Source organism: Anarhichas minor, unplaced genomic scaffold, assembly GCF_050575085.1.
Source record: "Anarhichas minor isolate MPS153535 unplaced genomic scaffold, ASM5057508v1 ptg000010l, whole genome shotgun sequence".
Taxonomy (NCBI): Eukaryota; Metazoa; Chordata; class Actinopteri; order Perciformes; family Anarhichadidae; genus Anarhichas; species Anarhichas minor.
In genome coordinates this window covers 1,359,348-1,502,047 of record NW_027466456.1, presented here as the reverse complement: position 1 = coordinate 1,502,047, position 142,700 = coordinate 1,359,348, and the positions used below count along the sequence as shown (strand labels likewise).

At 43.6% G+C, this 142,700-nt stretch overlaps 7 protein-coding genes across 13 annotated transcripts; 2 read left to right on the top strand and 5 right to left on the bottom strand.

Moving 5' to 3' along the window:
• Positions 1 to 62,422: 62,422 nt before the first annotated feature.
• On the bottom strand, positions 62,423 to 64,686 carry bloc1s2 (biogenesis of lysosomal organelles complex-1, subunit 2). The gene is made up of 5 exons (XM_076087419.1): positions 64,484 to 64,686; positions 64,162 to 64,278; positions 63,874 to 63,993; positions 63,660 to 63,764; positions 62,423 to 63,239 (listed from the first exon to the last, which is right to left on the bottom strand). Exons 1-5 carry the CDS (start codon positions 64,647 to 64,649, stop codon positions 63,208 to 63,210), a joined length of 540 nt encoding a protein of 179 aa, XP_075943534.1. The 5' UTR covers positions 64,650 to 64,686; the 3' UTR covers positions 62,423 to 63,207.
• Positions 64,687 to 66,042: 1,356 nt separating this feature from the next.
• usp24 (ubiquitin specific peptidase 24) lies at positions 66,043 to 102,923 on the top strand. Of its 7 annotated transcripts, none has more exons than XM_076087417.1 (67): positions 66,043 to 66,472; positions 70,032 to 70,200; positions 70,457 to 70,524; positions 70,624 to 70,767; positions 71,507 to 71,632; positions 71,985 to 72,020; positions 72,119 to 72,184; positions 73,770 to 73,835; positions 74,071 to 74,145; positions 75,027 to 75,185; positions 75,267 to 75,381; positions 75,546 to 75,649; positions 75,772 to 75,879; positions 75,976 to 76,071; positions 76,599 to 76,760; positions 78,144 to 78,236; positions 79,169 to 79,276; positions 79,372 to 79,521; positions 80,030 to 80,161; positions 80,514 to 80,625; positions 80,713 to 80,789; positions 80,873 to 81,013; positions 81,772 to 81,825; positions 81,916 to 82,031; positions 82,182 to 82,248; positions 82,623 to 82,733; positions 82,917 to 83,015; positions 83,207 to 83,380; positions 83,478 to 83,563; positions 84,426 to 84,534; positions 84,714 to 84,860; positions 85,030 to 85,127; positions 85,772 to 85,867; positions 86,016 to 86,235; positions 86,326 to 86,488; positions 87,129 to 87,290; positions 87,427 to 87,497; positions 87,868 to 88,028; positions 88,103 to 88,164; positions 88,274 to 88,465; positions 88,825 to 88,939; positions 89,052 to 89,196; positions 89,314 to 89,433; positions 89,525 to 89,650; positions 90,801 to 90,899; positions 91,003 to 91,085; positions 91,179 to 91,320; positions 91,398 to 91,517; positions 91,640 to 91,854; positions 92,745 to 92,869; positions 93,226 to 93,367; positions 93,717 to 93,867; positions 93,953 to 94,048; positions 94,165 to 94,268; positions 94,598 to 94,711; positions 96,499 to 96,706; positions 96,802 to 96,891; positions 97,030 to 97,132; positions 97,220 to 97,338; positions 97,476 to 97,589; positions 97,681 to 97,746; positions 97,836 to 97,902; positions 98,705 to 98,783; positions 98,912 to 98,987; positions 99,586 to 99,672; positions 99,833 to 99,943; positions 100,511 to 102,923. In XM_076087417.1, the coding sequence occupies exons 1-67, from the start codon at positions 66,155 to 66,157 to the stop codon at positions 100,571 to 100,573; spliced, it is 7,893 nt and encodes a 2,630-aa protein (XP_075943532.1). In that variant the 5' UTR covers positions 66,043 to 66,154; the 3' UTR covers positions 100,574 to 102,923. The 7 variants fall into 7 exon arrangements, with proteins under 7 accessions (XP_075943532.1, XP_075943531.1, XP_075943530.1 ...); XM_076087416.1 differs by having other exon boundaries at positions 88,825 to 88,948; positions 91,000 to 91,085; XM_076087415.1 differs by having other exon boundaries at positions 81,916 to 82,049.
• A 2,367-nt stretch (positions 102,924 to 105,290) lies between these two features.
• On the bottom strand, positions 105,291 to 110,899 carry pcsk9 (proprotein convertase subtilisin/kexin type 9). The gene is made up of 12 exons (XM_076088534.1): positions 110,723 to 110,899; positions 110,350 to 110,541; positions 109,732 to 109,864; positions 109,407 to 109,540; positions 109,159 to 109,300; positions 108,685 to 108,881; positions 108,356 to 108,539; positions 108,081 to 108,251; positions 107,848 to 107,996; positions 107,595 to 107,760; positions 105,928 to 106,094; positions 105,291 to 105,543 (listed from the first exon to the last, which is right to left on the bottom strand). Exons 1-12 carry the CDS (start codon positions 110,897 to 110,899, stop codon positions 105,352 to 105,354), a joined length of 2,004 nt encoding a protein of 667 aa, XP_075944649.1. The 3' UTR covers positions 105,291 to 105,351.
• A 2,573-nt stretch (positions 110,900 to 113,472) lies between these two features.
• bsnd (barttin CLCNK type accessory subunit beta) lies at positions 113,473 to 116,183 on the bottom strand. The gene is made up of 2 exons (XM_076087285.1): positions 114,475 to 116,183; positions 113,473 to 113,764 (listed from the first exon to the last, which is right to left on the bottom strand). Exons 1-2 carry the CDS (start codon positions 114,748 to 114,750, stop codon positions 113,651 to 113,653), a joined length of 390 nt encoding a protein of 129 aa, XP_075943400.1. The 5' UTR covers positions 114,751 to 116,183; the 3' UTR covers positions 113,473 to 113,650.
• On the bottom strand, positions 113,473 to 119,389 carry LOC142946296 (uncharacterized). The gene is made up of 4 exons (XM_076087411.1): positions 119,037 to 119,389; positions 118,450 to 118,809; positions 116,160 to 116,342; positions 113,473 to 113,756 (listed from the first exon to the last, which is right to left on the bottom strand). Exons 2-3 carry the CDS (start codon positions 118,713 to 118,715, stop codon positions 116,183 to 116,185), a joined length of 426 nt encoding a protein of 141 aa, XP_075943526.1. The 5' UTR covers positions 118,716 to 118,809; positions 119,037 to 119,389; the 3' UTR covers positions 113,473 to 113,756; positions 116,160 to 116,182.
• Positions 119,390 to 123,674: 4,285 nt separating this feature from the next.
• On the bottom strand, positions 123,675 to 126,808 carry LOC142946208 (uncharacterized). Its single transcript, XM_076087270.1, has 2 exons — positions 126,047 to 126,808; positions 123,675 to 123,912 (listed from the first exon to the last, which is right to left on the bottom strand). The coding sequence occupies exons 1-2, from the start codon at positions 126,373 to 126,375 to the stop codon at positions 123,675 to 123,677; spliced, it is 567 nt and encodes a 188-aa protein (XP_075943385.1). The 5' UTR covers positions 126,376 to 126,808.
• Positions 126,809 to 129,514: 2,706 nt separating this feature from the next.
• On the top strand, positions 129,515 to 140,018 carry dhcr24 (24-dehydrocholesterol reductase). Its single transcript, XM_076087407.1, has 9 exons — positions 129,515 to 129,893; positions 131,507 to 131,662; positions 132,709 to 132,814; positions 133,381 to 133,499; positions 134,664 to 134,927; positions 135,105 to 135,248; positions 137,139 to 137,336; positions 137,421 to 137,599; positions 137,975 to 140,018. Exons 1-9 carry the CDS (start codon positions 129,663 to 129,665, stop codon positions 138,126 to 138,128), a joined length of 1,551 nt encoding a protein of 516 aa, XP_075943522.1. The 5' UTR covers positions 129,515 to 129,662; the 3' UTR covers positions 138,129 to 140,018.
• Positions 140,019 to 142,700: the final 2,682 nt, after the last annotated feature.

Here is a 142,700-nt window from a genome sequence, read left to right as displayed (position 1 = left end):
ACATTCCTGTGTGAATATAGAGAGGAGGGGGTGGGGTGGGGTGGGGGGTAGAAGGGAAGCAAAGACGAGGAGAAGGAGATGATTCGATGCAGACGAGTGGGCATCAGTGGTGGAGAAAGAATGAGGTCGGCATGCTGTGCACAGGAACACATTATTCAACCAAAAGATCGACATATCAAGATCAAAACTGACACGCTCACTGATCAACAGGTGATGTGATCAGTCAACGTCTGCATGCATGTACAGTGTGTGCTTCTGTGTGTGTGTACATATTTAGAGCTGTATGGGTTATACAGCTGTGTGTGTGTGTGTGTGTGTGTGCGTGTGTGCTGCTTGTATCGTTGTGAGCTCTGTCTGTATATTTTATTTGGCAGAGTTCCCCGTAGGCCCTCCACTTTGGGGAAATGAGGACTGGTAACTGGACGTATCCCCTCGTGAATGACCTCGCTAAAACATATGTGAGCCAAAAACGTCACGCACACACTTAAGCACGGACACACTCAGTGCGTGGTGAGGTTTCATCATATTTCTTTCCTTGCCAGAATTGTCCGTAACTTTCTCCCGTTTAAAAAGAATAGTCGGACATTTTGCGCTTATCTGCTTTCTTGCCAAGAGTCCGATGAGAAGATAGATATCCGCTCTCATGTATGAAAGACTGGAAGCAGGGCTAGACTGCAAGACTGCCTCTGACTTAAAGGGGTTTGTACAGAGTAGATAAGAAAAACATTTACTGTATTAAGCTTTAAAGGGGTATTTGGACAGAACCACGATAGCAGCTTCCCTCTGTTTCCAGTCTTTGTGCTAAGCTAAGCTAACCAACAGCTGGCGGTAGCCTAATATTTACTGCACAGACGGCCGAGTGGTATCAATCTTTTCAACTAACTCTTGGAATAAATATTGAATGACCACATGTCCCATGCCCGTTAGCTTATCTAAGCACAAAGACTGGAAACTAGGCTCTGATGGCAAAAGCCCGGTCTTTGTGGTAAGCTAAGCTAACCGGCTGCTGACGGTAGCTTCATTGGCCTAAAGACATGAGTGGTAGCCTGTCAATCTTTTTTTTTTTCTTAGTCTTTGCAAGAAAGCAAATAAGTTCAATTGTTCCTTCATGCTGCCCAAAAGAGCTGCACAAAAGAGTGGGACCTCATTAAAAAGAGACGCTCTGTCAGCTAACAATAAAAGGCTGGAATAGTCACAGAGGTGTGAGGCCATCAACCTCTCCAGATCTCATGAATTTATTAAATCCGATTATGTTGTCAGCACACTCCCTTGTTATCTTTTTTAATTAACTGGCAAAGGCTCAGTGCGCGATGTGTCAAAGTTCGTCCCCCTTCCTCCTGTTTCACGCCCAAAAGCCACCGAGCGAAATTGAAAAATTCCGCTCAACATTATTATTTTTTATGGAGAAATGAATCTTTGGTCAAAGAGGAAAATTGTTTCTGGTATTTCGTTTGCGCTTCCTGGAAATTCTAGAGACGATGTAGAGAGCAGAGATTAGATGAGTGATGGAGAGAGTGTATATGGATGAGGAGGGAGGGATGAGTTCAGAGGGCAGGTAAATATCACGAACAGAACGTCCATCAGAGACCAAAAGGGCATCAGTGGGAGTGGAAGTGATAGTGAGAGGGAGGCGTTTATCTGCCGGCACGCAATCAGTAAGAAATTTCATTACAGATATATCGTAGTTTGGACGTTATCCGGGCAGGAGAGAAAGACAAACAGGCAGACGGGAGGATAAATGAACAGAGCAGCTCAGTCTGACCTGTGACCCCGCCTCTCAGTGGGCACAGGAAAGCCGTCACTCACCCCGTCACTCACCCCGTCACTCACCTTGTCCACTCGGCTTATCTCGCCCCGTATTAAATTATCCCATTTCCACAGGAAAAGAGAGAGGGATGTGGGGTGTGGTGACTCCCCTGAACTAACAGAACTTCAAACCCGTTTTTGGGAGTGTTGGTACATTACACACTGGCTGAACAGTAATAGAAGAGCCGAAGGAATTGGCGTTATGAGGCGTTTTTTTTTGGGGACTAAACTGTTTTTGGGACTCCCTGAGAAGAACTGCCCACTGTGGAGCCCCTCCGAGACACTTCAAAGGCGTCTTTTTCTGTTTGCACTCACACTGCCAATAGGAATGCTTAAGTGACGGAAGCCAGCCAGTTCCGTTTGCTTCGTTCACTACAAGCTCTTGTGACCTTTTAAAAAAGTACAATAATAGATAGACAACTGTGTTACATGCCTCAAATAAACACCAACAAAATAACCGTTTAATAAATAATTGAATTATCAAAGTAACAATTTCAGTTCGAATCGGCTTCTTCGGCTCAGTGGATTAGCCTTTGTGCTACTGTGTTAGCCTTTACACTAGTGGGTTAGCCAATGTGCTACTTGGTTTGCCTTTGTGCTACTGGGTTAGCCTTCAAAGATTGAAGGATTCAAGGATAATTTATTATCATTATTTAACACGGGGATGCACAACAAAATCCAGTTGTAGCCCATTTTCAACACAAGAAAAACTTGATAAACAAATTGGCATCCGAGGAATGTAAACAGCAGCAACAAAAACAATTCACTCTGCAAAATAATATGGCAGACATCTTAACATGGGTTGGGGCGACCTTCAATCAGAGGATCGGTGGTTCGATACCCGGCTCCGGCTCTGCTAGTCGCATGTCGAATTGTTCTTGAGCACTTAACCCCAAAAATTGCTCCCGTAGCTGTGCCTACGGTGTGATAGAATCTGAATTGTAAGTCGCTTTGGATAAAAGCATTTGCTAAATGACTGTAATGTAATGTAATGTCCTAGCTGGTTAGCTCAGCTTCCATCTCGGCTCTCTATAGTTGTAAATTAAATATGGTTGTAAGCCTGATTGCCCCCCTCAGGCTAAAAGCTGGACACCATTCTCTCCTCCATGCGGCAGTTCGTTGCTGTTTTTCCCCCTCAGCCCTAGATTTTATTTTAAGTAATGTAATTACGTTTTCCAGCAATCCTTTAGACGGATACCAAAACAAAAAGAAAATGAGAAACACATTATTTTTGGATCTGCTCACAACATTTGTACACGTTAAGCGTCTGGATCAGGAATTAGCAGCTGATGAAGGCCATCACGCTCTCTTCCTGTCTCGAACTTCCTGTCTCCTGTGTTCTCGGAAATGAGGCGCACATGTGCTTTTGTAAATATAATATGTTTGTGAGGCTCACAATAACACAATAAAAATACAATAAAACACAATAAAAATAGGGGTTCCTAGAATTATGAGTGGGATCTAAGCAGTTTATGAGAGTTTCATGTAGACATTTTCTACAGTCCTACCGGGTAGACGTCAGTGTTATGGTGCTGAGCATCATGAAGGTGTGTGGGTGGAATAATGAACTGCATAAAAACTAGTTATAATCTCATCCAGAGGGGGTGGGACACACATTTCCTGTTTACCCAGTAAATTTGAAATCCTAGTAAAGGTAATTGGATAGTTATGGAACAACTGGATTTAAACGTGGAACCGTTTTTTCCCCTCCCTCTGCCCTAGATTTGATTTTAGGTAATGTAATTTACTTTTCAAGCAATCCTTGAGACAGATACCAAAATATAAAGAAAATGAGAAACACATTATTTTTGGATCTGCTCACAACATTTTTCCACTTTTAGCTTTTGGGTCGGGGACTCTGAGCTGGATGAAGACCGTCACACTCTCTTCCTTTCTTAAAGTTCCTGTTCCCTGTGTTCTAGGAAATGAGGCGCACATGTGTTTTATTTATCCATCAGAGAATGTGGAATATGGTTGTAAATTAAATATTCTTGTGAGCCTGATCACCCCCCCAGGGTAATAGCTGGAGAACGTTCATTCATCAACTGGCATCAGACAGGATATGAATCCACCACTGACTCACTGATCAGTAAAAGTCACTGTATTTTTTGGACTGACTCCTACAGATATGTTTATGACTAAGCACAACACTTTCTTTATTTTAACTGCTTTCATGTTGACACGGTGGAATTCACACAACCTGACACACTGTACAACGTCATGCTTCCCCTTCACTCGCACAAGTATTAGTAATAGGCTGTTAAACACACACACGTATATACTCCATCTTGTCTTGACTGTAATCAGCTGATTGAAGACACATGAATAGTATCGCCCCATGTTACCAAACAGATGGAATTTGCACTGGCGTGTTTTGTCACTCGAGGGCAAATCAGCTCTTAAATTAAAACATAGATCTCAAATAGGTTCCCAAAAGCCCTCGTGCACCTCATGGTTTAAGTTAAAGGGGACTTATCAAGCTCATTTTAACATTCATACTTGTATTTTGGGTTTCTACTAAAACATGTTTACAATATCTAATGTTAAAAAAAAACATTATTTTTCTCTTACTGCCTGTCTGAATATACCTGTATTCACCCTCTGTCTGAAACGCTCCGTTTTAGGGCCTGTCTCTTTAAGAAGCCCAATTCTCAAGCCTTGGGTGCAGATACTAGAATATATATTGTAATGAGTCTGCATGTGACGTAGGAAAGCGGAGCCAAATCTGATTGGCTTGTTGAATCACTATGTTTTTATGACATGTCCCCTTTAAAGTTGCTTTAGGGGCGGGGCTACCTTGTGATTGACAGGTCGCTACCAGAGCCGTATACGGCGTCTCTACGTCACTCCTCCGCATATGGTCACTTCTGTTCATTGGTTGCAAAAAACAAGATGGCGACGGCCAAAATACCAAACTCGAGGCTTCAAAACCGCAGTCCACAAACCAATGGGTGATGTCACGACGAGTAAGTCCACTTCTTAAATACAGTCTATGCCTGCAACCTTAAAGATCTAGTGTGAAACATGGCAGCTGGCTCAGTGAAGAGGACTTAGTCCATATGTAAATATAAACGGCTCATTCTAAGGTTATGAAAACTAAGCAATTCGTATTTTCAGGTGATTATACCCTAAAGAAAACACTTAATACTATTATATTCCATTTCTTTAAATAGATTTAGCTAAATGCTACAAACTGTACAAGTGTTTTGGTTCCAGGCACAGCAGGAAACGGTTTTAGAGGATAAATCTCTAAAAATAAACAACATTTCACACAATCTTCCCAGCACCAAACGGTAAACAGGTCAAGTTAGCGACTAGTTGGTGAATATAAGTGGAGCATTTTGCAGTTAAAGGTGGTGGAGATCGGACCAGAGCTAAAAAGAAGGGTGAATAATGGACTTTCATTTGCCCAGGCGGCCAGTAACACGACTCAGAATGAATGCTAATGCTGCTCTGTATCTGCTGGATGTGTAAACAAGCAACTGTTGTCTAACAAGTGTTTACAGCCTGTTTCTGTTTTGGACAAAACAATCAGCACTTCTTTCGTGCATTATTTCAAAGTGGTGAGTAACACTTTTGACACTTCGCCTCATTTGAGGTCACAGTTGTCATGACATAATTATAGATTTCGGGTACACCATGTTTTATGGTGCCCAAATGGAGGCCACATAAGCGGGGGGGGGGGGGGGGGCAGATTAAAGTCATCACTGTGTTAGAGATGAGTTGGGATCCTCGGTTTGACTGCGGCCGCTAATCGACTCATGACTCCCATGACAGTCCGTATAAAAATCCTCTGATTGATCGAGACGAGGGGAACCGCACGCTGTAAACGCAAGAGACCCGGAGCCATGAGCTCAGTATCACACAAGGAAACACAATGTACATGCAAGCCTGCAAACGAAACACTCGTACCCACGCTGCGACTCACATATACATGCACGGCCACACAAACGCACACACACACACACACATGCTGCGATTGTATAAACACAAACATGCTTCGACTGCGTTCTTTGACAGTGGAACGCCTCGTAGTAGTTGGCAGGATTCTGGTTCCCACAAGGACCGCAGCCCGAAGACAGCCAGCCAGCCTCGTCCCGTGCCTCCATCCGCATACCATGAGGAGTCAAGAGGAGACAGACTGGAGCGCTTAAAAGGGTGTTTAAGAACCTCTAAAGACCCCTTGACTCTGGTTGGACCGGGGAGGAGGGGGCTCCATCCACACACAAACAACAACACCAGTGGATCTGAACAAATCAAGAGCTGGTTTATGAGACGAGGTACAGTCCCAGTTCTTCCAGCTTCACACAGAGAAGGAGGGAGGAGTGGGTGGGTTAGGAGAATTATTATAAATGTGGCAGTAATTTAGATTCCTCATAATGTTGTCAGATCCACCACAAAGCATTTCCAGCTTTGGGGAGAAATGCTCTTTACAACAGTCGGATATTGTCCGTGTCTGTTTTGTCCGTCCATTATCTTCTGCTTAACGAGTTTTCCAGAAGAGGGATGCACCCATCTGACTTTCTAATCCTGATACCAATAACGATACCTGGACTTTGTATCCGAGTACCGATCCGATACCCGTGTTTAATTAATAAGCTTTATGCCTCATGAAGTGAGTGTAAGTGGGATCGTTCTTGTATGTGTAGGGAAACATCAGGCTTCACTTAAAGGAGACACATCCTGCTCATTTACAGGTTCATACTTGTGTTTTGGGTTTCTACTAGAACATGTTTACATGCTTTCATGTTAAGAAAACACATAGTCTGAATAAACCTGTATTCAGATTCAGAATTTATGTGGCTTTAAATGACATGAAAGTTACAAAGCATTAAAGTAAAAAAGTAAACAATAATATGAATATGAATATTTACGATTGTAATATAATCATGAATATATAAACAGTATTACAAATTACATTCAAACAAGTGCGTGCGTGCGTGCGTCCCTCAGGTTGTGGCATGTTGATATCCGGGCTCTACCTAAAGCTCATGACCACAGGTGAGGGTCGGATCGTGGATGGACTTGTAAAACGAGAGCTTTGTCTTCCTCTTCACCACGACGGTCCGGCACCGCCTGTCTATCTCCCGATCTGCTTTTTGAGAATTAGAAAAGAGCAGGTATCACGCTGACCTGTTATCACTATTACACATGAATATCCAGTCATTGCTATTGTTTTATATGTGGATGTGGTATATTTCTTTATTTATTGAGGGCACAGAGCCCCACAGACCAAAGGGCCACAACACTCCATCTAGTGGACATCATTACTACTACACCAAGCAACCAGCACTGGCACTGTGTGGGTAAGGGAAGCTAATTAGCACAAGAGGAAACTCTGTGTTCAACAACAGTTAGCATACTGCTGTTTAATGTTCCGGTGGACTCTTTCTAAGGAACCATGAACAAAGGCCTGTTTTTGTTTTTCTCCAGACCTGCTATTAAGACCAATGGAAAGTCTGCAAGCTCAGCACTCGCTGGCTGTATTCATTTAGCAATCGTAAAGAGAGAGAAGGAGTTGTGTGTCGTAAAAGGCTGGAGAAGGTTTCCGGTAACGGGGCGACATTATGACGGCTATCAGTTGTGCTGTAAAGTGTAACACCATCCACCTGACCCCGGCTGGGAAGCATCCTGCCGTGCAGACCCCAGTCCTGTCTCAACTCCGACCCAGACTCCCAGAGCACAAGTGCACCAGTCAATGAGGGCGAAAGTGGGGTCTTCCAGGAACAATAAGCTCACAAAGAGGGGTTATTTATAGCGAGGGGGGGGGGGGGAACCACGTGGTGATGAGATGACCAGCAAAGGCTCTATCAGTGTTCCGGGCACAGCGGCGAGGGTTTGATGGCTGTGCCAGGTGACATCCTCTTCCTCTCTTCCTTGATGGCCGACAGCATCCTTCTCATGGCTCCCTCAGTTTTTCCTGTCAAAGTGTTTTGTGAGTCATGCCTTGTGTGTGTGTGTGTGTGTGTGTGTGTGTGTGTGTGTGTGTGTGTGTGTGTGTGTGTGTGTGTGTGTGTGTGTGTGTGTGTGTGTGTGTGTGTGTGTGTGTGTGTGTGTGTGTGTGTGTGTGTGTGTGTGTGTGTGTGTGTGTGTGTGTGTGTGTGGGGTTGGGTGGGTTCTACAGCCGCCACATAAATCTTCTTGTTCTCTCTGCCTGACTGAGTCTGTGTACATGAGTGTGTGGGAATTTACATCCTGTACTCAGCGTTGAAATATAAACCAGGGTTCGTCATTTTTAAACTGCCAACAGTGAAATCTTGAACACAAATGAAAGTGAAATCAATTACTGAATACCTAAAAAGATATTGCGTGTCGGGGACATTCTTGGAAGCTGTTAGCTAAAGAAAACAGACGTGCAAAAAACAAGACGTATTCCTGATTTTCTCTGCTTTCGTGCATATATGTTTAGTTTGTAGTTGTCATTGTATTACTTTTCACCATGTTCCACTTTCTTTCTGTCTTTATGTCGGCCAACTTACTTTCATGACTACTCGAATAAAAGATGTAACAATACGTCGATATGGATCGATTCAAAGATCAACCATCCAATTTCATTGTTGCAAACATATACATGTCTCATATTTATTTTGAAATTCCCATGGCATGTCTCAGCTTGTTTTTGTGACGAAGCGTAGTTGTTCTTACCATCGGACAAGCAGTTCTGATGAAATATATCGGCGTCTTAAGTGTCTCATGCTTAACTTTCAACAAGGAGAACTGTTGATGCTGGAAGAGAAAGTGAAAAGAAATATTTAGCAGGTGCGAAGTATTAGTGATGTAACGGACCACCGTTGATCCGATCTCTGATCCGATCTGTGACTCTGATCGTGATCGGATCCAAACCGTGAGTTTTTTGATCCTTGCACCACTAAAAACTAGTGAAACCTGCAAAGTGGAATCAGTCACCACCGAGGCTGGTGTGTTTCGAGGCCTGCCAGCACTGACACCAAACAGTTTCCATCTCTGTCAGACAGACGGGAGGAGAGACAGCTTCATGATTTCTGTCACCCGAGTCACCGGAGCGAGTGTCCCAGAGACACGGAGGTCCGAGCAGCAGCTGTCCGAGCTCGACCGGCGGTGAGAAAAATCAATCAAAGATGGGCAGAATGTCGTGCAGGTTCACGTGTTCGCTGTCCCGACGGAGGACACAGATTGGTGGGTGGTCACTGCGTGGGTGTGTGACCCGTCCCCGTGTTTACTACCAGGAACATACTGGGGACAAACCACAGTGAGTCAGGCTGTTCCAACAGCATTCCAGCTGCTGCTTGGTATTGGTGTGCGAGTGTATATAATTACAATATTTATGCAAATGTCTGCGAGTGGGTGCGTGTGTTTACTGTGGAAGTCCATAATGTTCTTGTCTTAATGTTGTTGACGTTGCTATTGTTCTGCAGGATTCCTCTGCAGCCACAGCTCTTTTGCATCACTCCTCCCCTTGTTTGTTTGATTTCTTGTAATTTTCTGATCGTTCCCTTCTCTCGTTCTGTGCTGTGATTCGTTCCCAACGTGAATGCTGGTTGTTGTCTCCTCGAGTGTTTGGGTAATATTTCTTCACCCTCGGTCCATTTGGAGAGCACCTGATATGGCCAGATCAGTCTCCAAGTCATGGGGTCTTGTCTCATGTTGTTTGCCTCCTTGATTCCTCCCTCCTCGCTCCTCAGTCCTCCGGCTTGTGACCGAGAAAGTCCCGTAGGCGGGACTAAGATGCGAGGAGGCGAGGAAAGGAATGAGAAAGCCTCCAAACTATGAGTTGCACAAATCTGCAACGGTGATTTGGACAATGTTGACGAGGACACAAAAGATAAGATTCGTCTTGGGGTGATTTTAGAGTCTTCTGCGGTTTCACACTCGTCTTTGTCTTTCCACTAAAATCATTTTTTACAGCAAAAAAACAAGTTTCTTTGAATCTCGAAACCTCAGAGCATAAACAAGCTTGTGTTTGTTCAGCCAAAACATCCTGAATCCTCCGGGAGGAATGGCATGCCTCGTGTGTGTCTGTGTGTACATGCTTTTTTATTTTCGTGGTGTCTTTTTGCTGGGGCTTTCCTAGAAGTGCAGACCTCCCCTAAAGGAGTCAAAGGTCGCGTCCTGAGAGACGAGACTCGGGTTCTGAAATTGAATATACAAAGAGGTGATGACGGCTGCCCGTCACAACCAACCGTCTAATCTCTCCGGTTTATGGGGGCCACAAGCAGCAGATAGCGGAGAGTGCTGGAGGACGTGTTTTTTGAAGCGATGGCGTGTAAGCGAAGTGTGCGAGTGGTTGATTGAAGTTAACGACGCAAAGCTGCTCATGATGTGCAGTTTTGACAGGAAAATGGCAGCACAGATCTGCGCGATACACGACCGTCTCCGAGAGCGACTTCTTCCCACAGAACAGCTTGTGGAGATTACTGTCCCAGCAGGTGATGAATGTATCGCACACTAGAAGTCTGCATACTTCTTTTTCCCCTCACAGCATGCATAGCCTGGAAATCTATACGGTGAATTCGATTAGTCAACCTGAACCTCCTGAAAGAGAGTGCTCCTGGAAACGGCCGAAGGGAGAGAGACCTTGTAATACTTCTGCTTCATAGCCACAGACTCTCTCACCACAGATGATACACGGCTCAAACGCGGCATACTTTTTCATTTTTGTGGACCTTTTATAAGGAAGGAGACATGTCATTTATTGCAGTGCTTGTGCACAAACATTTGGGTATCTGGAGTGCCTACAGACCGTACACTGTACACAAGAAGTGGACGTATTCATCGGGATGTCGCCCGTTGGTTTGTGGACTACAGTTTTGAAGCCTCGTGTTTTTTTGCAACCAGTGAACAGAAGTGACCATATTTGGACTGAGGAGAAGTGACGTAGAGACGCCGTATACGTCTCTGGTAGAGACCTGTCAATCACTGTGTAACCCCGCCCTAAAGCATCCCCTGCTTTATGGTCTATTTGACTCTAAATGGACCATTATGTACTAAGTGAACATCATGCTGTATTGAAGAAGACTTGAAACTAGAGATTGAGACCATAAACTCATGTTTACAATGTTTACTGAGGTAATAAATCAAGAGAGAAGTAGAGTCATTTTCTCATAGACTTCTATACGACCAGAGGAGTCGCCCCCTGGTGGACACTAGAGAGAATGCAGGTTTAGGACATTTTAGCATTGACTTCACTTTTCAGAACCGCAGATTGCCGCCTGCTACCAACCCACGAACTCAAAAAAAACAGTCATTTTCTTGTGGGCTGCCTTGATTCAGTCAGAATTGGCTCCCCTTCCTTTGCCACATGCAGGCTCATTAGAATAATCCGCCCTCCATCTAGTATCTCAGAGTATCTCCACCCTCGGCCTGAGAGCTACCTTTACAAAGGTGCGCAACATTTTTTCACAGAAGCCAATCAGAGCAGACTGTGCCTCTTCTCAGGAGGGGGGTTCTTAAAGGGACAGGCGCTAAAACGGAGCGATTCAGTTAGAGGGTGAATACAGGTATATTCAGACACACAGTATGAGAAAGATGATGTGTTTCTTGGGATATTAAAGCATGTAAACATGTTCTAGTAGCAACCCTAAACACAAGTATGAACCTGAAAATGAGCAGGATGTGTCTCCTTTAAATTGTAAAATGTGTAAATGTGTCCTTACTGGGCCTGTAAAGTAAGAACACTTGTGCCAACAGCTGGGAATGCTAAAGCGTCGGTGCAGTGATTCACCAGGATGAGAAAGCATTTCTCTCTGTGACACAACCATGAAAATATGCAAAATTACAGATAAAACAGAAGATGTGAAGAGTGGAGTTGAGAGGCGACGTGGTCGCCCGGGTAGTTAACAAATTAAAAGCTAAATCATCATCAGATGATAACCGCTGGTTTCGCAGATTACATTTCAGACAATGCCTTCCGCCTAAAGGCGAAATCTGTGTCAAAATACCATTTTACATTAAATACTGTGGTGTCCTGGCCGACATCATCGTTTACAGACTTAATAAAACATCTCTGTTTGGTACAGATCCCTGCAAAAATTACTCCATTATCATTTTCATATTTTTCAATGAAATTGACAATAATGAAGTAAAAACTAACTAAAAACCTCCTCAGTGTCCACAGACAGTTTTCTGTTGTCTGTGGAAAGATCGTTACCACGAGATAGTTCTCCTTCAGTTTTCTGTCGTTGTTCTCTTCGGGCACACTAACGAGAGGTAACTGCAATCAGCTGTGAGATATAAAACTAATGTTGTGTGTGTGTGTGTGTGTGTGTGTGTGTGTGTGTGTGTGTGTGTGTGTGTGTGTGTGTGTGTGTGTGCGTGTGCGCGCGTGCGCGTTGTTCAAGTCAAGAGCCTTGGAGCTATATATTGTTTCAATTGTGTCGGGAAGTCTTTAATTGAAACCAGGGACTGAAACAAAGCGCACACACATTTGTCAAACATACAAATGCATTCATAGCAGCACATTCTTTGCCAAAAAAAGTACAAGATGCGTAAAGTAGCGAACAGCACTCGCATCTATCTCTTGACTCATCCTGCGTGACGCACAGTTTATCAATCACACGACTCCGTCTGCTATTGTTTAACAGACATCGAGCCGCTGGAATGAAAGAACAAGTGATGCTCGTGAGGCTGTAGGGGGTATAATGTTATGTATAATGTGGATGTTCAGATCAAATATCTCTCCCGTGAAATATACTTCCTGTATATCTGATATTTCTTTTCTTATCTTTCTGGCGATGCTGCTCTCCACTTATGGTTTGACTTTTAGTGGAACCGTGCTGGTTTGTTACAAAACACCTCATCGCTCTGTTGGATGTTCGCTTTTCATGTTTGAAAAAATCTATTTTAAACCTCCCAATAACACACTCACACACACACACTCTTAACATGAACCCTCCTATCCAACTATTATTCCAAATATGACAATATTCAGAATGTTATTCCGCATTTTCCAATCAAAGCGTGTGGTAAATGTCGGTATTATTCAGGTTTTAGGAGCATTCTTTGGACATTTCTGTATACAGCTCATTCAGTCTCAGTAGAGGTTTTTACAGCACGTTCGACGCGCGGCCTGTTTCCTGTTTACGACCGGTCTGTGCGTTTAACACAAACCAACTAGCCAACAGTTTGCAAAGCTGAATGGATGAGAGAGAAGACGAACGGAGACACGACACCAAACCGCGCGGCCACTTTTCATGTCAACACACTTATTAGGTTAACGTGTATTTACTGTAACTGTAGCCGATGGCAGGAACGTTTTCTCTCCTTTTACTGTCAGCAAACGAGCACGAACACATAACTTGATGTAAGGTCAACACCCGAGAATGAGAAACAGTTGGAAACAAATGAGTGTTTGGTGTTCTTTCTCTATTGTATGGAGATGAACATGGGGGAGGTGAACATGTACAGAGAGAGGATGACTTGGATCAGCAGTGAGGTGAGAAGAGGAGGAGGGGGTGCCCGGTGCCATGTTGATGTAAAGGTAAAGTACCGAGCGAGGTTACTGAGCCCAGAGAGGCCCAGCATGCACCTCTGCCAGAGGCCCCTGCAGCCAGGCATGTTGCAGGATCCCTCTCTGAAAAACATATGGTGGCAATCTTCACGGAGCGTCGGGGCGCAGAGAGGGGAAAGCCTGAGGGGGTAGCAGGTGATCTACCTCCAAGAAGCCGTGAGTCTGTTTTCCATCAATAATGGAAGTTGTTTGGGATTTCACTGTTCAAGATGAGCTCTGTGAAACATTGTTGCGACGTAAATCATGTGAAGTGAAAATCCCCCCGTGTCACTGTCACTGTTCCTGCTCTTAATTGGGTTAGAATACTCGTGCTTTTTTTAAAATTTCATTTTTAAATGAAAGTATACACTTGAGCAGCTCTCCGATACGAATAACAGCATGAGCACCGCATGAGCACCGCTGCAGAGCTTCGATTTGGCTGCTTCTGAAGCGTTCGTCACACATGACGTGTTTAAAGACCATCGTAAAGATGATAATGACGTCTTTTACAGCTTCTGGCTATAATAAACGGGGTAGTTTTGGCGTTTAAAGAAAACATGCTTTTCAATCCCGCCGGGGTGGTTTCTGGGGGTTCAGAGGGTTAAGTTGTTGCACTGAGGGGTCTCTTTACCCTGGACGTGGTTTCAGCTGAAGCCCCTCGACACACCCAGCGCTGCTTGGCTTTCGCACATTAAAACAGTCGTCAAGCTGTCACATCAGCGAAAACCCGCCTTAGTTTAGCTCGCATTAATTAGGTGATGTAATGTACGACATAGGAACCTCAAGCCCAGAGCCATTAAGCTGCACTTAAAGTATTCAGAATATATCATTTGACGCCGTTCGTCTTCCTCCACTCGGCTCTGCTTTGTGGTCAAAGGTCATGCGGTTCCTGCGTAGTTAAAAAAATCAACGCGTGCCAAATTCTCCACTGATTTACAGCTGCCATTTGAATCGATGAAAAGCGTCAAAGCTGATAGAAGCTATGGGTCTGTTGTAAAACAACATGGCGTTACGAGCAGTTACGTAGGTCTCATGCGATGTTTTCTAACCTTCATGGAATCCATTATGATCTTCTACTTTATAGCAGAATTCTGCAGAAAAAAAAGCATGAAACAGCATCCTGTTCTGGGTTCTGTCTGCGTGTAGGTTCCCCGTGAGCTGCGACAACATGCAGATCAAAGACGAACCCTCCTGGGACGGGGATTAGTTGCTGTGGTTTGATGTTGGAGAGTCAACCGCCAGGTAGTAAGCGTGTGTGTGTGTGTGTGTGTAGGTGTGTGTAGGTGTGTGTGTCTGTGTTGAGAGGCGGAGAGAAAATCTGGTGGAGCAAACTTCAGATGACAAGAGTTCACAAGTTCACTTTATGTTGAGAAATCACTGTTGACGTTTCAGATTATGTTGAAAGTGTTTCTATGCTATGCTAATGCTATGCTAATGCTGCTGGGTTCAGGAACAGGGTCTGAACAGCTAGAGAGAGACCAGGATCAGAAACTCTCCATTAGTGCTGTTACGCTAGTCAATGTATTGATATATCATGTTATTACTTATTGACTTTTAAGTGTGCATAAATAATTAAAAAGTCCTTAATGACCGGCTGTTTTAAAGCAGCTATAATCAATATTTTTATATTAACAACGATTACTCTGCGGTTCCTCTCAGCTCATTGCTTTGGTTTTCGTGTTATTGTTTTGTTTCGGTTCACTGTCTTTGCTCTCATAGCTTCACAGTTTTCATTGATACAGTTCTGATGAACCAACTGTACGCAACCTTACCATCATACGACGTATCCTCATAACAGTTTCGTATGATGTCCTCAGAAAAGTTACTCCTTATTTTTGTGCGTTTTCCTATAAAAGTCCAGCAACACGTGTCAATTTATGCTCGTTACACGCATACCGTCTTTTCAAAATAAACGTCCGTCTTCACAGGAAACTCAGTTAGGTTTAGGAAGAGATTGTCTTTTGGGTTACAATAACTACAGAAATGCTGTAACTGAGATACGCAAGTTACGTGACAAAAGCATCACTGTTTACTCCTTCTTTCACACGGTGAGCAAACTGTGGTTTCTGGCTGAAAGTTTGCCATTTGAAGCCTCGAGTTTGACAATTTCACCGTCGCCATCTTGGATTACAGCCGTCTCCATGTTGTTTTTTTCGCAACCAATGAAGGAAAGTTACCACATTTGGACTGCGGAGGAGTGACATAGAGACGCTGTATACGTCTCTGGTAGTGACCTGTCGATCACCGTGTAGCCCCGCCCTAAAGCATCCCCTGCTTTATGGTCTGTTTGATTCTAAATGGACCATAATGTACTAAATGAACATCATGCTGTATTGAAGAAGACTTGAAACTAGAGATTGAGACCATAAACTCATGTTTACAATGTTTACTGAGGTAATAAATCAAGAGAGAAGTAGAGTCATTTTCTCATAGACTTCTATACAACCAGAGGAGTCGCCCCCTGGTGGACACTAGAGAGAATGCAGGTTTCAGACACTTCCGCATCGGCTTCAGTCGGCAGAACAGGATGTTGCCGCCTGGTATCAAAGCAATATTGGGGGATTTTTACCCAGTGATTTTTTTTGTGTGTGTGCATGTTACCGAAAATCCAAATATGCATCACAAATTCATCAATGTCATACACATGGTCAATGTCATACACATGGTCACATTCTAAAAATCTAAACCTCTGTTTATTATATTTTCATATATTTTACAATTTTTTTCTTTTTTGGTAATAAATGGGCATCATGTGTTTTCTTTTACTTTCAAATACCAATATTTATTACTAGTCGTGGGTTTACTTTCCACTGCAGTGCTGATTAGATTAAACCAGCTGTGATTTCCTCATTTTTCTGAAAATAATCAAAACAACGAATGGTGACTTTGACGTACAAAATGTTGCACAACCAGTCGATGCTCCCGTTATGAACGACGCATGTGGAGACCAGCGTGGTTGTTCAACACACTCACACACTCACACACACACACACACACACACACACACACACACACACACACACACACACACACACACACACACACACACACACGCTAACACAATAGCAGAGCTTTCCGATCTGTTATCCGCCCTTGAGCCCCAGCGTAATCAGGCCTCCCAGGAGGAGGCTTTCTGGACGAGAGAAGGACCAACGCGGGATCGGAAAGAAGCTTCCAAGAGCCGTCCTCGGGGCTCAGGACGGGGGTCCTCGGTAGGGGGTGTACACCTGTACATGTGTCATCGGAAAAAACAACAGCTGTCCCCGAGTTATGAAGTGATTTCTGGATGAACCGAGGGAGGAAATTGCCTTCAGGATCCAGCAAAGTGTTTTTTGAATTGGTGCATCACTTTTTTGTAAGCTTGTGTGTGGCGTAATACCAAGTGTTCCTCGCTCACTTTCTCGCCTCCCTCTCCCTCGTTTCCCCCCTCACAGTCCTGACACACTCAATAGTCCAGGTCTCCTCCTCCAGCACTGACTCCATCCAAGAGGAATGCGTGAGCTGGGCGCACACGCAAGTGAACGTGCGTGCACGCAAACATGAGTGGATAAGGGCAAACGCGTGTGCACATATACTCACACAGCTGTCTTTTGGAGGGGGGGGGGGGGGGGGTATCTGGCAGCAGCAGGTGGTTTCAAAACACTTACTGGAATAACAGAGGCCGCATCGCTGACCAAACTTGTGTCGCTAATGCAATAGACCTGGTTTTTAACCTTTCGATGGGCTTGATTAACACTCTGCTTCTCACACCTGTGCAACATTTTAGAGTCTCCAGTTCGCTAAACCTGCAATGTCGGAGGAGAGATGGGGTCTATGTGCTCGTCCTGCGATAGACTGGATGTACTAATGCATGCTGGGATTGGCTCCAGCTCGACCGGTGACCCTGACCGGGATAAAACGCACATAGTGTGATGAACGGATGGGCTCGATTCAGATGCACTTGGCAGACATGATGACATCTGTGATGCCTGGACTGACATCGATCCACAAGCTGGATTCTGACTTAGACCATTTCATGCCGGAGGAATTTCGGCTTCATTCAGATCTTCGGCCTCTTTTTTTCCTCCTTCTCCTCATCCTGATTGTGGAAAACTGGGTCATGGACTTTTCACCTTCTTCATGTTTTTGTGGTAAAGCACATTTCTTCACATATGCTGCTCGTATTTGTACTCAAGGAGGGATCTGGTAAATGTGCTTAAGTGGGGAAAATGTTCTTTTATAAAAGCTCCTTGTTGCCAAAATGCAACTGGCTAGAAGTGAGCCATTTACTGTACTTTGGCTTGATGCTGAGGATGACTGTTGCTCTTACACAGACCTTGGATCAGTTTACCGTATCTCTTACCATTTACCAGAAAGAAATGGATAACTCGCCAACCCCCAGGGTGTCCAGGGGAATCGCAAGAGTGCTCTGGAATGATAGAGAATGAGTTGTTTGTCTCTGATGCAACACACTAACAATGAGCTGGCTAAAAATGGACCCAGTTTCGGGGTCGTATGATCCTTAACATCAAAATATGCACCACACGCTTTTCATGACCTGGAGGTTGCAGTCTGATCTCAAATGTATTCATATAAATATGTCCCCCCCCCCCAGCACTAAACACACTGTAGTTACCTGCATGAACACAAACACACAGTAGAGTTAGAGGACATAAACCGGCATGTCTGCCGTCCTACATACGGTACGTCTGATTCTAAAAATCCAAACCTCTCAGTTTTCCTTCTCTGCATCCTTCGTCGTCTCACCCCTCATTTCAAAATAGACCCGACCAAGTTTGGCCCTTCAGCTGGCGACCGCACCACAGCAGGCATTCTCCTCTTTTAGCCAACGAGCGGAGACGACAGGTGTGTAGCGATACGCGCCGTTCTGTAGTCGCCTCTTTGTACCAGTCAACGCCAAGTGGCTGGCAGGATTTAAGTGGGGCAGTCGTTGTCACTATCATTTATAGGAGGCATCAAAGCATTGCCTGCGTGATTGAACCCGAGCTCGGGGGTAAGAGGAGAAGGTGTGCATACCTGGTTGCGCGTGTTCCCGGCCACTCTGGAGCCATCGCTGCTGCTCGCTGCTGTCGGAATCAATCCACCTGGATACAATATCACCGAAAGATGAGCCTCCGAATACCGCTTACTGATCTGCTGATGTGTTTTGTAACGTGTGGAGCAAAGACACTTTAATAATGTGTCGATACAAAACAAGTCACAGGCTCTTCTTTTTCAGAGGAGTTCAGCCACACATTGTTGCCATTACACTCATTACACAGAGGGGGGAAACATGAGGGAAATGGGTGTGTCTGACGCTCTTCATTACGCATGCATGGACCCTGGATTCCTCCTCAGTGACGGGGGATTTGCGAGTATTGATGACCCACTTCAGCCCGGGTTCAGAATGGAGTCTGCGATTCCAAGAGTGACTTAGAGGACTAGAATGCCTCCCTGAATCTGCTCGCCTGCAGACCGCGATTACTGGCATGCCGCTGCTTTAGGCGTGTGTGCAACAGCTGAGCTTGTTGTAGTGTGTGTGTGTGTGTGTGTGTGTGTGTGTGTGTGTGTGTGTGTGTGTGCACCTGTCAATGAACGCAGGAAGCAGCATGAGTGGAAACGCTGGTGTGAGAGTGAGTCTGCTGAAAGTGAGTGCAGGAAGCTCTGCGTCCTCGTTGAAACCTCATGAATACATAGTGGGCCTATTATTCCGTCCATTAGTCGTCAATAAGTTCTTTGCATCGTCTTGGAATCATTAGTGTTGATGCTGCCCATGTCGTGTCAACATTAATGCATCTGGCACGGCTACTTCTGCATCATGCTGAGTTTGGGATGTGGCTTTGAAATGAAAATGCCAAAAGTAATAAACCTTTGACAAACGAGACAATACAGAGAAACATCTGAGACATACTTCAGCTGTTTGGAGATCATTTCTGTTCTGTTCCTCTGAGAGGATCTGTGAGCGATCACACTGGAAATAAAGAGTTCATGTTGGGAGAGGCCCCATTCAAACCAGGACCTTTTTATTTGTGTATGTATGTATGTATCTATACAGTATATGTGTATATATATATATATATATATATATATATATATATATATACAAAACCTATTTTTTTACACACTAAAATCGTCCCGTCTATTCTTTGTCCTTGTTCTGAGCTGTTGTAAGTACATTTAGAGCAATACAAAAACAGGTCACACTCTTGTATGTGCACACATACGCAGCCAATTAAGCTGAAAAGCAGCAACAACAGAGTGCAGAAATGTTATTATCACTTATTATCGCTTCAGTTTTATTTTTCTCAGTGTGTTTTTGCATCTCGTGGACTTTAGTGACAGCACATTGTTCCAAATCTCTCTCAGTTTCACGACTCTGCTTTCTAAACAGAGTCGCGGAGCAGCAGCAGCCGCCGGTCAGAAGAATCCATCATCGTTGTTGCCAAACATCTCAGAACATCTGGCAACAGCAGCGCAGAGAAACGAGAGCGTACAATTAAACAACCTACGCTGGAATGTCTCATTTGCATCCTAAGACTTCCTCCTTGAGGTTTTGTGTTTGGTTATCCTTCTTCTTTTTTTCTTCTCCCCCAGTGACTCACGCTATAACAACAAACATTCCCAACACAAAAACACAGAATATAGAGCCCAAATCAAAGCAGGGGAACTCAAACGCTTGCTTACTGTTTGTTCAGTTAGTACAAGACGACTGTGGGCTTCTGCTCATTGTCAGCGTTACTCAGTGCAAGATGTAGTTTTTGTAGCGTTGTATGTGTGCAGTTTATTTGAACAAGAACTGGTTATGTTAATGCATTTGCATTAACATAAGCACTGTGGGTCTCAATCACATCCAACTGCTAACTAATCCATAGCAAATGTATATTTTCGTTAACCCTCCAATCCGTTGAGGTTGTAACGAGAAACATCGATGCACAAGGTGAGAAATCATGACCGTGCCGATCGGCCTGAAGTATTCTGAATCAGCGTTTCACTTGTATTCCCTCCAGTGGGAAGTAAACGCTGACAAAGAGGGAGAGAAGCGTGCAACCCTCCCTTACTCACCGCGCACATACACCCACCATCAACGTCTCCTCGGAGTTTAAACGTTTAGACGATTTGAGACAAAATGAGTCAAAACCAGCGTCGGGACGTACTTATGCGGGAATGCAGCGGAGTGTCCCATCAGCTCTGGAGAGCTTCATTCTCAATCTGCTTCTCAAGTGTCCGAGCGAGATCTGCGAGTGCCTCTCTGCAGCAACACGGAGATGAAGCAGAGGGCCACTTCATGAGCCGCTGTTGGCGAAAGATCACTTTAACTCAAAACCCCACAGACACGTCGTCGAAGGTCTGTGTGCAAACCACCAGACCCGTTTGTGACTAAACCTTGCAGGCGATTTATTGTTATAAATGGGAGTGATAGATGATCGTTGAGCTGCTTTTCATGCGACAGTCGATCCACTTCTGCCTCTTTGCTTTTGGGCCTTCTTGTTGCTAAAGGGGTTCAATTATTGTTCTCCAAAGATGCACAAAAATGCTGCTACAGGTCGATCCAAGTTCACAGTAGAAATTCAGAAATCCAGGTCAGTCCCGTCTTTTTCAGAAGCAGACAGGAATTCATTGGGCCTGCAGGGCTGCTTCTGTTCCCATGGCAATGGTTCCCACAGCTCAGGTTGTGACCTCGTCACCTTTCACCTCTGACCTGAACGCCCTTCCACCCATCGGAGACTGTCAGGAAGGGACGTTTGTAGTCCTGCCAGACGCAAAATGAAGCACATAAAACTTTTAACGACGAGACGTTTTTATCAGTGTGTGGCTGCAGAGACAAAGAAATGTCAGGTTGGTTTATTTCCCTCAAGTGACATGGAGAGTCATCCATTACTGGAGTCATGTAGAAGCACATGCTCTCACTTTGTAGGCATTTAGTTTTCTATCAAAATGTCTAAACCATAGACTGTTGGTCAAGATGGACGGCATGACAGCTCCCTAAAAGTGAAGCCAAAATATCTCGATTGCCCCACGGTGGCAGACTGAATTACAGGTCATAAACCCCGCCCCCTCCTTGTTAGTGGATGGGCCAAACTTTGAAGTACACGTCAAATACATGTTTCCCTATCCGGGCTAATTTGTGTTGATTAGTTTGCAGACACGTCGTTCATTTATAGTCTACGGACTAAACTGGCAAATTAAGGGACTCGTTTTCAAAGTTGGCAAGAAGAAGAGTCACGTCTGTTATAGACACCAAACACCTCAGCATCCAAACTCCTAAATAAAACCCAGGAGAGCGAGGCCGTCTCTTCCTGCAGGACGGCACTGATTTGGCAAACTACCAGCACCACTTCGGGAGAGACCGTAGATTTCTTTAATTGGACGCGGCTTTTGTTTCATCTCACAAAGCTCCCACTGTGCTCTCATCTCTCATCCTCTCATCTGGCCTATCAGGGCTCCAGGCTGCCCAGAGAGCCAGAGGTCGTTGGCTCAATAATGTGTGGATTGTTGTGGAGGCGGTGGTGGTGGTGGTGGTGGTGGTGGTGGGGGTCAATATGGGGCCCAAAACAGCGGGAATGCAGTGATGACTCTCTGATACAAATAGGAGCTTTGTGAGGAGGATGAAGAGAGGAGAGGACAAATATTTCTGAAGAGATGTTCAGAAGAGTCCTTTTCAACCTGAACTGATGATTGTTATCTTTCTCATTAGCAAGACTTGCGTATTCTTCATGTTTTCATGTATGTTTGTTTCTGTGTGAGTGTTTTATTTACAGCATTCATAGCTATACACACGAAAAATAATGTGCAGAGGGGGGGCGGAGGAGTCCAACAACCAGCAATCTTTCACCCAGGAGACGCTGAGGTCAACGTTAATTTATTTGTTACGTAACTTGCATACTTCAGTTACGGCGCTTCCGCAGTTATTTTAGCCCAAACGACCATCTTTTCTTAAACCTAGCTAAGTTGTTTTTTGCTCAAACCTAACAAAGTACTTCACTATCTTATTTCCTAAACCTAACTGAGTTGTTTCCGATGAAGTCTGAAGTTTACTTTGAGAAGACTATCTGCATGTGACGAGCGGAAATTGACACATGTTGCTGGACTTTCGTTGGAAAACACGCGAAAAATGAAGAGTAACTTTATCGTAAGATATCCTACGAACTTTTGTACGAGGAAACGTTGAATAAATACACGATAACAAAATGCACGTTGGTTCATGTCTGCTACTCCTTCCTGGACATCGCTCATAAAGGAGGGTCAGGATGAGAGTGTGGGACTGAAAGTTCGGCAGACTGCCGAGTAAGAGGTTTCCTTTACACCCTGAAGCTTTATCTCCCTCTTCTGTGTTTATCCTCCGATTCCTTCTCTCTCGTTCTCTCACACAGCCGACCAACCCAAAAGCTCCCACTGTAATCTCGGAAGGTCATAAAGATGTGAGACTTGTGTGTGTGCGTGTGCGTGTGCGCGTGCGTGTGCGTGTGCGTGTGTGTGTGTGTGAGAGAGTCAAATGTATTTACGATGCACTTTGAGTAAAACACGTTAGTCGGACAGAAAGTGCTTGATGGTGCTGCAAAGAAGAGAGATAAAAAACCAAGAGAGGAAACACAGAAGAAGAAATTCATATATATTTATCTGTGTGTATGTGTGTGTGTGTGTGTGTGTGTGTGTGTGTGTGTGACAAATCTGATTAATACCTAAAATTTAGAAACTAATCTGGTTCAGTACAAATGTTTTTTTTCTTGGAGCACCAAGTAAAGAAAAACAGGTTAAAGGAAGACAGAGAGGCTTGTAAATGTACAGATATAGTAAGACCTGTGTGTGTGTGTGTGTGTGTGTGTGTGTGTGTGTGTGTGTGTGTGTGTGTGTGTGTGTGTGTGTGTGTGTGTGTGTGTGTGTGTGTGTGTGTGTGTGTGTGTGTGTGTGTGTGTGTGTGTGTGTGTGTGTGTGTGTGTGTGTGAGAGATTTCCTCTCGGGGCCTGACTTCACACAATGACTTCACCCCTCTGCTCTCCTGTTAGGAAAAGGCCCATTACAGTAACTTTGGACAACAAAGCGTTCCCTGCGAGGAGGGAGCTGTACAGTGTTAACACACACATGCAGTACACACACACATGCTTAGTGCATAAAAACTTCCATCTGACACCTCTGAAAATATTTTGCTACGTCTCCGATGCTGAAAGAGAACGAGGGGAACGAGCTGGACTTCCCCCGAACTACCCCGACACCGTGCTTCATGTGATTCTTCTACTTATAACCGCTCTTGACTCACTGAGTAGCACACACACTCCGCGTCCCATGATGCACGTTAACCAATAACTCTAAATCACATTTCCTAAGGTATGTCTAAGCGGGGACTCTGTGACCGGGGTGGTCATGAGTTATGATTTTAGCTCTCCCTCTCCAGCGTTGGACATTAAGCCAGCTGCTTGTAAAACAGAGCTGGGATTCTTCTCTAAATAGTTTGGAGGATGACGAGAAAGGTATTAGTCTACCGGGGACGGCAAGTTATTCAACGTGTTTTCATGTGTGTACAAATGTATTCACACGGGACTAGTATATCCTGGGGACCTTTAGTCATTTGTAATAATTTGCGGAGGTCGTTTATGATCTTAATCCGGTGTGAATCTGCCACGTCCGTCATTTAATAAGCAACAATTCCAACACAAATTCCCTCCCGTATTTTGTCAAACACAGGGGTAACATGAGAATATTAGTCCCATGCAAATTATTATTTGTATTTGTATGTTTTAGAATTTGCAGCAACTTTGTATTTGAAGCGGTGTTTATTTTGCCAAAACTCAAGAATTCATACGCCAACTATGATAAATTCACGCAAATGTCTGCTCGAATAAAAATAATAACGTGAGGACTATTTGGACAGACATGGATGTAAACTGCAACTTGACGATGTGGTAATTCTTTCTGTCTTTTTCCTGGTTGAGAATTATGGAGGCTTTGGCCATTTATAACTTATATTTGAATATATTTTATATAAAAGTTTTGCAAGTATTTTGCTAATTCAGGAGGCTCATCTCACTCCACAGCTTGCAGACTCATTTGCATCGAAGCAAGAGGTCTTTGTGAGTATTGTATACCCTAAATAAACCTTTATAATATTTAACTATAACTATATTTGTGATATTTAATATTGTGTAATATGTTTGATACAAGTGGATGTTACGCAGCGCCTTGACATCATATCAGTAAAATTTTGAATCTCCTGGTAACACTGTAGTCCCTAGTGAATGGGGCTTTAGTGTGTTAATTATAGATTCAACCACATTTGGCTAATTAAGTGTGCTATGTGGAGTATTCACTCAGGCAATGGTATTTGGCAAATTCACACAGCTCCAGTATGTATTGGTCAGAGGACGGCGCTGGCTCAGACCTCAGACATCCAGAAATCGTAAATTGAAGCCAACAGCGCTGTTTACTCTCCTCGCACTGACATTACGTCCAAACACAGTTTGCTTCCAGCTTTGGAGAACAGGAGAGGAACTGAGGAGTGGAAATCAGCGACAGTAACGGAAGAAACCATGTTGTTCATTAAATCCTTAGACTGTGTGGCAGAAACTAATCAAGTTTTAACTTGCTGGAAGCAAATGCTCGGAGTGTAAAAGTGAGAGTTGGATGTGATTTTAAGTGCAGACGCCACACATTGGGAAATTGCAGAGCAGGGGCTTTTTACTGTGCATTTTGTAAAAAAAACAAATGTGTGCATTGTGGGGAAAAAAGTCTTGGTCAACTCAATGAAGCAACCAAATTGTGAGAGTTTTGGTCAGTTATAAATAGCACTCCTCCAGGAACACTGTTGTCTTGATGCAAAGAAGTACACTTAAAGCAGAAGCTTGACATTTTGGGCAACAGAATATGTTCTTTTTTTTATAGCAATTATAACAAACACGTTCATGTTCAGTACTAGCAGCAAATACAGTAAACCATCAGTTGAATATGGAAATGATACAGATGTTACTTTAATTACAATGTACAGAAATCTTGAAGATTGCTGCTTCCATGGGCTACTCAGGCGGAAACCTCCGGTCATGCAATGTGTTAAAACCTGCATTCTCTCTAGTGTCCACCAGGGGGCGACTCCTCTGGTTGTATAGAAGTCTATGAGAAAATGACTCTACGTCTCTCTTGATTTATTACCTCAGTAAACATTGTAAACATGAGTTTATGGTCTCAATCTCTAGTTTCAAGTCTTCTTCAATACAGCATGATGTTCATTTAGTAACTTATGGTCCATTTAGAGTCAAACAGACCATAAAGCAGGGGATGCTTTAGGGCGGGGCTACACAGTGATTGACAGGTCTCTTGTTCTTGGCACCGTAGCGTGAGCCTCCGCAGACGGTGTGCAAGCTCCGAGCATGATCGGAGGCGTTTATACTCTATGCGCTAAACGACCTAAAACAACAAAATGAACTGTGAGGAATCAAAAAGCTGAATAACCTAAAAATATGCTCATATACTGTAGGTACAACCGGCAAAACGCCATAAACCAACGTCCACAAAGACGAGGAGGGATTGTTATTATTTGTAAACTCAAATGTAGATTTTTAAGACCTCCTTATTCTAAACAGTGCTTTGTCAAGATGTTCCAAGACGTGATTGAGCCAAACGTGGGCTCCTCCAATGGTAGTGATGATATAATAACATTATGCCGTGTGCTCTGGTCATGTTTGCAGCCAAGTTTAACCAGCAGCAGGTGGTCTTCTCGTTAAAGGGGAGTGGGCGGTTTGATTACGAAACTGCTAATTCAAGACCTCGGCCCGCGTTGCATTTAGACAGAGCTAGACAGCGATGCCTGCCAGAATAATTGTGGGCATCCGAAGAATTTGCAGCTCCAGAGTTCATACCGTAGAGATAGTAGGCACGGAGTCAGGGAGCTGCAGCGACATGGAGACCGTTTGCCATCGCTTATTTCTAAATGGGTCACGGTGCTTTTATCGGGCCGTCCAAGAGACGGACCGAGCTGGAGTCGAAAATACCTGCAACCCTCTCCACAACAAAATCATTTTTTGGACCGATTTAGAAATGTACAGATATAGTAAGGTGTGTGTGTGTGTGTGTGTGTGTGTGTGTGTGTGTGTGTGTGTGTGTGTGTGTGTGTGTGTGTGTGTGTGTGTGTGTGTGTGTGTGTGTGTGTGTGTGTGTGTGTGTGTGTGTGTGTGTGTGTGTGTGTGTGTGTGTGTGTGTGTGGGTGGTAAGAGAGCAACCTTATATCAAGGAACACATGCACGTCCACTTTTAAAAACACAAATTACGGACTTACCGTGTCCCGGTAGGCTTCTCCAAACTCAACCCCCCCCCCCCCCCCAAACACACATTTCTCTTACTTTATGTGTGTTTGCATGTGTGGATGTGCACCTAAAAAGAGGGAAAGAATGTGGCCAACTTTGGCCTAAACAACAATGAATACACACACACACACACACACACTTTGGTCCCAGTGGTACAGAGCCAGAGAGCCCAGTCTGACAGAAGAGCTTCTGAAGGGAACATGGCTCCCAGCGCAGTCATATAGATGCAGGAATAATATATGCGACTCTGAGGTCCCCTGAGGGAGGAGGAAGAGGAGGAAGAAGAGGAGGAGGAGGAGGAGGAGGAGAAGGAGGAGAAGAAGAAGAAAATAATCTGGGACTAGAGGAGTAACTGGTGATTCAGCAGCAGCAGGCCTGGAAAAATGTAATCCATAGAAGAAAATACATTTTTTAAATAAAAAATGAGTGATGGAAAAAATACACACACACAGCAAAGACCACATTATGTCACAAACAATGTTCAGAAAAGTTTTATTTTTCATCTTAAAAGTTTTCTATACGATGTTAAGAGCAGATAATAGTTGTTTGCTGCCATCAAACACCTATTATCTGTGTAAAGATGTAGCGGAGTGATGTCTACCTGAGCAGTTATCTCTCTGATAATCGGATGGCGTAGTTGTGGAAGCGTAGCACCAACCCTCCGGGTCGTTGTTAGCTCTATTAGCACCGTTAGCTGCTAGCCGCCTGCTCAGCTGTCGCCATGTTGAGAGACAATAAGCACAATTCCCAAACTGACGAACTCTTTCTTTAACAACCTGGTACAGGTGTGTTTTCTTTCTGTTGCGGCTTCTGAGCTGCAGAACTGGACTAGATGTGGAAAGTTGGAAAAATGTACAATAATATATCTCGTCTTTCTTAATACGAGGGCATAATTCTAACTTCTTTATTGAAGGTACTGAATTCAGGTATCTAGCACTCATTTTGAATAAGCTATTCATTTCTGTCGACTCAAACACACACACACACACACATTCAACAACCATGAAGTAACTCATGTGACGTTTGCTGTCATGCTGGAGAGTTTTCCCAAACCTCACCGTGTTCCTGCGTCGTTTCTATGGATTCACAACAACATGATGGACGTGTGTGACTGTGTGACGTCACCTCTGTGTGAGAGACAGAGAACATGAAGAAGCCAGCAGTGAGTCCTTACATGGGACGACATGGAAGCTGGTCATCATCACAAGCTGGAGCAGTTAAAGAGCACGGCTCTGCGTGTGCGTGTGCGTGTGCGTGTGTGTGTGTGTGTGTGTGTGTGTGTGCATGTGCGTGCGTGCGTGCGCTGTACCGCAGCTTATTTCACAGAAAATATCAAATCAGAGCCAGGTTTTTTCATTTTTTATTTTTAGTCCTTTAGACACAGTTGTCCCAGTTTGACGCAGCGGAGGTCTGATTACCCTTCTTTCTCAACCCGCCTGTCTACACCCAGAATGGCATCACCACATGTCATATAAATCTTTCACGCCAGTCAAGCTTACAAAACACTGTCCACAGCAATTCAGACAGTGTTTTGGGAATTACACATGATTTGGTAACATTTGGCCCCGTCTCTTTATTTATGGAGGCTCTGGCTCACTGTGGCATCCAACTTCTTCAACACCGTTGCTCTGCTTTTTATTCTTTTTGGGACGAGCCTAAGTCAATTCTCAGATCAATTCAAACGAGGCAGAGTGATGTCTGAAGTCTGTCAAAGAAAGTCAAGTTAAAAGTTTGAATAAACAAATGGCAGTTCCAGTCTTTCACTTGCAGACCAATAAAAATACCGCAGCGTTTCCTTTTTAAAGCTGTATTAAGAGTGTTCTTAAAGCGGTGCTGCAGTGTTTTAATATTGCACTTTCATAAAGAAGACGTGCAAGCAACACATTCAGTTCAAAAGTGGTGCAGAAGAGTTATATATATATATATATATATATATACATAAATATGTACAGTATATATCTTCTATTATGGATCAAGCGTGAAAAATACACTTCCCATAATGCAGCCCCCCCCCCCAGCCTGGTAAATGCCCAGTTAAACTGAAATTATACTTTACGCTGAGTCGATTATAACGAGTAAACTGATCTTGATGTGTGAAATCAGTGGAATGCCCCTTTAACATAGAAGAGACCATGTAGAGGTCTGATACATACTGATTCCAAAGGGAATCAGTATGTCAATCACCGTGTAGCCCCGCCCTAAAGCATCCCCTGCTTTATGGTCTGTTTGACTCTAAATGGACCATAATGTACTAAATGAACATCATGCTGTATTGAAGAAGACTTGAAACTAGAGATTGAGACCATAAACTCATGTTTACAATGTTTACTGAGGTAATAAATCAAGAGAGAAGTAGAGTCATTTTCTCATAGACTTCTATACAACCAGAGGAGTCGCCCCCTGCTGGTCACTAGAGAGAATGCAGGTTTTAAGACTTCTTCTCGGCAGAACCGGAGGTTGCCGGCTGCTTTAAACACAGAAAGATATCGGGCTAAAGATTTCATGTGTGAAATGTCCATTCTGTTCAGTGTTATCTGATAGAAGCTTGTCCTGGTCAATGCATCAGAAGATGAGTCCTTCTTCTTAACTTGTCATATTTGAGCCAAGTGTTCTGTAAGTGCAAAAGCCGTCGCCGTGTGTTGTTGCGCTGCAGCTGAGCAGCCCTGTGTGGCGCCCGGCTCGGGGCTTTAGCTGCTCTGTGAGTGAGCTGCCCACAGGAAGTTCCCACTGCTCTGGCTATCAGGGCGGAAAATGAGTGTTTGTCACCCCACTTTAGCCACAGCTCTCTCACTCTCTGTCTGTCTCTCTCTAATGCACACACACACACACACACACACACACACACACACACACACACACATATACACAGAGCATGGATCATTGCCTCACATCCCTTTTTCCCACACCAGCAGAAGCCGATAACGGGGATCTAGCGGTTTAATTGAGCCTGAGGTGCTGGATTATTCTAGTCGTAGTTTTAGGAAGTGGGTTCAAACATCCAAATTATTTCATGGGAAAGTTTATCTTGCTGTCAATTAGATGTCTCTCGTCATTTGTTTGTCGACTGTGTCAAAAACATGTCGAATGGAAAACTGAAATGTAGCTTTGAACAAAACGTGTGCATTTGTGATGTAGACGCGCAAATCATATTTCTCATTTTGAGACTGTAAGATAATCACACGTAAACTCTCACAATTACCAGAAAGATAGCAGACTATAGGGCCGCTCACACGCTCCGTCTACAACGCTGTCCAAGGAACTAAGCAACCGGAAACGGCATGCTGCAATGATGATGAAGTTGCGGTCATTCTGCGGTCGGCCTCACTGACTAAACTAAACAAAGTCAAAACTAAAATGTTTCTTCTCGTGAATCCCTCACAGTACTGCTTCACTTGTCCGCGACAGTTTGGTTGACCTTTCAACTTTTCAAAATAAACTTCCGTCTTCACAGGAAACTACTCGGTTACGTTTAGTCAACAAAACGACTTAGTTAGGTTTAGGACAAAGATCATTGTTTTAGATTAAAATAACCACAGAAGTTGACTTATTTTATTGGGATTTTCCAGTTAGTGGGGATTTGTCATTTAATTCGCATCATTTTTAATTTTATTCACACATAACAATAAACACAACAAATAGTTGGGATATTAATGGAGTGTTTTGGGATCGGTTGACATTACTTTGGTATCAATGAAGAGGAACTGGACCCGGGTGAAATAGCATGTGAAGCAACAAAACTACTACTAAGTTAGAAAGAGATGGTGGTTTGGGTTAAAATATCTACAGAAGTATGGAAGAAAGTGTCAAATGAAGTAACGCACTGATGTCTATTTGATAGTAATGTGTGAGTGCAGAGCAAACGTGTTCACGCATTCATTTACCTTTGTATGGTCCTAGTAGTGTGAGCAGCTCAACACAAGTTCAGCAGGTTTACAAGCTTTGTTTCATTGAGAGAGAGAGAGAGAGAGAGAGAGAGAGAGAGAGAGAGAGAGAGAGAGAGAGAGAGAGAGAGAGAGAGAGAGAGAGAGAGAGAGAGAGAGAGAGAGAGAGAGAGAGAGAGAGAGAGAGAGAGAGAGAGAGAGAGAGAGAGAGAGAGAGAGAGAATTAATGAGCTCTGAAAGGGTTACTGTGAGCGTCGGGTGTGAAGCCAGAGCTGAAAGTCAAAACGTGTGGGATAAAAGTCGGCTGGCTTGAGCACTTTTCTTTTTTATTGTGAGGGGTGACCTAATCCCAGCAGAGTAAAGAGGTGAAAGGTGGCTTGAATCACACTCGGTTTCACAAAAAAAAAAGGTTCTGCTGAGGGCCAAGAAGTTGAGAACCATGGGAAAGACATGAAACGCCATGTCATGGTTTAAAGCTGGCACAGTTACAGCACCATCCAAGACTAAGCGGGGCAATCTGCAGGATGCACGGTGGAGCTGATTAGAACAGGCAGCATCGAAAGTACAGCAAGGAGACAGAGATCTGTGTGTTAGTGTGTGGGTGGGAGCACTGCATTACCTTTCTGTTTTATTCTGCGGGTACTCGGTTAGATCGTCTATTTTTTATTCTGTCATAAACCTACAAGGTTTAAACTTAAACTTCTTTGCGGTAGTTGCTTTCTGTCAATCTTTATTTAAACTGGATCACCATGCTGTCTGAAAAAACCCTCTTTCATCAACACACCAGGCTGCACTGAGAGTTTTCTACTAGTAGTAGTAGTAGTATTACACAATCCCTCTGACGGGGGTCCACAATCAGCCCACCAAAGATTATACAAATGCTTTTGGTTTCATCCTTTACGCCAGTTTCTTCATTGATTCATTTTCAAATATTTACACATGAGTGTGATTATTGTCCCCTGCAGCCTCGCGTGGTTCATGGGAGACTGAGAACGGGACTCTTTCCAGTGTGATCACAGCGGAGCCGGCTTTGATCAGGAAACAGTCATGCAGCCCGAAGCTGCAGCAACTTGTTGGCATGACGCTTCCACCGACATGTTAACCCCAAAACAGACAAAGAATGTGCAACGCTAAGCAGAGTAAATAAGTAGCTAAATAGAGGGACTTTTTCAATATGTGTGAAGACTGTATGTCTTTATTCGGTTGGTCCACTGATTGTCGCATCACAAATACATTTCTCATCGTCCGAGGAACTCCAGTTTGAGAAGAGGTCGGGATGTGTGGCTGGGTCAAACAAACACAGGACTATCACCCAGAAGGCTGCTGTTCGTGTCCCGCGTAAAACCAAAACACAACGTTGATGTCAAAGCCAACACCGACAGCACGCTGCTGGAGACCCAGGCCGTATTACTGGACCCGCTGGAGGGAAGGGAGGCACGGGAGAACCAGAACCAGGACTGAGCGGTGCAGACTGTCAGACACCTGCTGCAGTAAAATGAGAGGTTTTCTAAAGGGAGTCGAGATCACTACCACTTTAGTCGTCAAAGTTCCTTGTAGTAACTTTATATTACAGAACAAACATACTTATTTAAAGCCAAACTATGATGTTTTACGAAGCCTAAACAAGCAGTATTGTTGCCTAAACACCAAGTATTGTGTTGCATCTTTTGTCTTGTTTCAATTTAAATGGTTAACCACGTGTTCAGGGAGGAAATACCTTTCCCTCAAAACGTAATTGAGAATGCATTGTAGTCGTATAGCAGCATCACACAGTAGAGTTAATGTTACACCTCTCCAGGCGTGTCTCATTCTCTTTCCACTCCGTCTTTCTGGAGCTGGCTCTCCAGAGGGTTTGGCGTCCCTCAGCCGCAGTGTTTCATTGCTTCTCTACTTAACCTCTCAACAGAATTATTTTTCATCGCTGGGTTACGGCCGCTCTGAGCCCCCCGAGACAAACCGCACTGATCCCACAGCAGATTTAAAACACAGCTTCATCTGGAATGGACTGTCCAGACATCAGTGTTTAGGAAGCAGAAAGAATCTGCAATCAGTTTTATTAAACAATGGCTTTTAAATGTTTACAAATAACAATTAATAGATAGCAGTGCAAGGGTTGGTTTTCTGTTTTGAGGCGACCCCGAGAAAAGAAACGCTCCAAATGTTTCTTTCCCAACATGAAGCTAGCACTACGGTGGCCCCCTGCAAAGCCCGCTCATCCAGACCCCTGCAGAGGCACTCAATTTGATTTAACCCCGAACATTTACCAAACTGGCGGATTAGAAGTTAATACACGCTGCTCAGGTTTCTCACTCAGCCTCGAGGGTAAAATATGCTCCTTGTTTTTTATTCCCCGCAGACTTGAATTCCCTTGTTGACTTATTTTATTATGTTTTTCTAGTTCGTGGGGATATTTTATTCACATCACATTTATTATTATTCGCATGTAAAATATGAACAACAAAGAGTTTTAATATGAATGGCGTGTTTTTGGAAAGGTCGTCACTTTACCCTGGTTTCCAGAAAAGCCACTCAATCGGGGTGAAACATTTTCTTAAATATCACCTGGCCTTATTAATGCGTGTGTAAGGATGACTTATGCCAATATCATGAATCCCTGAGTGTTTAAATAATCGTTGTAATATTATAAGTGTTCAGTTTAGTGTTACTGTGATTGACTACTGGCACCTGAACACACTCGGCCCTGAAGCAATAACCCCCCCACTGATTTATACAGCCTGAGCAAAAGGCCAAAAATTTTCTGGAAAGCCACGTTAGGAATGTGCGGCTCCGTGCGCTCACACGGAGTTCCCAGGTAGTGCATCTTATGTTAATGAAAACACATGCATGCATGCCGTAAAGAAAGGACACTCTGGCCCACAAATCACAAACTGTGGCCCCCTCAGAGAGGCGTAAGGCCTGCATGAGAACGTTCTGTCCTGTTACTGTTCAGCTCGACTTTCCCTGTACGCACAGCAGGGGCCGAGACAAAAGGGCAAAAGTGACGAGTGGGGAGCAAAACAAAAGAGAGTCGGAGTAAAAGTTGCATGATTGGAAGCAGAGCGATGGATTCGGAGATACGATGAGGTGAGACAGCCGTGTCAGAGATTGTTTCGTTTTCCCAGTCCTGCACGAAACACATTTTGACACAATTGAACAAAATCTAAAGAATGGATGAGTTAAACAAACACAGGACTTTCACCCAGGAGACAGCTGTTGGTTAAACCAAATGTCAACGTGACATATTTTACCGTCCTCTTTGCAAGAGTGCTTGTTTTGACCCAAACCACGACCTTTTCATAAACCAACACAAGTAGTTTCGTATACTAAACCTGAAGTTGTGAGAGTGCTATCACTTTTCTCATCTAACTCTTGGCAAGCTGTTTTGCTATTTTTTTTCTGCGTTTTCCTACAAATGTCCAGCAACATGAGCGGTCAGTGCACTTGTGCAAGCAGCTTTAAGCAACATGACTTTCTGGTTTGAAGAAGATTGTGCGTTTGGTTAAAATAACAGACGTGTCGTTACTGAAGTACAACAGTTACGTGAAAAACACGTCAACGTTTAGGCTGAAAGGAGTGTTACTTAATTATGGAAGTTACGTGATTCAGTAAAGGTCTGGGTTTACATAAGGACTGATTTGTGGGTTAAATATGAATTATAGTGCATTACTTTTCTTACAAAGTGTATGAGAACAGCCAGAATTTTGTAACAGCTGTCCCAATAAATTCTCTGGTGTTTTATCGGCATCAATTTTAACAAGGGGGCTAATACCAGTGGAATTTATTTAGCTGTGATTTTGCTGCTGCCTACGTCGTGTGAGATCTCTGTAGCTTGGACCAACTGTACTCATTTTATAGGTGAACCGCTAAGTACGTTAATTGAACGCTCGTGCCTCAGCTAACAAATAAACACGTAATCTCATGACACAAACAAACACATACGTACACATAAATAGAGGAGCAGCTGTAGCATGTGGGACCGAGGGAATGAGAAACAGAACGTTTGCATTGATTTAATTACGTCTATCCAGAAATAGATAATGATTTCAATTCAGTTTCAGCTGTGAAAAGATAAAAAGATAAAAAGCTGTTTGAAGGAGCCGGTTGCTTCATTCTCATCTTGCATGTTACGGAGAGCGCTGTGCATGTTTCACAGATGTCCTGTTTCATTCGACTGCACTTATCTGTCTTGCTCACTCTTGCAATGAAAGCCACAGAATGGGAAACATTATTGGAAGATGTTTGTCAGAGAAAACGAGATCCACATGGGACCTGGATTCAATCAGAATCAAACTCTTCTTTGTTTGTGCACCGAGAGAGAGAGACCCAATCAAACCATCTGATTGATTATTAATAGACTTAGTCGTGTGTTCAAAGAGGGGATTTGTTCGTGAGAGTGCTATGTCTTGTTGGCTCAGCAACGATTTCAAGACGAAGCCAAGAACACACAAATACCAGAGGGGGCTGATGGTGGTTTTACTTCTTCTGTAAAATAATAAACCACCACGAAATAAACCACCACCATCACCAGAGGTGCACACCCCCGAATTCCCCCCCCCCCCCCTTTTCATCCCGCCCTAAACTCACTCGCTCTCATTTCGACTCTTGATTCCGTAATGAAGACTCACATAATCCAACGCAGATTGAGCAGCGTGATACATACTTAACTTTAATGTTTTTGCACTTTATTTTATGTGTGTGTGTGTGTGTGTGTGTGTGTGTGTGTGTGTTCGCAGTCTCACAAACACACACACACACACACATGCACAAATCTGTGTAGAAGATCACGGTTCAGATGTGCCAGAGCATTTTTCTGCTCAACATGTAACTGTCAAAAAGTATCATTCAACCCAAACTTTAATGTCAAAGCCCTCTGTTGCGCAATTATGGATCCCTCCAGGATTATGGGCAGAAGCTGAACCTGCCAAAGCTGGTGTGCTTGTTGTTGCCGTATGGTTGGTTGGTTGGAGAGTGTGGAGAATGACTTTGGCTCTGAAGGGTATAGCAGTGTAGTTACACAGGTTGCAGGTTACAGGTTTCCCCATATGTAACCATATTAACCACATAACAAACCTCACGAAAGTCATGTTTTTCTTGTGTGGAAAGCGCTAGTTTCCCGTCTTCTTCAATACAGCATGATGTTCATTTCGTAAATTATGGTCCATTTCGTGTCAAATAGAACATAAAGCAGGGTATGCTTTAGGGCGGGGCTACCTTGTGATTGACAGGTCGCCACCAGCGACGTATACGCCGTCTGTACCGCAGTGTCAGTCCTCCAAAGTCCAAATATGGTCACTTACGTTCACTAGTTGCAAAAAGCCAAGATGGCACCGGCCAAAATGCTGCAAACCGATGGGGGACATTCCGACGACTACGTCCACTTCTTACAAACAGTCTATGGGGAATCACCAAAGTCAGAGGGATTCATCCTCTGGGGACCGTGAATGTCTGTACAAAGTCTCATGGAAATCAATTCAACAGTTGTTGAGTTATTTCGGTCCGATCCAAAGTGCAAAAATAGAAATAAGAAGAGTAAAAGATATTGGAGGACTTCCGTTAAAATGCTGCACTGGCGGGGAAACGCCCCCCCGCACCGCCACAATGTCTGACACACGCCATTTCTTAAAACTAATGGGTTTGCCGCAGCACTGAATTTCCTCACATCCCATATGTGACGTGCATGCATGCATGTCCACATGTGGGCGTGTGTTTAGATGTTTGTGTGTGAGTGTGAGTGTGCGTGTGTGGGTTTGAAACAGGAAACCAAAGGGGAAAAAAAGCCACTTTAGTTGAATCCTGTGAGGAGGCCACTGACCACAGACAGACCACAGAGTGAGAGGCGCTCCACCACAACCTGCACGGTGAAACGGGAGAAGTCTGAGCTGACCAGGCACCCGGCACTGTGTCAGAAAGATACGTGAAACAAGATGGAGAGCGATGCAGATACACACACACACACACACACACACACACATCCGTGCATGCATGCCACACATCCACAGTTCTCATGTGGCTGACATATTCCCCTCTTGTTGCAGTTTTCACCCAGTCAAAAATATACATGTGCAGATACATTATTCTATTCTGTTAAATGAGTGCAAAGTCTTCATAAGTGCACCGGTACTTTTTTAAATGTCCCTTTATCATTAGCTCCCTGACGGATAAAACCAGGATTGATATGCTGCAGGGGCCAATAAGCACCGCTGTTCTCCCAGAAAGTGAACAATAGACCAGAGGGGCCAATAATTCAGGGATTACCCAACTTGTTCTGTTCTATTAATCTCTAACAATAAAATATGATGAGTCATTTATTACTTTATCAGCGCCAATCATCGGGGGGCTTGTAGGGGGAGTAAGGGGAGGGTGACTGAACCGAAAAAATTAATAATAAGAGAGTGATCGTGAGGTGGAGGACAAGACAGAGTCCCAGGAAATGAAGATACAGGCAACAGTGGCCTGTGGAGAGAGCAAGGGGGGGACCGATGGAGAATAGGGATTGAGAATCAGAGGAGGATGAGGAAGAGGGGGGGCGAAATCAAAACCATATGCAGGCTGAATCTCCAGTATTGTTCCCAACTCAAACCAGCTGTCCGCTCTCGGCTTCGCCATCAAAATAAACATTTTTTCCGATGGCCACGAGCGACACCGGCCTGCTAATCATTAAAAGAGCTGCAGCCTCACACTCACTCGATTACAGCACACACCTACAAACGTGAAGCAACATGCATGCATAAAAAAATTAATACAAATAAAATCGGTATGCAACAGTACATATTGCTGTAGAGGAGACATGTGTTTGCTGCACGCTTGTTTGTTTGTTCCACGGCGATCTGGTTCTCTTTTATAGCCGTTCAACCTGAGTTTACTGGCTCAAGGTCAAAGCATTCTGGAACGATTACTTCAGGGCCCTTGAAGATGAATCACACATTTGTTTTCTGCTGTTCTCCCCCCGTCTTCATCGCTGCCATTAAAGTTTTCATTAATTTACATAAAACCACGGCGAGCACTTCAAAAGGCTTCCTTCGGCCGAACGCGTCCGTGTTCTGAGGGTCTCGTGTGTTTCGGCCGTCGAAGCGCGACGCCAAGTTTAACCCGTTGGCAGCGGAGTCGGTGCTGCAGGACTCAATCAGCGAGCTGTCTGAATGTGCAGGATCTCCACGGACAGATAAAGAGGACGTGAACGTTGCTGCTTTCATGTCTCGTTGCATTTCTATTAAGCACTTCGGTGTTGACACATATAGAGTTTGACGGGAGATGTGAGGTCTGAGCAGAAGCCTGTCTTTCATGTGTGTTTCCTAATGGTTTGATGGATTTGAGTACACTTTAGGATATAAAAGTCCTCACGAGAGAATTGACACACAAAAGAAGGGAAGCTGTAATGTACTTTACATCGTGAAACATGCCTGGTTTCAGACACAGACATATTTAGGTCGTAGCCCCAAGAAACGGCCTTGAAGTCCTAATTTACATTGTTTTCCTCCATGTGTTTGACGTGTTGCTGCGCGAAACGTTTGGGCTGGTGTGGATTATCTGAGGGGTGAGAGTTTAGAAGTAAATTCAAGCCACTTGAACTGCAACAGCAATTTAAGAAATGGAATTTTGTTTTGTTGCAGACACCCCACGCTGTTGTACGTATGCTGATGCTAGTTAGCTTGAAGCTGCAACAAGAGATCGTTGTGACATGACACATTCTTTTGATACATTGTGACTATAGAACTATTGATTAGTGCAACTTCAAAGCCAAACTGGAATCTACCACCACATTGGAGTGTTTTTATGTGTCACCAAAAATATTTTGACAGGAAGAGAAACAGAGATGTGTCAAATGTATTTTGCATGTAACACCATGTCAGTAATGAGTCAGACACTAAAAATAGTCCATCTATACATATCGCCTGCAATAGCGCTTTATCTCACTCTACATGCACAATAATAAATAAAGAAAACAAAACAAAATGGAGTCAAGGAATGGTGATATATAGTGTAGAGAACACGAGAGGAAAGCGGAGGACAGGGAGGAAGTACAGAGGAAGGGGGCGACTCTTTTCCTTCATGCAGCAGAGAAGAGTTTAGTGTTTCTCTTTGAGTCTTTTTGCATCTGTCTATTGTCCTTCTGTCCATATGTTTCCTACCATCGAGCGGTTATCTGTCAGACGGAGTTGTACCATCGGGTCTGGGCCTAACCTCCGCCAACAGACGAGGGCACGCAGGCCGGAGCGTTTGTGGTGGCCTTGTGCCGTCGCTGTGTGCAGCATCCTTCCTCCTCGTACTGAGCCGAACATCAGCGCTGTTGTTTGTCCCTGTTTCAGCGTTTCTGAGATGAAGATGGATCTGAAAAGTGTCCCGTGTTCTGTACTGAGGGTCGGGCCGGTTTGTGTTTGAGCACGGAGCTGCTGCATATCTCCCAGCAGGCTTTGCTGTGTCCACTGCCAAGAACAACAGCACAGGCTTTAGACCTGGAGAGGCCATATCCTGCTGCCTCTTAGGACTAATACGTGTGTGTGTGTGTGTGTGTGTGTGTTCCTATTTACATGCAACCCAGTTGCCTGAAACATTGTCTGCAATTGTATATTTCTGCAAACCACGGGATACGTTGAATGTTGACGTTTCTGAAATATGGTTCAATAATTTGTTTCATATCAGCCTCGAATCCTGCTTTCAGAAAAGCACAATGCCATGTGGTCAATGTTGTGAAACGGTAAAATAAAAAGACCATGGTTTATGTCATAACGTAATGTAACTATCAGCGTAAATAAATAACAACCGCAAGTAAATAACGACCGCCCTTTGCAGACTTTCTTACTTCTTGTCTTGTAACAAGCGTAACAACGTTACATAACGTGAGCGTGAAGTCAAAGTTGATTGTTTTGGTTTCACACGGGACACGAACAGCGGTCTCCTGGATGAAAGTCCTGTGTTTGTTCAGGCTGGTCTCATTCGTAGGTTTAGCATTCGTAGCTAAACCTACGAAAAATGACGCGCTGTAATTCGTCGATATCCCTCAAAATGATTCCGTAATGATTCCGTAGGTTATCCATGTAATCATGAACAAGGAAGTATAAAGACCGCAAAAGCACACCGCAGGGGGGCGGGTCCAACAAACAGAGACCACTGACGACATTTAACGTATCCTTGGTTTGCAGAAAGGTACAATGCCAACATGTTCCCCTGGCGACTGGGCTGTTACGTGATTTTAAGGGGTAGAGTTTAGGCCAGATTAACTCTCTACTCCCCTTTAACCCAAACCTGTCCAGCATTGATGACCTCACCATGCTGCTCTCTCTCTCTCTGACGGGATGAACAAGCCCACACTGCTTCACATGACTAAGAACTAAATCGTGAATAGCGTCTAAGTCAGCTGGCTTTTCACACATAAATTGCTGCACAGTACACACACACACACACACACACACACTGTAAACATCATGCTGTATGAATGTGCTTCTCTGGGTATGAAAGTCAACACGGCAGCTACTGTTTAGGGCGGCCTAAAGAGCGAGCTGCTCAGGGATTGACTCGCTTTTGGAGCTCGCCTCAAGTGGCCATTTGAGGAACTGCAGTTTTGACATTTCTGCGTTGACTTCATTTCTCTGCATAGGAGGTTTGCGGCTTGGACCCTTGAAGAGTCAGGAGGACTTATAGAGCTGTGACCCAGACTTTTCCTAATTATACCGCTGAGCATACAATACCTGAGATTATTAAAAAAAACTGTGTTTACATTTGTGTGTGACTCTGCGCCTTCAAAGTGGACTCTGATATCGAAAGTTGTCCAGCTTTAGAAGGTGTGTAGACGTAGCGTATCCGCCGCCCTCGGGGGGTTTGAAGGGAGAGAGGAAAAGACAGAGACTCTCCATTGATACTTAACACAAACTGCTGACTGTTCTCTCTCTCCGTGGGACAAACTCTCTCCCACTCTCATGTTGCTTTCCTGTTGTTAAAATACAAGACTTGACAGTTTAACTCAGGATGCAGAGTTCACTGTCAGGTCTTTTTCCTCCCTTCATCCCCACCGCAAAGCTCGCAAGAAAAAGTGAGATACCAGTCTTTCAAAATGAATCACGGATCAGTCAGTCTGCCTCAAACTCAGATACATTCCTTTATCGGTAGGAGTATTTCTCAACGGTAAAATCATCTCTGTAAACGAACTCTGTTGTAGGTTTTTCGTGCGAGTAGTGGGAATGTTTCCTGTAAGCCTCCTGCTGAACTTCAAAGGCGACTCTGTGGTTGAAGAAATATGCTGAAGGTAAAAGCTGCAGCTGGAGAAGTGGAGCTGTATTCCCTGCTCTCTCTCTCTCTCTCTCTCTCTCTCTCTCTCTGTCTCTCTCTCTCTCTCTCTCTCTCTCTCTCTCTCTCTCTCTCTCCCCCTCCCTCCCTCTGTGTGGCAGAGACCACTGCGACGATTTCATCTTTATTTATCATCATCGGTCGGGCTGGAAGTTGATAAGTGATTTTGCAAACTGCAGATGTGTAATCAAGGCGGAACTGTTAAAGCCATCAGGTACGTCGACGTAAATCATTTGTACTGAAAACTAAGAAACAACATTTAAAATAAACATCTTATCAAAGTTACCAGATTAGAATTAAAAGTAATTATTTCATCTCATTAAAGGAAAGGTTTAACATCTGATGTTACACTCTCATGTTAAACATAGTTACAGCCAGAAGCCAGTTAGCTTAGCATAAAGACTACAAACTGGGAAAACAGCTAACCTGTCTCTATCCAAAGGTTTAACAAAAATCCACTTACAGCAACTTTAACAACTCATTCATCAACATGTTGTATCTCACTTGTTTAATCCATACAAGCTAACCCAAAATATAAATCCTATCCTGTCATCATTTCACATCACTTATTTTATCTCTCGTGACCTTTAGGGGGCCCAACCAACCCCAATGATAACTCTTCAAAGTAACCCGTGCAAGTTGTCAAAGCCAAAACCATAACCAGAGCTTTGTCACGTCATAAAACGTATGAAAAGCTAATAAAAGCTCGAGGCGTTCATCCGTCCTCGTCATCCTCGTGAACGTGATATCTCAGGAACGCCTGGAGTGGATTTCATTCATAATTTGATACAAACGTCCACCTGGACTCAAATCATGAACTGATTAGAATTCGGTCATCGGAAAGATATAAAACCCACAATTTTGTCCGTAACTCAAGAATTTACGATGCCACGTTATGACAGAAGGGTCCTGCACGGCCCTACACACACACACACACACACACACACACCTTATCTTCTGCACCAGATACCGAGGCAGTTAAATCTAAACGGCCCCGTTCTTGTGTTGCAATGAGGAAAGCAAACTGAAATGTTGAACCTTCTTCTTTTGCAGCTTTCCTCCAGAGAGCTGGTGTTTAGCCGGCCTCAGGCTGCGAGTGATAAAACATTTGTCAGGATGATCTCATATGTTGTTCTTTAGTCTTTTTTCCCTATCTCCTACACACACACACACACACACACACACACACACACACACACAGCTCAGGGGCTTTAGCAATTGTCTTGGATTTCTCAACAGCGGGGTCCCAGTGGAGGTGTCAGCCAGTCCCGAGTTAGCACCGTGAGTGATGCGGAGGGCTCTGTCTGAGACGGGGTTTGCCAAAGTGTGCTAATCGCCATGAAACACTACCTCGTAATGTAAACACACCTGTGTCCCGTAATGATGCCAGCTCCACTCCTCCTCCTCACCCCTCAACATTCGCCTCCCTCCTCGTCTGTTTCTCTACATCCCTTTTTTTTCCATTCCCGACATCCCGTCTTTCCACCTCTCCTGTGATTTACTCCAGTTTTGGTGTAATGATCCTTACTCCATCTTTCCTCTATTCTTGCACATCTTTTAAAAGTACTTAAGAAGTAGAGGAGTGAATCTTCACCACTCGAGTACCATTCACCTGTCAACGATTCTCGAGTTTCTATATGACGACTCATGGCAACTTTTTTATCAATTAATACAAGCAGTCAGATAAATCTGGACTCCCATTGTTATTTAGAACTACCACAGTCTACAACAGTCTTTTATATATAAAAAAAGTAGTAGAGAAGTAGAGTCATTTTCTCAGAGACTTCTATACAACCAGAGGAGTCGCCCCCTGGTGGACACTAGGGAGAATGCAAGTTTAAGGCACTTCAGCATTGGCTTCACTTTTCAGATCCGGAGGTTGCTGCCTGCTTTGAATCGGGAAATTTCCACACGTCTACTTAGAAATACCACAAACACACACACACACACACACACACACACACACTCACACCTGTTTCATAACTGATTTATATGGAGGGCACTTGTTCGAAGACGAGGGGAGAAACGCTTTCAGATGTCGAGGTGAGAGTGTGAATCGTGAAAGATATATCTGTTCGAAGTAGGATTTTTTATATCAAGTGTGTGTGTGTGTGTGTGTGTGTGTGTGTGTGTGTGTGTGTGTGTGTGTAACCCCTGCTGTCATGCATCTGCTGTTCATTTACTTTAAGCTCATCTCCCATGTATCCATCCATCCATCCACTGGGTACACACATAAATACACACTGCTGCTCCTCCATAGTGGTCTCGGTAACATGATCCCCTCATGTAATGTTGCCTGTGGGCGGCTGATAAATGGAAAATGAACAGAACCTATAAACATGAGATAAGACCCTCTACCATGGGGAGTTCTGAGGTCAGGATGAGGGCTCGGTGGGAGCCCCTGGATGAGGTCAGGACAATTTGGACCGGACACTGGATCCAGCTGGGGGTCAAAGGTTACTGGGTCAGTGTGTCGGGACGGTCATGTGTGTTTTTCTTTCTGATGTATTTTGTCTTGTCAGTCACAAAGCGTGAAAATGTAATAAATCCCTTGTGTTATTCATTGAATAGTAATTGCATTACTATAATACCCATACCTACAAATAGTTTAATGGGGAAAACAACACTCGTTCAAATGAATATGTTCTTATGTGACACGTTCAAGTGACAGCCGAGTTGTGGTTTGGAGGTGTTTACTAACAACGGTTCGTATGATAGCTTACGAAAAGTTATTCATTTTCTCTGCGTTTTCTTACGAATGTCTTGTAACACGTGTCAATTTCCACTCGTTACAGTCTTTTCAAAATAAACTGCCCTCTACACAGGAAACAACATAGTTAGGTTCAGAACGCTGCAGCTCGAGTCCTCACTAAGACCAAGAAAGTGGATCACGTCACTCCAGTCTTTGCACTGGCTTCCTGTCCAACAAAGAATTCACTTTATAATCCTGCTGTTGGTTTACAAAGCACTGAATGGTTTAGGGCCAAAATACATCTCTGATCTGCTGCTACCTTATGAACCATCCCGACCCCTTAGGTCATCTGGGACCGGTCTACTTTCTGTTCCCGGAGTCAGAACTAAACATGGAGAAGCAGCGTTCAGTTTCTCTGCTCCACATATCTGGAACAAAGTCCCAGAAAGCTGCAGGTCTGCTGAGACCCTCAGCTCCTTTAAATCCAGACTGAAGACTTTTCTGTTTGCTGCCTTTACTTGAACCACATTCAAGGATATTAATCAATTTCTGCTTCTACTGTATTTTATTTCTTAAACTGCACTGCAGCTATTATTCTATTAACAATTATATACTGTTATTTAATATGTTGTTTACGGTATTTATCTGAAAACCTTTTCTGCCAGATTGTTTAAATATACATATATTTTTCTGCAGTTGCATTGTCTGTCTGAGAGCACTGCTAACACTGCATTTAAATATATAACAGCATACATGCAGACACCTATTGTATTTGGGACATGTAAGTGAATCCAGACCCTCCTCTGATTACACATCTGGAGGCGGTTTGGTCACATCTGACTGCATAATTTAAAAAACAGGACTTTCTTTTTTCACTCGCATACATGTTGCGAGTGAAAAAACAGTGTACAGTGTACTTGGCCCCATGTGATTCTATACAAACAGACTTATCAGCGTTACAATATCTCTCTGCTCTAATGGCGAAGCGAGCCAGGTCAATGATGGAGTGCTGCAGCGCTGTCATTAGCTCTTACAGAAAAACTGATGAATTGAAGAGACCTGATCCTTCAACCCTGCTGAGTAGAGTTAAATTACGTTTGCAATAATACACAGACAAAAGAAATCTGGGCCTGGAGAGGGAGTGTGACGAAAACAATAGCAGTTACATAACCTAATAAACACAGAAATGTGAAATGGTGCTTTCTTTATGAGGTCACACTGACATGAACTAATCCACTCTGTGTAACCCGAAACATCCCACAGTAACTGTGGAGTGGAAAAGGCCCAGGCAGATTTCTCACACAGCCACTGGGCAAGCCGTTCTTCAGCAGCAGAACGGTTTAATCAATCAAGAAACCTTTTACGGGGCATTTTTTCCCCCGAGACCAGCATATTGTTTAAATTATTTCTAATGGGAGCACCGCGTATTTACCATAGACTGTAAAAAAGAAGTGGACGTAGTCATCGTGACGTCACCCATTGGTTTGTGGACTGCCATTATGAAGCGTCGAGTTCGGCGATTATGCAGTCGCCATCTTGGATTACAGCTGTTGTTATGTTGTTGTTTTTTGCAGCCAATGAACGGAAGTTACCATATTTGGAATGCGGAGGAGTGACGTAGCAGCAGGGACCTGTCAATCACAGTAGCCCCGCCCTAAAGCATCCCCTGCTTTATGGTCTGTTTGACTCTAAATGGACCATAATTTACTAAATGAACATCATGCTGTATTGAAGAAGACTTGAAACTAGAGATTGAGACCATAAACTCATGTTTACAATGTTTACTGAGGTAATAAATCAAGAGAGAAGTAGAGTCATTTTCTCATAGACTTCTACACAACCAGAGGAGTCGCCCCCTGGTGGACATTAGAGAGAATGCAAGTTTAAGACACTTTCACATCGGCTTCACTCTGGAGGTTGCTGGAGGTTGCCGTCTGGTATTTATGCTATGCTATAAACGCTAGCAACGTGACGAGGCGCTAGGGCGTCAATTCTGCATTGAGCACTGCATGTTTGATGTTTTTCTTAGGTTGCAGAGAGTTGAGAAATGTTCAACTTTGGTTAAAAAGTGCGCTCGTCAGTGTCACTTTTTTTCCTGCCATCCAATCACAGTGGAGGAGGAGCGGGACAAAAAAAAGCCTTCCTCAAAGACGTGATCAGATGTGTTTTACTTTTTAATATGTTGTGATCGTATTGTGTATGCTATGCATATTTTATTCATGGTGTCCTCCATGTCTGGAGCCAAAGGGATTTTGGGGGGTGGCTCTAGAGGTTCGTATTCCAAACAGAAGATCGGCGGTTCGATCCTCGGCTCCTCCAGTCCATGACGAAATGTCCTTGGGGAAGACACTTAACCCCAAGATGTGATGGCATGGCAGCCAGTGTGTGAATGGGTGAATGATAACATGTAGTGTACAGCGCTTTGAGTGGTCGGAAGACTAGAAAGGCGCTATGCAAATGCGAGGTCCATTTACCATTCCCAGTACGGGATAATTCAATTTATCTAAATCGAAACAAAACTATGGTACTCGCCAACGAAACCTCATTTGCCACATGGAGCGGCAGGTCCGTCGTCTCTCCCTGTGTGCTTCGTCCAGAGCAAGTACTCTACCTTGTGCCGATATTTTTACTTCCGAGGATACTCCCGTATCATAGCAACCAGAGGAAACCAAAACCATGTCGGCTTAAAAGAAAGCGCTCTCAAGCGTTCCCAGCCGGACGTTTTCAGAGGAGAGCCAAAAAAACACTTTGATGGACAAGACCCCTAACAAATAAAGTAAAAAACCCAAAAGACGATGCTCTCCCACTCTTATGCCCAAAGACATGATTAGTCTGTGATACTGTGAGGTAATGCACGTGGGTGTGTGCATTCATGTGTGATTACAACGGCCTATATTCATGTTGCAATGCGAATGCCAACTGGAGACATTGTTGCTCACTGCAGCAAAAACTCACAGCCAACAGTTTAGTCACCAGGGAGGAGACGGGCGAAACTGTACTGCAATATTTCCACAAACCAGCTTCCCCCCCCGCCCCCACCCCCCCCACACTGGGAGATCTCTTATCAGCCGATGATAGGAAAGTAATAAATGCATGCTGAGCCTCGGCCAAATGAGCTGTGTCAATCAAAAGAGCGGCCTCGCCCCGAAGCCTAGAATATATCGCTGTGCGTGTTTCTGTTGAGCGTCGGCCCATCCACGCTCTGGAGCCTGCCTCATGTGTGACCCATGATAATGATCCATCTATGCCTCACCTCCGACCCCCGCAAAACTAAACCAGGTGCAGTGCGGTGCGAGCGCAGAAGGGGGGAGGCGTGGATGTGTTTGTGTGCATGGAGGAGGACCCCCGTGCCTATGCTGAGTGACAGGTCTGAACTGTTCCTGGTACCGCGGGGCTGATGGAGGGGAGTCTTCCTTCTAGTTTCCTCTTCTTTCCTGCTTCTACGCAGCGGGAACACGTGCCCGTCCATGTGTTTACTATCCGAACCTTACCCTGCTGACCTCACTGATGATCACACTGACGACCGCTACAGAGCAGTGAAAAGATAACAACACTTGATCAGCGTGGAGGAAATGACAGTGGCACAAACTAGAAAACAGTCCGTCATCCATGGGGGTCCGGTCCTGGTGGCTTTGGAACAAAACAGGAGCCAGGTGGCCTGCACAGGGGTGATCATTACCAGGGGTCAGGTGCTGTGTGTGTGTGTGTGTGTGTGTGTGTGTGTGTGTGTGTGTGTGTGTGTGTGTGTGTGTGTGTGTGTGTGTGTGTGTGTGTGTGTGTGTGTGTGTGTGTGTGTGTGTGTGTGTGTGTGTGTGAGACGGGGTGGAGGGTGGAGGTGCTGACTCTGGGGTCCGGACTGTGACGTCACTGTCTTTCTGGTGGTTGACATGTTTGATTTGATTAGAATTTGTTGGTCAAAGGTCACTGTGCCATAACTCAAGAATGTATATGCTAATTTTAACAATTTCACACAAATGTCCTATTGGATAAAATGATGAAGCGATGACATTTTGGACAGGCGTGGATGTAACCTGCAGCTAAACAATACTACCGCGAGGCCGTAATTCTAGTTTCAAATGTAGTTATTGAGCAGAACAGATGAAACAAACTAGCGGATTAAAAATGCTCATTAAGTCTGGATACCAAGTCATTTGGGTGACCTGACGGCACAAAATTCATCAGATTCCAGAAGAATAAACACTCACATTCCCCAGGATGATGCACAAACACTTAAATGTATATTGAAACCAACAGATTCCTGCAAATACACCTCCTACTTCTGCACAGAGAGCGTTTACGAGCAAGCGCTCCCCGACCGAACCCGAGGCCTTTTTCCCTCCACGTCCACAGACTCACTGAGCTGCAATCCTCCTTGTTAAGACCGTCACATAGCAGAGGTCAGAACACAGAAAACACAGTTTCCTCGAGCAGTTCCACTTTCATAAGAAGGGCAGCAGTTCTGAGTACTGTTGTACTCAGAACCTCTGATCTTGTTTCTATGCTGTCGCGTGTGACATTAAAAACGTCATGCAGAAGGAGTCTACTGGTTGTGTTCCTCCCTCTTTTTAAACGGCACAATGACAAGCAGAACCTGGCAAACATAAAAGAGTGAGAAAAGGCCGTTAACGCATGTTTGTGTTGTTAAGTCATTAGTCAGTCTTTTGTTGGCCAAGAATGATCAAAGCCCAGGGGCCCTGCGTATATACGAGGGTTTGGAGGGGTATGGTAGCCAGTTGCGAGCTTTATGTGTGCGTGTGTTTATGTGCAAATGTGTTGCGTGTGTGTTTGTGTATATCTGGGTTCAGGCCCGGTGTTATCACACTGCTGTGTGGATGGATGGACTCGACTCAATGCTCCTGCAGGATACGGTTTTGTTTTTCTTTTTGTCCAAAGGTTTGTGTTAGTGTTGCAGCACCGATGTTCTCTGATCCACAGCCAGGAGTGTGTGTGTGCTTTTGAAATGTGTTTAGTTTGGACTGAGGTGTAAAGCAGCAGATTGCCAGGGAATGAAACAGTCCTATCTGGCTTGAAGAGGCCTAGTGGGGCGTCTCAAGTAACTGATCTGAGTTCAGTGGGTGGTAGTTAGTAAATGGGGTCAGTTTTCTGGTCGCTGCTCCTCCAGGGCTCCAACCGTGAGATTCAGTATTTTATTCAAATGCCAAGTGCAGCACGATGTGTCAACTTGTCTTTCAAGCAGATCCTCAAACAACAAACCCCTTCATCTGCGCTCCGAACCCCCCAAGGAGTCTCCACAATCACAAAGACTTCACACAGCTTTTTCGTCTTTTTCACTTCCCTTCGTTTTTCAGCTTCCTTCTCCTCTTCCTCTCCTACTGTCTCTTGTCCCGCCTCCTTCCTCTCATCTCCTACGTCTGAGCATATGGAAATCTCATCCTGAGTTCCGTGTGATAAGTCGTATGCGGGACCGTCCACAGAGGTGGACATCCGCGTGGAACTAGAGTCTGGTGCCTCCCTGGCTCCTGGCGCTGCCTTTGACCGAGCTATTTCAGACCTGCGATACCGGAAAACACACACACACACACTCACAGGCCTGTAAATAGAGCAACAGGGCTATGATGCCCTTTAAGAAGCTGAGTGGGGAAGCTGCTCGGTGGGGATAGAGTTTCCGGATGGTTATCCAAGATCCCCTGATGAGTGTATGGAAATGAAGAGGTAGAGGAAGGGACAGGAGAAGACGGATGAGGACAAGAGGAGGACTGAGAGCTGTGCAGCACAGTGTAGAAGATGAGGCTTATGTTATTTCATGTCTTTGTTTTTCAACAAATCCTATAAAAATAGGTGACACAGCTTTACAATACATTTAATTAATGGTGGGGTTTTTTCTGTATCTTGCTCGTCTACTTTTTGATATCTTGCCTCCATGGCAAAAACTGGTGAATTATCCAAAATATATAAACTTTTGATGATCACTGGTGAGAAGAGACAGTCCCCGCTAGGAAAACGACAACATTGGTCAATTGTTCAAATATGCAGAATGCAGAACCACCATGTTCAAATTCTCCTCTTGTGTTTGTGCAAATATAGATTGCACCGCAAAGTCTCTTGTGAAGGAGTCTATAGTGGTTGTTTGGGGTGAAGTCACTCATTGATTTGTGGACTACGGTTTTGAAGCATCAAGTTTGGTATTTCTGGCCACTGCCATCTTGTTTTTTTTGCAACCATTGACACGAGAGGGTGGAGCTAAGTACACCCGAACGCTGAATAAGACATTTATTATTCAGTTTGTGTGTTTCCATGAACTGAAAACACACTTTGAAAGGGTTAAAGTTGTTAGACGAAAACACAGACAAATCCCAGACCGGACAAACGCCGTGGTAGAGACCTGTCAATCACAGTAGCCCCGCCCTAAAGCAAACCCTGCTTTATGGTCTGTTTGACTCTAAATAGAGGTTTACAAAGTGTTGATGAGAGTCCCCTACCAACACTCAACATTGGTTTCTGTTGACCCAGCCGATCATCAAGAGGAATTATTTCCATATTGGACACTTATGCATCTCACGTTCTAGGTCCATCTCCAACAATCAGTGTCAGTCTTTATGTGACGAGGAAGAAAGTCAGGGTGTGGAGGAGGGGTCGGTGGATTGACATATAGCGAAACCACAGAGCCCCCCAACGTAACAAATCCCAATTTAACCCCTGGCCATAACCACAATGTTTCTCTAGACTTAACCATATTCAGATGGTACGGAAAGACATATTCTTTAAAATAACAAAATGATTGTAATGTAAAAAAATAAAAATAAAAATGTTGTCAATGACTGTGTATGTTCTTGTGTTGCGATAGGATTACATGACAATGGCCACGAACTTTCTCTAATCTCAACCAAGTAATAGTTAGTAGTAGTTGCTTAAACTTAACCAATTATTTACCCACAGAGGTGGCAGTAAATACTCATGACTCATATTTGTACCGGTCTTCGGGGTCATTTTGGAAGCCAACGACAAATAACCAAATGCTACGTGAACTCTCCCCGAGTCTCTGAACAATGCCTATATATAAGACTGTATATACACACACAACTACACACAACACATAGTCTGTTTTTATAATCATCACTGTCCTCTTCCCTGCTCCATTGCCGTCCCACAGGCTGGACCTGGTCCAGGTAGGACTGGTCCCCTGAGGTCAGCTTATCAGCTCTCCCGCCCGGTGCATCTTATAACTCTGCCTCTGAATAGCCTCTACAAACTCTTATTGTTGAACCGCTATGGCAGCAAATGCATTGCAAGTGTTGGAAGTCTGGAAGTGACTTCTTCACCTGGACAAAAGCCACTTTCCACGGAGGAGAAAAGCAAGTGTGCTTCCTGTTGGACTTCCAATAAGCATGTAGGCAAGTGGAGGCCTCATAGACTGTATATACTGTAAGAAGTGGATGTAGTCATCCCACCCATTGGTATGTAGACTGCTCTTTTGAAATCTTGAGTTTGGAGATTTGGACGTCCGCATCTTGGATTTTTGCGACCAATGAAGGGAAGTTACCATATTTGGAATGCATCTCACAATCATAGTTTGTGGAGTTTGTAGTTTTGAAGCCTCGAGTACATGGCCGTCGCCATCTTGGTTTTTTGCAAGCAGTGAACGGAAGTGAAGTGGTATAGACGCTGTATACGGCTCTGGTAGAGACCTGTCAATCACAAGGTAGCCCCGCCCTAAATCATCCCCTGCTTTATGGTCTGTTTGACTCTAAATGGACCATCATTTACTAAATGAACATCATGCTGTATTGAAGAAGACTTGAAGCTAGTGATTGAGACCATAAACTCATGTTTACAATGTTTACTGAGGTAATAAATCTAGTGCGAAGTAGACTCTTATAGACTTCTATACAATTGGACTTCTTTTTGCAACCAGAGGAGTCGCCCCCTGATGGCCAGTAGAGAGAATGCTTTAGAAAGTTTTAAGACACTCAACACAAAGGTTGCCGCCTGGGAGGCCTTAGTTATAACATTATGACACTATTACACCGTGTTCTTTCTGCAACACCTCAGCATAGTCTTGGTGACCCAGAGAGAACGTGACATCATGCCTGTCAGAATATAACTGGCAGTTCCTCGAGAGCTTTGGGAGATGCTTTGTGTCCCAACACTACCGGGGTCAGGACCAGAGGTTACTCTGTGCAGAGGTGAGTCCTACAGTACAGCTTGGGAGGTACATTATGTTTGAGAGTCTGTATGTTACTCCAAATAGAGTGTGTGTTGACATCCAGGTCCCCACCATCTGCACCTCATCGCAACCAGAGTGTGTTATGAAACAGTATCCTTGACTGTATAGGTACAAACCGGAGAGGAAAATACACAACAGTTCCTGTTTTTGGGACCAGCTATAGGATATCATGGCGCTAAAACACACACACACACACACACACACACACACACACCGCTGCCAAGCAAAGGAGGAAGAAGGGTTGTTGAGAACCTTTAAACAAAAAGACATTTTTAGAAAGGTCCTCTTGAGCGGGGAAACAAAAGGGGGAAGTGACATGACGTCTCACGGGAGGGAATCTGAGGGTCACCGGTGGCCTGACGGACACGCCTATGGAACAGTCTCACACACACACACACACACACACATTCGCAAGCTCATTTCACACAGACACACACATTTTGATAAACACAGTCAAGGTCCAAAATAGCCACTTCCTCGCCTCCCTACTTTATTTGCTGGTATTAGAAACGTAAGGATGTTTTGTATCCACGTTCTCTTTCCTTCAGCAGAAACCACAAGAAATGCACTGTGTTTTATCAAGGGATGTTTTAAAGATCCGTCCTGATCCACATATAAACCTGTGATAAACCCGGAGGCACGTAGCACGGAGGGAACATTATGTCAGTTCCCTCTCTGCAGACTAGCCTGACACAGTCAAATAATGTGGTGTTACTGGCTTTAATATTGGCAAACATTAACATGGAAATCATTATAATGCCTTTGGTCCAAGTCTGGTTGCTCACATGAGATCATCATGTCATTATAACACTCCGAGATGGGATACAATGGCTGAGAATAGAACATAATACATTAGAATAGAGTAGAACTCTCTGAAATTATTACTTTGCTGTTGCTGCTGTGCACCTCGCCAGGAATGTAAATTCAAAATAATGGCGCTAACTAGAACCATAAAGGATTCTTCAGCTCTTTTTGGTTCCGCCTAAAGGAGCAATTTAAGACATTCAGAGCTTTAATATTGCAGCAAAGAACAATTTGCTATGTAAAGATACAGTGGAGTAATGTCTAACCCGGCGGCAACCTCTGGTTCTGCCGAGTGAAGCCAATGCGGAAGTGTCTTAAAACGTCTCTAGTGTCCACCAGGGGGCGACTCCTCTGGTTGTGTAGAAGTCTATGAGAAAATGACTCTACTTCTCTCTTGATTTATTACCTCAGTAAACATTGTAAACATGAGTTTATGGTCTCAATCTCTAGTTTCAAGTCTTCTTCAATACAGCATGATGTTCATTTAGTACATTATGGTCCATTTAGACCATAAAGCGGGCTTACTGTGATTGACAGGTTGCTGCCGCTACCAGAGACGTATCCGGCATCTCTATGGCGTCACTCCTCTGCATTCCAAATATGGTAACTTCCGTTCATCGGTTGCAAAAAAGCCGTATTCCAAAATGGCGACGCCGAACACGAGGCTTCACAATGGCAGCCCACAAACCAGTGGGTGATGTCACGATGACTACGTCCACTTCTTATATACAGTCTATGGTCCTTCTAGAACCCAGCATAAAGGGTTATACCTAGAACCATCTGTGAAAGGCTCTACCCAGAACCCTTTACAAGAGGTTCTACAGAGAACCCTTCTATGATGTAATGGTTTCATCTTGAACCCACCCATTCGGCTTCTAGCAAGAGCCGTTTTATATTCCACGGGTTTTTAACAACACCCTATCAAAATTAATTTTTAATGGAACCCCTTAGTCTTCCAAAAACAGCCCTTTCTTCAAAAAAGCGTTCTTCAGAAGAAAAAGGTTCTGGGTTGAACCCCAGCCCTTCAGGTAGATCCCTTGTGGAACTCTTATTAATGTAAGTGGCCTCAAGCCAAACTCTCTCACTAGTTCAGTGCCATTCATTGCAGACGACTATTATATATATTGATCATATATGAATTCTTGACAGAGTGATGCTTGATCTGAAAATGAGTACAGGATCGTGGAGGCCAGTCTTTTTCTCTCATGCACACACGCATAAAAACACACGTACTCACCTCTCACATCTGGTGTACGTTAGATCTGTTACAGAGTGTATGAATCTCAAGACCAGAGGGGGTAAAACCATCAATCATCCCTTCCCCTCTTGCTTTTTTTCCCCCCTCCAGTCATGACGCTTGAGGCTACTTGGGGAAACATTATTGTGTTTACTATAACAGTAAAAGTAGAGCTGAAGCCTTTTTCCTGTCTCAACTCTAAATAGAGCGAACAGGGGAGCTGCATGCTGGTTTGTCGTACACAAAGTTCTACATCACGGTGAGGGACCGTCATCGTCAACAGGGGAGCTCGAGGTAATCGGGGTTAACTGGACTCTAGTCTGAAGGGTAAATAAGGAGATTCAGTTACATATGATTTTTAAAGGAAACATAACTGCTTCTGGGGGAAATGCAACTCCCACACATACACATGCATTTGTTTAAGTGGTGCAGAGCTTACAGCATTTTCTCATTGATCCAGATGTACGGCCATACTTGTCCTAATTCAATATGTGGACAGTTGGTCTATGTAACGGTAGACTCAGCTTTGGTGGGATAATGAGGGTTTTGGAAACAGGGAGGGAGGGTGTAAAATGTAATAAACAGCCACACTCTGCAGGAGAGAGTGAAACGAGGATCCACATTTGTGATCACTCTTCAATGGAAATACAAACTCACAGTTGGTTGCTTTGAGATTCAAACTCACAATCACATTAAACTGGTTGCTTTGATGACCGTCAGTTCTGCGATGCTGGAATCCCACCGCGGGGCCAGAGAATGGTGTGAAAAGTTTTATATTGTTTTTTTAAAGAACCAGTGGCTATTTGTAAGACCATTGGAACTGGATAAGCATGGATGATGGCTGGACAAGAGGCGGGAATGTCCGTGTTTAGGTTTGATGGGTGAAACAAGCACAGGGCTTTCACCAGGGACACCGCTGTTCTTGTCCCATGTGAAACCAAGTCAACATTGGCTTATTTGACCTTAGTTTTGTGAAGTAACGTACGTACTTAACGCCTAACTAAGTACTTTTGTTGTGTGAACCTAACCGAGAAGTATACTAAGTAAACCTATGCTCGAAGTTTATTGTGAAAAGACATGTCGGGGCTGTCAAAATTGGCCAAAAATGACATCGTCTTATTTCACTTCAAAAACCGTGTATAAGGTGGAAGCTGGCTGGAGGAAGATTTCCAGTAAATATCACAATATAAAATGTGTGTTTTCTGTTTAAAAAAGTACAAATGTCAAGACATCAAGAACTACTCACCCATCTAACGCTGTTCGGACACGGTGTCTCCCTCTGTGGTCGAGTTCTCTCCCATCATTAGTGTTGTTGAATAGTTGCTGCTTTTTTTACCACAATCGAATAATAATTGTCATATTTTCATATGTTTTCTTTTTTACTATTCGACGAGTCGTGAGTGAGAATTTATTCAATGCAGATATAAGTTGTGGTCAAGCAGCTGGGTATCTGCTCTTTGCTTGTTGGACTAGTTCAGGGTTAAAGAATGGCGTCACCTGTCAGACGGCTCAATAGATTTAAGACTTATTAATAACTGGCTTCCACGGGGATGCTCAGCCAACTTTTTGGCACATTTATCCGAGTGTATTGATAACTACCTTGAAATTCTGACATGTAAAACCACACGTCACCGCCTCGCCTGGATTCAAAGTCAGATTGACTCAAACGCTGGTTCGCACTCATGATGACAATGACTCACATACAGACAGACTGTTTGTGTGTTTTGATTTGGGTCATGTACACCAACTACACCCACTAGTCCGTGATGTTGACCATTCAATATGAAAGAAGTTTCCAAGTCATTAAAAATACATTGAGAAAGTTGATGTTGGAACCCAAAAAGAGACGAAAGAACCACCTGATATTTTTGGCTGACTGAGCTTGACCTCATCATGACCTGTTTCTGTAGCACCACCAGCTAAAGCCTACACACACACACACACACACACACACACACACACACACACACACACACACACACACACACACACACACACACACACACACACACACAGCAGAACTGACCAGGTAGCCCAGCTGAACCAGGTGCAGTTATGTTTATGTTATCTGGGTAATTATGGGAAATATTATTGCAGCCTGTTGGCCATTGGCTCCGGCCAAAGCTCATCCACTCAGAGTTGGACCGGATAAGAAAGAAAGAGATCACAGCGGATCCAGATGGTTCGGTCCAAATCATTGAAACACGGAGTAAGACAAAAAAACATTCGATGGACTTGAGCTGCTCAATTGATTCAGTTTTTCAGTTAAGCCTCTCCTCTGGTCTCTGTCTTTGTGCAATTTGTCTGTTGTCCCACCTTTGTCCACAAGCAGAGGGAAATAAAAAGCGTGTCTAATTCAATGTTCTGCTGAATCTCTCTCACACACGGTTACACAAAGCAGAACATCTTCATGTCCCCAGTTTGTCTCGGTTTTCGGTGAGACAGCTTTGGGCTGAGAGCGTTACAAGAAAATAAGAAAAGTGGGTTAAAGGGGACTTGTAAGAAGAAAGAAATGAGTGAATATGAAAAGAAGAAAGAAAAAGAGACAGCCAAGATAAAAAGACATACGACACATACCAACCAGAGAATATCACATTATGAGGGGAGGAGTATTCTAACGAAGAGTCTGTTTTAACTTGAGCAACAATGGCAAAAGCACCTTCACCTTATTTGTATATATATCCGATCGATAGATACAATTTAGTTTGTAAGGTACAGATGCATATCATGAGCATAATTCATGGTTTTATTGTCTCAGAACAGGATAGTCAGAATGGGAAACAGTATAATGTTTGATATTATATCAGTGATTTTATGGACAAAGGTTCAATTAATAAATACATATCAGAATCAGCTTTATTGGCCATGTATGCGGACGCATCCAATGAATTTGACTCAAATTATTTGACAGAATAGGAACGGGAACAAAAGGTGGTCTGTTAAGAAGCTCAAAGGCATAAGCAGCTCATGCCTCCTTTAACTCTGGGATTGTAGAGCAGAAGTTCTGTGTACGACTTTAGCTTTCTGCCGTTGATGCTCGGCCTTTCTGCAGTCTTCATGCTGTTTGTTGTCCATGGAAAAACAGAGCCATGGAACTGGAACAGACAGTGCAAAGAAAAAACACTTATACAGAGATTGATGTAGGTTCACTATTCGCCAAATCAGTAAATCTTGAAGAAAAGCAGTTATTGTGAGCCTGTGCTGGACAGACAGAATGTCTTTGTGTGTCATTGCTGAGTTCTGGTTTTTTGGACAGCGTTTGGGGTCTTGAGAGATGAGTCAACTATTTTTTTTATGGCTCCCGGACACTTATTACTCATTTGGATGAGCTAATGAACACATGCTGAACAGAAAACACAAGCATGCACACACATGCACACACATACACACACACACACACTTGCCATGGCAGACAAAAAAGCCATTTCTAAATTGTGAGCTAACTATGAACTACTGACATTTTATACTTGATAAACAGGATGTGATGAAATGAAGACATTTTGAGCATCGAACACTTTCTTTCCTGCATTCTTGTGACTTTGTGCGACCAAAATGTGTTTCTGCATCAATTTATGGTGGAAATTACTTTTATTTACGTAAAGGAAAACACAAACATCGAGCGTCAGGTGACAATTAAAAAAGTAATAATATCATGCCAGGCGGCAACCTCTGGTTCTGTCAAGTGAAGTCAATGCGGAAGTGTCTTCAAACCGGCATTCTCTCTAATGTCCACCAGGGGGCGACTCCTCTGGTTGTGTAGAAGTCTATGAGAAAATGACTCTACTTCTCTCTTGATTTATTACCTCAGTAAACATTGTAAACATGAGTTTATGGTCTCAATCGCTAGTTTCAAGTCTTCTTCAATACAGCATGATGTTCATTTAGTACATTATGGTCCATTTAGAGTCAAACAGACCATGAAGCAGGGGATGCTTTAGGGCGGGGCTACACGGTGATTGACAGGTCCCTCACTACCAGAGCCGTATACTGCGTCTCTACGTTACTTCTCCGCAGTCCAAATATGGTCACTTCCGCTTATTGGTTGCTTCAAAACGTCCATAAACCAATGGGTGACGTCACGACGACTACGTCCACTTCTTATATAGTCTATGTATAATGCATTAAGGCTCGCAGGCATTCTATATTAATTTCAAATATGTATTCTCTGGCAGATAAACCTAATCTAATCAATTAATCCAGACATGTAGGCTTGATTTACTCTTCTCTCCTGCTTTTGTTTGTGTTTTTGTTTTGGGAAACAACCTCTTTAAATGTGCATGTGGCACTTATTCTACAACAATAATAAATTAATGCATTTTATTACATTTATAAACACCCTTGGACTTTAATAGCTGACATGCGTTTCAGCAAGATTTGACTTGGATTTGGTCTAGGACGGCTTGTCGGAATTGGATGTAATGCGGATAATGCGGATGAATGCACATACACTGATGGCTCTGGTGCCAAAGAGTCTGAGTCTGGCTCTGACTCATCACAGAAAAGTCAGAATGGGAACACAAACAACAACGGGGAGACACACCGGGACTAAACCAACATCGCATTTTAACAAAGATTACACAGGACAGTTCTCAGGTGTCGCTGGTTACGACTTCCTGCAGGGAAAAGGACCCTCGGTCCACGTTTCAACCTCAGGATCTGAGAGTCTTGGAGCCAGAGTCTTGACACCCTGACTCTGCTGCCCGCTGGGAACGGCTGGACTCCGTCTCACGTCCAAAATGGCGCTGCATGCTGCACCATACGTGGTCTGTGCCACAATCCCATCTGGTCTTCTAGATTCTAGATTTGTAGTAACGGAGTGACGGCGTGGACGTTTTTGGTAAAATCAAAATGGATTGGGTTTGTCTTACAGCACCACATACCTGGCAGACGCCATCTTTCGAGGCTCGAGTTTCAAAGGGGGGGGGGGGGTCAGATGTGACACGCAGGTCTTGTGCGTCCTCACATGTGCGCTCGGGGTATATGATGGAGGTGTGAGTGGCGGAGCGGAGTGAATGATTGCGGTACCAAACGTTGACCTCATGTGGCTTTTCGTGCACTGCTCGTAGAAGGTATTTGAAGTTCGACTCAGTCCCCTCAGATCTCACATGTGGCTCGTATTTGCACCGAAATACCTCCCAGAGCTATTGGCTGCTTTGAAAATGGATGTAAACACGAAGCTCTCTGCTGTTTCTCCCGGGCCATGTGGCTGTCTTTTAAGTGTCACTGCTTTACAGGGACATAGGAGGGTATTAACATGTGCAGCTATGGAGGGCTGTTTATCCCATCACGTTTTCTGTGTGTGTGTGTGTGTGTGTGTGTGTGTGTGTGTGAGAGTGAGAGAGAGTGTGAGTGTGATTATGTGTGTGTGAAAGTGAGTGAAAGACCAAAAGAAAAAAAGAGATATTTCACAATACTACATTGGTTCAACATTGCCCAATTAAGTGAAATGCTAACTTTTGTAAAAAAACACAGAACAAATGTGGTTTGAAAATTACTTTCTGAGTGTCCTTGTCCGCTCTCATTCATGAACACATGGAATCTGCCCAAAACTTCGTGCTTGCTTTGTCAGTTACACAACACTGCGGCGTGGCACTCTGCCCTGTTATTGTTAACTGGCCCGGTCTCCGCTTCAAGGCTTATGGAGGAATAAAGATGGCTCTTCTGCTCGGAGCTGATGACGGACATGTGTTGTTTGATTCTGTTTTTCTCAGTCAGATTTCTGGCAAAATCCCCTGAGGTCCGTCAGACCAAATCAAATTGAGGCCGTATCGTTTCTAAAGATCTGAATTGGAATGATTTATTTTCTTGAGTTAGGCCTATTTGGTTCATTTTGCGTAATCTGTATTTAAAGTTGATTACATCTATACATTGAAGCCACAGTGTATCTAATTCAATCAGAAGCATTCCTATGTAACTGATATAGTGTATGTGACATGTGTTGAGACATATGCATTGTCTCAGCCTCTTCTCTCTGCATGTAGTAGAAGCAGGGAAGTGGATGAGGTTTGCGAGATCATTTTTAGAGCATGTTTGCAGGGGAGTCATTGTCTGCACAGAGTGCCCCGCTGGTTGTGGTGTATTTCAACGCCGGGAATCAGCATTTACATTGTGGATAAGGATCAGAAATGGAAAAAAGAGAGAGTAAAAAGAGTCTTTTCTGAGGAATACACGGAAAGCATTATGTTTTCGTCTTATGACTGTAATCCTTTGAGAAAAAAGTGCAGCTGAAGGATCTTCATTGTTAAGTTATATGGGGTCAAACATGATGATCATGTTGCATCAGTGAGGATGATGAAATGCAACAAAAGGCCTGAGTGATAAACCAGGTGGTCTGTAAAGAGTACTCCTCCGCGTTACCATCCCATAAACAAGAAGTAACACCGCTACATGAGAGGAGACTCCACGCAAAGTTTGGGAACATTTTTTGCTAGCTTGCCCAAGTTTCATAAAAAGATTGATATTGATTGTTACAGCCAGCTGCCGGTTAGCTTAGCTTAGCACAAAGACTGGAAATGAGGGGAAACAGCTCGCTTGACTTTGTCAGAAAGGTAAAAAGAATCTGCCTCCCTGCACCTTTAACGTTATTATCATTTGAGTTAGTATGTGCTTGTTATTATCAATTTAGACGACATAATTGTGTATCGTGATATATCGATATATGATTTCATCACAATAAGATCCTATTGAATTATCTCCCAGACCTAGATGTGGTGCTTCTGCTGTTTCCAGTCTTCATGCTAAGCTAAGCTAAGTAGATGCTAGCTGTAGCCTCGTTTCATGGAGAGATATGTGTGTCGTATCAATCTTCTCGTCTAACTCTCTAGCAGATGACCACAATCGATGTAAAACGTTTTCAGTTATCATTACAATGAAGTTATTCCACATCTGTTGATGCTTCTGCGTTAAATCTCAACATACATACACAGTGGCATGTGGAAACACTTTCCTTATTAGGTCTCAACTGTAAATATATGGAACAGAAGATAAAGAAACGCGACGACGATCCGTTCCTGCTTAGATTACCTCATGACTACATCAACCCAAGTGGCTACGTCAAGTGGCTACGTATATTTCTTTTGTTTCTCTGCTTCCTTCTCTGTACAGGCAACACCCTTGAATAACAGCACTTTCTTTGAAAATGATTAGACGGAGAGTAGATGGTGGGATGTGAAAATGTGATGACGACATTTCTTCTTGGCATCACAGTTCAATTAATCGTTTGAGTTACACCCAGACTCTAGGCCTGACTTTAAAGAGGACATATGTTTATTGTCAGGTTCATATTTGTGTACCAATATTTCGGAGGGACAGAATTGTCCCACTGGCTGGCTCACAGCTGCTGCTCTGCACTGCTGTCATATAGCAGCTGATAACACCAGTCCAATCAACACTTTAGTCGTGGAAGCATAGCACAACGCTGTTAGCGCGGTCAGCAGGTTTGCCATAGTTTGTACCGTTAGCGCCGTTATTTACGCACCGCAGGCTCAGGCTTTGACATGTTGAGCATCAAAATGCTCCCAATCTCGTCTATAGCACCTTTAATATGTGTCCCTGACAATGTTGAAACCAAATCTAGGCCCTCGGTGAGCCTGCGTGGGACATAGGAAGGGGAGCCATAATCTGAATGGCACGTTGAATTACGTTCAAGATCTAGAAAGCCCACAAAAAACGGACTCTTATTTCACAGTTTGTGAGTTGATAGACACTCCAGATACCCAAATGTACAAGCACGGAAAAAGTTCCATATGCCCCCTTTAAATCTGTCCACTATACTAAGTCTTATATCAGTACTTTACATCCACGCGGTCTGAAAACCATTAAAAACACACATTTCATACAGAATATAATACGTTTCCACACCCGAACTACATTGCTCCAGTATGGTCTAGTTTTGAATTTGAAGAATACAAAAAAAAGGTTTACCTATGATTACCATGTTGCCTTTCTCTTCTACGCTTGACTGCCTCCTGGCACTCACATTTAGCCTTCAGAAAACAACCCCAAAGATCATTAAATAGACCCGATTTGAGAGCCTTTGGGAAGGGGAGGCTGAATCTATGCCCCAGGGCTCTGGAAGAAGGCAGAGATGGAAGGATCACAGTGCAACAGTAAATAATGTTACAGTATGAATAATGAGCTCCCTCTGTGCCGGGGCCTCAACTGGACTAATAACAGAGGCCTGTTTTAGATTAGGTCTTGCACAAACATATATATACACACACACGTGTACATGTGCACGACCAAACACACACACACACACACACTCAGGAGGGAGGTCCTGTCAGTTTAGATAATCCGTTGCTCATGGGAAGAAAAAAAAAAAAAGCGCTCTGGGTTCTGCTGTGGGGCAGATAATATAAAAGGAGGAAACGGAGGGCACCACACACATCTTTAGTCACCCATTCCTTTGAATTGTCAAGTAATGGGTCATCCGTTTCCCTCTGTTGGTCTCACGCTTCCCAGAGTTTTTTTCCTTCTTAAGACTGAAAGTCAAACCTCCTCCAGCCGGGCAGTTTTTTTCCCAAAGCTACAAAATATTTGATACACTCACTGAGCATCAATTTAAGTCCCCATCAGTGGTGCAGGTCTGCCATCTGCTGCCAGCATGAGGTCCATTTTACAGTTCCAGTGAGGAACTTTCTAACTGCTTATGAAAACGTCTTAATTTAACACTTATGTCTCTAAATGACCTCCATTATTAAACGAGACCATCAGAGAGAAGAGGGTCTATTTCTAGAGAGTTATTCTTAATGAAAAACAAAATGAAAGTTCCTGGTACTAACTTAAAGGAAACAGTCATGCAATGATACGCACACGGTGTTTATTTAAAAAAAAAACAAAAAAAAAAAAAAAACTCCAGTTTTAAGTGTCAAAATCTCCAGGGATACAATAATTCATCCATATCAAACATCTTTCATTTAAAGCTGCACGCTTTAAACTCACTTTACAGGGAGAGAGAGCAGCTCTCTACACAGTAACCTTTTTAACCAGTTTGTGGTAGAATTCACAGCCAGGACAAGTAAACGTGTAACATCAGAGAATCACAACATCATCATTAAGTGGAAATATATCCATCAAGAGGTTGGATGCCTAAAATGATCAGAATTAGAAGGCTGGATATTTATTAAAAATATCTGAGAGCATGCTTCATCAGGTAAATATCTACACATGACCAAAGTGTTGTTATATCCACAAGTCTTCGACAATCCGTTTCTTTAGTACATTCTGATTCCACCACTCAATTAAAGATAATTAGGCAGATTTGTTCAACATAAAGTGAATTTCCAAAGAATGTGGGTTTCACGCCACTCTCCCCTTCGTCTCGGCCGCACGACTGCTGCCAAAATCAGTGATACTGCAGTTAAATCTAAGCCGAGCACTACATTACTAATTCATGTAACTTCAGCTGCTTCCTCCAGGGTCCTCCTTCTAGGTGTCAAAGTGTCTCGAACTGTTTGTTGTTATAGTCTCAGTTCACATCCTCCGCGCAGCTACCGGCTTCGACTGGCAGGGCGAGGAGAAGGCGAGGCAGGGTTAAAGAAGGTGAGGAGGCACCGGGACTCTCAAGTCGGCCTCTTACACCCACCACTCATCGCTTCTCCAGTTTTTTGAACCGGGCCTCTGCAAAGATGAGAAAAGATAAAAAGGATGTGATCACTCAAGTCTAAAGGCAACGCTGTCTGATGATGTTTGGCTGTAATGTAGAAATATCTAAGTGTGTCTGTGGTGTCACAGCACCATCTGCTGGTGGACTTTATAATGATAGAGGTGCTGTAGTATTATTGGTCAGTGCTACACATACCAGTCAAAATAACCATCAAATAGAGAGAGAAGCGATAATGTTTCTACTCGCCAAACACAGTAAAGTAAAGGAAGCACATAGATATTTTTTGGATGTGTGTGTGTGTGCGCATGAAGACGTGATGTTACGTGCTGTGCTGAGGCTTTATGTTTAGTCCAATGATATATCGAGTGAGACCGATTCTATTAAAACAAAGTGAAATATTATACATGCACACTTCTGCACATTAAACGTCTTACCCAGTTTCTTGGAGTACGCGTCCAGTTTGTAAGCCGCCTGTTCAAGTGAAGACACCTGCTCCTCAATCTGATTGATCTGGTCCAGGTAGGGCTGTAAGCTGGCATCTAGAGCAACAACAGACATACCAGCAGGACGTTCATGTTGCAGTAGTAGATATAACGTAAGAAGAGGAAATAAACAAGAATATCCTGACGGATAATGCGTCTCACTCACATTTGTTATTGAGATCCTGCAGGTTACGGCTGATGTTGATGCTGATGTCCTTCATCTCCATGTACTTCAGACTGGTTATCTTGTTCATGTTCTCCAGCAGACGGTAGTCCTCACAAGTCCCTGAACAGGTGAGGACATGTGCATGAGACAGGGAACAAAACAGAGGGTAAGGGAGGTGATTATGAAAGTAAAAAATTAAAGAGTGCATCTTTAAACCACTACTCTCGCTCAACATGTAGTTTATTCCTCTGTGCAGAAATATAGGAGATGTGCAATGTGTTAAAAGACCTGTTAGTTCTCCTTGCAGGAAGACGGACATCTTTTCAAACATATCGGTGCACAACTCGTTGATATCGGACTCTGCAGGCTCCACAGCCTCCTCTGCTGTCTCCACACCACCATCACCTGCACGCGAGCATTAGCAGGATAAATACAGAAAAAAATAGTAAATAATAATAATAAAGCCAGGATAAACAATTCAAGAGAAAACAGACTGACAATAATGGTTTACAATGTAAAACGCACGTAAAAGCAAAATATTAGGTTACTGTGTGCTGCTACTACGTTAGCATTAGCAAGCGACGGAAGCTGCGAGGAGACAATCACCCACTATTCGTGCTGGGCTTTTTGGGAGCGACCGCGGGGCTTTCCGCCACATCCTCCGGGGCTTCCGCCGGGCAGCTGAGGCTCGCGGCCGCGTTCAGAGCCGCCAAATGTGCCGCTGGTGCCCTGGAGATGCTGTCCATTGCTGCGGCGTCGTCGCCCGTCGCAGCCATTTTGTTCCTGTTTTGACTTTTTTTTTTTTCTCTTGTCACATGAGTGGTCACGTGACGTCCACCCGCGCACCGCCCGCTAGTCGCGCGCTTTGCCACGCCCTGATGAGGTTGGAATGTGAGGCATGCTATTTAATACCACTTTTACAAATTACTCTTAACAATGTATTTAATTATTTAGTAAAAACAAAAAAGTAATAAAAAAAAATGCATGGAGGCTGCAGCCTGTCAACATAATAATTAGACTTTTCACATAAATAAAAAAAAAAGATAATCGAATTTCAGAATTAATAAATTGTTTTTCAAAAAGTATGGATATCAAAAAATATGTCTTTAAACTTAACTGATTCTATTTTGTTTTCTGATTCAACATTAACTGCTTTCGTGATTGCTTTAATTTACAGAGTAGAACCAATAATTGCAGAAACATTTAAGCACAGAGGACTCATTAGAGGAATTGATTGGCTTTTGTCCAATAAACCTCAATAAAATGTATATTTCTGGGTAAAGTACATGTACTCAGCTACTTTATTGTCTATGTTCTGATGACATAGAAAGCATAGGTTCCTCTCAAACATCAGTTTTGATCGTCAAATGGATCCCACATTTCACTCCAAAACTACATCATTGTTCTCTAGTATTTTATCACCATTTTAAAAACATACAGATAATTATTTTACTGCTAGAAGAGGTCATCCTTATATTCCCCCCCCCCCCAATAAAAATACGTAAACCATATTTAATATTATGGTTGTAACATAATAGTTTACAATTGAATTGCATTCATAATATTTTAATTAATGCATTAATAATAATTACAAAAGCCAATTTCTGCCAAAGAAAAAACAGATTACGAGTTAAGACATGATTAAAAATATATATTCTTAAATTATAAGATGGTAAATCAAAATTAGGCTATCTTACATTTTGATTTAGGATATCTGTATTTTTCTTATTATGCTTAACTTATCATTTTATTTTTAATTTCTTGTTAAAAATGGGCTTCCATCCCTGATACACAACACAAAATCTGTGCAATATAAATACACTGTGCAATAAAAAAATATTGTGTCTGTATATATAATAGTTTTTGTTATGTTTTAGTTATTGTGGATTTGTTACTTTTTTTACTGTTTAATTACTTATTAACTTATTTATAATACTTGTTTTGATCTTGTTTTTTTACTATGTCTCTTGTTTGCACTATCCACTATGCTGCTGCAATCCTGTAAATGTCCAAAATAAAGGATTATCTTATTTTATCTTAGAAAAACCTTAGAAATCACTACAACGTCTCGGGACTTATCGCTGTGCGCGCTCCCGCGAGAAGCATGCGGTTCTTGGCAGGCAGAACTCGGCATAACACCTGTGTCGGAAGAAGCTAGGCTCGTGACAGGCTAGCAGCAGTGGACTGTAAACATGGCGGCGTGCACAGCTACAGGGCTGTGCCGACCACCCCGTTACTATTAGTCTGTAGAGACACCACACCACCCCCCCACCCAAAAAACATGGAGACCGAAGAGGAGCAGCACATAACGACGCTCCTTTGCATGGGTTTCCCGGACCCCGACGTGATACGGAAAGCGCTTCGGCTGGCAAAGAACGACATCAACGAGGCCGTGGCGCTGCTGACGAACGAAAGCCCCGGACTCGGGTATGGATACGAGCCGATGGAGAGCGGGCCTGCACCCGGCGGCGGCGTGGGCGGTTCGACCGGAGGAGACGTGGAGAACAGCAGCAGCAGCAGCAGCGGGCGGACCGGGACCGGGACCGGGACGGGAGGGTTTGATCCACCGCCCGCGTACCATGATGTAGTGGATAGCGAGGTAAGAGCAGCAGCAACCAGCGTCTCCAACCAAGAACAGTGGGGCTCGCCCATTTAAACTAGCTAAAGCTAGCTAGCCTCGATGCTACACGCACCGAGCCCAACGTGAGCTGTCAGAGAGCAGGTGGCGGAAAATACTCTCCAGTCCTATACGAGACCAGGACGTTGTCACTTGTCTGCTAACATGACGCATATAGCTACTTAAACAGATGTAGCTTAACCTTTAAATCGCTATTATAAACTTGAAACTAAACCCAGATAGCTATAGTAGCCGGCTAGCTAAGCTAAGCTAACGTTAGTTGAGAGTTGTTGAACGCGCCAGTAGCCGGACCAGGTGTAGCGGCACAGAGGCGTCGCTCTGGAGGATTTAAATCACAGATTTTCTCTGGTAGTAGGTAATCGATCATGTGTGTGAGAGTGTGTTTGTGTGCGTGTGAGAGTGTGTTTGTGTGTGTGTGAGAGTGTGTTTGTGTGTGTGTTAGTGTGTGAGAGGATCGTTGCACTTGATGCTTTGAGGCCGGTCGTTGGTTCTGTCAGAGATCCACCTGCAGGTTGCACCATTTATGTGTTGTAACAGTTGACTGCATTGGCAACATCATGAATACCTGTCCACACAAGATGTGACTCGATAACTCATAAGCAACTTGACTTCTCAAAGCCTGTTGCTCCCTTCAGATCTCCTCCTAAAATCCTGCAGGTGCTGTCAAAGGAGAGCAGCACTTTCTTTAAAAACAAATCACAACTGTAAGATGACTGATTCAGACTTTCTAACCACGTGTTGTATCCCTTTTGATTGGCTGTTCAGCTGCTGTGACTATGAATCAGCATGAAATAGGTACAAGTTCTCCACAATAGCTTTTGGCCATCTTTCTTTCCCCGCTGTCACACGGTTGTAGCTGTAGCGTAAACAACAGTTGGCATTTACAGTATGCAGAAAATAGCACTTGCAGGTCACTGTAGATAATGAGCCTATTTCTTGTAAATATGCCAATAATGATGTTTCAAAGTGACTCAAACTGAGTTCATTAAATCTAAAAAAGAGCTGCAAAAAAACGATTTTCCCTCTATGTCCACAAGTCAAATTTGAACCTATTTTCTCCATCTTGTTTCAGCAGTTATTGTTATTGCGTTATGCACTCATGTATATTATTGGAACCTTTACAGAATGTGTAGTTGTCGTGAGTTGGAGAAGCGTCTCTCCCACATGTCATCATAACTCCTGAAACATGCAGCGTAGAAAATCAGCCACAAGAATATAAAACTGCTTTATTTCCCCTCTTCCTCGCGTCCTCTGTTTGCTGTGTTTGTGCTGAAGAGGCACGTCACAGGCCTATGGCCCCATGTTATGCTCCTAAATATAGCCTGCAGTCTCCCTAACACACAAACACATTGCAGTTATTTATTTATTTTTGCAGGGGGGGCCCCAGGAGGGCTGCAGGGTGCATAGTAACAGAGTGGCCTGAGTTACCTCATCGCCCTGCACAGCCACCACACATGTAGTCTGTGCCTTTAGAGACCTGAGCCGTTTCTCCTAAAGCCTGCAGGTCTTGAAACAATGAGGACGTTGCAACTTATTTGCACATTTGTTCTCCCGTTTGGTTATTTACAAGAGGTCCTGAATATTGTAGATAGGACATTTCTTGTTTTCTCTATGTTGTCCTTTTTTGTAGAAATCAGAGGAACCAAACAATCAGAGGAAGCCAGCAATGAAATGTCTCCCCTCTGTTACTTTGAACCTAGTGTTGTTTTTTTATACCGGTGTTAGGTTAGTCTCTCGCCCTCTCTCCTTCCTCTCATCCATCTATCTGTCATTTCTAATTTACCCAGAAAAGGAAGGGATGAAACATGATGCTCCTCTGTTGCCTTCTCCTCCCTTTCCCTCTTTCTCCAGCTCTCCTCTTTAGCGCTCAGTCCAGCACTTTTATAAAATGTTTCATTAAAACATGCACTGAACACCTTGACCATTATGTATGCTAATATGTGGAGATGTATTCAAAATGGTGAGACTTGACCTAACTGTACTTTGCTGTATTCATATTTGTACTCTGCAGTGCCCACAGGCCAACGTGACCAATGAGCTGTGAACACTGTTGGTCATCTCGAATGTAGTTGGAGCTGAATCCCAGAGCTCCGTCGTAGCTTAAGATGCTTTTTAATACTAGACAGCAGGTCAAGCCTCTAGAGATAGCTCTGCTTAAATGCTTTGCACAATTGCAGAGCAAACATCAATCATTAGTTGATGAATGTGACGTGCTTTAGTGTTTGTACACATGCTGAAATGTTCCACAGCACTATTTCAGAAGAATTTAATCATGAATATTCAAATGGCATCATGAATATGTAAACGTAATGTAAATTATTCAATAATCCTTCGGGTGCGTTCACCGCATGGACTCGTACAATTTACTGCTACTGGCCACGCTGTGTTCTCTGAGTCTGAGCTCAGCTTTGTGAACCGTGAATGCAGACGGTTTAAGAGGTCACTTTGGTTTTAAACTTGACCATCACGACCGGTTCATTTGTGACCGCAGAAAATATGTCATCGTGTGGCAGCATGACAGATGTTTCTGAGGCCATTTTAGTCCTTCCTGGTATTGATCCGATACCTGAAGCAGCGTATCAGCCGAGTTCTGATCTGAAAATATATATATATATTACTATAATATTTAACAGCTATATACTACTAACCCTGCGTGGCTGTGATAGGATCGCTATCGTTGTTGTATGACCTGGCTCAAGTTAAACCCTTTAGTAAGACAAATGCATACAGAGAATCATTGCAATATAACTTTCTTTTATTACCTAGTTTGACAGATTCTCCACTGTAAAATATTGCCAGATTGCTGACATTTTGCCGGCTCTAGCATTGATTACACTCTGCCTGATCGGTACTGCGCGTGTGCAACTCTCCTCAGAGATGAGAAAGACGCGAGGTGGCTCACTCGTTGGCTTCTTCCTTCATTGATTACAGATTACAGCTATGTTTTTTTACAGAGCTGCAGTACTTATTGAGCAGAATGTACAGATCGGGTAGCGAGTGACGTGTGTTGTTCCTCTGTAGTGTAAATCAGCTGATAAGTGATATAATAACGTGATATCGGATCGGTGCATAGACTTGCATACTCGCCGATACCCGATCCAGCGTTTTAGGATCTGTACCGGAGACATTTCCGATACTGGTGCCAGGATAACTCTAGGTAGCATCATATTGCTAACAAGACAGCATCATGTCAGGTGGTGGAGGGTTCATTACACACACCACGTCTTACACATCACAACCCTTTTGACTTCAGTGAAACACTTGAAAACAAGCACCTGTGCAGATTTATTTTTAAAAGCTTTTTTTGGAAGGAAATAGAGATGAAGGGCAGATCGTTGAGGAGAGAGGACACGAGGGAGCAAAAGAATCGAGCATCATCCTCTCTGACTTTATCTTTGCCAGAGGCCGTTTGAATTAACCTCGCATAGAGGACAGCTGCAGCGCCCTGAAACAACGGACGACGCAGTGTGATTTAAAAAAAGGAAAAGGTTGTAATTGCGTCATGCATGTGCGTTTACAGCGGAGCAACGATGAGAATGGGAACTGCTCGGGGGGCAGCATGGAGTTTCCCACCACCAACCTGTACGAGCTGGAGAGTCGGGTGTTCACCGACCACTGGTCCATCCCGTACAAGAGAGAGGAGTCCCTGGGCAAGTGTCTTATCGCCTCCACCTGCCTCGCCCGGCACGGTAAGACTGTGATTGTGTGGGAGGAAAAATTTATTTTTGGCGGTCTGTGTTAAACCAAAATGCTCGCCATCTGCGTTTTTATGTGTGTGGGTGGCATGTTTTGTTTGGACCGTTGGGTGTTTTTCACATGTTGTTATTATGGAAACTTGTGTCTCATGGCTCAATCTGTACCTCCTTAGTCACAGCTATTTATTTTTTTGTCCCCATGTTTGAATGTGAGATGAATATGTGAATCCAACTCCTCCCTCTCTGCCAGGTCTTGCTGACGCTGATGAAAACTGTAAGCGGTTCATAGATCGGTGCATGCCGGAGGCCTTTAAAAAGGTGAGCAACAAAGAGATTAAGTGTGTTTCAGTACTTGATTCATTGATGTACATTTTCCTAATCGTCCTCCGTTCTGTCCGTCTTGTTCGCCGTCACCAGTTGCTGACCAGCAGTGCCGTTCACAAATGGGGCACCGAGATTCACGAGGGAATCTACAACATGCTGATGCTGCTGGTGGAGCTGGTTGCAGAGAGGGTGAAGCAGGACCCCGTCCCTGTAAACCTGATGGGAGTCCTGACTATGGTCTGTTCTCATAATACTTGTCTTTTTATTACCTTTCTTCTGTCTTTTTGTATTCTTTCTTAAAACTTGTTTTTATTACTTTTAAATAAATACTTTACCCGTGACACAATTCTGGAACAAAAACACACATTTTAATTTAAATGATCAATCAGTTATTATTGTGTGGCAGAAGATCAACCCTGGAATTATCTGACATTACTCAGAGGAAGCTGTATGTGAGAGCGCAAATGTCCGAATCGATCGATCGTTTTACGCAGAATTCATGGCGAGCGAGTGAGCGTGTTGATGACTTTTCTATCATGTGGCTGGAGCTAAAAACAGAAGAAGGCAAACATCTGAGGGTGAAGAAGAAGGCTCATTAACACAAAGACGTTAACGAAGAAGTAGAACTGGAGAGACGACGAAAAGTCGTCAGACAAATTCAAGGAAGGGAGAGAGACTCTCACCCCTCGCCGAAACCAAAGGGAGTATTTCCAGTAGTGAGAATGCGTCTGACAGACAGTCTCCTGTTGTGAGCTTCATGTGTGAACCTCTGGACAACGTCCGTAGTTTATATGAGAAAACATTTCATTGTAATCAGTGAATGGCTGATGCTGTGAATCAGCAAATTACTTTAGTTTGTTTCCAAAACCAAGAAAGATCTTCTAGTGACCCCATTTAAAAAAAATCTAATCTGCTGCTGAATAATGAATCATAAATATGTATTTGTGTTCTGTGTTGTTGTTGTTTTTGTGTCCAGGCCTTCAACCCGGATAACGAGTACCACTTTAAGAACCGGATGAAGGCCTGTCAGAGGAACTGGGCTGAAGTTTTTGGGGAAGAGGCCAACATGTTCGCCGTCTCTCCGAGCAACGCCTATCAGAAGGTAAGGGGCGACTCGTGTGTTTGGGACTCTTTTAAGTGGGATCGGCGTATGTGTGCCAAGTCATCCAGATGCACTAGTAAAGTATGTAAAGCTGTGCTAGTATGAACACACACACTTCCTTATTAGCCTGTGTTTACTGTTCGTAGTCGTGTGTGTGTGTGTGTGTGTGTGTGTGTGTGTGTGTGTGTGTGTGTGTGTGTGTGTGTGTGTGTGTGTGTGTGTGTGTGTGTGTGTGTGTGTGTGTGTGTGTGTGTGTGTGTGTGTGTGTGTGTGTGTGTGTGTGTGTGTGTGACAATAATCTGCAGTGTCACTGCTGAATAAATCCACTAATAAACATACTTCTCTCTTCCAGGAGCCTCACGGTTGGCTGGTTGATTTGGTGAATCGAGTGAGTAATGAGCCAGATTTCTGTCTCCTTTACACTAATTCCATATTTGTTTTAGTTTGCCCTCATGCGTCTCCTTTTCTCTTTTTTTGTGTGTCAAGTTTGGAGAGTTGGGAGGATTCACCGCCATCCAGGCGAAGCTCAACACGGAGGAACTCGAGATTGCTGTAAGAGAAACCGTCCTTCCTTTGAGCTTCTTGCCTTTTTTTAACTGGTCCGACATGTTGTGAGAGCGATGAGACGGTTCCTACTGGTGGTGGACGGAGAGAAGCGCTGCAGACTGACTTTCAGACAGACTATGCAAGCGAAAGGTCACCGTTGTTCACCCCCACGGCTCTCAGCTGCAGAGTACTGAGAGTATTCCCCCCCCCCTCACCCTCACTAACACACAAACACACTCTCTCATCCTCCCGCTGTGTGATGGTTAAACTGCTCTGTTGTGTTGTGTGTTCTGAGGCATCCTTGTACTGATGCTTCCTTCTGGGAACCTAACCGGAACCACAGCAGAGCATAGCCATTTATTCAGTGCGCGCACGCACACACACACACACACACACACACACATTCTTCTGTTTCAAGACAGGTCGGGTGGGTTTGCCGACATCACCGTAGACACTCACTTCGTTTTAAAAAACGAAAATGGTCTCCATCGTTTTTAGTCTCTTTTCAAAAATAAGCTGCGCAACAGCTGCTGATTAACAAGGTTAGCAACTCCTGTGATTCGTTATCCGTGTTGAAATGAACGACTGGTAGCCGAGGCTGAAGCGATTGTTTGCTTCCGGAAAAGGTTCAGGTGCACGGGCACGATTGGCTAATGAAGACGAGTCAGATTCGGGTGCAGCTCTAAAATAAGGAGAGTAGGTGCAGACTGGGTGGGTGCTCTTCAGTGTCAGAAAGCTTAATAGGAGTGTGTAAGCTGTCAGATACTTAACATACTACAAGCACAGAGAGAGGGAGAGTGAAAGTGAAAGGAGGAAAGATAATGGGATGAGTGCTCCCTCCTCCACTGACTCCCAGGGCTGACTCTTTCATTTGTCTGCTTTAAGCAGGAAGTCAAGTGTGGGGGGGGGGGATTCACTGAGTGAATAGAGGGAGGTGGAGGAGACAGGAGCCCAGAAGCAGAGATGGAAGATAGCCAGAAACAGGAACACGGGAACCATTCATTACGCTTCTGTGATTTAGCACCGAAGGACAAATGACAGCTGGCCTCTGGTATTGGAAACTCACCCACACATCTGTTTACTCTCACTCACATGCACCAGTGAGAACCTTAGACTGTATAAGAAGTGGACGGAGTCGTCATGTCATCACCTGTTGGTTTGTGGACTGATGTTTTGAAGCTTTGAGTTCGGAAGTTATCATATTTGGACTGTGGAGGAGCGACGTAGAGACCTGTCAATCACAGTAGCCCCGCCCTAAAGCATACCCTGCTTTATGGTCTGTTTTACTCTAAATGAACGTCATGCTGTGTTGAAGAAGACTTGAAACTAGAGATTGACACCATAAACAGCATCAGTTTGAACACAGTGTGACTTTTGTTCTGAACACTTAAATCTGAAAGCATCGGTAGGTTGTTGCTCTTGTGTAGATCTTCTTTAATAAGCCGTCAAAAGTGACACCTATAGATACTTCCCGGCCTCACAACTAAGACCAATTATGTTCCAAAAAATGAACACTTATTTGTCAGACTGCTGGTATTTATGATTTAATTAGTCTGTTTGTATCTGAGTCTCTTCCGCTCTGCCTCCACAGTGCGTGTCGGCTCTGGTTCAGCCTCTTGGAGTCGGTGCAGAGTATCTGAACTCCAGCCTCGTCCAGGTGAGCCATCTCATACGCACTTATTGGTAGTATACTGACCCTAAACTGCTACTGTGTATTATCTCCATTTCTCCTTATATATTGTAATTCACATCTTTCTAGTATGTTTTGTTTTTTTGTCCTTGTTCCAAGTTGTTCATGTGACCCCATTCAGATTGATATTCTGTGTTTATTTGCTGTATCTTCTTACCGTTTTGCTGCAGTGGCCATTAAAGTTTCATATTGTTTTTCCTAGCCCATGCTCGATCCAGTCATCCATAAGATGATCACGTACGTGCAGAACCTGGAGGAAAAGGACCTTAAAGACAAGGTAGCATTTTATATTCATGACCCTCACTTCACTGGAATTCATGGAGAGAGAGAACGCAATAACACTTATGTTCAATCCGGCTTGTTGGTGCGTTTGTGTTGGGAAGCCAGTGAGGGGTTGTGTCCTTGTTGCTGCACTAGCGACGGATGTTTAGCACAAATATGCGATCGGGCAATCGGCATTAATGCTTTCTAGTCGTTGATCCTTCGACAGGTTGATTGTGAATTACAAATCCGTGGAGGAAAAGCTATTCAACGCTAGTTTAAAGGAGATGTTTTCACATCAATATAAAATAGATACACAGAGAAGTAAGACCTATTTCACTTCCTAACACTAGCTCTAAACGCCTTTATACATTTGCCTCATGTAAATGCTCTTTAAGGACGAAAAAAGAGAGAATTAGTTGTTTTTTTTTAAATGCTCCAAAATATCTTTTGACATATGTGGTATCAAACAAGAGATAATTGAATAATTAAAAGCACAATGAGTTGGTTTTTGCTATAAAACAATGTATGTACCGTTCGGGACGTTTCTGGGCATCAACCTTCATAAATATGTAGCAACAAGGTGTCAGATCGTAAGCAGGCATCCAAGAGGAAGCTACAAAAATGGCGGTCATAGCGCCAAAAGACGTGATTATAGCGAGGCGGAGCGCTAAGCTGACGTTCCAAGTGTGAGTGGCAAACGTGGTAGCCATTGTTGAGCCTGTGAGGAGGGGCCACATTTGAATGTTGTCTTTACAAACGTTGATCGACTAATCCTACTCACTGTGCCTTTTAACTGGCAGACACAGGATCAGACGTATATAGATTTCTTTATTTTACTGCATTGATTGCGCCTTTAACCGAGATGTTGCTCCTCATTTTGTCGGTCCACCGTAGCGTCTGGTGAGCATCCCGGACCTTCTGTCGGCCATCAAGCTGCTGTGTATGAGGTTCCAGAGGGAGCTGGTCACTGTGGTGGATGACCTGAGGCTGGACACCCTGCTGCGCATGCTCAAAACCCCCCACTTCTCCACCAAGATGAACTCCCTCAAAGAGGTCAGCTCTTTGGAGTCTAAACTACACGAGATTTCCTTTTTTTTTTGGTGTGTTTTAATGAGTTTTTGTCTCTTCTCTCAGGTGACAAAGTTGATAGAGGAGAGTACAGTGTCAAAGACTGTGAAAAATGCCATTGACACAGATAAGCTTTTGGACTGGCTGGTGGAGAACTCAGTCCTATCAATAGCACTGGAGGGTAAGAGAACCCATCACTTCCACACAAACCGATTCAAATGTTTGTCACAAAGTGCTTTGAAAAACAATTTAATTTGTAACCACTTCATAAATGCATCTTAAAAAGGTTTTCGGGCTTTGGTTTGACGGTGTTCACAGTGCTCATTAAATATTTGTATGTCTCAGGTAACATTGATCAAGCTCAGTACTGTGAGAGAATTAAGGGAATCATTGAGTTGCTGGGGAGTAAACTGTCGCTGGACGAACTCTCCAAGATCTGGAAAATACAGGTCAGCACCAGTGCACACATCGAAAGAACGCAAAAACACTTTTCTTTTTGTTTGACAAATGTTTCAAAAGTGACATTTTCCTGCTTTTGATGGATCTATTGGTTCTTTTGTGATCGTTTCAGGCGGGCCAGTCATCAACTGTGATAGAAAACATTCATACAATCATCGCTGCTGCTGCTGTGAAGTTCAGCTTTGATCAACTCACCCACCTCTTCGTCCTCATACAGAAGGTCAGTGCTGTGTTGGCTCAATGAAAAGTGTTTTGTACGTCTTTGAATAGAGGAAATAGTCATCTTTTTTTCTTTATTTTTTTGCATGTTGTTCAGAGCTGGGAGGTTGAGAGTGACCGCGTGAGGCAGAAGCTGCTCAGTCTGATTGGGAGGATCGGCAGAGAGGCTCGCTCTGAAACTACAACAGGAAAGGTATGTTGGCTTATCCACGGATGGATTACTGAACGAGCCAACTGGGCAGAGGCCCAGGGGCGAAAAGTGTGAAGGGCCCCAAAGCCAACCCACAGAATGTCATTTAAAGAGACATATTTCAACCTGGAACATAAAACGACTCATGCAAGGTACAAAAAGACTGCAAAACAACTACAAAGAGACACACAATGACAATGAAAAGGGGAAAAACAACCTCAAAGAGACACAAAACAACCTCAAAGAGACACAAAACGACCACAAAGAGACTCAAGGAACCGCAGAGAGACATAAAACAACTACACAGACACAAAATTACCACACAGAGAGATACTTAACAACCACAAAGAGACACAGAGGAGGAGTGGGAGAGGTTTGTGGGACCTTATGCATGTCTGTGTACGAGGGGCCCGTTGTCTCATAACCCGCTCATGGGTCTATCTGTCATTCTGTCAAGGCTCAGGACATGGAGAAGTAAATAGAAGGTTTTATTATTCAGGTGAAGTCTGACTCATGTTGTGTCCGTGTAGGTGCTGGAGGTGCTGTGGGAGTTGGCTCACCTCCCCAGCCTGCCCACCAGTCTGGTTCAGCAGGCGTTGGAGGAGCACCTGGGGATCCTGAGCGACGCCTACGCCGTCAAGGAGACCGTGAAACGCGGTTACATCATTAAATGTATCGAGGACATTAAGAAGGTGAGACAGACGTGCTACAGTTGCTTCTTATTGTGCTTAATGGTGTTCCAGGGTCATTCGAGGATCAGCTCTTAAGAGTAAATATATTTGTTTATTTTGCGTTTACATTTAGGAAAACACTGAGCGGCACAATAAGGAAAACAATGAAGCTGTGGAGGACCATTCATGACAATAAAAGAAAGGGGGGGAAAAAAGATGAAAACTTAGACTTGTGATTGTAAAAAAGATCCTTTAAGTCATTGTAATGACTTAGTTTCTCAAAATAATTAATTTGTATCTGAAAAGAATGAGAAACCTCCTCAAAATAATGACTTAGTATTGAAACAATAGTATCTCAGAATAATGAGAAACTACCATAAGTCATTATTTCGAGATACTACGTCATTATTTTGAGAACGTTTCTCTTCATAATGACTGACGGGATCTTTATATATATATATATATATATATATATATATATATATATCTCTCTCACATTGGTGTAAATGGTCTTCCATAGCAAACATTGGGCCACTACATTTGTCTGCCTGCTGTGACAGTTAGCATGTCCTCGTTAGTGAAGCATGTCACCCTTCAACCGCAGTTTATGTTTTTCCTCTTAGTTTGCCTCCGTCTAGCGTTCACGGAGCTGCAGTGGAGTACGGAGATGAAGCATCTCACTAACTGTCTTTCACAAGTTTATTATTAATTTCAAAGCTTTTTAAAAATGACTAATTTCCTCTTTTTCCTCTGATCATACAGAGACCGATGTCACAAAATCTCTCCCTTTTTACTCACCCTCTGATCTTCCTGTTGCAGAGCTTTGACTCTGTATTTAGTCAAAGGAGCTTCTATATCTTCTATGTGCTAACCAACTCATTTTCCATAATAATGATGATAATGATTCATGTTTACATAAAGATGGGATTTGTAAAATCATGTTGACAGATTCAAGAAACGACACGTATTCTGATTAAACTCCTCAGTTCTTTAAAGGAGTCTTTCACATTTATTGATTTAGCATTATATAAACTTTTCGTAAACTCCTCTTATGACAATATAGTAAAACAGTTGTAATAATGTAAAATATGTCTTCAGAGGAGACGGTGTAATCGTCGTCAAATACTGCTCATTATTAAACACTTAAAAATATCCTTTTACGTGATGCTAACTACATGATAGTGTGTTATAAACCATTTATTTAAATGTTAATTCATTGCTTATTAATGATAAATAGGGTGGCTTGAAGTGAAGCGTTACAAAGTCGTCTTGATTCATCTATTATTAAGGATAGAAATGAGTGAAAGCCGTTGGAAGGAATGTGTGTTTTATATTTACAGACAGGAAAAGAAGTGAACTGTGTTTAGAGTCAAACTGCCCCTCAAATGAAATGTATGTTTCTAGACTCACGCTCAGGAGGACTGTAAAGGCAGCGACACTCAAAGCTCATTTCTTACTGGCACTTGGGGCAAGAAGAAAGCTAACTCTGTGTTGAAAGTAAGAGAACAAGCCTGTATCATTTATACTTCCAATGAACAATCTGTGTCCAATTTCACCAACCAATCGTGGAGGAAGGTGCTTGACCACAAAGGGGTTTCACTGGTCACCGGTTGATAATTTCACACTTGATTGTAACGAGAGGTAGTTAAAAACCAGGTGTGTGTGTGTGTGTGTGTGTGTGTGTGTGTTAATCTTCTGCTTGCTTCACTGAGAGGGCTTCGTTGGCATTGACTAATGGTTTACACAGTGGTTACACAGCGGTGTTGATCGGGTCCTGGGGGAGAGCTGGCGGCATTAAATGAGTGATTTTAGCTGCTGGATGAATGGTCAGCTTTGGTGAAAGTGCAAACACATTTACTCATGCAGAGAGGAACCTAATCAGAGCCTCGGATTTATAAAAGTACATGTTTGATATTTGATTTGGAGGACAAACTTAATCTTCAGCATATTTTAACAGGATAGTTTAGAGGGTTATAACTACTTCAGCTCCCCTTTAGTAAAGGCTGTTTGACGTCGAGTTTAAGGGTGAACATATTCTTAAAATGGCGTACACTTGATATTGATTTTTTGGCGGGGTCTAAAATATGTTTTGCTGCCCCCGTCCACAGCAGTACATTACTTTGCTGCTTCTCCAAACATCTACTGCAGTGAAACACAGACTATGGAGAAGATCCTCATGCAAACACATTTAAAAACACCTGAACTCTCCTTTAAACAGTCAAAGTCTTGATCCAGTGTTTTACATCCCAGGCTCTGCTTTTTCTTTCTCATGTTTACACAACTGCAAAAATTAGTGGGTCTGTGATGACAAAGCAATCTAATTACAAAATCTCATTAGCACGCGTTTGTGTGCTCATTCTGCTTTAATGGATGTCATTATCGTGTGTGTGTGTGTGTGTGTGTGTGTGTGTGTGTGTGTGTGTCAACAGGCTTCTCAGCAGAGCAGTCCTCAGGCGGTCTGGGTTGTTCCTGCTCTCCGTCAGCTGCACGAGATCACTCGTTCTTTCATCAAGCAGACCTATCAGAAACAAGACAAGGTAACACAGACGCACGAGCTAATGCATCAGCAAAATCCATTATACGGTCTGTGCAATGTTGCCGTGATAACTTCTACCTTCCTTTAACCCCACAGAGCATCATCCAGGACTTGAAGAAGAACTTTGAGATCGTGAAACTGATCACGGGATCCCTCGTGTGCTGCCATCGACTGGCTGTGACCGCTGCAGGAAATAACGGCCTCTCAGGCTCCACTCTGGTGGACGGACGATACACCTACCAGGAGGTTTGTCCACGTCCCAATGTCTCTCATCTGCTCATTTCTTAGTTAAGGGACAATGTGGACTTTTTGAAGTCTGTCTGTATGAGGTAGATGAGTTCATCGAAACAGACAGGAGAACCAGCACGGGAGCAAAGTAATGTTCTGCTGTGGACGTATGTTAGACTCCTAACAGAATGTCTCTCAGTTTAAGTGAAGCTATATTTAGAATGTTTTAATGCTTCTAAACATCCGAAATATCCCTTAAAATTGAGTTACATGAGTCAGGACTATAGTTTAGTTTTATAATTATATTTCCTGTGTAATGTTCTGATCATCCTTACTCTTATATGGAACTATATTGCAAATGATTTATAATACAATTCATGATGTGACGTTGATTATGAGTAATGTCGTCTGAGCTGGAATGTTTTCAGAGGAAGTAATCAAACTTGAGCAGCTCAGTGTATGACGGTGTGTGTGTGTGTGTGTGTATGAGGGTCATGATGACGTGTGTGTTTCTAAATCTCTTCAGTATCTGGACAGCCACCTGCGCTTCCTGGCCTTCTTCCTGCAGGAGGCCAGCCTCTACCTGGTCTGGAACAGGGCCAAGGAGCTCTGGGAGTGTCTGGTGTCGGGGCCGGACGTCTGTGAGCTCGACCGTGAGGTATGAAGACAGTTATGTAAATGAAATGCTCGTCCTTGTTTGCAAACACTTTTTTCTCTGGATGACTGCTCTGCAGGAACAAAGGCACTGCAAACATTAGCTGTTCACTCCACTCTCTTTTTGATTTTAGAGCAGTGTTTAAGGCAGGTACATGAACATACTTACAGGTACATAAACATACGTACATGAACATGCGTACAGGTACAGGAACATGCGTACCGGTACACCAACATGCGTACACGAACATGCGTACAGGTACATCAACTTTTTTAACCAAAGGGAAATAGATGAGTTTCAGATTTCCCTCTGAGAGATTCAGTCCAGTAAACATGGTGTGTTTCCATGTGTGCAGTCGTGTTTCGAGTGGTTCACCAAAGGACAACACGACCTCGAGAGTGACGTTCAGCAGCAGCTCTTCAAGGAGAAGATCCTGAAACTGGAGCCCTACGAGATCACCATGAACGGTGAGAGACGCTTCAAAGAGATGCACCGTCAACAGCGTTACAGCCCGTCGTGTATGTGATGGAACATGTTTTTATACGTTTCCCCAGGTTTCAATCTGTTTAAGACCTTCTTCGAGAACGTTAATCTGTGCGACCATCGCCTCAAACGCCAGGGAACTCAGCTGGTCAGTCCTCACTCACACGTTTATAAAAGTGAAACACACCTTGATTGCATTTGTACTTAATGTGCGATGTGTTCTGATTTCAGTGTGTGGAGCGCCTAGACCTGGCAGGGATGGATTTTATCTGGCGCATCGCCATGGAAACCCCTGATGAAGAGATAGCCAACGAGGCGATCCAGCTCATTATCACATACAGCTACACCAACCTCAATCCCAAGATGAAGAAGGTATGTATATATGTGTATATATATATGCATATATACATATATATATGTATATATGTGTATATATATATATGTGTGTGTGCACATTTCCCTGTGGCTCACTCTTCTAGCAGTCAGTGACTGCAGTAGATGGAGTTTGGAGAAACAGAGCAGCACGGGAGCAAAGCGATGTACCGCTGTGAACGTATTTTAAGAACTTAAAAAAGATAAATCAGTTTGCGTGTACACTGTATATAAGGTTAGACAGACCTTTCTAACGGGGAACTGAAGCCGTTATCTTTGCTCTCTTCAAAGTCTGACTGCTTTGATGAAAACAGTCTTTTCACCTCTCGCAGAGCTTCTGCCTCTATCGGTCTATTTGTTTGTGTTATTGTGTGACTTTGGTGTTAAAGAGTTTGTAATCACCAAAGTCTCACAAACTAGCCGATGGAGGCAGCAACTCCCGTGTTGTGTAAAATCACTGTTTTAGTGAAATGGAGTCTGGTGAACGTAGACGACCGTTTCAGTTCCCCGTCTCACGGAAAGGGGAAGCGGTGAAAATATCCTAAATATAGTGAACACTCATGTGACCTAAATCTAAACACTGTCCCTTTAAGAGGCTGCCATCTTGTTTTAAATATGAAAAAAGTGATTCATAGGAGTATTGTCTGGTAAGTAGTTAAGTTAACAAGAAAATAACAAATACTGAATATGATTGAGTTATTCCAGAGTGAATTCTTTGAATCTTGGGACCACATTGAATGAATTCCACCTCCTTACAGGATTCTGTGTCTTTGCACAAGAAGTTCATCGCTGATTGTTACAAGCGGCTGGAGGTAAGAAGAGGAGCGGAATGTGTTTGCTCGTAGGAGAGATTTGTGAACGTCAAACACCCGAACACTCATTTGTGTCTCCGTTGCTCTCAGGCAGCCAGCTCGGCCCTCGGGGGCCCTACTTTGACCCACGCTGTTACAAGGGCCACCAAGATGCTGACTGCCACCGCCATGCCGACCGTGGCCACATCTGTACAGTCACCATCCAGGTACAGAGGGGGGTTTGGGTAAGACCATAGTTACTAAACCTATTAAAACACCTTTTCCTCGTCACTAAAAGAAGTACTAAAAACACACACACAAGTAGAAACACTTTGTTTTTCCGTCATGTTGAAACTCATCTGTGTTTTCATCTGTAGATCCACTAAGCTGGTGATAATCGAAAGACTGCTGCTACTGGCTGAACGCTACGTCATCACTATAGAGGTAGGCCTTCTTCACTTCACACCTTATTTTATCTGTGTTAATGCGTATGCCAGACATTTAACCATGGGTGTAATAAGTCTATAATAAACTGTTTAGTCTAAACACAGACACTCTGACCCTGAAGGCAACTTTATTTATGTTGCACCTTCCAGCAACGAGGCAATTCAAAGCACTTTACATAAAACATCAGAAGACAGAAACATATCTTTATAAAAGGACTTTTAACTACAATTAAAAACAGCCATTAACACCCAAGAGAATATAGAATACAAGCTAGCTAAAATAGAATAAGACGGAGAAAGCCTTGAAAGAACGGTCGATTATTTTGTGGGTTTTATTTTTGCATTTTTTTTAATATATTTCTTTCCGTGTAGGATTTGTACTCGGTTCCTCGCACTATTCTACCTCACGGGGCCTCGTACAACGGACACCCCGTCACTCTTCACATCACCTACGAGTCAACCAAAGACACTTTCACATTAGAGGTGAGAGTTTTACGAGTGCACCTGTGATAAACCCTTCATCACGTGGAGTAACATCTACAGAGGAAATAACCCGTGTGTGTGTGTCCGTGTGTGTCCGTGTGTGTGTGTGTGTGTGTGTCCGTGTGTGTGTCCGTGTGTGTCCGTGTGTGTGTGTGTGTCCGTGTGTGTGTCCGTGTCCTGCAGACCCACAGTAATGAGACAATAGGAAGTATCCGGTGGAAGATATCTGAGCACTTGAGCTGTCCGGTGGATAATGTGCAGATCTTTGCCAATGACAGTGTGGTAAGTGTTGATTACTCTGTAAGTGACGGGGACTCTTGTTGTTCTTTTGTTTTGAAACAATAACATTGTACCCGTTACTCCCTCATCAAAGTATTTTACTCCTCTGTTAATCATGTGTTACAAACTGCAAATCAATGCACAGAAGCGCAGCCTCACTCCGCCCCCTCTCTGCTCCCTCCACCATGTTTCAGATGACCATGAACCGGGACCAGAAGCTGCTCTCCCAGCTCAGCTTCAGTGACGAGCAGACCCTGACCGTGAAGAGCTCGGGCACCGGCACTCCCTCCGGCAGCTCCGAGTCCTCGGCCTCGGCCTCCAGCAGTTCCAGCTCCGCCGTCTTCAACTCTGCCTACGCCTTGGAGCAGGTAGCAGCGCCGACATGACTGTGCACTGACAGATAACTGTGGACATACTAACATCGATTCTCACGCTCACACTGCGTCTGTGTTTGTCTGTCTCCAGGAGAAGTCTCTGCCCGGTGTGGTGATGGCTTTGGTGTGTAACGTGTTTGAGATGCTTTACCAGCTGGCTAACCTCGATGAAACCCGGTAAGATGGAACGGCTCTAAGTTAAATCAAAATGAGCGTGTAAATATGCAGGTTTTTTTAAACACGAATGCGTCACGTTGGACGTTGAACACGCCGGAGAGCAGGGAAAAGGTTTTGGTGGTTACTTGTTTTTTAGATCTTTTATTATATTCAGTCTCTCTTTCAAACTCTCAAACCAGAGTTGGTGATTGTTGGAACGTTGAAAAGACTTAAAGAGACGGTTTAATTTTGTTTCTGTCGAGTTTGATGAAGTGTTTTTTTATAATGATCAGTGAGGTAAAGCTACTGTATCTGTAAATGGAGTCTTGTGGCTTTGATGAGATCATATAACTTCTGTTTCTTTTCACATCTAACTCTGTGAATTCATGTTTTATTTTGACCAAGCTAGAGTTGTTGATTATTGGAACAGTTGGAAGACTAACGGAGGGTTTTGATGAGTTTGATTTTGTTTCTGTCGAGTTTGATTGACGTGTGTTTCGATGATCATTGTGGTAAAATGACTGTTGTCTGACTGGAGACTGGTGGCTTTGAGGAGAGCATATTAATTGTATGTTTAGCACGTCTTAATTATAATAATTGTCAAAATCCCTGTTGAATTTGTTTATTATGTATTCACTTACGGGCGCCACATACACATTAGCGTGTCCACCCGGCTCTCACGTTTCTGTCTCTGGAGCAGATAAATAATGTGACGACTGCAGAGTCATTTGTCGTTTGTAACCTTTCCCACTAAAGACAGAAGCCAGATATTAGTGGGTGTTAGTGGGTTTCCTGTCTAGTGGGAAAGGGGCTTTACATACACCTTGTTAACAACAACAAAGAAAGGACTTCATATCCTCATTCAGTATGTTGTGTTCTCCAGGATCACCCTCCGTGTGAGGAAGCTGCTGCTGCTGATTCCAACAGATCCAGAAGTGCAGGACGCTCTCGACAACTTTGTTCCCAAAGAATCCAGCGTCTGGAGCCACCAGGTACGTCAGAGCAGTCAGCGAGTTCAGGTCACGTGGGAACTTCCGTACGCCTGAACGTTAAAGCTCTCCATTCTAATTGTGTTGTAATAAGTCTTATCTTCGTCCTGTGGTTCACACATTCTCTCTCTCTCATCTGTCTCCATTGTTTTTCTAAACCCTCTCTGTTCTCTTTTCCACAGAAGACACTGTTCCAGGGTACAGGCTCTCGTTCTCCGTCTATGTCCTCCAAGCAGCAGCACCAGCCCAGTGCGGCCTCCATCTTGGAGTCCCTCTTCAGGTCCTCGGCCCCGGGCATGTCCACCTTCAGAGTGCTGTACAACCTGGAGGTACGCACACATGTCAACACACACATCAGTCAACACAGTACATTGTTTTCATCTATATCCATCTATCTATCTATCTATCTATCTATCTATCTATATTCTCAATCTTTAAAGGTAGATTAGTGACTTTGACATCTGTTTCCCTTCTTCTTCTTCTCTCTCTGTGTGTCAGGTGTTGAGTTCAAAGCTCATGCCCACGTCGGACGATGAGATGGCGAAAACTAGCAGCAAGTCCTTCTGTGAGAACTTCCTTAAAGCAGGAGGCCTCAGGTAACAGAGAACAGCACACCTGTTAGAGAAAAGTCACTGTCTGGTGTTTGCTTTGCTTTTGTACTTTTAGTTCTGACAGTAGTCGGGCTGCACTGAATAGTTTGAAACTTCAAAGCTTCATTCGTAACGTTGACATTTAAATCTATTTCTTCTGTTTAAACCCGACATTTCACACTTGCAGATAAAGATCAGGCGACCCTAATATTATGTTGGTGGTGTAAATATAGTGTTTTTTTCTGTGTGGCAGTGCGTATGTAGATAAAGCGCAACAGTCAGCATCTTTTTTTCCAGAGCACTCAACTTTTTTTGTGCGATGTCTCCGAGTTCTTCTAGTTGATAGACGTTTGATCTGATGACATAATCTACTTTAATCTATATTTGTTGGCGTTAAGCCTTTCAAAAAACATCTTCACTGCTGTCAAAAAAACTCCACACGCTCCTGTATTAACGTGTTGATCGAGCAGCAATCTAACAGCACCATAAATTACATTTATGTGACCACACAACTACAATGACGTCATGAATAGTATGATGGACATTCAAAGCTTTGTTTGAAAACCTCAATAGAAGCTTTGAATGTAAAAATGCAAACAAAGATTCAACACAGCACTCAACTGTACTCTTTCTCTGTGTTTCCTCTGCAGTCTGGTGGTGAATGTTATGCAGAGAGATTCCATCCCATCAGAGGTGGACTACGAGACCAGACAAGGAGTCTACTCAATCTGCCTTCAGTTGGCCAGGTGCAGAATGCCCCACACACGCACGCACGCACGCACGCACGCACACACACACACACACACACACACACACACACACACACACACACACACACACACAAAGGGGTTGATATTCTGGTTAGACTTCATACTCAATTGTTGGTGTTTGCAGGTTTCTTCTGGTTGGCCAGAGCATGCCTTCAGCGCTGGACGATGACGTCATCAGGGACGAGGCGCTGTCGTCTCGTCCGTTTCGTAACGCTGGACGAGCCGGACGACAGCTGTCTCTCTGTGGAACTCCAGAGAAGTCGTCCTACAGACAGATGTCTCTGTCTGAGCGCTCCTCCATCAGAGTCGAGGAGATCGTCCCGGCTGCCCGCGTAGCTATTCAGGTAAAACACACACGACCATGACGAAACCCACCGTCCATTCAGCACCCAGATTGTTTTTGTTTTGTAAACGTACAACGTCCTCTTTTCCAGACCATGGAGGTGGGTGACTTTACTGCCACTGTGGCCTGTTTCATGCGTCTGACCTGGGCAGCTGCAGCAGGCCGGTTGGATCTGGTTGGCAGCCCGCAGCCAATCAGAGAGACCCACAGCTCCCTTCTGCCTCAGGGGGTCCGCACCAGAGTCAGCAGTACAGGTGACACAGAAAGCACACTTTCCATGTTAATGTGGCCGGGTGCAGAGGTGCTTCAATACCTTGATAATAGCCCCTAATAATATTCAACATTCTCCTATTTACCTTTAGCTGAGAATGAACTACTAGTCTTATCAATCAGAGCTCCCCAAAACACATAACATTGTCATCTGAAAGGGCGATTTAAAGTTCAGGATCATATTCAAATTGTAGTTTAGGACCCTTTTGTAAGTTTCTCCAAAAAACCTAGATTCTTATATCTACTATATAGTTATCAAGCCGCCTGGTTGCTTGTAATGTTCTAGATAATGAAACATTTTTTAATTGAAAGGTTTGGACTTATCGTCCTTGTTTGTTTCCTTCCAAGTCGTTGGAAATTAAAAAAAATGTGCTTTAAGGTCCTTGAGTTTGACTACTGTCTGTCTGAACACTGTCGTGGGTGCTAGCTCTTCTGATTCTCAACAAGCTATTAACACATCAGCTGATCAGTCAGTGTGTGTGTGGTGATTATGCTGCACAACTTCATTCCTCATCTGCATTTTTGTTGCCAACAGCTCATGGTCGAAGCATTTCCGTTTCCACAAAACAAAAGCTAAAGAAACGAAAGTAGATCAAATTATGTTTTCTTTTGTTTTCTTTGCAGGGAGTAACTGCAGCTCCAGCAGTGAGGGGGAGACCACGCCAACAGCGTTGCATGCTGGGATATGCGTGAGACAGCAGTGTGTTTCTGTCAAAGATACCATCATCGCGCGAGAGGCTCTGTCGCTGCTGGTCACCTGTCTGCAGCTCCGCTGCCAGCAGCTGTGTAAGACTCACGCAGGAGCAAACACACCACTTATGATGATGACTGCACATTAGGCCTCCATGTAATGATACTGCAGCTGATACTGGTGCAGACTTCTACCATGCAATTAAACCCTGTGGGTGGTTTCTCTCCTCAGGTTCTTTTTACAACCTTCCCTCCGTCAACGATTTCATCATTGATGTTCTGCTGGGATCTCCCAGCGGAGAGGTAAACAACGCCCTCCTTTTGTTTAACCCTCTGAACTCCAAAGCAGGTTTTGTTGCATTTTTTGCTACCGTCACATTTTACTCTCTGCAGCCTCGTTTCTTACTGCATTATATGAGTCCTGCACCTCTGTGGAAACAGAACAATCATGTCTAGAAGCAGAGAGAACTCAAACATGTCTTGTGTGCAGTATAACACAGCTTCTGGCTGTGATAAACAGTGTAGTTTTGGCAATTGATTAAAGAAAACATGCTTTTTTTCAATCCAGCCAGCGGTTGTATGAGTTCAGAGGGTTTACCATCACAGCAGAAATCCATCCCCAACATTACATTGTGCGTTTACAGCTGCGTCCTCTGTCCCTTCCTCTCTTCAGATCCGCCGGGTGGCTTGTGATCAGCTCTACACTCTGAGCCAGACGGACACGTCGGCCTTCGCCGAAGTCCAGAAGCCCAACTTGTTCCTCATCTCAGTCGTCCTCACTGCCCAGCTGCCGTTGTGGAGTCCTACCTCCATCATGAGAGGGGTCAACCAGAGGTACTTCAGAAAGAGACACACACATGTCTGAAACTTTAGCAGAGGTCTGGTGTTGATGATCCTTTTCCTCTCAGGTTGCTGTCTCAATGCACCGAGTACTTTGACCTAAGATGTCAGCTTCTGGACGACCTAACCAGTAAGATTCAACACCTAGATATGAAGAATTGTCCCAGACGTAGGAATTGAGTTAATAGATATTAAAGTCTGTTTTTCTTGTATTCTCTCTCTCTCTTCGCCTCCTCCAGCGTCGGAGATGGAGGTGTTGAAAGTCAGCTCAGCCACGATGCTGGAGGACGAGATCTCTTGGCTCGACAACTTTGAGCCCAGTTGGAGCTCTGAGATGGAGACCAGCGAGGCGGACAACATCCTCCTGGCAGGACACCTCCGGCTCATCAAGACGTTGCTCTCACTCTGCGGCAACGAGAAGGAGCATCTCGGTGAGCACGCGAGGGAAACGTATCGCAGCCATTCAACCAGTTCAGGAAGTTACGGGAGATGACGGGGTTGGGAGGGTTACTTTAAGAGTTTAAATGTACTAACTGTGTAGTCAGTAACCTAATCTAAGTATCACAATATTAAAGTAACACAACTTAATTACTCTCCCATGCTTTTGGATACCTCAATCCAATCCAGAGAAGTTTTCTAATATGTTCACATTCTTTATTTTAAAATGTGTTTTAAAATATTAAACCTGCTAATAATCCCCATCGGTAATCTGATTGTGTATTTTATCACCTTCCATGTATTCTGTTACTCTCTCAAATGTAATGTGAGGATGCTTAACTCTTTTCTCCAGGTGCCTCTCTGATCCAGCAGTTGTTGGACGACTTCCTGTTTCGAGCGTCGCGCATCATCATCAACAGTTCCAACCCGACGCCCTCCCCGGCCCCCAGCCACGACTTCCACCCGAAGTACGACACGTTAGTCCTCTCCCTCCCTTTCATCTAATCTTTCCTACTGTGCATTGGACCATTTCAAACATTGTTAAGCCACTACGTTAACGCTGTGTCGTGGTGTGTTCAGGTGCAGCACAGCCAGCAGCCGGCTGGCGGCCTACGAGGTGCTGGTGATGCTCGCAGACAGCTCTCTGGCCAACCTCCGGCTGATCACCAGAGAGCTCATGTCCATGCACCACCAGTCCGACTCTTCCCTCTGCAAGGAGTTCGATGTAAGACACTCATTGAAATCACATTTCTTGCTCTAATGTTTGTGGGTTGGATGGTAGTTTAAATGTGAATCAAACTGTGTGTGTGTGTGTGTGTGTGTGTGTGTGTCTCTCTCTCAGTACCTTCCCCCCGTAGAGAGCCGCTCCGTCTCAGGTTTCGTTGGGTTGAAGAACGGCGGAGCCACGTGTTACATGAACGCTGTGTTTCAGCAGCTCTACATGCAGCCCGGCCTCCCAGAGGTACGCACCAGTAGTCTTATGTGCCGTTCACCTCCTGCGTTCACAGAGTCATCCGGTATCAGCGAGTATGTGTGTGTGTTTTGGTTTGAAGGCTTTCCTGTCCATCGAGGACGACACGGACCAGCCAGAGGAGAGCGTCTTCTACCAGGTCCAGTCTTTGTTCGGCCACCTGATGGAGAGCAAACTGCAGTACTACATACCTGAGAACTTCTGGAAGGTAACGGAACCGCTCGCCGTGCTCCGACTGTTCTGAACGCAACCGTTCAACTTCAAATGTTACTGCACAAGTGTGTTTGTTAAAGTGCCAACTTTTCTCCTCCTCGTGTTTCCAAGTAGTATTGTTGTTGGTTCAAAGACCTGAGAATCGACTACTAGCGACAACTTTGGTGACTTATTCAGGAAAAAGCTCGATATTTATTAAAATACATTTAATTCAAGTCTCGGCAGCGTCTTCCTCTCTGCAGCCGACACAAAAACTGCGTTTTGTTTACCAAAGTTACTTCGGTGCATCGATGCTCTTTGGTAACCGGGGAAAGCTACCGGAAACAAAGGCTCCACCGTCTTCCTGTCTGGGTTGCGCAATGGTTGACGCACCTCCTTTGTTCTGTAAAAGGAGCCGTCGTTTTCCCGGAGATTTTACCAGCGGCACGACAGAACCGCATGTGAACTGAAAGCAAGGCTGATGGGGAACCAATCCAGACGCGGACGGTGTCATTATTCTGTAGCGATTACATCGTGCAAGCAGCATTTACTTCATAATGATGAGTTAAAGTCGTCTTGAGACAAATTGCCAGTGTGATTCGGTTTGTTGTGCTGCACATTACGACTAAAAGGTCTGCGCCACACATTCACAACCACTCAGCTGTTCACTCAGACAGTTCTGTCTCTTTCTCAACAAAACAAAAAGTCCACCGCCTCTATAATGATGCTGTCATTGTCTGAAACATGGAAGAAATCTCTGAGCAGGTTGTTACCATCAGGTTTCTTCTTGCTGTGAAGATTTATCTTCAGTTAAACTGCGACTTGAGTCAGTTTAGTTTATTACCGAACAATTAAAGGTGAAAGTCTGTCTCATGATAGAGTAAAGATCATAAACGTTATATCAACCGATTGCATTAATGTAAAAGGTAACATTTATTTGTGCTGAACTTCTACAAATACACAGAAAAAGGATTTAGTGTTTCTCAAATCTCAGTGACTTTTAGAATAACAAGTTTGGGAAGTTGGGAATTGATTCAGAATCTTAGAAGATAAGAATTTTTATTCTTACATAAATGGATTCCCCCCCTCCACACACACACACACACACACACACACACACCCCTACTAGCTAATATTTATGTGCAAATGTGTTCCGTCTGCTGCAGATCTTCAAGATGTGGAACAAGGAGTTGTATGTAAGAGAGCAGCAGGATGCGTACGAGTTCTTCACCAGTCTGGTGGATCAGCTTGACGAACATCTCAAAGTAAGGACCAATTACAAAGAGAACAAAAAGAAAAAGATACGTTCTTCTCTCACCTGATTGGTTGTGATGATCTATATTAACGATGAGACTCCTTTCCAAGCAGAAAATGGGTCGAGAACAGATCTTCAAAAACACGTTTCAGGGAATCTTCTCCGACCAGAAGATTTGTAAAGACTGTCCTCACCGGTGAGCGATAACATTCAAGACGCTTGTTTCCGTTTTTGAGGCTCATCACAGGTGATGTTTGACCTTTCGTCTTCTTTTTGTTGTCAAACACAGGTACGAGCGTGAAGAAACCTTCATGGCGTTGAACCTCGGAGTGACATCTTGCCAAAGCTTAGAGATCTCATTGGACCAGTTTGTGAGGGGAGAGGTGCTGGAGGGCAGCAACGCCTACTACTGTGAGAAGTGCAAGGACAAGGTGTGTAAATCGCTCTGCGTGCTTTCATTCTGCTGCACTGATGTCACGCCTCGCTCATGTGTACGTTCCTTCATCAGAGAACCACCGTGAAGAGGACGTGCATCAAATCCCTGCCCAGCGTCCTCTGCATTCACCTCATGCGCTTCGGCTTCGACTGGGAGAGCGGACGCTCCATCAAATATGACGAACAGATCCGGGTACGGAACGCATTTCTCATCCTAAAATCACAAATGTTGAGTCACTACGATACACCTTCTCAAATCCCAGGAGTCTGATTTGTGTGGACTCTGTTGTTGTTGTTGTTGTCGTTGGTGCACAGTTCCCCTGGGTGTTGAACATGGAGCCCTACACCGTCTCTGGAATGGCCCGTCAGGACTGCAGCGGTGAGGGCGGAGAGGGGCGAGGCGACGGGACCTCGGCAGGATCGCCCAGGAAGAAAGTCACGATCTCGGAGAACTACGAACTCGTGGGAGTCGTCGTCCACAGTGGCCAGGCCCACGCCGGTCACTATTACTCCTTCATTAAAGATAGACGGTAAGAGACGTGCTTTGGGATCATTCAACCACTTTGGTTATGGCATAAATTTGACAAGAGTGTGAGGTCTTAGACATTAAAAACAACTGCTGCTTTATGTGAAGTAATTGGCATTTAAAGGATTAAAATTCTGAAAATGTATAAATACTTGTTAGTTATGAACAGAACTGATTCTCTGAAAAGTGAAACTCATTGATTGTTTCATTTGCTCGTCAGAGTTTCGCGCTGCATCGTATTTTCCAGCTCCCGGTCAAACTTCGACACAAGAGTCACGTCAGCGGTGATTAGTGCAGCACGTTAATCTGCTGCTTTAGTTTTCCAGGCGGGTTTCAGAGGAGCTCCTCGGGGCAGCATCAGACTCTGTGTGGGCTGTGTCCACATGTCTGGCTCTGGAAGGCAGGATCGCTCGCTGGAGAAGAAGTGGAACGTAAAGAGACCACGGGAGCTAATATCCTAAACCCGCTGAATACCACGACAAAGACGGCTTGTTCTCAGGACGTTGATCTCTTTACAGAAACGCTGACACATTCTGAAGTCTGTTGTCATTGATGTCGGGTCACCTGACACGCTGGTTTCACTACAAGGTGGACACCTCACCCTGTACTGCAGTATGTGGACCAGGTGTGCACACATGGCTCTACCTCATGTCATGTCAGGCTTCACTGTAAAGTGTTTAGTAAAGCAGAAGTCTTGTGGGAGAAATACTTCTGAATGCAAACAGAGTCCGAGCATCGTGTGCATGTTTTAGTATGTAAACCTTTCTTGAGTTTTATGTTACTGTTGATTTATTACTCATGTGCTGAAGTTCCCGGTTCTGAATCTGCAAAATTGTGATGAATCTGAATCCAATGTGACGTTTTCCTCCACCTCCGTTTGTCCTCGTCTCTTAGTGGCAGCGCTCGGGGACGTTGGTACAAGTTCAACGACAACGTGGTGGAGGAGTTCGACATGAACGACGAAACTCTGGAGTACGAGTGCTTTGGTGGAGAGTACCGTCCCAAGGTTTACGACCAATGTAAGTAAAATGCATAAACTCTGACGTCTGTCACAAAAACATGAAGATCCCACTTAGACATATAATGTCATATAAGACATAAGAATACTCTGCTTGTTAGAAATTACATCAGAAACATTCATGAATATTCATTTTCATGACTCGCTATCGCCTCTAGAGGTACAAGTGGTATTACAAGACGGGGCGGTCCGGGGCGAGCACATTCAGTTGGTTTTAAACCAAAGTTTTGACCATATCTCAAATGTTGCACCTTTAAAGTGAAGTTTAAAAAATATGTGACACTCTGCACACGTACTGTTTCCTCATGCAAACATGTAGTCACCTTGATGTGTGTGTGTGTGTGTGTGTGTGTGCAGCCAACCCTTACCCCGACGTGCGGAGGAGGTACTGGAACGCCTACATGTTGTTCTATCAGAAGATCAGCGACCAGAACTCGCCCGTGCTGCCCAAAAAGAGCCGAGTCAGCATCATGAGGCAGGAGGCCGAGGACCTGACTCTGTGAGTGAACCTCTAAACGCAAAGCTGCTGGACGTTCTCATCGGGTTCTCATCGGGTTCTCATCGGGTCATTTATAAGGCATCAGACGGTTTCACACACCTGTAGGTCGTCAATCTCCTGTCTGATGAGAGTTTATGAGAGCTTCTTCTTCTACTGTTTACTGGCAGATTACAGACATTCCTAAAATGAGCCTATATCCAGTTTATTCACGTTTCTTTTTTGCGACATTTTCAAAAGGAAAATGATTTCTAAAGTTCACTGGAAACACGGCTGCTGTCACAATCAGTATGTAGGAACGTCCCCGTGAACCCTTTTCATCAGTAAACACGTGTCTCTATTTGTTTCCCAGGTCTGCACCGTCCTCTCCTGACGTCTCCCCTCAGTCCTCTCCTCGGCCCCCGAGGGCCAACAACGACCGCCTCACCCTCCTCACCCGCCTGGTCCGCAAGGGAGAGAAGAAGGGTCTGTTTGTGGAGAAGATGCCCGCCAGCATCTATCAGGTAGAGAGGAGTCGAGCGGTGACGAGGAGGAAGAAGCTCATCGCAGCGAGCGTAACGTGAACGTCTCTGTTTGTGTTTCCATCAGATGGTGAGAGACGAGAATCTCAAGTTCATGAGGAACAGAGACGTCTACAACAGCGACTACTTCAACTTCACCCTCTCCCTGGCCTCCGTCAATGCAGTATGTGCTTCTACTGCTTGTGTTTCTGACAGAGTAGTGGTGAAGAGTCCACTTCTTCTTCATTTTGTTTACTGATAGTAACGACAAATGTGGTTTATTGTGTGTGTGTGTTACAGACAAAGCTGAAGCACCAAGACTACCAGCCGATGGCCAAAGAGAGTCTTCAGCTGGCTGTCCACTTTCTCTTTCACACCTACCTGCACACCAAAAAGAAGCTCCGGTACGTACGCGAATACATCCTGTCGACGGTGAACGTCTCTCATCACGAGCATCAGTGTTCTACCTCCGTTCGTGGTGCCTTCACGGGCTCCTCGGACGATTCCAGAGCTGGGGAGTTCATGAGCTTTGAGTCAAAACAACCTGGAGGCTTAAATGTTTAAAACATTACGTTAGTATACGACAAAGAGCATTTATTCCCTAAAATCACTTGGCTCAGCAAGTCGTGTGCCAGAGTTGTAGTTCAGACTTAAAGGGGCGTCTGGAACACGTTTTTTCCCCGATTGTTCCGACACCACATGAACGCAGCACTCGTCTGTGTCTCTCCTGCAGGGTGGACACGGAGGAGTGGATGGCGACGGTGGAGGTGCTGCTGTCTAAGAGCTGCGAGGCGTGCCAGTGGATGGTGCAGTACCTGGTCGGACCAGAGGGGCGGGAGATCACCAGGTCAGTGCTTCACCCGCAGACCTGTCGCATCACGTACAGTGTGCTCACGATTACACGTCTGTGATGCATACTGTGCCGGCACAACAGAGCGGTTTATAGAATATATAGAAGAGATTGTTTGTTATGCAAATGAGAGAAAGGAACAACGCCTACATTTGTAATTATTTCAGCTGATTACTCCTCAGAATGAGCTTTTGTGTATCAGTTACTCACCCCGTGTTACACTGAGTTCTTGAAGAAAACATTTTTCTCTCGTGCTCCTCCACGGTGAACAGGGGAATTTAAAAGTCTTGATTAATTGAAGTAAAATGTTCAACAACAGCAAAACTATATCAACACGTCTCTCGCACGTCTCTACACATAGATTTACGGTAAAACAGGCAGGAGTGCCACTCTGAGGACAAGCAAGCACAAGAGGAAATAGAAAGGTTTTACCCAAAATGCAGGTGTTTGTGAAGTAGTGAGTGTTCGACTGGATACAAGAGACTTAGATTATACGGCACGAGTCATGTGAGAGCTCGTAAACTGTTGTTGTTAAACGTGGATCTCATTTACCTCAATTTACCAAGACTTGTCTCCCTTTTTGGGATACTTTGTTCACGTGGCCATTTTGGAGCAGAAATATTTGTTTGGTGGACGAAGTGAAACAAAGGGCCGTTTTCTGTCGACCTGCTCAACAAAATGTTTCCAAAAGTCTTTCGTCAAACAGTAGATCAGGGACAGTGTTTGAGCTCTGCAGCTAAAGTGACACATAATCACTCCAGTTTATTTGATTCGTCCCATTAAGATCTCTTCTCTGAGGGAGTCCCGGCCAAGAGGGCAGCATTTAAAAAGAGCACAAAGAGCAGACTTGAAAACAAAACCGTTTTTGTCTGACATCGCTGCAGCGTGTCTGTCTCTGTCCTCGTGATATGTGATAACACGGAGATCACAGCTCGTTCTAATCATTGAACATTAAACCCTCTGACCTCAGGTCACATAATCCACCCTCATGATAACGCTGCTGCAGCCCCTACAGCTTCTCTCTCTCTGTCTTTGTCTGTCTCTGTCTCTGTCTCTCTATATCTGTCTCTCTCTCTCTCTCTCTGTCTGTCTGTCTGTGTCTCTCTCTGTCTGTCTGTCTGTGTCTCTCTCTGTCTGTCTGTCTGTGTCTCTCTCTGTCTGTCTGTGTCTCTCTCTCTCTCTCTCTCTCTCTCTCTCTCTCTCTCTCTCTCTCTGTCCTCGCACTCCCACACTCTCGCTGGCTGGATGCTGATTGTAGAATTGTAAACAAAGCCGGGGGGGGGGGGGGTGTTTAGGGAGAGTTGTTGTCTTGCTCTGCTCTGTTTTGCTATGAAGTCCTTGAGACATGATCGGTTGTCTCATCACTCGTCTTCTTCCCAAAGAGACCAGATAAGGAGCTTCCCACTCAGCTGTGTCTCAAGGACAAAGACAGCAAATGTGTTTTCTCACACAAACGTTGTTTGAGACTTCTTGTCTTCCTCCGTGTCTAGAACTCCAACACACCCGTTCTCACATACACGAGTTTATTTAGGCTTCAAGTCAGTTCGGTTTTTTTCCGATAATACTCACAGAAACGTGAGTTTGATGTGCAATAAAACACGACTATATTACCACAATTTACTACATATTACCCACACACACACAAAAGGAAACGTTTGGCTGCTCCTTTGCTTAGCGGACATGACGTAAACAATATAAAGTCACTTCAGTGTCTGAACCCTGAGGACGTTATCACATCGTTATCACTTCCACCACAGATATTGATCATCATTACGTCTCCTCAGGGTTTGTCTGTTGGAGTGCAGTGTGAGGGAGGTGAGGGTGGTGGTCGCGTCCATCCTCGAGAGGACTCTGGAGAGCGCGCTTCACTTCGGAGACCCGGGAGTGGACAACCTGACGGACACGCTGCTGTCCCTGTTGGACAAAGACGTTCCTGAGAATGTGAAAAACTGCGCGCAGTACTTCGGCCTCTTCAGTAACTTTGCTCAGAGGGTAAGAAGCCGTCAGCTGATGCGTAGATTCAGACCTTTCTGCTCTCTTTAGTGTTCAACGTGTTGAGTGTGTTTTGTCCCTCTGGTCTTCCTCAGGGATGCGGTCCTTGTCAGCTGCTGTTGAAACACTCGGCTTATCGCCGGATGCTCATCTTCCTGTTGGGACCCAACAGGCAAAACAACCAGGTAGAGCCGGTGTAGTTGTATTGACACTTTCACTTTGACCCCTGAACTTTTCCGTTCAGGATTTTAAAAGTAGACAAATACATGTGATTTTTTTTTTTTGCCCACATTACTAATTGTTTCCTCCGTGTGTCTCCACAGAACCGGCGGTGGAGTCCAGCTCAGGCTCGGGAGTTCCTCCACCTCCACAACACTCTGTCCCTCATCACTCTTCACTCTGACCTCAACCCCCAGCGGACGCAGGGTGAGACACTGCAGGTTTCGCAGTTGACGTCTTTGTATACGATCCAGCTCTTAGTCTGATCCTTTTTTGTTTTTATTTCCTGCTTAGCTCCAGGAGGGTTTAAGCTGCGCGTGAGCTGCCTCCCGGCCTCCACCCAGCTCCTCCCCCTCCACGCCGACATCCTGGCCTCACTCTTCACTCCTGAGGGACAGCCTTACCTTCTAGAGGTGACATTAAAAACACCGCGTGTTGTGGCATTAAACCAGACATGCAGTTCTTGTCATTCAGGGATACAAAAGAATCAACTGTGTGGAAAAGGCTCAGAGCCTCTTAGCCTGATGTTTCTCATGGTGGGTATTTACAGGTGATGTTTGCCATGCGGGAGTTGTCGGGTCCCCTGTCGCTCCTGATAGAAATGGTGACCTATTCTTCGTACTGTAACGAGCCCTTCTCCCTGGGTGTGCTGCAGCTGCTCAAGGTAAAAAGAAATAATAAGAAATAAGAAGAAACCTGACAGACAATTTGCCAATAACGAGTCTAAACTCTTGGGAATACTTTGTGTCTCGTAGACCCAGCTGGAGACGGCTCCACCTCATGAACTGAAGAACATCTTTCAGATGCTGCAGGAGCTCCTCGTGAGTTCACTCCTCACCTCTTTCATCGCTCACTTTGTAAGATACGATTGCTGTCGTGATGAGTTTCTAACATCGGTTAAATCTTTCAGGTAATGGAGGACCCTCTGCAGACACAGAGACTCAAGTATGCTTTTGAGTCGGAGAAAGGCCTTTTAGGTACGAGTACTTCTGTTGTTGTTGCTCTGATGCCCAAAGCAGTGGAGTAGAACTCAACTGCTGTTAGATAGAGATACACCGATTGCTCAGACGGTAATGTCACAGCCACACAGAGACGCATCAGGTTGGGTGATCCTGTCTTCACGTCTGTTGGTGGACTAAACAGAACCCTCTTTGGACAAATTTGATCCACTTTTGTGTGAACCTGCATTAAAGGAGGACATCGTCTCTCTTTTTTTTTGCAACTGATGAACTGAAGTGACCATATTTAGAATGTGGAGGAGTGACGTAGAGACGACGTGTACGGCTCTGGTAGCGACAGCGACCTGTCAATCACCGTGTAGCCCCGCCCCTAAATCATCCCCTGCTTTATGGTCTGTGTGACTCTAAATGGACCATAATGTACTAAATGAACATCATGCTGTATTGAAGAAGACTTGAAACTAGAGATTGAGACCATAAACTCATGTTTACAATGTTTACTGAGGTAATAAATCAAGAGAGAAGTAGAGTCATTTTCTCATAGACTTCTATACAATCAGAGGAGTCGCCCCCTGGTGGACACTAGAGAGAATGCAGCTTTGAGGTTACCGCCTAGTTGCCCTCGCTTGCATCAATGAAATCTTGCATATTGCTTATTGAGTCTGTGGAGGACTTCAACATAATACTGGAGCACTTGTATTTCAAAAGGGTACTTTGCTCACTGGTTCACAGAAAGAGAATCTGCATATCGGTGCATCTCTGGAATGAAATGTATTTATTAAATGTGTAAAAATCTAACTTGAGGGCTTTTTCCTTTCAGCTCTGATGCACCAGAGCAACAACGTGGACAGCAGGCGCTGCTACCAGTGTGTGAAGTTCCTGGTCACGTTAGCCCAGAAGTGAGTTCGTCTGAGTGTCAGAAGTTAAGAGTAGTCCAGGAGTAGTAGTTGTGATACTTTCAGGATTTATTTGACAGACAAACTGGGCGAAACAATCCCTCTGATCCTCCTCTTCTTCCTCCCACCAGGTGTGCTCCAGCCAAAGATTACTTCAAGGACTTGTCTGGTCACTGGAGCTGGGCAGTACAGTGGCTGCAGAAAAAGGCAAGCGTCTGAACGACTGAGCCGTCCGTTATGTCGAAGAAACGTGTTTCGTTTTTAGGTTTTCTTTGACTTGGAGAGTGACGGTAGATAGCTGACAGGAAACGAGGGGAGAGAGAGAGACGTCACAAATAACATGCAACAAAATCTCACATCTACCCTTTCTATCTGACTCGTCTATTTATTCATGACTTTTAACCTTTTTCACAGTTTATGAACGACTTTTAACTATTTTAAGCAATTAATACATGACTCTCAATACATTTTAACATTTTACATGTTAATTTATAACTATTTTAACAATTTATACATGAATTTTAACTATTTTAGAAGTTTATATTTAAATTGAACTAACCGTTTTAATAGTTTACACATAACTGTTTCAACCTGTTACCTAGACTAGCTTGATTTCTTTGTTAACTCATTGACTGAAACAAAACTAAATTCACCCAAACGTCTCGGTCTTTCCACTGTTCCAACAATCAGCAGCTCTGGTTCCACACTTCCTTCTAGCGCTGTGCAGCGTCTCTCACATGTTTCTCGGAGCATTAAATTAGCAAAAGGAAATGACATTTTTGCACCATATTCTCTCTGCCCTCAGATGACTGAACACTACTGGACTCCACAGAGCAACGTGTCCAATGAGACATCCACCAACAAAACCTTCCAGCGCACTATCTCTGCACAGGTACACACACACACACACACACACACACACACACACAGTGATACATGATACAACCCCCTCCAGTTCCTCCACCACGACTACACAAACGTTTCTACTTGATGTTGTCTGCTCTCCGCTTGGCTCACTCCTGTTTCACTGTCTTGTGTGTGAAACCCTGCAGGACACCTTGGCCTACGCCACGGCGCTGTTAAACGAGAAGGAGCAGTCCGGCAGCAGCAACGGCTCCGACGGCAGCCCGGCCAACGAAAACGCCGACCGCAGCCTCCGACAGGTCAGCAGCCCCCGGTGCCTTCTTTGCATGACTCATCGCATTACAGCAGCTCATCATCGCTCTGTTCACGCAGAGAAGAATGGAAACGAAAATGGAACATCTCACCGAGCTTCTGTCAGAAGCTGTAAAGGCAGTTCGTTGCCTCCCACGGTTGTTATTAAGCGGATCCATTCTTCTGGGACTCCTGCTGAGTCTGACGGGATGCCCACACAGCTCAACGCTGTCACACTGCTTCTGGCATGAATACTCCAGATAATCAGTGTCATAATCCCACTGTGACTGATCAGCACAGGGATGTTTCACCATCTGTTCCTTCTCCTCCCAAAAACATTTCTTGGTTATAGAAAGTTTGAAAAGTGGTTTATTTATAAGGTCAGGGTTAAGCTTGAATTTTGAATATTCTTCTTGAGTAATGCTTGATTGTCAACTCCGGTAAACTTTGTTTGCGATTGCATTCATAGTCGACGTCTAGGGTCTTGACATTTTTGGTTCAGGTACCTTGAAAGTGCTTGAATTCGACTTTTAAAAAATCTGTACCGACCCTGTTATTATCGTCTGTCTCTCCAGGGGTCAGAATCTCCCATGATGCTCGGCGATTCGAAGAGTGACCTGGAAGACGTGGACCCGTAGCTCCTCCAGCCCTCCGGAGAAAGGGGGGAGGCGGCGGCGGCGGCGGCGGCACGGCTCCGGGCAGCCAACTGGAAGAGCTGCACTCGTGATTGGCCGGTGACATTTAGTGACTCCACAACAAAGCCAATCGGAACACTTAATTCTCTCGGTCGCTGCGGCAGCGGAGGAGCTATGAATAAAATCGTAAATTACTTCCTTTCAGAGCCGCCGACGGCGATGATGGAGATGCATTATCATAACGGGCAGAAGTACATTAAAAAAGAATAAGAAAAGAAGAAAAACACCTTCCTCAATCACGGATGACTTCAGTTTATCCTTTTATTCATTCATTCACTCAGAATGACAGCGAGGTGGAGGATGGGTTTGGGTTGTGTTTTAACAATTTTCTGCTCATATTTGCCAACGTATCTACATAGACTTATTCATATTGTAAAGATTTGTTTCATAGGTGTAATTTCCAGTGTAAGATAATATTTTAAAGTCTCCTGCGCTCTTCTCCACAGCCATGCAACACATTTTTTTTTTTTTGTTTTTGCGAGAGGTCACGTCAGCCGCTCTAGAGGAACTCTCAGACACACAAACACACGCGTGTGCATATGTACAGGAACACCTCCACACACACACACACACACACACACAGAGGAGCACTTGGGAGGGGTGTGGTTAAGTATGCACTTTATAGTCCGGCCCAGTTCTATTGTGACGTACAGCAGCACTGGTCGGTTCCTCTAGAGCCTCCTCGCCGCCGCTTTTGCTTTTAACAACTTAACATGTTTCAGTGCCACTAAGCAGACACATGGACGCTCCTCCTGTGCTGGGTTTTTTTATGCTTTTCTTTTGTTTCTCTCATCGCCTGTGTTTTAGTTTTCTTTGACTCTGGATTGAATATTTGCAGAGGAATGTTTTTTTGTTTTGTTTTGGGGGGGGGGGACTCGAGCCTTATGCAAGAGCTGATCTGGGAAGTGCACGGATCAGCCGCGGTGTGGCCGTCAGTGCCGACTGAAGGGGAGCTCAGGAGCATGTTTTACTTTAAGGTGCCACGGTTACACACACACACACACACGCACAGAAGAACTTGTGGAGGAAAGATAGCAAACATGCAAGCGTGTGTCACTCATCCACTCACAAACACAAAGAAGCAGCTCGTTCTTGCCTCACTGTTACCTCTGCTTTATCAGGTTTTGTTTTTGCGTCGCCTTCTTTTGCTTTTGTCTTTGAAACACACACACACACACACACAGAGGAGCTGAACCCCAAACGTAGCTCCATCGTCCCTCAATCGTCGGGAGACTTGAAGTGCCTTAACCTCCCGATCTCCCTCTCTCTCCCCCCCTCACACCCCGTCCCACCTCACACACTGTATCGTCACATCTCCAGAGGAGGTGGGTCGTCGTGTGCTCCACTTTGGTGTCTCCTGTGGTTTAAAATCGTCTCGCTGTAGAACAACAGGGCTTCTTCATCCCCCGGTTAGACCTCTGTGTGTCGGGACAAAGGATTGTAGGAATGTAACCGTTGGTTGTTGATTCTGTGTGTATGTTGGGAGTTTTGGGGGGGGTGGGGTGGGGGGGTTGTAAGTTCCACCCTGATAAAAACGGGGTTCAGGCGACAGGACAAGGGTTTTGATGACGGTTTAAAGCAAACAAGAACAAAATGCTGCTTCTTCTTGGAGACACTTTGTAGATACCGAGTTCACGCTGGATGGTTTTAGTGAAGCAACTCTTCCACACGAGATGTTCTGAAGACGAGTCATTGGCTGATTCATCTCTCAGCTTTAACAGGTCAATGTTTACAGCGTGAGAACCCATCATGCAATGCGTTCTTTCTTTTTTTTCTGTCCCTCCCCTCCCCCCCTTCTCTATCTCACTAGATGTGAATGTCACCTTTGCATGTGTGGCATTAAGTGGTGAAGTTTGTCTTTTCAGTGTGACAGAGGAACACCCCCCCCCCCCCCCCCCATATATTTTCCATGTTGTTTGCTGTGTAACACCCCCGCCCCCGATGAGCCAAGTGTTTTCATGGCAACACGAGTCGCATTCAGCCAAGTCTCTCCTACATTGCCCCCCCCCCCCCCCCCCACTCACTGCTTCATCACCCACAACTACTTAAAGAAAAAGAAAACTAAAAAAAAAAGAAGAAACGTCGGAACAATCTTTGGTTTTAATCGTGGGATGCGGGGGGGGGGGGCGGGATATCGTGGCATTGTTACGGGTTTTTACCGTCATTAGATTTTGGAAAGTTCACTTCTTGCCATCGCAGGATTCTGTAACGCATGTTAAAACTCGAGTTTTAATTTGTACATCAGAGTTTGATTTAAGGGGAAATTTGATATAAAATAAACTGGAATGCACAACCTTTTGTAAACATTGTTTTTTTTGGGGGGGGGTTTTTAGGTATGTTTACACATTGTCATTTTTATAAAACGTTAATGCTCCATTTTGATTTTTTACCTTTTTCATGTTTACATCTTCTGAACCTTTTTTCTTGCAGACGTTTTGACGGGTAAAGCACAGGTGTACATTATAAAACGAGTAATGGCTGAATTCCATTTAGCTGCTTCAGTTTTAGGTTCTTGGGCTGCGTACTGAATACTTCCATCAGAATGTACTGCTTACTGCCCACTAAACTAACCATAAAGTATGATTTTACTCGACTGTTCACACTGAAGTTGGCTCAATGACGAGTACATGCTGAACATTTTAAGTCCTTATTTTCTGCTCCCAGATGAGGCAAACCTTCGTTGGCTCATTGCTCGCACATCAGCATTCAAATGTCCAAACGGGCATTATTTGTATAAACTGACATCATTTGAATGTAAAACATTTACTCTCTCGCCTAAAAACATGTTAGCACTTAAAGTGACATGTTAACAGCTTTCAGCTCTGCTCAAAATCTCTCACGGCTGATGTCAGGTCTCGAGGCCCCCGGACGCAATGCATTGTGGGGCAGTGGAGCATGTGCAGTAAGCTCACGTCTCAGAAATTCTTCCCAATGTAGTAAATATTAAAGCATTTGTTGTGTACACACAATCTACATACTAGGCAGTTTTAATGCACGAGATACTTCACGCAACAGAGCCTCGTTATTTATAACACCGGTGCTTTTCCTGCTGCGATGAGTCACGTCTGCTTTGAAAAAGGTCTTATCGGACGAGAATAATCCATTTATTAGCTGTGACCTCGGCCTCGTGTTACATGATGCCGAGAACAATCAGCCGCCCGATGAGACGGATCACTGCAGCAGTGATGACGTCAGAGCCAATCAGCCTTCAGTCCGCTCATCAGTGCGGCTCAGCTCAGCTCTCCATGCTCACGTCTGTGTGTTTGAATCGAGGGGTTAAGTCCCATGTGAGTGAGCTTTGTTTAAACTGCTTTGTGTTTTACACTACACTTTTATTATTTACTGTCACATAAAGACAGTTTGACGCTCAGGACGGACAAATGTTTTCTGTAAGTGTAAAGTCGGTCACTTTATTTGGTGAGAGCAGAAGGAAACTATCTCGTTAATGAAGCTAATCAGGCTGATTACACACAGCGGTGGTGCCGCCTGATTCTTTACTCCCAATCAGAAACATGAAGCGCTTTCATCTGTGTGTGTGTGTGTGTGTGTGTGTGTGTGTGTGTGTGTGTGTGTGTGTGTGTGTGTGTGTGTGTGTGTGTGTGTGTGTGTGTGTGATCTGAAGAGTTAGGACAGTAGGAACATAACCGCCGTGAATAATGACATGAATGATGGCTGAGTTCCATTTGGCTGCCTGCGTCTCAGGGTCCTGGGGTTGCGGTCAAATAGTCCCAAAAAGATTTCATCCTAACTTTTCCTCGACCTCGATGGCGAACGTCATGAAGTCGAGGAAAGATGTGAAGGAGAATTCATAAATGTAAGGAAAAGACGACCAGGTTGCTAAGAGCACGTTTTTTATTTTTTCCATAAGTAAATTATTACAGTGACTAACTTGTTGCTTTACAATTCAATTAAAGATTCCCGTCCAAAATCGACTCACACCTCCTGAAGGCTTTTACACCTGATGAATAACTGACACGGAACTGCAAGATACTCTGCAAATATATTATACGTCTAGGGCTTTTATTGTGAAAGGTAAAAGAAGAAGGTTCATAAATTATAGGTGCAACTCGAGCCGTTACACACAATGTGATGAGTTGTAATATTTGTGTTCTGTGTTGACAAAAAAACCAACAGTTTAAACAAATACATTTACGTGATGATGAATCTCGTGTAAAGAAGAAAAGGTCCGCCGGTGTCTGCAGCAAAGGATTGTGGGACATTACTTGATTTGCATTTAGAGAATTAAACCAGTTCTTATCATGGCTGCCACTTTGAGACTTCCTGGTGGTAGAGGTGAAATACTGCCCCCTATTGGTTTGGAGCGCAGCGCTACATCGTACACATTTCACCTTTAATGTCTGCTGTGTTACGTCGACATAAGGTCGATATATAATCGATTATAACGTGTCTCATACTACAAGGCTTCTTTCTTTTTTTTAACACAAATTAAATGTTTGTCAAAGCTCATTTTGTAAAAATGCAGAAATATTTGGTTACATTTGACAAACTATATACAGTTTAAAGACGGAACTAACTGAGGCAACATAAGCAAGTCTGAGGCATTATAACACTTTGTGTGCTGAAGCATATTTTGATCTAATCCCTAAAACTGAAACGCACACAAACCGTGTTACAGAAGTGCTTAGAGTCTCTGGTGAAAGTTAAAGATGACAACATTAGAGAAGAGACGAGTCAAAGCAGTTTTTAAGACGGACATTAAATCAGTGGGGAGTTGTATCGGGCTGCGTTGGTCGGACGCGACAGCAGACTGCGACGCCGGTGACCCCCTCGTCTCCTGTGGCGCCGCGGACACGGCAACTGTTGCCGCTAGCATCTGGCTCCATGATGGCGGAGCCCTGAGAGACGGCGCTGCAGTCTGTCAGAGTCCAGCCAGACGGACAGGACACCTCCACCTGAAACAATAAGTAAAGATGTGATCAAAGACATTTTTATCGGTTTAGAATATTTAACTGAGGCCAATACAGAGAAGGTGGTCACCATGGACTTCACCTACTACTCAGACACGTACCGACCAGGAAGAGACTCAAAATTACCACAAAGAGGCACAAAACAACCACAAAGAGGCACAAAACAACCACAAAGAGGCACAAAACAACCACAAAGTCAATTGACAGATTCTCAACAACAATCTGTCTCCCACAGCAATTTTTTAAAGTACGCTCAGCATTTATTTCTTTTCTTGAACACACAAACTGTGGAGTGTAATCCGTCACCTACTCAGTGTAAACGTCAAGAGTTTTTCACAAATACAAACATTTGAGCGATAAAACGTTCACCTGATCTTCGTCAGCTGATCTGTTGTCCAACAGGTTGCACTCTAGAGATGGAGCGTGGCAGCACACGGCGTGAGACGTCACCCCGTCCTCCACGACGCAGCGCCTCCGATCACCTCCATGTGGACGCGAGTCGGACGACATGGAGGCAGCGGACCAAGAGGAGCAGCCTGGAGACACGTGAGCGACACGCTGTAATGAGCTCAAACTGGCTTTAGAAGTGTTGCCCAATAATTCAATTCAGATGTTTGTAGAGCATCATATCACACACAAGATGTTCACAATGCTTTACATCAAAACAAGATGAAACGGCAGATACAAACATACTGTAAGAATATGGTTTGTTTATTTAAAGGTACAGTGTGCAGCATTTTGGGGGATGTATTGGCAGAAATGTAATGTAATATTAATAAGTATATTTTTGTGTATAATCACCTGAAAATAAGAATTGCTGTGTTTTTGTAGAATGAGCCGTTTATCTCTACATGCAGAATAAAGATTTTCTAAGAATTAAGTCGAGATCCTGTTAAAGTTAAAGTCATTCACAAAGTATTTTTGTCTTTAAGTTGGATCCTAATGTGAAAATCTGTTCGGAGGACTGATCGTCTTTCCATCGTAGTTGTTTTGGTCCTGACGACACGAAATACAACACGAAGCCAATAGATCATCATTTCGTGACTATTCCCGACCTGCTGTGATGCTGGAACACGTGATATCTATTGTGCATCAGAACCTCTCTCTCTCTCTCTCTCTCTCTCTCTCTCTCTCTCTCCCTCCCTCCCTCCCTCCCTCCCTCCCTCTCCGCTCCTCTGAAGGAGGTTCAGTGATCCTCAGAGGAGCGCTGACCCGTTCATCACGCAGGAATCCTCATGAAGGAGGAAGACGATGTAAAGTAACAACGATGCATTCAAGTGTTCTAACAGCGTCTGACAGCCCTGGTCTTTACAGCGCACACGTGCTGTAGCTGCTGTTTATGTTGGCGGGGAGCACATATAACTCTCAGGGTGATTGCCATGGGAACTGGCATAATTGGCCGCGGTGTTCTAAATGCAGCGTAAAGAACTTCCTCTGGGTTTAACGGGTACTCTGGTTCATATACAGTGTGGGACTTTAATTACAACTTGGACTGAATTCAACACCTTGTTATTGTTGCTGAGAATTAGATGAGAAGATTGAAACCAATTTCATATCTCTCCATTAAATATGAGGCAGGAGACAGTTAGCTTAGCGTAAAGACTGGAAACGGGGGTAAACTGCTAGCCTGGCTCTGTCCAAAGGACCCGCTGAAATCTTTAAGACGCCGTCACGTGTGCAAAATTAACGTAGCAGAATATTCCCATATTCCCCGTTCTCCATTCTATGTGAGCCAAGGGGCAAATAAAACAGACGATCACTCGCCTGCATTCGTGCATCTGTCTCTGTGCCTTTTAAGTATTAATAAACCTGAGGAGGAAGTCCAACATAAAGTTCCTCCAACCAGTCATTTTCCTTCCGTCTCTAACCGTCTGCTGGCTTCACTCCAAATGTAATGGACGGACACGAAAGTGATATCGATCTTCTCATCTAACTCACAGCAAGAAATCAAGTAAGTGTATTTCCCCAAATTGTCAAAAAAGAAAAAAGCTTTGTAATTTCACACTCCACTCCAGCAGATTGTAGCTGAGACGTACCGGTCAGGTGGTGCTGCGTGCCGAAGCACTCGGCATCGCGTCCGGGTTCAGGACTAGCGTGGATCCGGCACTGCAGCCCACTTGTCACACAGCAACGCGCCACAGCGAACACACCTTTAACCCCCGGAGTGTTGTGCGCAACACACTCCATCTGCCCGCTGTGCACCTGTACACACCGAGTGAGGGTTTTTATGAACAGCAGACTTTAGATCAAAGTGTTTTTAGTGATAATCAGAGAGCAGTTTGAACTCACAGTGATGGTTTCTCCCACGTGGTCACCGTCAGGACTGTAGCCGCTGCAGCTCATCATCTCCTCCCCCCGACGACAGCGGCTGACGGCCTCGTCGGTGCTCGTGACCCCTGACCTCTCTGACCACACCGAGCGACACAGGAGCTCCCCATCTGCACACCCACACAGGCACACAGTGTGAACTACTCGCTGATGCCGGTCGTGTTAAAAATCAAAGTGTCCGTTGTGTCACTAACTTGTGCCGTTGGCGGGAGGCATGGCGGCTACCAGGTTTGGGGTGATGAGACGACTCGTGTCGGACAGAGAGAGGAAGTTGATGGTGTTGCTGACGGAGTAACGCAGCATCACCTGCAGGACCTGCACCGGGGACGCGTTCTGATTGGACGACAGGATCACCGCCGCTACACCTGCAGATGCACAAACCAAAAAATGTCTTATAAAGCACTTATACTGCAGCTGCAACACAGATGACTTTAAAGTTACTGGTGTTTTATTTCAGGTGTGTGCGTACCTGCAGCATGAGCAGCAGCCTGAGAGGTTCCACTGTGGGAGGTGAAACAGGTGCTGCAGTCGCTGCTGGCGCTCACGATGTCATCGCCGGGTGCAAACAGATCGACGCAGCGGCCAAAGTTGGTGCCACCCACTCCCTGTGACATGAGCTGGTCCGCCGAGTTAACGGCCCCGACTGTGATGACCTGTACACACACACACACACACACACACACACACACACACACACACACACACACACACACACACACACACAAACAAGATGTTAAGATAAGGGATGTGTGTGAAATGCATCCGTCAGGCTGCTCGAGATGAAAAGTGTCGTGTGACCTCGGGCTCTGAAGCAGGTGAGTAGAGGCAGGCGTCGTCTCTGTAGTTCCCCGCAGCGGCGACGACCACGACTCCGTTAGCCACCATGTCGCGACAGGCCGCGTTTAACGAACGGCTGAATCCACCAATGAAAGGAAGCAGAACAACCACAGCAGCCACCGGGCGGGACTGCAAAGTTGCGCGGATATACTCCAGACCTGAGCAAGATAACACATTTGGTTTCAAGAATAATAGGAAAGCCTGCTGCTGCAGAAATGATTGCCCTCCATTTGTCCTTTGCGAATGTGTTTCTACATCATGGTTGCATGTAACAGCAGCTCCATTTCTACACCTGCTTTTCATGCAAAAGGACTAGTGATTGGGCTTAGAGTGATCTAGCAGGCTCTCTGAAGCCATGCTTCTCAAACGTGAACAACCCAGTTGGGTGGCATTGGACGCATCACATGATCTCCAACAGATCCGTGTGAGTCCTACCCGCCAGAGCTCCTGACACGGTCCCTTTCCCCTGACAGTTGAGCACACGGACCAGGTTTACGCCGGCGCCTCGAGCGACACCCGAGTCCGACCCACTCACAACCCCCGCCATGTGTGTGCCGTGACGGTCACACTGACTGGCCTGGAGAGGAGAGAGAGGGTTGGACACACAAGTAATACCTTCTTTTTTTTTTTTTAATGAGCTGTAATGGCAAATATGCAATGTATTTCCCTCTGTGTGTGTTCACCTGTCTGTGAACTCTCACTCCATCCTCCTCGGGGACGTTGTTAAAGTCTGTGATGAGCACTCGTCCTTCAATCTCTCTGTGAGAAATCTGAACACCGCCATCCATCAGATACACCTCCGCCATCCCTCCGTCGTCTGCAGAGGACAGAGGGTGAGATTTGAGATGTGATTACGTGTGTGTGTGTGTGTGTGTGTGTGTGTGTGTGTGTGTGTGTGTGTGTGTGTGTGTGTGTGTGTGTGTGTGTGTGTGTGTGTGTGTGTGTGTGTGTGTGTGTGTGTGTGTGTGTGTGTGTGTAAGTAATAGACAGACACAGAGGCAGACTCACTGGGTGGCCTGTATGTCCCATTCTCTGAGGTGCCACCGTGAGGCTGCAGTAGCCTCTGGAGGTTCCAGGGGGCGCTCTGAGCAAAGATCGACGAGTCCTCCTCGATGTAGTGGACCTGAGGGAGCTTCACCGCCTGCCAGGAACACAATCCCATTGCATTGTGGGTCGAAAATAGGAATGTCATGAAAACTGATACTTTGGTACCAAGGATGCCAAAATTCTTACTTCGCTCACATCTTAAAATTCAAAAGAAGAGCGAGTTAATGTTAGTTAATGGAGGTTCCATTGAGTTACATTATAAGAGCAAAGGTAAATTATAAAGTTATGCAAAATAAAGAGATGCAAAACAACATACAATAGACAAAGGTGTCACAAAGTTTGTCTTTCTCAAATGTAGGTAAGATATTCTTCCGAAGGTGTGAACATTTTTGAATACTTAAAAAGCCAACTTTGCATTTTAATGGCGGGCAAAACACAAAGAAATGCACTGACGCTGATATAAGTTGATTGGGTTATTTGTCTGGTACTTGGTGTCATGGCATTGATCACCTACTAGAAGTTACCCCCCCCCCATGTTGGGCTCTACTGCAGCAGCATGCAGACTGATGAAGCGGTTACCAGGTGAAGGACGTCGCTGCGCATCTTCACCAGGAAGCCGTGCAGAGCTCCAGAGTAGGTCTGCAGCACCTCCAGCGGGGAGCCTCTCCTGGCCGCTTTGGCTCTCAGCCTCCTGATGGTCCTCTGCACGTGAGAGTCTCGCGACCCCTGACGCAGTAGGACCAGGTACTGACCGGGCATGCACCACGCTGCCTGCAGCCGAGAACATAAGAGTACAGGTGCTCTGTCCCAATGCACGTATACGGGAGAACTTAGTTTATAATGTATGTTATTGCATATATAAAATAATTCCTGCATAATAATGAGAAGATGGAGACTTCAAACTTGTCAGGTACACAACCTCAGGTAGTGTGGAGAAGATGCCCCCCCTTACCTTTTTGCACTTGAAGAACTCAGCAGCGGGCTCGGCTCCGGTCTCAGCTCGAGTCCCGTCCTCGCGGATCAGATCCAGAACCATCTCGTCGTCCTCCGGGTAGTCCTGCGCGCTCGTGGCCAAAGATGCGCACAAACAGAGCGCCCAGCCAGCCCAGGCTGCTGAGGTGCGGCGCATTCTTCAAACAAACAGGATAACTGTGAGGCCGAATCACACAAATCCACTGAGAGGAGTTTTTTTTCTTTTCTTTATTCCACACAGAGTTCTCCAGATGTTTTGGTGTCTCCCACTGCCCGCGCGCCCTGATAGTCAGATAACGCCTGCAACCATCTATTCTGATTTGGGAAATGAAAGAAGAAAAAAAATCGAACAATTGGTTCCTATAATTAAGGCGGGGACTGCTGACGTCTCCGGGACTCACGCCACCGCTTTAGTATCGAATGATTGTCCTCCGTTAGAAACACCTCTGTGGAGGAGTCATGTTTCACGCGCGCCTCTGAAGCAGCCTGTAGTGCGTTCATGTCAAAGCCCTTTCTCTCGGTTCAAGTGTGATTCTGGATGCAGTTTTAACGTGTGCACTCAAGTATTATGAGTAGTGCATGCCGGTGCAAATATGAACTCATGTTGAGAGAGGCTCAGAGCTCATATTTGTCTTTTTATTATTATTATTTCTAAGATACTTTTATTGTATTTTACTTTAGTCACTTCTGTTTCTGTTTGTGCTGAGATGCAAAAACTCCTAAATCTCTATCAAAGCTTCTCTTTGTTTCTGTTTCAGTTCAACTCACTTCAAACAATCACATGTATGTTTATTACTTAATACTTCTGTGAAATCAGTTACACAATGTGTTCTTTATGGCTCTTTGTCAAGTCTGAGAAAATAACCCTGATGATGTCATGTGCACACGTGATACCGCGCAGAGCAACAACATTACTTCCGATGGAGAGAGTTTCTGTTCTTTTGTACTTTCTGCAGCTGCCCTCACAGAGTGCGCACTGTTGCATGCAGTCTGCAGACAAACTACGTGTCTTGAACTTTCACCCTTTTGCTCATGTATCTGATACATACGTGATATCTGTCAATGAGGCTGTCATCTGTCTGTGTTCTCTGATGGATTGTGGGTAAAAAATAGCCAGAAAAGTATGCTGGCTTGCGTACTGAAAATAAGACCGAATGCAGAAGAGCGTCCTGGTATTTTTTGGCAAACTGCATTTTAAAACCCTTTACCTGGTATACTCAATAGTATGTTAGTAGTATTTGAACGCATGGTTTTCTGCAGCTAAATCAACTAAATTGAACTTTGACCGTAAATATGTGACCACTACGGTGCACATCTGGGATTCCAGCATTGAGGAGGCAGAAGTTGTATGACTGTGACAGTTCACTGTGGAGAATAATGAAGTTAATTTATGGACACATTATCACGTTTTTATGATAAACGTGTTTGCAAACATTTGCTTATTTACATATCCAGCAGTTATGAAGCAGCATTGATGTTCAATAGGAGTTTTGTTTCTGTTCATCTGACGCATAATAATAATATAAAAAAAGGGGGGGGGGGGTGAAAGACTGTGAAAGACACTATTGAGTTGCATTATGGGAATTGTAGGTCCAGTGTTTTTGGACATGTGCTTCATAATAGAGATTAAAGGTGAGGACATGTGTTGCACTGGTTTTGACCATTGTCTCTCGCAAGACCCCAAACCTTAAAGCTGCTAGAGGAACTTCCATTTAGTGTTGATTTTGTTGTTCCCTGTGGACAGAAGTGGTAGTGTTCCTGAGCGCCAGAGTCCCTCCCATTTTACTGCAGCAGGGTCTGACAGTCTGCCCCTCTCAGTCCTGGTTCTGGTTCTCCCGTGCCTCCCTTCCTTCCAGCGGGTCCAGCAATATGTCCTGGGTCTCCAGCAGCGTGGTGTCGGTGTTTTCTCCCAGAGAGGAGAAGCTCTGCTCCTGGAGGAGGAGGAGGAGGAGATGCTGCTGCTGCTGCTGGGAGCTGAGCTCTTCTCCTCCCTCCGGAGCTCCGACTGCAGGTCCAAGGCTGCAGGTGAAGCCGGATCTGGGTCTGTCCACGGTGGACCGGTCTCTGCTGGAGGATCTGGGTCTGTCCACGGTGGACCGGTCTCTGCTGGAGGAGTTTCTGGTGAACCTGCATGATTTCATCTGGTTTCACTAGAATCCAACTGTCGCAAATAGTTCACTGATTAAATCACTATAAACAAAAGTTCTTAAAAATCTACAATTGAGTAAAAATGTTGCTTGTTTACAGGATAATGAACCTTTGTTTCTTAATAATGCATTTAATACTTGACCCCTTTCTGTACAGGGCTTGTATAAAGTCCATGAATATGAGCTATGACTTCAGTTATTACTATTCCTCCTCTGCGTTGTGGAGTTTGGTTTTGCCGTTAACGGTCGCTCTCTTGTTGCTTCTGTCTGTGCACCCTCTGGTGTTTAGGAGAATAGTGCACAGAGCAGAAGCACCTTTGTGTGTTTGCTCATATAGCTCGCTCATCATCGGTGGAGTCTCAGGCCACGGTGCCGGACACAAGTATAAATAAAGTCTGGTTCCCCAGAGAACCCCTATAATCTCATGATGGGGCCAAAAATGTGCCTTAATGGAATTAATGTAGGTCACTGCAGTGTCACTTACTGTCCCCCAGGAGCCCAACACACACACACACACACACACACACACACACACACACATTCTCTATATTTCATTCAGTAAATAGTGCCATCCTCTGGAATATAAATGCAATACACATTCAACTTTATTAACAAATACAAAGTGATACAAAATGCACTTTTATTCGCTGTAAAAAAACAAAATTTAAAAAATGCACCAGAGGATCTCTTCTCTGTCCCGAGTGTGGTGGAGTGTTTGGATTGGACCAATGAGGACTCTGATGCTGGACCGTGTCCCTCTTTCAGACCAGGTGCAATGTAGGACAGCTGTGGCTCATCAGGGCTTCGGGAGGAAGTCTGCTGTTACTCGACTTTTGGCCACAGAGGCTCGGCAGAGCCTCAGCACGCCTAAAATTAAATCAAGAGGGGGGAGTAGGGGAGAGACAGAAATAGAAGGTCGGTTCTCACGATTTGTCCTCATTTTCTTACTTTTTTTAATCCGAGGGAAGGTTTTGCTGAGCATGCATGTCGGTTATCACAAACACTCACATGGAGGAGCTGAGCGGTTCAAACCTCCTGTTTCCACCCGCTGGCCCCGATACTAACCGAGACTCAAGCGGCTTAATCACAGGAACGTCACTCTGGTCCGTATGTGTCCAACTAAGCTTCTCCTTTTTCAGTCACAAACCTTCAGGCCTCCATCTCTTCTATTCCACATTTACTCTCCGGTTCCTCCCTCCGCTCCTCTGCTGCCAGAGCTACTCGATAATATGATAAGATATATATTATAAGATAATAAAATCAGCATCTACAGTGTATTAGTGCAGATCTTTGGTCCCTTCAGACACATTACACAGCTGCTGTCGCCATGTTCGCCCACTCGATGATGGCTGTTAGCATCCTGAGATCCACAGACGGAACCACAGGGAATCATTAAGGCCTGAACGAACACCCACTTGTCTGTGGGGCCATTAGGACAGAGGTTGTGTGTGTGTGTGTGTGTGTGTGTGAGAGTGTGTGAGGCAGTACCTTGCTCCAGTAAACACCACATCCTCTCGACTTTTCTCCTGAATCTCAGGAGCCAAAATGACCTGACAAACACACACTTTCCATTACCAAATCAATTTCGGTTGGGCAGCAAATCACAGGTTATTTCACTGTGTCTTTCTCCCCAACACACACACACACACACACACACACACACACACACAGAGTCTGTGTCTACCTTGGGATAGCACTGGCAGAGGCTCCACACAGTCCCGATACACACCATGGTGACGCCCAGAGCGCACATTGCGGCATAGACGTGCGGTTGCTCCTGAGTCATGATAAAGAGGCCGACTGCCGCCACACACATCCCCGCCGCTATCAGCCCGTATCGATACGGTTTCCCTTCGACCATCGGTGCCACTGCTGCCGACTAATGAAGCTCTTATTCGTGTAAACCTTTAAAGAAAGAATCAAGCGCCTGTTGCAAAGCGAAGGGAAGGTTTGGTGGTGTTCTTGTGTCGGAAGCTTGAAGGTGAGGGTGGAGAAAGCACAGTGAGGGTTCCACTCTGCTGGTTATTACAGCCTGCAGACAGCCTGGTCAGGTGTAAGATTGCAGGTGTGTGTGTGTGTGTGTGTGTGTGTGTGTGTGTGTGTGTGTGTGTGCCCGATAGGTCACCTTGCCTCAAGCTGCTGGCAAAAAAAGGAGACTCGCAACTGAGCTTTTTGAGCCGAGTGAGTGTTTGTTTGCTTGGTTTGAACATGATTTTAAATAAGTGCATTTCTCTTCTCCGCGTTCTAACTATTTAAAAAGCCATCGTTTCTCAGTGCGCCACCGACCACAGAGAGCTCGGCAGCTGTTCATCAACAAGTTTATCGTGACATCACAACAACAGAACAGTGGACATGGATACAAAGCCGTGGTGTTAACATTATGCCATCACTGGTTAAGGCACTTTGCATTGCAGCAAGCTGTCGATGAGCAAAGTTAAGACAGAAAAGAGTGCAGACCATAGACCGTGTATAAAGATGGACGACATGACTCTGTGGATGTATGAAGAAGGAAAATAACATTAGTGCATTTTACAACTTTTAGGACTTAATTATTTAAATAAGTTCTATTTATGGGTTTTCGAAAGTTCATGGGAAAAACTCTTTTTGGGCATCATGTGACGGACCCTAAATTGTAGACAGCTGCCTAAAAGTGAAGCCCCTGGTGGCTGGCTGCAGTTTAAGTCATAAACAATTGGTTCAGACGGGGCATTGATACCGCGGCTCCACCGCCTACCGCGTCACTACTGCACAGACTCAAAAGCGCAAGATGGCAGCTCCTTCATGGGGATATTTTGGAGACGCGTGGTCCATCTGGTCTATGTTACAGATACAAAGAGCAGCTGTGAAGCTGTGAGGAAAGTTCTTATCGCGCTTGATGAAGAGTGCTCTGCAGCCACAGTAGTAGGTCACATAAATCCAAGCAGGCCAATAAAATATCCACATTCGCAGCCAAACCGCTGACACAAATCCATTAACGTGATTGTAAAAGTTACATAATGCTGGTTCTCAAGAAAGGCCCTTAGTGTAGAGAGCGGAGCGGTTGTAGTGATCATTTCAATTCCTTTCCCAATCAATCACAACACACACGTTTAGCAGACACAGAGGCCACACTGGGGCTCAGCCTGTACAAATACCAAGTCTTTAACCAGCCGCAGTGTCTCGGTGCTTCTTGGCTTGTGTTGGAGTTCAGAGCAGCTGTCTTTAAGGCACAGAGGAGCACCGACTGCTCGATCAAGGTTCCCGCTGAGAAAAAACAAAAAAGGCACTAACACAAAGTCCGCCAGAGCGAGAGGTTAAAGCTGCTCGCTGTGCTCCTGGCTCTTCATCACGGTGTCGTAGGATGGGGGCGGCTCCATGGTCCAGGGCGGGGGGGTGGATGGGAGCGAGGGTTCAGGCTCCGGTGCTCCGGTGACAGAGTCCTCCGACATCTCTCGACGAATTCGGTCCAACCTCCTGAAGAGAGAGAGAAAGAGAGAGAGAGAGAGAGAGGATGACAAGTGTACTAAACCGCTTTTCAGTGCTTACACTTCAACTCCTTTCAGTGTTTTCATTGACACTATAACTTCTATTAGTGCTTACACTCCAACTGGCTTCACACTTCTTTAATTGTGTCTTATATTTCACCAGCTGACACTTCAGATCTTTCACCACTTGCACTCAGCTGACAGTCGACTTCAATGATTTCTTTCCATCCACCACTTCAACGTGTCCTCATACGATGGTTCGTATGATATTTTACGGAAAGTTATTTTATTTTTCATGTGTTTTCCTTTGAATGTCCAGCAACACGAGCGGTCACTTTACCTGCACAAGCGCAGTGTTAAGGTAAAAGAACTACTGTGGTGCAATAATATTCCATTGGTGGTCGATACTGTTATGGTGCGTTTGCCCATACAGCTGGCTATATGAAGCGCTGGCTTCATCCCAACTTCCTTTCAGTGATCACACTTAAACATGCACTTCAAGTATTTTCAGCAGAAACACTTCAACTGATTGTCAACTTCTTTCAACCACACTTCATCTTAAAGCTCAACTCCTTTTAGGGCTTTCACTTGAACCGATTATATAACATCTAACACTTCAACTGCTTTCAGTACTTCGACTGTAATTTAAAATTCAGGCGCTGTCGGTTCTTACATTTCCGGTAATTTCTTTTATCCTTCCACGATGTAAGAACACCCTCTTCGTACTCCTTCAGCTATTCTAAACACATTTATCCCGGCATTCCACCATTCTGCTGTTTGCATATTATTCCCCTGTGAGGATTTTATTTCATCATCCTCTAATGAGAAACATTTGTCAGATAGTTTTGCGTTTTGTTCCGTGTCTGCCGGTAGAGGAACTCCTCGTGACGGATGCTGCTCCTGGCGTCTCTGTTTCTCGGTGCTGGACAAAGAGCAGACACGTCTTGTGTAATCCTGCCGATCGTAGATTACCTCACACACACGCACGAGTGCTGTTTTCTCCATGAACTACTTCTCCAATCAATCCATAATAATCCATGCTTTCCAATTCTTGGTGTCACAAGTCCAGTGTTTTTAAGATCCTAATTTGGTTCCTGCTCTTTTCCAAACTGTGCGATGTAACCGAGGTGTTGAGATTCGTTCAACAACAACAACAACCCGACCGTTTGTCAGCTCGGCGCCCTGGACGCTGTGCTCTGGTATTTGTCTTTATGGTCGTTTATTTATCTTGAACAACAGAAGGGGGAAGCCTGGAACGTTCTTTGCTTCCAATGTTTAGGACAGCAGGGTTTGTTTATCGCTAGAAAAAGGTTCTTTTTGCCCCCCCCCCCCCAAGGATGACATGTGAGAGGCCTATCTTTGGTGATCCCTTAATCCTTCATCAGGTCAAAACTCTGTGCAGCATTTTGGTTTTTGACAAAATACCTGCAAGACTAATATGATGAAAAATAAATAACAACTAGTAAGGTGCACTCAGTAGTAGAGTGCAGATCTCCAATAGGTGTGTCTGCAACGACCACTGCTGTAATGTGGGATTTAATGAATGCAACCAGTGCTGCAAAGCGTCATCAAACAGACTTCATTCAAGCTGACAAACAAGTGGTGGTGTAACGTTACACAAGCAATCGGCTTGAAGTCGTCGTATAATACAATCAGGCTAAAACACGAGGTGAACTCACCAAGCTGTCTGCCCGCTAAGCAGCGGCTGAGTGGTGGCGAAGTACAGCAGTGTGTGTATAGTGTGTTCAGCTATTAGCCAAACACACCGAACAGTAAAAGCCAGTTGCAGAGCAGCGGCCCAGAGGTACTCAGCAGCGTGTGTGCTGGTAGTCCTGTTAGCTGTTAGTGGCAGCGACCTGTCAATCACTGTGTAGCCCCGCCTTAAAGCATACCCTGCTTTATGGTCTGTTTGATAACCCTGTATTGAAGACTTCATTTTCTCATAGACTTCTATACAACCAGAGGAGTCGCCCCCTGATGGACATTAGAGAGAATGCAGGTTTAAGACACTTCCGCATTATCTTCACTGGTCCAAACACTGGGGGGATGGTCTACCCCCCACCCTGTCTTCTGTCACACTTTTATGACATGCCTACCTTTGTATAGCCAGGGCCTGCTGCGGGCTGAAGCGGGTGCCCGTGCGGGGGTGCAGGAGGGAGTGTCCGGGCACTGCCACCTGGAGGTTCTTCATCGCCATGCAGATTCCACTGACCAGCAGGGCCACGCCCCCCATGCCCAGGAACATCCCGAGTGCAAACAGCGGGGCCGACTGTTGGGCCAGGCCCACGCCCAGGGCCACCACCCCCCCAGCGGTCATCAGCACGATGCCCAGGCAGAGCAGCATGCCCCGGGGGAACGGCATCTCCGGAGCACCCCTGCTGCCTTCTCTGAATGAATTCAAGCCTTGCAGCTACAGCTGCGCCTCAGCAGCAGCAGCAGCAGCAGCAGCAGCCAGTCTGCAGGAGAGAGGAGAGGGATCAGATACACAGCATCTGTGTGTGTGTGTGTGTGTGTGTGTGTGTGTGTGTGTGTGTGTGTGTGTGTGTGTGTGTGTGTGTGTGTGTGTGTGTGTGATATGATCAGAAGCAAAAGGAAGCTGACACCAGAGGGAATAACACGGATATGCAACACGTAAATCATCCCAGTGCGTCTGTGCCAATAAGCAGCTCCTCTCTCTCTGTACCTGATAGGAAGTCGCGGTTTGGCGCTCGACTCAGCCGCTGCGTGGGCTGAAAGCTTCACCATCTCTTTTCTCCTCTTCATCAACTTTCCCTCCGCTCATGTTGCCCCGTGTGGCTTCTCCCCTGAAGAAGAAACTCAGAAAGCAGCTCCGGTGCTGCGCCCTCCCCGCCTCCGCCGCGCCTCTCTCTCTCTCTCTCGCTGCTCCTCTGCCGCGTCTTTGCGTTTTTCTCCCCGCAGCAGAAGAAGCATATCCGGCTTTGGAGTGATTACGACACCGGAAATCTGTAGAAGAGGAGTTGGTGTCGCATGCGGGCCGCGCGCTGTTTGGTTTTCATCTAGCAGCAGCAGTGTGAGGAAGTGTTTTTCTTTTTTGTTATAAGAGGAAGGGTTTCCAGTGACGAGGAATGGAGGGCAGGGCGGGCTGAACACTGTCACATTGCTTCTGTCTGGGCCAAGCTGTGTGCACAAGGGGAGAATAATAGTCCCCTCAGTTTGTTGTTTTAAGACGAGGTGGAGCTCTGCTGGGAGGGGAGGGGGGGGGGGGGGGGATCTTCACTGGCCTACATTTAGAGTTTTATTGATTATGAATGAGCTGGAGAGGTTTGGGCAGCTGATCTCTTTGTTTCTCACAGTAGATGCTCCAAATATTGGAAATGTGGATTTAATCATCCTTTTTATTTTATTTGAGGGCTCGACATATTATATCAACATCATGAAACGGGACTAGATGTCGTCTTTGGATTTTTGATGTAAAGTAAAGTGATCTTTGAACTGACTGTTATTTGTCTTTATCTACTTAGTCATTACATCACATTACTGATGATTATCTATCCCAAAAAATCTTTTTTGCAAAATCACCAAGCCAACCCACAATATCGATGCAATCTTGATATTAAGCAATTTGGAAAAACACATTATATTTGATATTTGATATTTGATCTTGTTTCCCTGAAGCTCTCAGTCGCTCTTTAACATCTTAAATCTGTAAATTTACCCTTAAATGTCCCTTTAACAATAATATTCCTATCTTATGATAATGAAAGGAATGAAATAAAAATAAATAAAGTTCTCCCACTTTGGCATTAAAAACACCAGAAAAAAAGACTTCAGTAAAAACCATAAAGTACCATAATGATGCTTGTTTCTTTATTTAATAACTCAAATATATTTTATGAGCCTCTGTTTTCATCTCCCAGTATCGTGTTCTGTGTAAATCTCTTACGAAATACAATATACTTGCAAAACTGTAATTCTGTACACAGCAGGGATGTGTGTGGTTTCTGCCTTTCAACCTTGACTGTGGGACTCTCTCTCGCTGTCCTCAATATCAGAATAAACGGACCTGAACACACATTAAAAAAACATGGTGCAGGATTTTCCAAGAGGAAACCCCATCAGTCAGCATGCATATTCAAACAGTTCCAAACAAACATCCTGTGATTCATATCAGCTTTCCTGTTGCAGCAGAGAGAGAGAGAGAGAGAGAGAGAGAGAGTGTGTGTGTGTGTGTGTGAGTGTGTGAGAGAGAGAGAGAAGCCATTCGTCCTTGTGCTGTCAAAGATAACAATATTTGTGGTCGTCCTTTCAGTGCAGCATCTTATTTCAGAGGTGGTGAAGGCTGCTGGACTCGTTCTTCACACAAATAATTCAGTATAACAGTCGTGTGAAGGCTGACATTTTACACTTACCCTTCATGCATCCTGTGAAAAATAAATAAAACACGGTCTAATGCGTGGCAGAAGAAGACCGGTATTTTAAAAAAACAATAATTAAAGGAACATTCTTCTGTTTTTGCATATTTTACATCATTAAACAATGATGGTGCATACTTTGATTTGTGTGCATTTTTATTAATAACGATTAATTTCATTAAGGTATGAAAATCAGCTTGCAGATACTACATGCTTGCATGAACTAAGCAAACCATCGCAGCGATCATCACATCCCCGTTATTCCTTTAATTACTTGTGATTAACAAAGATTCCTACATTACACTCATTTGATGCATGTTTTTGTTTTTGTGAGCCTGGTCCAATCCTGTCCTCGTGGGAATTCTCTAATATGCAATATTTCAACATTTGAGAGATGGCTGCCAAACAGCATATTTTTCTCTCACAGCTTCCATGGTTGACTCTTCATATCTGAGATTCCCACCAGCACTCGAATGTCTCATCATGAAGGAGTTTTACATAAATGAATGATTTTACTCTGATGAATTAACTTCCCCGAACCAGTCCAGCGCCTCTGCAAGTTGATTTGCACTTTCAATTGAAATGTGTCGATATCAACGGAAGTCTGGAAAGAAAATGATATTATGAAAATAATGTACCGTAAGTATGCAAGAATAAAGTACGCAAAACCACCGATGTGATCCTTTAAAATGGCCGTGTTGCCAGTGAACTGCTGTGGAAAAGCTCACATGGTCAGATGAGTCGTCGTTCCCCTGCTGACTACATGTGTGGCACGCAAACTAAAATAAAAACGTCTACGGATCTGAGCGCTGGTATCCCAAAGTGAATTATCATCGTATCCATCCTGCAATGACGCATGTGAATCCTGATGGGGAAAAAACAAAGGATCACTGCATTGTTTCATAGACGAGGAAACACAAAAGAAAGTTGTCCTCTGCAGTGACCAGGGGGAATCCCCCTAAAGAGGATTATCCAGTTGTGTTGATCTGAAACTGCAGCCTGGATTCCCTGTGTGCTTCTGTTACCAATGCAAGTGATACCTTAAAACAGATAGTTCAGATTGTTCTGAAGTACTTATCCATGTGTTACCTACAGTAGATGGAGTTTGGGGGAACAGACTGGAGTACCAGTGACTTTAATGTTTTAAGGGGTTAGTTCAGATCCACCAAAGTCATACAAACAAACCAGACTATCAAGGCAGCGGCAGACCAGCAGCTTCTGTGTTCTGTGTAAAATAACTGTTTTTGTGGAGTCTGGTGGCTTTGAAGAGAGAGCAGAGATAACGGCTTCACTTCCCATCATATAGGGCTGTCTGATGGCCACTGACTGTTTATAAGAAGTGGACGTAGTCACCGTGACGTCACCCATTTGTTTGTGGACTGCCGTTTTGAAGCCTTGACTTTGCCATTTTGACTGTCGCCATCTTGGATTTAGCCAACACCATGTTTTTGTTGTTGTTGCAACCAGTTAGCGAAAGTGACCATATTTGGACTGCAGAGGAGATATGGAGAGACCCGGTTTACGGCTCTGGTAGCAACAGAGACCTGTCAATCACTGTGTAGCCCCGCCCTAAAGCATCCCCTGCTTTATGGTCTGTTTGACTCTAAATGGACCATCATTTACGAAATGAACATCATGCTGTATTGAAGAAGACTTGAAACTAGAGATTGAGACCATAAACTCATGTTTACAATGTTTACTGAGGTAATAAATCAAGAGAGAAGTAGAGTCATTTTCTCATAGACTTCTATACAACCAGAGGAGTCGCCCCCTGGTGGACACTAGAGAGAATGCAAGGTTAAGGCACTTCAGCATCGGCCTCACTTTTTCGTTGAAGATATTCTGAATATAACGTACACGTAAATTGATAATGATTTTTTTAAGTGTCCAAAATACGTCCACAGCAGTGCGCTGCTTTTCTCTTGTGCTGCTACTCTTGTCTGTTTCTCCAAACTCCGTCTACTGTCGGTAATACACCGACTATGAAGAAGTCACAAAACCTTCCCTTTAAACTAACCTGTTCCAGGTGAAAGTCTGCAGTTACCAAGGTTAGGATCAGCAACTTAATATAAAGCTTATTGCATCAGTATCCTTTGCAAAGCACCTTTGTGACTGCACCAGAAAAATAAGCATGTATTATTATTATTTTCTTTATTTTAATTCCAATTAAATACAATTAATAAAGACAATGTGGGACCAGGGTTCCACCATACATTTTGTCAGCTACCAAGTAGCATAAGCTAATTGACCGACTGCCTTTAAAGAGATATATTACACTTTTTAGAAAAAGCACACTGTCTTGCCAAGCAAATAAGATACTTCAAAGATGTCTAGCGTAATTCAATCTAATAAGTGATTCAAAGTTAAGGGTTAACCACGGGTAAGATTATAAAAGGACACCAAAACAGGCTTTGTCCCTTGTTTTATGTCCACATGGCTGATCCAACATTCTTTTTATTCTTTTGTGTAAAGAATCTGCATCACAGCTGTTTGTTTAAATTAATCTTCTTTGGTATGAATGGATGTGTGCTCGATGTGTTTGGTCTGTGTTAGCTTAGCATAAAGGCTGGAAGTCACTGTGACTTGCAAAAGAAATAAATTGTCCAGTCCATAAACTCCCACTAAAACCACGACTTATCATTTGTTTTACACTTTCATTTTGGGTGCTTTATTTTGTTCTGCTATGGCTGAAATCGGTGTGTTGTACCTTTCATTTTCGCCATACATTTAGATATGCGGTTACACCTGCATTGTGATTACAGGAAACTTGGGGAAAGCATGCTAGGACCCACTGGCCATCAGAAAGAAGCATGCTTCAAGTGTTTGATCGAGTTTGTTGCTGTCAGAGGACAGCTATTGCAGAGTCTGAGTAAAAGCCCCCCCGTCTAATGACTATTTATCTTCCGGTCTGATGCACAGAGAGCTGGGGGCGTCCGTATCGTCCAGCGTCACACCTCAAAGCTGATCTCTCTTGACCGTCCAAACAGGGGCTCCGTCGCCAGGTGTGTGTCCGAGTATGCGCGCCGCAGGTGTGTCGAGCTGCACGTGGTCTTGATGGCGACCTCGTAGGGAGGCGGGGGTTCCTGCCACAGAGGAGGGTGAGGTGACGGGCTGAAACCACCAGGGTCCATGGGAGGGTAGTCGAATTCCTCACCACGAGCACCGTGCCTGTGGCGCTCCATCGTCCTGCACCCGAGAACACAGCGGCAGAGAAAACAAATGATGTGAAAACAATCTCGTGGAAACACAAGTACGGTATAGTTGTTGGCGGTTGTAGAGATCAGATGATAGCAGATGGAGTCGAGTTCTGTCCGTAGTTGTGTTTCCTGACAAATACGGGATGGTAGTGTTGGGTTTCACTGAGGTATAATGGACCTATTGGCTGTGCCAGAAGATAAAAAGCTTTTGGATTACAGTCTGCAGAATCTTTGGATTACAGCAGCACTAGCTCCTGAATCCTACTTAGTTAAAGGATAAGTTTGACATCTGGGAAATACATGCATTCATTTTCTTGCTGAGAGTTAGACGAAAAGATCGATACCACTCTTGTTTACGCACGAGACAACGGGCCTCTGAGCACAGACAGGGAGCACAACAAACAGACTTTATCGTTGTTTAGCCTGTTGTTGTTGTTGTTGTTGTTGTTGTTGTTTTGTGTCTCACTGTAGTTGTTTTGTGTCTCTTTATGGTTGCTTTGAGTCTCTGTAGTTGTTTGTGTCTCTTTGTGGTTGTTTAGAGTCTCTTTGTAGTTGGTTGTGTCTCTTTTTGGTTGTTTTGTGTCTCTTAGTTGTTGTGTGCCTCTTTGTGGTAGTTTTGAGTCTTTTTTGTGTTGTTTTGTCTCGTTGTAGTCATTTTGAACCTCTTTGTTGTTGCTTTGTGTCTTGTTGTAGTTATTTTGAGTCTCTTTGTAGTTGTTGTGTGTGTCTTTGTGGTAGTTTTGTATCTCGTCGTATTCATTTTGAACCTCTTTGTATTTGCTTTGTGTCTCTTTCAGGTAATTGTTTGTCTCTTTGTGGTCATTTAGAGTCTGTTTGTGGTTGTTTTGCCCCTTTTCATAGTCACTGTAAGACTCTTTGGTCTCTTTGTGTCTTTTTGCAGCTGTTTTACATCTCTTTGGAGTTGTTTTGGTCTATTTTGTCTCTTTGCAGTATTTTTATGTTCCGTTGTGTTTATTTTGAGTCTCCATCTAGTTGGTGTGTGCCTCTTTGAGTGATATTTTCTAGGGGAAGACTAGGGGGGCCTCTGACTTTTTGGGCCCCTTGGCCTGTTGGCGAGCTCAATTCTCCTGCCATGATTTTGCAGAACAGTATAAAGCTACCTACTGCAGCCTCTTAGCTTAGCATAAAGACTGTAAATTGGGTGAATCAGCTAGCCTTGCTCTGTCCAAAGGTAACCAGCGGAGGAAGTTACTCGTCCCAGACAAGAAATAGACTGTTTTGGTAATAGCATACTAACATACTTTTCATATTAGGTAAAATGAAGTATGTTGTGCGTTCCGACTGCATAATATATGGATTTTGTGTACGTGAAATGTAAACTATAAATTAATGAATATTGTCTTATTGTCTTTGGTATTTTTTTTCATATGACATCACACAATGATGATTGCTGTGCAATATGTATTGAGGTTGTCAAATGTCAAGTCTCTATTTGATCATGTGATGATACGATACCATGGTGTGTGTGTGTGTGTGTGTGTGTGTGTGTGTGTGTGTGTGTCATAACGAGTAACTCTGGGGCCCGTCGTGACTACTTTACGTCACTGTTTAGCGTACAGACATGAAAGTGATATTAATTTTTTTCACCTAACGTTCGCCAAGAAAGCAAATAAGTTTATTTCCTAAAATGTCAATCGATTTCTTTAACTTTGTTTTTTGTCGTGATCATATTTAGATGCTGTGTATCTCGCCTGTTGTGGGCGCTGTTGAATTGGATACTTCCAAGAAAGGGCTGTGTCATCAAGGGCTGACCACGTCCATATTTGACCAGAATTAATAAGAAATAAAATGAAAGTAGACTTTTCTCTTGAAACGGTGCAGTTGTTGGCGTCTTTGTGCAAACCTCTTATGAACAGGTGCATCTCTAAAGGACCCTGAATAATAATAATAATGTAGTGGACAGTAACAGTGTGTAGGGCCTTTATCAAAACTGATCTTTGGGTTAAATAAACTGGTTTTCTATACAAATACAGGGCAGAAAAATCCATGTAATACACTTTATTAAATATGAAGTCTTATTTTCTGGCTTCAAGATAAAATTGTCCATATTTACAAATAATTGAACTGTGCAAAACAGTAATAAATCTTATTTTTCAACCCACCTCGGCAGAAACACCGACTGGGATTCTGGGAAGCGGCTCCCCGGGGGTGTGAAGAGGGCATGGCCGCCGAAGTTGGGGTAGTCGTACGGATAATGTGGACACTCTGGGTCGAACTCCCGGTGGTTGTAGTTGGCGGCACTTTTGCTGTTCATTGCCCAGAACAGCCCCAGGATGAGCATGACCACCCCGAGCACCACGCAGCAGAGGGAGAACGCCTGCAGGCGGCTCTGGGACGAGGCCAGGAAGGCTGTGGAGCCCCCGGTCACGATGAGGAAGGCTCCGATGAAGATTGTTCCGTGGTGCAGGGAAGGCATCCTCCTGCAGGACATCGACTGGTTTCCTGAGGTTAACTTTCAAGGCTGTGACCGGCTGGATGGTGATGCTGACACTGACCATCAACAAAAATATTTACTCCACAGTTACAGAAGTCCTGAGGTAAAAAAAGAAAAATAATCTCCTTAAATCTTACTTATTTGTTCCCATAATTTCCATCTCCCAGACAACAGCTGATCATAAAGTGTTAATCGTCACTCTGTAGATCTCCAGCTCGTCGGTAAAAGTGTTAAAATTAGTAGTTTTGTCGGTGAAAAAAAAAAAAAATAAAGCGGTGAAGGCTTTGATGCGCATCAGGACTGGCTGTGTTTATCATCAGGGCAGATGGACAAGAGGACGGCAGAGCCCATTAAGAAATCTTTACTGGCGCCCCACCCTCCCTCTGTCTAATGTGTCTGAGGGGTGTGTGTGTGTGTGTGTGTGTGTGTGTGTGTGTGTTTGTGCGTGTGTGTGTGTGTGTGTTAGACAGCAATTCTCTAAACATAAATGGATATATTGGACAAGAGATAGAGTGGAATTTAGGCCTACATTCTTGCTGTTGTTGTGTCAGGTTACAACATTCAAATAGAAAAAGAGTTGAATGTTTGGCAGTTGAGTTTATTTGCAAGCCAATGACAGAACATCTGTTTTGATATGACTGATTGGGACATTCAAAGTTTTAACCAACAGCAGTGTATCTAATATTGCAATTAATATTAATTTGACACGGTAGACTAAACTAAATAAATAAATCACAGCAAGTATTTCGACAGAGTAGGCCTAGTGCTATTTTAGTTCCAGAGGAGGAATCGGTAAGTGTGCAGTTATATGTTACGGATACACACAGAGACAGTTGAGAGACACCTGAGTCTAAAGGTTAATTATTGTGTTTTCCAGTATCTTTGATTAATAACTGAATCTGGGATTTTACATCTATCTGCAAAGCGGATCGATATATAAAGAGGCTCAGTTGTTTGTCTTAGCCGTCACAAGCTGGTACAGTTGAATATAATTCACATAACCTATTTAACAGCAGAGAGGCTCCACAGTGTGGTGTTGGATGGGTGTAAAACAGAGACAGCAACCGTCATTTATATTCTTTTGGATTCGTGTGAGACTCAACCACTGCTGGGGATTCATTAGAGACACAACCAAGAAGATAAAAAGGGTCGGTATCGGGACAGGAGATCAGTGTTTTCTGCTGGATACAAGCCACAAAGTTTGATTTATTAAAATGGTCACAAGAGCTGGAATTAAATGTAGTGCTGTGATGATAAGCCATCTTCATCTTCCATGTATAGCTCAAGGAAATAGTCACATACCCTTTTTGAGGAACATTGACTTTACGTAATATTTGGCAAATACTGCAAATTCTTCAGCATTATATCACCTGGTGCAACAGCTGAGATTGGGCGTACTTGTGTATTGAGGGCGATATTAGACGTTTTTTTCTTCTTTTGAAAATGGTAGTGAGGATGGATGAACCCAGGAGGGCCTCCATGGGGGGGGGCAGATTGTTTTTTTTACTTTGTGGAAAACAGCATCTATGCAATATGTACAAGTTCCTATTGTTGACCAAACGGGCCGATGAACAACCTACAGAATGTATTAAAGACACTGTTGGATGTTTCGACGTGTCTTTGAAGGCAATGAATCAGGACTATAGCTACAGTAAGAGGTCGTGTCCTGTTTAATTAATTTAAATCTGAAGAGAGTTTAAATCCTACAATTAAAAGAAAACAGTGACATTTTATAAGTAAATTCCTTCTTTTTTTAAAATTCAATACCCGATAACAATTTGAATGTGTCAGCGCTGGTGATGGTTGTGACCGGAGACATTATAAAAAGTTTACGATTTGACCAAATAAAACTAAAAAGGAAAATTATTTAGCAATAAATGTAATAAACAAATGAATAAAACCAAAATAAACATTGCTGAGAGTCCACAGCCGAGCTCTTTTGCCCATGCTAGTGGCTCCTGTTTAAACGGCTTCACAAATCGCCTTTCTGTTCATAAAAACAATCCAGATTTAGATCTGATGATTGTGCTGAACGAACATTCAGAGGATCATCAAAATGATTCACCCAGAGGGAAACATGAACGTTTGAACCAAAGTTCACGGCAAATCCATCCAATAGATTTTGGGATATTTCAGTGATGGTCAACAGTGACGGACAGACGGACATATTGCCATCCATAGAGCCACACTACTGGTATAACGGCTACAAATAATATAATACACAGTGTAATGGAACAGTTAACTAAATTAATACAATTAATGATATAAAAATATTTTAAAAATAAAGTCACTTTATTTTAGTTTTTGGGTGGATGGGGGCAAAGCACAGCTATTTCTTTGCACTATTTTTATTTTTATACTTTACAACTAGAACAGTTGACGTGTCGTTTTATTCAAATTTTATTTTTTATTGTTGGTCATTGGTGTTTTTTTAATATATACTTTTATGCCTATAATATTTATATATAGGCTAGACATCTACACCTATTTTTCTCATACTTTTTATATATTTCATACAATACTTATATACAGTATACAACTATTTTTTCACATACCTGTGCCTACATAACAGTCCCGTCTATTCTTTACCGTTATTTGTCCGGCTTTGTTGTCCTTGCTCTTTGCTGTTATGTCTATTTATGTGTATGTAGATGCATGGGAACAATGCAAAAAAATCCTTGTTTGTGCACACATACTAATACCAAATAAAGTTGGTTGTGATTCTGAACTCATGACCTCAGTACAGTATTTCGAAAACTCTGGTCCTGATATATACTAAAATTAGAGCTGATATAATATATTAAATGTATATGAATGATCCTAATACTATGTATGGTAGTAGGGAATAATGATGGTGTTTAATCAGGTATTTATATGTCTGTATTCACACACTGAATAGAGGGAACTCAGGTTGGCTGATATGGTCATAGTGTTGTAACAGAGCCATGAGGGACAGCGTGCATGGTGTGACAGCCTCTCTGCTTCCTGATTGGTTAAACATCAGAGGGACTACCGCTCTAGAATTCCCGACAGTCACCTGTTTGACCAATGAGCGTGAAGCGTGTGAGGCTCGGTCCCGCCTTGTTAGCAGCTTCAACCAATCAGCGCGGAGCAGAGGAGAAAGGCCAACCGGCCACCGAGAAAACATTCACCTATCGCGGTGAAGAGGCGATCAGGAGTCTCCAGGTTTTTGGGGGGGTTGAGATAATCGATATCCCGGTAGTTTAACTTAATACAGTCTGTCCGATACTTTTAGTTTGGAGACCGAACACCGTGCACAAACCATGGAGCCGCTGTTGTGTTTAGCCGGCGTGGTCGTCGCGTTCCTGCTGTGGATCAAAGTCAAAGGTGTAGATTACGTGATCGTGCACCAGAGGTGGATATTCGTGTGTCTGTTCCTGCTGCCGCTCTCCGTGGTGTTCGATGTGTATTACTATGTGCGCGCGTGGCTCATTTTCAAGATGTGCAGTGCGCCCAAGCTGCACGACCAGCGCGTGCGAGACATCCAGCGACAGGTGAGCCACAACAACAACCATCATCATCATCATCATCTGTGTGACAGTGACTCTCACAGGTGTGTGTGTGAGACAGTGACTCTTACAGGTGTGTGTGTGTGACAGTGACTCTCACAGGTGTGTGTGTGTGACAGTGACTCTCACAGGTGTGTGTGTGACAGTGACTCTCACAGGTGTGTGTGTGTGTGTGACAGTGACTCTTACAGGTGTGTGTGTGTGACAGTGACTCTTACAGGTGTGTGTGTGTGACAGTGACTCTCACAGGTGTGTGTGTGTGACAGTGACTCTTACAGGTGTGTGTGTGTGTGTGAGTGTGAGACCGTGACTCTTACAGGTGTGTGTGCGTGTGTGTGTGTGTGTGTGGGGGGCCTACATGATATTTATACGATGTATAGAATGAGGACTTACCTGTTTTGCAAGGAATCCTGGGTAGTAAAAAACTCACAGTGACCACCTGTGTTTCCAATGGGACCAGAGTGATGTTTGTGTGAAACACATGGAGTCAAAGCAACTTTATTAGCAGTGCATTGTGATGTGAGAGTGCGCTGCTTTATCTCTCTTATGTTATAAATTAATTTATGAATTTTTCACAAGTGTTTCATATCTACTCTCTTATTAACCTGCTTGTGATGCAACTGGAGGACGTTTCACTTTGCCTGCACACAGTATATAACGTTTTGAACCGGCTTGTGATTGATTATCAAAACTTACATTTTCTTTAAATTCACCACCAATAAAGAGCCCCAAAGTTGTGACCATAAAGAGTTAGAGCCATGTCTGTCATAGCATTATTACATTGTACGTGGTAATTAAAATGTATGTTTTATGTGTAACTTTCAATGAGAGGGCTGATTAAAAGCACATCCATTTATTTTGGATTTGGATCAGTTGGGCCTGCAAGTTCATGATCATTGTAATTCACCTACCGCGGTGAAGCAACTACTTACCTAATCAGTTTGGGTGTTCAACCATAAAGTTACATAATAACAAAGTGTCCACACACTCTGGAAATCAAGTCTGATACAGGTGTGTTTTCTCAGTATCTTCCTGTGAGAGAAATGGCTGCACTGTTAGCGATAATCCTCAGATAATGAGAGGCAGACGTGGTCATATTTAATTGTTTAAAAGGGGCATAAAAAAAGTGAGGCAAATATCATGAGCTTATATAGCACTTTAAAGTGCTAAAGTCTCTGTGCTGTCGTACAGTTAAGATCTATGTGGAGTTTGTGTGAATGTAGGCAATCTGTTCACATTCTGACAGAATGCTGACTATGTAAAGCGGGAGAGAGCCCTGGGAGCAGACGAGACAGACACCTAATACCTTCATTCCTAGAAGGATTTGGTCAGGAGAGAAGAATCTGATGTGAAGTAGAGGTAAATCAAACTGATCCACAGCCCCAAGAGAGCGTTAGTCAATCATGTGTACAGGAATAATGACAGAAAGACTCATATGGGCTCTCCACAGTGGGGTGAAGAAATTGTGAAGATCAGCGTTCACAAAATACACTTTGAGGAGTTTAAATGAGCTGCCAAGGCCTTTGAAGAAGGTCCTCAGTCACTTACGGGTCACTCAAGAGACGATAAGGTGTTCTTGTCTTTATCCCACATTTCAGGTGAGCGACTGGAGGAAGGAGGGCAGTAAGACCCACATGTGTACGGGTCGACCCGGCTGGCTCACAGTGTCTCTCAGAGTGGGGAAGTACAAGAAAACCCACAAGAACATCATGATCAACATGATGGACATTCTGGAGGTGGACACAAAGAGGCAGGTAGGAGGAGTCAGTCAATCCCATCAGCCTCAGCTCTAGTGCTCATTAGCTTACTTTAGCATGCTAGCACACAAAACTAAGCTGGTGGACAAAGTAAACATTACACCCTCTAAACATCTGCATGTTAGCATTGTCATTGCGAGCGTATTAGCATGCTAACACGCTAAATTAAGATGGCGAACATAGTAAAGATTACACCTGCTAAAGATCGGCATCTTAGCATTGTCTCTGCGAGCATATTAGCATGCTAGCACACTACACTAAGATGGTAAACATTACATCCTCTAAACATCTGCATGTTAGCATTGTCATTCTGAGCATGTTAGCATGCTAACACACTACACTAAGATGGTGAACATAGTAAACATTACACCCTCTAAACATCTGCATGTTAGCATTGTCATTGTGAGCGTGTTAGCATACAACCCGGTACAAAACACACAGGCATCGTAGCTTTAGCTTTAGCGGGAGATGTCACTTGCGCGACTTTCGGGTGTGTCGTCTTTCTATTAACGTAATTTCACAGGGGCGGAACTTCACCTCTCAATTGACTCCAATGGGAAGTTGAACACAGATTATGACCAATACACTCGCTGCATAGTTGCCAAAGTAAATATTGGATCCATTTTTCAGAAGCCACATATCAGAACATTCTGACACTGAAATGACATTTTTCAAACACACAAATCACGTCTTGTAATGCTAAAAATGTCTGACAAGCCAACAGACAGACTTTTAGAACCCCTTCATTTGAAGGACACTGCTTGATACTTTTACCGTTTCACTTGTCTTTTCTACTGAATGTATTTGGCTAACCTACGGGGTCTGTTTCAACCTGTGTGCTCATCCGGCTGCCTCTGTTTCTAGCCACCTTGAACTTCTGTTAATCAGCAGGGACGTCGTGTTCCCACATGTCGGCATTTAATCTGCAGTTATTCTTGACCAATAGCAATGATGGCACTAAGACAGAAATCAGTAATGTTAAAATGTATCTGGCTGTATTTTGTATCGTCAGCCTGATTGCAAATCCTTGTTTTTTTTTTTAGGTGGTGAGAGTGGAGCCGCTGGCCAACATGGGTCAGGTGACCGCTCTCCTCACCTCTATTGGCTGGACGCTGCCGGTGCTGCCCGAGCTGGATGACCTCACTGTGGGTAAGTCGCCCTGCAACCGTGCATTATTTCCTGTGTGACCATCACAGAGTGGCATCATCTGTGGCTCTCTGGCTTCTAGAAATAGAGACGTGCTGATGATCTCCACGGCTCATTGTTCTGTGAGGCATCTCCTCCATCAATCCCTGCATCCTGTTTAGAGCACCAGCGACTTCTCTAATTGAGTTAGAGGATTGATGTTGTAGCTCAGGAGATGAAACCGGGAGGAAATGGCTGCAGCGGTGGAAGCACCCCTGGATCGGGTTTCATAATGGATTCCCTGATGCCATAAACTGCGCATCAGCAATCCTAATGTTTTTCCATCAGGCAGCGGTGCATTCATTTATCCTGATGTCCAAGCAGGCACACACACACATACTCAACAACCAGCAGGCACACGTGTGTGTGTGTGTGTGTGTGTGTGTGTGTGTGTGTGTGTGTGTGTGTGTGTGTGTGTGTGTGTGTGTGTGTGTGTGTGTGTGTGTGTGTGTGTGTGTGTGTGTGTGTGTGTGTGTGTGTGTGTGTACCTGGAAAGATATTGAATTTAAAAATCTTTAATCCTCTCTCAGGTGGTTTGGTGATGGGTACAGGCATTGAGTCATCCTCTCACATTTACGGGCTGTTTCAGCACATCTGCGTCGCATTTGAACTGGTTCTAGCTGACGGCAGCTTGGTGCGCTGCACTGAGGTGAGAGTTGAGTGTGTGACGTGTGTGCGTGACGTGTGTGTGTGTTCAGGAGCCCTGTGGCATGAAGTCGTGGGTTACTGAGCACGCCATCTTCAGAAGGACTTCCGTTATTACAAAGTTCAGTGGCCCTCCTCCCTACTTTCTCAACTCAACCCTGATTTCAAGCTCAAAATGTTAATGAGGCAATACATTTTCAAAGCTCAAATCACTATTAAATTGGCAAAATCAATGAAAAATAAATGTAACAAATGGTGCTTCCTGTTTACGGAACCATTCTAGCTGTTTTCTATTTTTGAACCAAGAGCTACTAAATGTCATTACCGCTGCCACTGAATGAGTGAGCAGGCTTCCACTCTGTTCGATTTTATCTTCACCTGTAAGAAGCAAAGTCTGGGTCGCTCTAAACACGGGAGAGAGATAATGTTAGATAGATAGATAGATAGATAGATAGATAGATAGATGGTTAGATACTTTATTCATTCAGCAAGGGAAAATTAGTTTGTTAGAGCCTTAAAAGGGAAAATAATCCACATCTACTGTTTCTCAGAGCTGACATATTGGTTCTAATCGCAGACTGAGACCCATTGGTTTGTGGTCTGCTGTTTTGAAGCCTTGAATTTGGCATTTTGGCTGTCGCCGTCTTGTTTTTTTTAACCAGAAGTGACACTAGAGGATGGAAGTTACGTACAACCGAATGCTGAATAAGACATTTAAGGCGACCAAAAAGGTTACAATTAACTTTCATGAACTGAAATCACACTGTGAAAGTAATAAGATGAAAACACGGACAACTCCCAGACCGGACAACGCCGTGCTAGCGACCTGTCAATCACAGTGTAGCCCCGCCCTAAAGCATCCCCTGCTTTATGGTCTGTTTGACTCTAAATGGACCATAATTTACAGCCCCTAATGTAAAGGTGAGCCAGACTTGGTTTAACTTGTGATAGGGTCCCACGGTTGCAGTAAAATGTTGTGTAATTGTCTCATCCTCCTTGTGGAGGAGATGCAATGTGAGGTTTGCTATAATGGTTTAGTTGTCAAAGCCAACATGGTGCCGAACGTTAGAAACCCAGAAGGCCGAGACCACATTCATATACGTTTCATAGACGAGTGTACAGTCTTGTTCTTGTTCAAATACGCAATATCATGTTTTCTGTCTCTTAGGAGGAGAACTCGGACCTGTTCCACGCCGTCCCGTGGTCCTGTGGAACCCTGGGGTTCCTGGTTGCAGCTGAGATTAAAATCGTCCCCGCTAAAGCCTGGGTGAAGCTGCGCTACGAGCCGGTCAGAGGGCTGGAGAACATCTGCGAGCGCTTCACCGAAGCGTCGGAGAACAAGCAGAACACGTTCGTAGAGGGACTCCAGTACGCTCGGGACGCCGCCGTCATCATGACGGGAACAATGACGGACCACGCCGAGCCGGATAAGGTGAGGTTTGACTTGTTTTATCACATTGGAGTAAAATACAATAGAATAAATCTTTATTGACCACTAGGCTGTAAATGTGTCTTCGACTCACCAAACACAAGACACAAAAACATGGGAAAGAGGCTGAAAAATGACCAACGTTCCGCGTTAACCTCCCCTCGTCCTCTCTGACGACAGATCAATAGAATCGGCCTTCACTTCAAGCCCTGGTTCTTCAAACACGTGGAGGGATACCTGAGAGACGACCAGGCTGGAGTTGAATACATCCCTCTGAGACACTACTATCACAGACACACACGCAGCATCTTCTGGGAGATTCAGGTACTCACAAAACCACACACACACACACACACGGAGGCTGTGGTTTACCCCTACATTAAGGTACTGCACATTTCTGCCAGATATTAGCTCGTCATCAACTTCTTGCTCACTTCTCTTTATTACACTCTAATGCTCTTTCTCTGTCACACACACACCTTTCGTACTCTCACACACACACACGCACACACCATTAGCCATTAGTGAGAAGGGCTTGGCATCCATTGTTTTCTGTAACAGTAAGTGGTGTGATGAATTATGCATAGTATTGGTTTGGCAGATACCTACAGGAGCCATCTCTGGGTCTCTGGGTGCTCTCTGAGTTTTGTTCTGTAGACGGTGCAGAGATGAAAGGCGGACCGGTGCTTTGGTTACGTTCACACTTTGTGATTGTTGTGGTGTTGGACACGGAGACGTGAGAGTGTTTGATGCTGTTTGGAAGGTTGAGGCTGCCCCCTGCTGGAGAGGATTGTGTCAGCGTCTCATCTACACGACACATTCTGTCCTCATGCAGAAATGCAACATTATATGAAGAAAACCAATTTATGATTCATGTTATTAACACTAACACTTATTACAATCTCATTTCTGTCTGTATTAGACAATTTACAGACGCACAACTTCATCCTGATTTAAAACATCTGGATTCTTCTCATCACGCTGCACGTTCTGTAACAAATGCGGCCTCACACGCTCACTGATGCTTCATGTGAATCTTTAGGATGGTCCGCTCTGCATCAGAGAATGCACATGTGGCTGTTATTATTATTATTATTATTATTAAGACATTGTTGGGTAAACTACCTACTTACACCACCAGCCTGTTATCCTTTCATAGCAGCAGCTGAGCATTAGATGTACAAATTCTTTTAAACGTCCTCAGGGCACGCTCGCAGCTTCAAACTGCGTCCCCCTTTATGCACTCTGGTTATGGGATGTCCTGTGAAATGTGAAACTGCTCATGCTGCCGTGTTGACCAGGAACCTTCCTGGCTTCATGAAGGATAAATCAAATACAAATATGGAGGCAAAGAAAGGCCATAATGATTTTAATTTGATCAGCAACTGAATATCCAATTGTTGCATTTATTCACGACTGAATATTTAAAGCTGGAATTTAAATATCACAGTTTATTGTATTGAAATATTTCACTCAGATTTCCCGCTTTTGAGTTTCCAGAAGGTCGTTTCAGGTTGTGCAATTTAAAAGATTTTTATTTGTGTTCCCAAATTGAGATTCATGAAAATCTTATTTAAGTTCTTTAAATTAATTTAGTCGAATTCTGATTTAAAAATTCAAGCCAAGTGAAATACATTTTGGTGAAATTCAAACACTCACATGATCAATCGAGTCTGAACTCTTTGTTTTATCAGTTCATATTCTGTCATTTGATCCAAAATCATAGTAATCAGCACAATTTAAGTTTTCTATTTTATTTAGATTTTCATTGACATTATTTACTGTTTTTATGACATTGCATCACTTGAAACCATCTCTTGGAAATGTTAGAGGAGAATTCCAACCACATGCATACAGATGTTAGATGTGTTTCAAAGTAAAAATATTTGTATTATATTAAAATTGTATTTAATATAGTTGTATGTAAATATATGTAATATAATTTCATGTATTTAAATGTTAACATTAAGTTGTGATTCATATTCATAGTTTGTTATTTATTTGCTTCCACACACATTTATCTCAACAGATCTGCAGATGATGATAATTGTCGAGGTCATTTAAACTTAAAAACATGAAGAATAAAAAAGACTTGTTTCTGCTGATAGATTGGTTGTTACAGCACAATGCGTCGTGGAACGCCTCGTTACCATCGTCTTTTAACCCCGTTTGTGAACATCTGTGTGTGTGTGTGTGTGTGTGTCCTTTCTCCAGGATATTATTCCCTTCGGCAACAACCCGATATTTCGCTGGGTTTTTGGATGGATGGTTCCTCCTAAGATCTCCCTGTTGAAGCTCACGCAGGGAGAGACCATCAGACGGCTGTACGAGCAGCACCACGTGGTCCAGGACATGCTGGTTCCCATGAAGAACCTGCAGGCTGCCATCACGCGCTTCCACCAGGACATCGACGTGAGACTCGGATCTGAATGCAGCCGTTTAATGTCAGCCGTCTGCGGTCCTGTTTGAACTCCTGTGTGTCGTGTGTGGTTCCAGGTCTACCCTCTGTGGCTGTGTCCCTTCCTGTTGCCCCCCGGCAGAGGGATGGTCCACCCCAAAGGTGCGGAGGAGGAGCTGTACGTGGATATTGGAGCTTATGGAGAGCCCAAAGTCAAACACTTTGAAGCTAAATCATCAACGCGTCAGCTGGAGAAGTTTGTGAGAGACGTGCACGGGTAAGTCGCAAATAATACGTGAAATTAAACATTTATTAGGAGATATCTTTGTAATTGTTCATTTTTAACAGTGGACCTGTGGTTCGTTTTGTTCCTAAATTATGTTTATACAAAATATCTAACTGAGATTATTTTGACTGATATTGCAATTGCAATTTCATTTGCAATATTAGAGGAATAGTCATTTTTACATTATAATTTTTCTTTCTATTGAAAAACATTAAAATGATGATGGTGTGATTTTTCTGGTGTGATGTTTCATTATGTCTGTAAAAATATGAATGTATCTCTGCAGCGCCACAATATTTCATTTAAAATGGTACTTTGACACAAATATTGTGCTTCCTGAGATTTGGAAATTGTTCTTGTACTTAGGTTCCAGATGCTGTATGCAGATGTGTACATGGACCGAGAGGAGTTCTGGGAGATGTTTGACGGACAGCTGTATCACAGGCTGAGAGAGGAGCTCGGCTGTAAGGACGCCTTCCCGGAGGTTTACGACAAAATCTGTAAATCCGCCCGACACTGACCCCGACCGCTGGTACCCCGACCCCGGCCCTGTGTCACCGAGGGAATGTGTCGGCAGCATGGGATGTTTCAACTAAGACAAACTGTTTTACTCAAAGATACTACACTAAAGGGTTATCTTTGGCTACCAAGACGTGTCTTCAGAGTAGGGCTGCACGATTATGGCCAAAATCATAATCACGATTATTTTGATCAATATTGAGATCACGATTATTTATCACGATTATTCATTAATTTTAGGGACACTTTTTATTGCACTTTCACGTTTAAATGAACACTGCTTCCACTTCCATTGTTGTGCTACATTCTGGCTAATGTACAAATCTTTGCATCAGACTGGTCCTTATCACAGTGCATCTCGTAGAAGGAAAATATAAATAAAATAGTATCAACACTTTTTACCCAAAATTAAATCAACAGAGCACTGCTTTCACTTCCATGTTGTGCTACATTCCAGCTAATGTACACGTCTTTGCATCAAAATGAAACGTATACGGTTCTTATTCACCTGAAGCAAAATATAAATGACCGTCTGCTCTCTGTTCTTTACTCTTCTACTAATACCGGAGTCGACTGCAGACAAAGCTTTTTTTTGAGGCTGCCCCTGCAGGGTGCGCGCATGACACCTCCCATCTCGTTCTCCCCCTGGTGGTCGGCTGACTGTTAGTTGAGGAAGCGCTTGATTTGATGTGGAGCAGAGCACGCATTTTAAACGTCAATATCGCTGACGATCATGCTCATTTAATTGTGGCAGCCAAAATCGTGATCACGATTAAAATTAGATTAATTGTGCAGCCCTACTTCAGAGGCCCTTCTATCAATGTGAAGCAGGAGCACAAGTATTGTATGTCACGAATGTATTCAGTCTTCTCTTTCTCCAGAGCTTATCTCACCAGCCATGTTCTGATTCCATGTGCTGCTTGAATCTTTGTGTTCGTTGTCCTTGAGTTTAAGCATATTGGACCGAATGTTTTCTTTTTTTCTCCTTTTTTTAAAGTGTATTTTCTGCCGTGTTTAACGACCTAATAATTACCTACAAGTGCCATAGACTTTATAAACATGACTTCCTCATTACAGTCGTGCACATATTTTTAAATACACTTTTGTAATAAACATTTGATAAAGAGAAACCAACCAAATTATATTGTAACTCGTAAAATAATTAATTAAAAGCTCTTTCATTCTCATGTTTTATTAAATACAGATTCTGAAGTTGAACTGTAATAATTGTTCACAAACGTCGTCACAACTCATGAATTTGCTTTGAGCACATTTGTTTTGACTATTTGAAGAACAGCACAGTGCGACGCTGATCCTCTGTCCTTCTGGTTCCTCTCACTTCTCTCAACATGTGCTGGCGTTTAGTCGAATAAACTCATATGCTCATCAATACTTGTTTCACCTCGTTTGAATAACTGGACAGTTTCACTTTTTAGGGGGTTTGTTTGTTGTCCGTGTGTGATCTGAAAGACATCAAACCAGTGACTAACAAGTCTTTACTTGTTAACTTTTACCATTGACTTCTATTCTAATTCAATTACAGATATATTTAATTTGATTTGTATGTGTTATTATTCCAAGTCAATATATCCATTATGTAGTTTTGACTAGTTGCAATTCTGATTAATGACAACTCAATTCTCACTCGTCAAAATGTTGATTATTGATATCTACAACTCAATTTTCACCAATGGCCATGTTCATTGTAGATATCTACAAGTGGTCTTAAATTACAGGCATGATACATATAAAATCATAAGAAAGTCATAGTATAGCAAGTCGAAAAAAAGTCATAGTATAGCATGTCGAAAAAAGTCATAAAAAGTCATAGTATAGCATGTCGAAAAAAGTCATAAAAAAGTCATAGTATAGCATGTCGAAAAAAGGCATAAAAAAGTCATAGTATAGCATGTCAAAAAAATCATAAAAAAGTCATAGTATAGCATGTCAAAAAAATCATAAAAAAGTCATAGTATAGCATGTCGAAAAAAATCATAAAAAAGTCATAGTATAGCATGTCGAAAAAAGTCATAAAAAAGTCATAGTATAGCATGTCGAAAAAAGTCGAAAAAAAGTCATAGTATAGCATGTCAAAAAAAATCATAAAAAAGTCATAGTATAGCATGTCGAAAAAATCATAAAAAGTCATAGTATAGCATGTCGAAAAAAGTCATAAAAAAGTCATAGTATAGCATGTCAAAAAAGTCATAGTATAGCATGTCGAAAAAAGTCATAAAAAAGTCATAGTATAGCATGTCAAAAAAATCATAAAAAAGTCATAGTATAGCATGTCGAAAAAAGTCATAAAAAAGTCATAGTATAGCATGTCAAAAAAGTCATAGTATAGCATGTCGAAAAAAGTCATAAAAAAGTCATAGTATAGCATGTCAAAAAAATCATAAAAAAGTCATAGTATAGCATGTCGAAAAAAGTCATAAAAAAGTCATAGTATAGCATGTCAAAAAAAGGCATAAAAAAGTCATAGTATAGCATGTCGAAAAAGTCATAGTATAGCATGTCGAAAAAAGTCATAAAAAAGTCATAGTATAGCATGTCAAAAAAATCATAAAAAAGTCATAGTATAGCATGTCGAAAAAAGTCATAAAAAAGTCATAGTATAGCATGTCGAAAAAAGGCATAAAAAAGTCATAGTATAGCATGTCGAAAAAAGGCATAAAAAAGTCATAGTATAGCATGTCAAAAAAATCATAAAAAAGTCATAGTATAGCATGTCGAAAAAAGTCATAAAAAAGTCATAGTATAGCATGTCAAAAAAATCATAAAAAGTCATAATATAGCATGTCGAAAAAAGTCATAAAAAAGTCATAGTATAGCATGTCAAAAAAGTCATAGTATAGCATGTCGAAAAAAGTCATAAAAAAGTCATAGTATAGCATGTCAAAAAAAGTCATAAAAAAGTCATAGTATAGCATGTCGAAAAAAGGCATAAAAAAGTCATAGTATAGCATGTCAAAAAAGTCATAGTATAGCATGTCGAAAAAAGTCATAAAAAAGTCATAGTATAGCATGTCGAAAAAAGTCATAAAAAAGTCATAGTATAGCATGTCGAAAAAAGTCATAAAAAAGTCATAGTATAGCATGTCGAAAAAAGGCATAAAAAAGTCATAGTATAGCATGTCGAAAAAAGGCATAAAAAAGTCATAGTATAGCATGTCAAAAAAGTCATAGTATAGCATGTCGAAAAAAGTCATAAAAAAGTCATAGTATAGCATGTCAAAAAAATCATAAAAAAGTCATAGTATAGCATGTCGAAAAAAGTCATAAAAAAGTCATAGTATAGCATGTCAAAAAAAGGCATAAAAAAGTCATAGTATAGCATGTCGAAAAAGTCATAGTATAGCATGTCGAAAAAAGTCATAAAAAAGTCATAGTATAGCATGTCAAAAAAATCATAAAAAAGTCATAGTATAGCATGTCGAAAAAAGTCATAAAAAAGTCATAGTATAGCATGTCGAAAAAAGGCATAAAAAAGTCATAGTATAGCATGTCGAAAAAAGGCATAAAAAAGTCATAGTATAGCATGTCAAAAAAATCATAAAAAAGTCATAGTATAGCATGTCGAAAAAAGTCATAAAAAAGTCATAGTATAGCATGTCAAAAAAATCATAAAAAGTCATAATATAGCATGTCGAAAAAAGTCATAAAAAAGTCATAGTATAGCATGTCAAAAAAGTCATAGTATAGCATGTCGAAAAAAGTCATAAAAAAGTCATAGTATAGCATGTCAAAAAAAGTCATAAAAAAGTCATAGTATAGCATGTCGAAAAAAGGCATAAAAAAGTCATAGTATAGCATGTCAAAAAAGTCATAGTATAGCATGTCGAAAAAAGTCATAAAAAAGTCATAGTATAGCATGTCGAAAAAAGTCATAAAAAAGTCATAGTATAGCATGTCGAAAAAAGTCATAAAAAAGTCATAGTATAGCATGTCGAAAAAAGGCATAAAAAAGTCATAGTATAGCATGTCGAAAAAAGGCATAAAAAAGTCATAGTATAGCATGTCAAAAAAATCATAAAAAAGTCATAGTATAGCATGTCGAAAAAAGTCATAAAAAAGTCATAGTATAGCATGTCAAAAAAATCATAAAAAAGTCATAGTATAGCATGTCGAAAAAAGTCATAAAAAAGTCATAGTATAGCATGTCGAAAAAAGTCGAAAAAAAGTCATAGTATAGCATGTCAAAAAAAATCATAAAAAAGTCAAAGTATAGCATGTCGAAAAAAGTCATAAAAAAGTCATAGTATAGCATGTCAAAAAAATCATAAAAAAGTCATAGTATAGCATGTCAAAAAAATCATAAAAAAGTCATAGTATAGCATGTCGAAAAAAGTCATAAAAAAGTCATAGTATAGCATGTCGAAAAAAGTCATAAAAAAGTCATAGTATAGCATGTCAAAAAAATCATAAGAAAGTCATAGTATAGCATGTCGAAAAAAAATCATAAGAAAGTCATAGTATAGCATGTCGAAATAAATCATAAAAAAGTCATAGTATAGCATGTCGAAAAAAGTCATAAAAAGGTCATAGTATAGCATGTCGAAATAAATCATAA

Coding starts and splice junctions, on each gene's coding strand:
- LOC142946296 (XM_076087411.1), bottom strand. CDS start 118,715: ATGCCGTTCCCCCGGGGCATGCTGCTCTGCCTGGGCATCGTGCTGATG. Junction 116,343..118,449: donor CAGGCCCTGGCTATACAAAG/GTAGGCATGTCA, acceptor CTCTCTCTTCAG/GAGGTTGGACCGAATTCGTC.
- usp24 (XM_076087412.1), top strand. CDS start 66,155: ATGGAGACCGAAGAGGAGCAGCACATAACGACGCTCCTTTGCATGGGT. Junction 75,880..75,975: donor TCTTCGTCCTCATACAGAAG/GTCAGTGCTGTG, acceptor CATGTTGTTCAG/AGCTGGGAGGTTGAGAGTGA. Junction 87,291..87,426: donor GCTCCGCTGCCAGCAGCTGT/GTAAGACTCACG, acceptor TTCTCTCCTCAG/GTTCTTTTTACAACCTTCCC.
- LOC142946208 (XM_076087270.1), bottom strand. CDS start 126,375: ATGTCCTGCAGGAGGATGCCTTCCCTGCACCACGGAACAATCTTCATC. Junction 123,913..126,046: donor CAGTCGGTGTTTCTGCCGAG/GTGGGTTGAAAA, acceptor TCTCGGGTGCAG/GACGATGGAGCGCCACAGGC.
- bloc1s2 (XM_076087419.1), bottom strand. CDS start 64,649: ATGGCTGCGACGGGCGACGACGCCGCAGCAATGGACAGCATCTCCAGG. Junction 64,279..64,483: donor CAAAAAGCCCAGCACGAATA/GTGGGTGATTGT, acceptor GCTCGCGTGCAG/GTGATGGTGGTGTGGAGACA. Junction 63,765..63,873: donor GCAGGATCTCAATAACAAAT/GTGAGTGAGACG, acceptor TTGTTGCTCTAG/ATGCCAGCTTACAGCCCTAC.
- bsnd (XM_076087285.1), bottom strand. CDS start 114,750: ATGGTCGAAGGGAAACCGTATCGATACGGGCTGATAGCGGCGGGGATG. Junction 113,765..114,474: donor GTGATTTGCTGCCCAACCGA/AATTGATTTGGT, acceptor CCCTCTTGATTT/AATTTTAGGCGTGCTGAGGC.
- pcsk9 (XM_076088534.1), bottom strand. CDS start 110,899: ATGCGCCGCACCTCAGCAGCCTGGGCTGGCTGGGCGCTCTGTTTGTGC. Junction 108,882..109,158: donor CGTGTCAGGAGCTCTGGCGG/GTAGGACTCACA, acceptor TATCTTGCTCAG/GTCTGGAGTATATCCGCGCA. Junction 106,095..107,594: donor CACGCAGCACCACCTGACCG/GTACGTCTCAGC, acceptor ACGTGTCTCCAG/GCTGCTCCTCTTGGTCCGCT.
- dhcr24 (XM_076087407.1), top strand. CDS start 129,663: ATGGAGCCGCTGTTGTGTTTAGCCGGCGTGGTCGTCGCGTTCCTGCTG. Junction 129,894..131,506: donor TGCGAGACATCCAGCGACAG/GTGAGCCACAAC, acceptor CCCACATTTCAG/GTGAGCGACTGGAGGAAGGA. Junction 133,500..134,663: donor GCTTGGTGCGCTGCACTGAG/GTGAGAGTTGAG, acceptor TCTGTCTCTTAG/GAGGAGAACTCGGACCTGTT.